At 41.2% G+C, this 121,609-nt stretch overlaps 2 protein-coding genes across 7 annotated transcripts in view; both read right to left on the bottom strand.

The window, feature by feature from the left end:
- The window catches only part of CCDC34 (coiled-coil domain containing 34), a 21,303-nt gene extending 2,977 nt beyond the window's left edge, over positions 1 to 18,326 (bottom strand). The window contains exons 1-5 of one of the 2 annotated variants that reach the window (XM_036325682.1): positions 17,926 to 18,326; positions 12,302 to 12,437; positions 5,900 to 6,007; positions 884 to 1,042; positions 251 to 392 (exon numbers count right to left, since the gene is read on the bottom strand). In XM_036325682.1, coding sequence (XP_036181575.1) covers positions 251 to 392; positions 884 to 1,042; positions 5,900 to 6,007; positions 12,302 to 12,437; positions 17,926 to 18,269 — 889 coding nt within the window. In that variant the 5' untranslated portion in view covers positions 18,270 to 18,326. The remainder of the gene's footprint in view (positions 1 to 250; positions 393 to 883; positions 1,043 to 5,899; positions 6,008 to 12,301; positions 12,438 to 17,925) is intronic. The other variant, XM_036325683.1, reaches the window with a different exon arrangement.
- A 3,551-nt stretch (positions 18,327 to 21,877) lies between these two features.
- Positions 21,878 to 120,187, bottom strand: LGR4 (leucine rich repeat containing G protein-coupled receptor 4). 5 transcript variants are annotated; one of them, XM_036325684.1, is made up of 18 exons: positions 119,487 to 120,185; positions 69,065 to 69,136; positions 49,128 to 49,199; positions 47,549 to 47,620; positions 41,604 to 41,819; positions 40,646 to 40,717; positions 38,621 to 38,689; positions 36,635 to 36,706; positions 36,374 to 36,445; positions 35,968 to 36,036; positions 34,404 to 34,475; positions 33,040 to 33,105; positions 32,187 to 32,258; positions 30,451 to 30,522; positions 29,795 to 29,920; positions 28,579 to 28,694; positions 28,239 to 28,322; positions 21,878 to 24,894 (listed from the first exon to the last, which is right to left on the bottom strand). In XM_036325684.1, exons 1-18 carry the CDS (start codon positions 119,669 to 119,671, stop codon positions 23,618 to 23,620), a joined length of 2,856 nt encoding a protein of 951 aa, XP_036181577.1. In that variant the 5' UTR covers positions 119,672 to 120,185; the 3' UTR covers positions 21,878 to 23,617. The 5 variants fall into 5 exon arrangements, with proteins under 5 accessions (XP_036181577.1, XP_036181578.1, XP_036181581.1 ...); XM_036325685.1 differs by lacking the exon at positions 119,487 to 120,185 and adding an exon at positions 71,470 to 71,648; XM_036325688.1 differs by lacking the exon at positions 49,128 to 49,199 and having other exon boundaries at positions 119,487 to 120,187.
- Positions 120,188 to 121,609: the final 1,422 nt, after the last annotated feature.

Raw genomic sequence — 121,609 nt, forward strand, 5'->3', positions numbered from 1 at the left:
AAGAGATCCTTCTTTTTCATCTGCAGTTTTGCAACTATTGCCTGTTAAATATATCTAATTTATAGAGAATGACAATAAATTTGTAGTATTCCACAGGAACATGATGTATTATAATATAATCTTCCAGAAAATAGTGATTTGAAAGAAAAATGATTTTTACACATTTCTATTTCTGTCAAGAAAAAACATAATGTATAATATTTACTTCTGCAAGTCATATTTATGTAAGCCACATAACATGAAAACCAACCTGTAAGTTTTCCATTGGCATAACCATAGCTTTTTGCAGCTGGACGAGGTTTATTTTTTGAATTTTCCAACCATTCCTTAAACTTTCTTTCTGCTATTTCTTTCTTTTCCTGCAATTCAGCTTGACGTTGTTTTTCTTTTTCCTTAAAATGACAAGACCAAAGAATCTCCAGGGATATTCTGTAACTAAATATTGTACTGACTTTTCCCCAGCAGCTTCCCACCCCAATGGCTTACTGATGATAAATAATAAATCATATTTCTCTAATTTGAGAGCAAAATTAAACATGATCAGGGATATGTATGAAGACTTCAAACCCAAGAAGAAAAAAGCAATTTGCTGTTTTAAAATAGAATAGTAATTTACAATAATGTAATAAAAGCACCACCAAAATTTAGCATTAACAATGATAAAAAGTTTGAACCTAACTGAAAAAATATCAACAGACATATTAACATTTCTCAACCTAAGAAAACCACAATGCATAATCATTTCTGAAGCATAAGCATAGTATAAGAAGTAGGGATAGCTTCATGTGTTTATTTTATGCTAAGATAGTGCCAATTTTCTATTAGAAACTTTTTAAACAATACATATAAACACCAAAGTAATGTATTCTAACTGGTTAAATACCTTTTCTTTCTTCTTCTTCTCACATTCTTCAGCATTTTTTTTCTTTAACCATTCTTGATATTTTTCTTTTGCTTTTTCTTGCAAATGCTCTTTCTCCAGTTCCTTTGCTGCTTTTGCTTCCATTTCTTTAGTAACTTTTTGTTCCCTTTCTTTCCTTTTCTTAAGTAAAAGTAAAGGAATTTTAATTGGAATGTTTGTAATTATTCTCATATGAGGATGGAGTGTTATCTACAGTAATCTAAATTTGTGTTATTTCTTAAAATAGGTAGTAACACAGTAGCTGACACAACGTGACTTGTGAAAATACATAACATACCTGCAATTACCTGGTCAATTTTAGTTTACCAACTCAGCTGTAAGATTCATTATGGCGCTAATAAAGTTCTTGTTCACCAAAGTATACTCAGAGCTTAAGATAGTGCTGAGTAAACAGTACATGCTCAATAAAGATTTGAATAAATTAGTGAACAGAAATTACAATGTTAGATTGCCCTGAATGTTTGTTTTTTAATGGATGTTTACCCTCTAAAATCGGAGCCACAAATGTACACATTCTTGGACAGTTTGACAATATGAATACTTGGATTAATCTTCACCATTAGTGAGTTACTGCCATTAGTGAGTTACAGAGAACAAATAACATTTGGTTCATTAAATATTGCTATAGGGGCACATACAGACAAATCTTTGGCTATGTAATTCTATGTAAGACCAGAAGTTAGCAAACTATGGCCTGAAGGCCAAATATGGTCCATCTGTGACCTATCACCTATATTTTTAAATAAAGTTTTATTGAAATGTGGCTACACCCATTTATTTACGTATTTATTGTCTATGGCTGCTTTTGTACCACAACCTCTAAGGAAATAAATTTCTGTTGTTTCATACTCAGCCTGTGGTGTTTTGTTATGGCAGCCCTAGTAGGCTAACACAATAAATAAGCTTATAAAAAGATGCTAAATATCATTGGATCTCAGGGAAGTGAAAAGTAAATGGCAATGACGTACCACTGCATATTGACTGAAATGATTTAAAATGAAACAGACTGACAATGTAATGTTTGGCAAGGATGTGATGCAATTGGGATTTTCATACAATAGCGGTGGGAATGTAAAATGATACAAGCACTTTAAAAAACAGTTTGGCAATTTCTTATAAAGTTAAACACACACTTACCACACAACCCAGCAATTCAGTTCCTAGGCATTTACCCAAGATAAAAGAAAACAAATGTCTACAAAAAGACTTGCACATAAGTTGTCATAGAATTTTATTCATAATACCTCAAACCAGAAACAAACCAACTGTACATCAACTAGTGAATGGATAAACTATTTGTGGTATTCCATAGAGTAGAATACTACTCAGCAATAAAAAGGAATGATCTTAATACATAGAATAGGGAATTTTAAAAACGAAAGAGTATACCTTCTATGATCCTATTTATATAAAATTCTAGAAAAGGCAAATCTAATCTGCAGGGACAGAAAGCAGACTAATGGCTTCCTTGGAGCTGAGGCTGGTTGGGGGTGGGGAGCAGGAGCCGAACACAAAGAGGTACAAGGGAACTATCTGAGTCAGCAGTTCTCAACCTGTGGGTCGCGACCATCGGAAAACACATATAGCATAGCAGATATTTACATTACGATTCATAACAGTAGCAAAATTACAGTTATGAAGTAGCAACGAAAATAATTTTATGGTTGGGGGTCACCACAACATGAGGAACTGTATTAAAGGGTCGCAGCATTAGGAAGGTTGAGAACCACTGAGTGATGGAAATGTCCTGTGTCTTGACTGTGCTGCTGGTTATACAGGAACGTGTTTGTCAAACTTCAAATCGGTATATTTTATTGTACATAAATTATGGCTCAAAGAAGTTGATTTTAACACACCACACAGGCTCTCCATAGGATTAAACTAGAGGAGAGAGAATGGAATACCTTCAGTTAGCGCAAGGAGAGCACAGCCTGCACGCAGGGAGGTGCTTAGAGAGAGGCAGCCACTACGTGGCTTCAGTTTTTCTGGCATTCCAGTTCTATTCCGCACAGAGCACAACAATAAATCTGCCCTTTGTAAAGATGGTGCCCTGCGAGAACCTTTGCTTCTTGAAACTGAAGGAAACTAACAAAACAACTGGCTAAGGTTTCTGAATTCCTCCTCTGGTTCCTTCAATAGTACCTGGCACACAGTAAAAGTGTAGAATGCATGAAGGTATACAGATAACAGTGTTACCAATCATACGCTTTGTTGACCCAAGTTAATTTAATTTTTTACATTAAAAAGATCAATTTCATGTTTTAGAAAATAAAAAATTTCACATTTATATAACTTTTGAAATAAGGAAGGTAAAGACCCTTATACAAAATATGTGATAACATACTGCAAAAAACAAATCTGAAAGAACGAATTAGTATGGCAACATAAATGCAAGAGTACCAGATGAGATAAGCCATTTATTTGAAACAGATTTAACAATTTACAGTCATAGTATAAGAAACTAGCTTTGCTAATGGATACATAAATCCTTTTGTCTGGTTTTTTGACAGAACACAGTGAAATGACTTAGAGAAAATAAGGCCACAGATCCAGCTAAAATGTGAATGAGGCTGGAGGCAGCGGAGGACCACACACCATGAAATGTAAACAGAGGAGGAAAAAGCTAGATGCCAGACAGAAAGAGAAGAACCAGGAGAGCAGTCTTTACAAACAGAGGTAAATGTAACTAAGACTGAAATAAGAAATCTGATAGGTTTTAAAGGAAAAAGAAATTTGAGTAATCAGTTATTTCTTAACATGCACAAGACTTCTGCAGAATAAGTAAACTCAATTTCTCAGGGTCCTTTTGTCAACTATTCCCAACCTTGTGGAATCCTGCTTTCAATAATTAGTGATTGATGTCAGGGCATGCCATTTCCCTCCAGAAGAAAAAATTTTTCTCAAATAATTGGATTAGATCTACTGCCACTAATTAACACAGAGAATATATCATCTCTCAGCAGTATCTTACATTCTTAGACAAACAACAACTATGTTTGATTGGCATGGTAAAATGAGCTTAATGGAGTTAGAAGATAAGAGAAGCTTTTAGAGGAAAGAGCATGCTATTATTGTATACACGTAAAACTCTTTTATTTTTCAGTTATTTCAAAAAAGTATCACCCAAAGCCTGGTAATGGTCATATAGACTTGTTTTGATTTTGGCATTGATTCACAAGGAACTCTTTCTTGTATTATGGAATGATGCTAAATTAATTATAATCAAGATATACTTCTGAAGTAAAGAACAAATAAATACATTTATGGCTAAAACACACATATGTCTAGCCAATTTCCTTCTTACTATACCTGGAGGAAGAAAGCTACGTCATCTTCAAATTGCTTAAATGATTTAGTAGATACTCTACTAATATCACTAGGCTTTATAACAATATTTAAGGACAAAAATTTAAGATTAAAAATTTAAAACTTTGCCCTACAATTTAAATATTTAACTATATTCTTAAAATTTTATTATAATTTAAAAAGCAGTATCATTCTACATACTCACAAGATAATAAACTGACAAGTATTTACAAAATTTTTAACTTGTGATCCAGTACAAGAATGTATTAAAATTAAAAGGAAGATAATACCATTTATTCATTTGTTCATTTATTCATTCCAACAGCAAGTCTACTGTATTATAAAGCATTATATTAGATATTGTGATGAATTAAAAATATAAACATTAATTCTACCCATAATTCTTAAAATTACAAAGAAAATGAAGATATGTACACAATACAAAATAGCAATAAAATATATAATAATACAAGGTATACCTGACAAAGTGATAAATGTGAACAGGATTCAGGAAGGAAAGAGTTTCTAGCATGTGATCAGCGAATGCTTCCTATAAGAGGAAATGCTTTGAGTTGGATAATGAAGGGAAAGGTAAGGTGGAGAATATAATGAGATTCCAAGCTGATAAAATATCATAAAAAAATGAAGTGAGAAACAGAAGAAAATGTCCTTAGCATTTCTCATGAACACATCCCTGGGGCCTGGACAGTATAGTCCAAAGCTCTAAAGTTCTCTGAAATCTATTGTGTATCTTAAAAATCATATAAAACTTATGTTCTTTTCCATTAAGTATCTGTGCTTGCTTTACCAAAAAAAAAATTTTTTTTCTCTCAAAATTTTCCAGTAAAACTAATACTCTAAGAAGATTGGCTATACATATCCTAGGTATACTCCCAAATGAACACCAGTAAGAATCGACAGCATAGAATAAGGAAACCACAGGCAGGGGGACTCTTTCCCCCTCCCCACGTGGGAGTCTGTACTTATTCTTCAATAAATTTCCACCTTTGCTATAAAACAAACAAACAAACAAATTAAAAGAAAACCTACAGGCAGAAGAAGACATGGCACCAAAGGCAGAGAGGAGAAGGTCTTTAACTGGCCAGGCTAGAAAAATCGATGCCCTTATGGAGCTTACATTCCAATATGGGAAAATAAACAAACAAACAACACAAGTTGAATGATGTAATGAGACCAGACAGGAAGAGATCACAACAGGAGTGACTGTAAAGGAAAGGAAGGGATGATGACAAATGACAGAATTCTGATTATGCCCAGGTGACTGAGATGACAGCAGTACTAATAGCAGTAATCGAGCAGTTAGGAGAATGGTTCTATCCAAGGAAAATGGGCAAAAATGGATTGTTTTAGATTTTCAGGCTCAGAGGTGGAAACAACCATATAGTCGGAAATCCAAGACCCCAGGAGGTCAGGTGTTAGAGGTACAGACTTCATGATTACCTGGAGGCCACATGTGGGAAAAGGGAGAGAAGCAGAGAGCAAAGGGCAGAAGACAGAAACTTCATAAATGTCCATGAGGGTAAGAAAAAAATCAGGTCAGAGAAGAAAGAATCTAAGAGAAAGTAAGAAAAACCTAGGCAATGAGGAGTCATAGAAAGAACACTTAGCAAAAGAGATGTCAGGATGTATGTGTGCAATTTTTCTCCTCACCTGTTCATTCTTTTTCTGAACCCATTCCTTGTGTTTTTCTTCAGCAATTATCTTTCTTTTTTCACGTTCTTCCTTTTCTTTTATTTTTTCTAGCTGTTGAGTTAATTCCTGTGAATTTTATTCAAACAAAAGGCAACTTCATAATAGAAGTACTCAAATCACATATTTTTTAAAAGGCTGAGGTTAACCAAATTAAACAAGGACATAGTTTCCTTTATAGAAAATACACCATTAGTAACAATAACTTACTTAAGTAACTAGTCTATGATGAAAAGAAAACATTGGTAAAAAGTATAAGTCATTTTTTAGAAATGCAAATAATTGCTTGGCAGCAAAACACTAGTTTCTTAGACTAAACTTCAGCTAAATTACCCTCATTGAAATCAACTTTCCCACACATAAATTTTGGCATCACTGTACACTCTTGGCAGAAGCTCAAGGGAATTGCAACTTTTTTTTACAGTTATAAAAAGCTTCCAGATTCTTGAGGAAGATAAAGAATAGGAATTAAATAATCCCTAAATTTAAAATTTTAATTCAGTCATACAGAAGGCATTCCATTTTCTTTAGGGAAAAAAAAACCAAGGTTTTTCCTCACTCATTTTATAGCTGCTGGAGTGTAACACAAAACCACATTCATATCCCATAGGCCTTGCTGTCACTGGAATCTACACGTTTGGGCATTTCCTCAGAAGAAAGAATGTGGAAGGTATGGCCAAATAAAACTACAAGCTCAGTGCCACCAGTCTGTCACTCATCAGTTAAATTACTGCATTAGTTGAGAATGTTGTTCAAACTAGACTCCTAGGACTCTACTACCATAATTATTAGTTATTTTTCTTCTCTCTCCTTAGATACTAATAATCAGATACTTTTATGTCTCTTCCACTGGACCTCACTCCTCCCTCCCTCTCTCCCTTTCCCAAAGACCTGTCTACCTGAGCATGAGTGGGAGTGGAAAGGACAAGTTTGCAACTCTCAGACAGTTCCAGTGTGTTACATGACATGAAGATAAAACTTGACACCAAGAAAATATGGTTTGCACTTTAGAACAACTGATGCACAGGACACCTGTCTTCCATGTCCCAGCATCCTATAATTCCACTGCATAGAAAAGAATTGCCCTCACTCATTTCCAACTTTTAAACATCATACTCCCGACAGCCTCCAGAGTAAAACAGCCATCTTGGTTTTAAAAACATTCTTCATTACCTCTGCAGCTGCAATACCTTGATTATTCACTTAATACTTTTTTTTTTTTTAATTGCGTGCCTACTATAAAGATAGCATGCACTGAGACACAGGGATGGAATTCTGGAAGTCTTTGAACTAATCTCCTATATACACACAAGACTTGAGTGCTACATTGTGAGGTATTGTGTATTAAGTTTAGAAAAGGGAAAAGAACGGAAGGGAAGAGGAGAAGAGAAACATTGTAGGCCAGAGTGGTCAAATATGAGCACCGTAAGAGGAACAGAGGAATTGACTTGACTAGAAAAGAGAGATTGGGGGTGATGGGTTGGTGTGTGGTAACTAGGTGGGAAAAGGTCTTTTGAGACAAGAGAGTAAATTGAACACTATGAAGCCAGAATACATGGCAAATGGATGACTTAGAACTCAATGATAAAGGCTAAAAACTGCATTACAAGGGTCAGAACTATTCTGAGGGAGACTGACTAGGAGATTGTCACAGTATGTGAGTTGTAAGGGAAATGACTGAACTTGAGCCAGGAAATAAAAAGGGGGAAACATGTCTGTCTGTCTGTACGTACATACGTACACACATATGTACGTACGTGTGTGTGTGTGTGTGTGTGTGTATGACAGGCTATGAACAGATCTAACACTCATATATCCAAATTTCCCTATATAGTCCTCAATTTTATTTTATTTTCAAGAAAAGTAATCATTTATGCCCTGACTGGTTTGGCTCAGTAGATAGAGCGTTGGCCTGCGGACTCAAGGGTCCCAGGTTCGATTCCAGTCAAGGGCATGTGCCTTGGTTGCGGGCACATCCCCAGTGGGGGGTGTGCAGGAGGCGGCTGATTGATGTTTCTCTCTCATCGATGTTTCTAACTCTCTATCCCTCTCCCTTCCTCTCTGTAAAAAAATCAATAAAATATATTAAAAAAAAAGTAATCATTTAAATATACAAGTAAAGAGTGATTGATTATATTTATGTACCCTTTTAAGATTCTTCATAAAAGTAAACTCAAAAATCAGAAAGAAAAATCAGACTTTGTGTTCCTATTTTATGGCTCACAAATTTTAGTTAATGTTGACATAAGAGTTAAAGATAAAGGAAGGGTCAAAAAGTATGTAGAAAATACTACCCCAGACCCAGACAGTGCTCTGATCTCAGGATGTCTGCTAAAGCACCCCCCCCCCGCCCCCCCCCCCCCTCCCCGCAGAATACACATCACACCCGGACACAGAGCACTCCCTTCCCTGGCTCGCTCCCAGCATTCCCACCCTGAATGCCTCCATCTGTCCCCACCAAGCAAGCCTCCTCTGGACATGGCTGGAGCCTTCTCTGTCAAGGCCCCTAGGTCGTTTTCTGGTACACCACTGAATCGCAACAGGATTACAGCTATTTTCCCACAGAGTAAACGCTTGATTATAGAAAACCAAAATGCAAAGAGGATCCTAAACAGCACTTTTATTTCAATAGCTTTTGTCAACTTTCAAAGACCGGAGTTTACCACTGAAGGTAACAATCACAAAAACTAACAGTTTTGAGTTTCAAAAACTCTGTGTCCCGCCCTATTCACTAAGGGCTGATGAATGAAATGGCCAAAGGCAAACTGGGGAAAAGCCCTCGCATTATTCACAAACTAGACAATTTCTATAATTTAGAACAGATTGTACTAAAATGCTAAAGCAAATGTTAAAAATTAGAATTAACAAAGGCCATAGAGAATTCAGGGCAGTCTGTTAAAAGAATTTTTTTATGTAATAAAAATTTAAATAAAATTTATATGATCTACAAAATCAATGTTAGTTTTTTATAATACTGATATTCAACACTTGTCATATTTATCATCTTAACAAAGTTTAATTTTTTTTAAACTTTGTAAGTGGGTAATTTTGATGGGTTAAAATAATTTCTTAACTCAATCTTATAGAGATGTCTGAAACAAATCTAAATGTCTGTTACTGAAATCAAATATACAAGAAGGTATGTTCTTTTTAATAACCAACTATCCTTTAAATTTTCCTTTAAGTTATTAAGAAAAACAATAAGAAAGCCAGGGTAAATTCAAAATTAAATACTAAGTCTGACCCATTTATTTCTAAAATACATCTTAGTATTGTGGAAAAAACACTAAATTGGAAGTCAAAAACTATGATCCAATCCCATATTAGCCACTAACTAAAAACCTTGGCAAAGTTACTTTCTGGCCCTCATGTTTAACAGGGATCTGAGATGAATTGTTCCTTATACAAATTGTACTTTTAATGATATGATTTATAAACAAATTAGAGAAAGCAATAAATAAGAACAAAAAATAAGGAAAGCATAACTTACAAAATAAAACAAAGAGAAAGGCATGAAAAGAACATGAATACCACAATAGCTCAAAATAAGCTTGTAAGAAAGTGAGGAGTTGGCCCATAAGTTATATTACTGGCATGACTGATACAATAAGATTCATGCTAAAATATTTTAATTGCTTTAGAGCTAAGTAATGATGTAGATGTTATAAGATATAAGAAATGCCATTACTAAATACATGAAAAGGTTTTCATCTTTCAACCAATTATACTCATACATGCTTAATCACTGTGGTAGGGATTTTATATTCATTATTGTAGTCTGTTCTCAAAACAAATCTTCAGTAGTTTATTATCTCCTTTAACACAAAATAACAACTAACTTTTACTGAACACAATCAAGTAAAAACGGTTTTTCCCCTTTCACTGGTAAAGAAATCTAGGTGGAAAGAGATGGTAAGAATTTGCCCAAGGTCCAAGTTTTGAATCCAAGGACGGCTCAAGAATTTACACTTTTAAACACTCTACTATTGACTCTCTAACATTTGGCTTACAGATGAAGAGAATGAGGCTCAGAGAAGTTAAGTAATTTTCTGAAGGCCACAGAGTTAGAATAGCAAGGCTAAAATTTCAGCCTTGTTCTGGTGTGACCCCAAAGCCCAGGCTCCCTTATGAATTTCATTTCTTTTACTGTATGCTGACTCTAAAAATGACCTTCAGGTTCTTTTTTGTTAAATATGTTTTTATTGATTTTAATGAGAGGAAGGGAAAGTAAGAGAGAGAGAGAAACATCCATGAAAGAGAAACATCAATTGGCTGCCCCTTCCACACCCCCCGACTGGGAATTGAACCAGTGAACTTTTGGTTCATGGATTGACGCTCAACCACTGAGCCACACCGGCCAGGGAGACTCCTTTTCCTAATGTAACAAGTGACTTCTAATGAGGCTAGAGATAAACATAAATATCATAAACTAAATTCCACTTTACCACTGACTCACTAAAGCAGTATTTTCCAAACTGACTCTAAAACCAATTGAATAGGTTATAACAGGCCTTTAAAACAACCCCAAAATAAGGCCTTGGCAGATGTGGCTCAGTTGATTGAGTGTTGTTCTATATACTGAAAGGTTCCTGGTTGATTCCCGGTCAGTGCACATGCCTGGATTGCAGGCTTGATGGATGTTTTGCTCTCACATCAATGTTTCTCTCCCTCTCTTCTTTCCTCTCTCTCTAAAAATCAGTAAAAAAAAAAAAAAATTTTTTTTCAAGAATATAATAGGCTACCAGGTTTTGCAAAAATTAAGATATTGTTTCAAATATGTATGTGTGTGTGTGACATGAAGCAAAGTAGATTTCTCACCATGAACAAATATTTTGAAAACTACTGAACTAAGTAATGGAGGGTCTGTGGTCTCAATAATACAAACTAATGCTGAAAATAAGTGAAAAAGCTTTAGTGAGGCTGTGAATAATAATATCAATAACAATAAAATAACACCAGCCATTTTTATACTTTGTCTCATTTAATCCTCACAAAAATTCTGTGACACATATTACTTTATCCTTATTGTACAGATAAGAAAATTGAATGAAGCATAAATTTAAATAGGCCTGCCTTACATCAAACCACAGGGTCTTTCTCAGACTTTGTGGCCTTCTAAGAGGAAACAAGTATTACTGTGCACTTTTCCAGGCATAAATCTGTAGTTTAGAATACAAAGTATCATGAATAGGGAAAGAGCAGAAGGTACTGATTTCTACAATCATTTAAATCATGCCAAGCCTCGTGGGTTTCAAAACTGATGTGGAAAATTTATTCCAAGGAAGATCATGGAGGGCGAAGTTTTAATTCCAAGAATTTTTATGACAACATGATTACTAATAAACTTAAATATCCAACAACAGTGAATCCATTAACTATATCCTAATATATATTCAATACATTTTAAGTATATTTTAATAATCTTAGCCAGTCATTTAAAAATGACATTGTAAAACATAAATAAAAAATAAAAAAATAAAAATGACACTGTAGAAATATTTAATGATATTGAAATATATTAATAAATGTAACCAGTAGAAAAAAGCACGTTACAAAAGAGTTTGCTCCTAGTTCATTAAAAAGGAGAAGTATCCCTCACCACTCAAATCTACTTGTTTTCTGTGATGGGAAAGGGAGAATTTAGATAATGAGTCCAGATATGGAAAATACCAAATTATCCAAATATATTTGGCTGCTAGGTTCTAAAGAGCAAATAGTAAGAGTTCAAAGAATGAGGGATTCATGTGAAAATGTAGCTCAAACTATTATTTCAGCTTGGAGGTGAGAGTTCAGATAGAAAATCACAAATACAGAAATATCCACAAGCAAGGCAGGGAAGCACGGAGAAGCTGAAAACCTCCCGCAAGCCCAGCAGATTCCAATCTCTCAGCACAAACTCACTCTAGGGCACAAGCTCTGAGTAACATGTGGGTAGATTCTTATCTCTATTTCAATTTTTGTTTATCTCCTTTCCTAAAAATTTTACCAAGTATATGTAGTTGAATTTACTTTAGTTAAATGTAGATATGGTGACGCTCCACTGTATGTATCTGTATATATACACTTGCACATATTTATTTTTTAAATTATATGGAAGAAAATCTGGAAAGCTATACACCTTAATGTTAACAGTGGTTATCTTCAGGTAGTGAGATTAGAGAAAATTTTAACTTTTTAAATTATGCTTAGCTCTATTTTCCAAATGTTCTTATAATGACCACGTGTTAATTCTACAATACGCGTTACTGACACCAACAAATGCAGACACTTTGTTTTGAGGGATAATATTAACATTTTCATTGCAACAGCAGCTCTACTTTTTGAGCTCATGGATTAAATGAAGAGAATGCTGTCTAATTTTACCTCTAGAGCTTTCTGTTGCAGGCGGCCACGTTCTTCTTTTTCTTTGCCAACAAACCACACTTCCCATGGCGTCAGGCTGCTCTCTGGTAAGCACACCTGTTTCTGTTCTTCTTGGTTATCTTTGGATTCAACCACCCTATTGCAAAAGAGGGGACACTACAGCACTTGTACTCTTTGGCTTAACAGTCAAAATCACTTCGCTGTACAGTGAAAGTAGAATTTAATAATCTATTTACAATACTGTAATTTTTGTAAGTAAATATATATGAATTACATATATACATTTGAAAAAGCACAAAAAGGAACTCCAATATTTAAATTAGTTTATCCATAAACTGCTTTTGAATGCCTTCATCTTCTAAAATCACAGTGTTTTAAAAATCTATTGCGATAAAACACACCCAGTCCATCTGCCTCAATGACAGTATCTTTTTCTTAAAACTCTTATATCTGGACAACTAATTACACCACATGATCTTAATCAGATCCTGGAGCAGACATTTCCCTTCTTCTCCCTTAAATACCTAAGAAAAACAAATATATATATATATACAAATTATCTATATCTATCTATCTATCTATCTATCTATCTATCTATCTATCTATCATCTATAGGTATAGATAGATAGATATAGATATAGATAATTATGGCTAATATGCAAAGTGTCCACTCAGGAGTTCGACCGGGAAACCGGTAGTTCGATCGCTCGCTATGACAGGTGCTGACTACCAGGGGGCAGCGGAGAACGTGGTGGGTGACCAGTGGCAGCGGCGGGGCACTGAGGGAGCTAGGGAAGGAGGAGGCGGGGAGGCGGGGAACCTGATTGGCCCTGATTTCCGGCCAGGCTTAGGGACCCTACTCATGCATGAATTTCGTGCACTGGGCCTCTAGTGTATATATAAAGCAAATGTGTTAACAATTAGGGATTATGGGTGAAGGGTGAACAGAAATTCCGTAAATGCTCAATTTTTCTCTAAATATAAAATTGTTTTTAAATAAAAAGTTACATAACAGTATATGGCCGTGGTACTCTTTAGCATTTTGGTTGACTCCCTTTTGCCAGTTCTCAGACAGGGTGTGTGTATGACTCTCCACAGTGTGGTTACCCCCTACCAAGCTCACCATGTACCTCTCTCAGACTGTCTTTTCTGGGTCTGGGGAAAAGTAACTACTTACTCAAGCTGAAAAGAAGAAGAGAGGGGAAAAACTCTAAGTACGCAACTAAATACAAAACACAGGGTTCTGGCCAAATACACAAGCTTCCTAAAACAGGAAAAGCTGGTCAGCACCCAGAGAAAGAAAGTTCACTCAGAACCCAAGGCAGCTCTAGATACTAGATTATATAGACTCAGCGCTTCATTCCTACTTCGGGCAGCCAACTGCCTAACCCCGTGGTCGGCAAACTGCGGCCCGCGAGCCACATGCGGCTCTTGGGCCCCTCGAGTGTGGCTCTTCCTAAGCCTTAGGAGTATCCTAATTAAGTTAATAACAATGTACCTACCTATATAGTTTAAGTTTAAAAAATTTGGCTCTCAAAAGAAATTTCAATCATTGTACTGTTGATAATTGGCTCTGTTGACTAATGAGTTTGCCGACCACTGGCCTAACCCACTGCGGAATTTTTATTCTAGGGGAAAAGAGATACTAGATGTGTTGTTTACTTCTTCTATGTACCTTTCCTTCTCAGTCTTATAGAACAACCTTATTGGCTCCCATAGTTTCAGCTATCTCTAAGTGCTGATGATGTGTGAAACAGTTATTCCAGACCAGGTCTTTCTCCTGAGCTCCAGGCCTTTATTTCCAACCATCTGATAGACAGCTCCACTTCAATATCAAACTCAATCAATCCAAAACAAGTCTAATCGTCTTTTAACATGTACCCACTACTCTTCCTCACCAAGAAAAATTGCACACCTCTTCTTACAATCCTACCTCAGTGAAGGGTACCATTACCTCCCCAGGTGGCCAAGGCAGGAACCCAGATCTCTGACTCCTCCTGCTCCCCCCCTCCCCCATCCCCCACACCCACATAACCACTAGTTATGTCTATTCCAATTCTTTCCATTTTCTCAAGCCACTGTCGGGACATAACTGGTCTTTCTCCCTTCATTTATAATCATTCTCCACCCTGTTGCCAGATTCGTCCTTCAAACACATCCTTCTATCATGTCACTCCCCATCACAAAGTCCTTCAGTGGCTCCTCTGTCCACAAGATGAAATTCAAACTCCCGATGCCCATGAATTGGCCCCTATCTTCCAGCCTCTTCTTTCACCAATGGCGGATCCAGACTCTACATTTTAGTTCTGTTTGAACATAGGGAGATTGATGAATGTGCCATGCTCTTGTGCTCTGCAGCTTTGCCTAAAACTCTGAAATTCCTTTCTTCCACCTCCACAGATGGCCAAAGTAAGGGCTGAGATATGGGAGTAACATTTGGGGTGCATCTCTGTTTCTTCCTAGTGTAATTTTGTAACCTCTTTAAGCCTCCATTTTCATCTGTAAAATGGAGATAACAGTGGCTCCCTGCATTACTACTAGATGAGACAGGCCATGCTAAAGCACTGAGTACAGTTCGAGCATGCGGTAAACATTTGGTACATGTCATTTAGAAGTAGGAGGAGGAGGACTATGGATAATTCCTACTGTCTCGTCAAGATTCAACCCAGGCTCATTATCTTTACTGCCTTACAGTGAAACTCTGCAAAAAATCTGGAATAAGCACCTTGGGCTTTCTGTCGCTTGCCCATCTCTGCCATAGGCCATGAATTCCTAACAGGTCTTAACTCATTCTTTATTTCAAGAATCTACCTTAGGGCCTAGAATAGAGTAGGCTCCTAAGAAATGTTTGTTGAGAGAAGAAATTAGTGAGAACAGTGTTTTTTTTAAGAAAATGACGCTTTAAATATTAAATTTCTTGCCTTAATATTTTTAACAAACGTGTTCAAAATGTTTGACATATATAACTCTACCCATAATCAAGAAAGGTTTGATAAGCAGCTGTTTATGACCAAAACCTTTATTAAGACGGGTTTCCTAATGGAGAGCAATATAAAAACCAGGATAAAACTCACCAAACAGCAGGCCCAACACATATTCTAAGACTCCAGGAAAATACTCATTATCTTGTCCGAAGTCAACGGTGAGCTTCACCTCAGTCCACTGGAAAGTCAATGCATCCTCTGCGCATGGCCCTATTGACACCTAACATATCTTGAGTTCTTATCCATCATGTGCAGCTGATGCCTGAGTCTAGCTCAAAAAAGCCTTACCCTATAAGTTTTGCCACCGTCAGATCACTGTGGCAGGTGAAGGATGGAGAAAAGGCAGCTCTACATTTATGCCCTAGTCCACAGAGATTACCCAGAACTGTGGCTGGACTACGACTCAGACCGCCTGCTCACCTCATCCCATTCGGCCCCAAACTGTCCAGGGCACCAACTTAAGGTTAGACGTAGGCAGAATGAAAAAAAATTTTCAACACTTATCCTTCCTGAAAAGAAGTGATAACTTGTCTGAAGTATCTGAAGAGAGTCCCTGCATCTATGATTCCTTTGAATCATAGGGAATGGACTGTGATAAGGAAGACAGCCTTGGCTCTAGGATGCCACCAGCTCATTTGGGCTTTGGCTAAGGGGAGACATAAATCCGTCCAGCTCCTCTGGTCAAGGCTTTGGAGCTTGGAAGCTAATGCAAGGTCTCAGAAGCCGAGCTGTGGTTTTGATGGCCAGCATTCCTTAGGCTGCTCAACTGTGTCTACATTGTCTTGTTGATTAGGCTGAGAAAGTATTTTCCAAAGCCTTAAACTTTATTTTAAAAATCTTTGGAGCCAACTCAGTCCAGAAGAATCCCTACAGACCCGCATGAAAATGGACTCCTTAAAGTCTACTTCTACCACTAGTTCTACTATCAGGTTGATCAAAGGCCTGTTTCTTGTTGCTACAACCAGTCTGAACAAGTGACTGAATGGCTACTCTTACTGAACTCCATTCCCACCAATGTAATTACTTCTGCTTCTCATTGTTAAGAGTCTCACTGTTGTAAAACTATGTATGAGAGTCACTTCATATGGTTCCATATTCCATTCACCCACTCTGGTTATGAATGCCTTATATGAAGGAGATTATCTTGATGCTTATACATAAAACACGGGTCTATATTTCTTAGATTAGAGCTCCTGTACTATGCCTTACACCAGTGATGGCGAACCTATGACACGCGTGTCAGAGGTGACACGCGAACTCATTTTTTTGGTTGATTTTTCTTTGTTAAATGGCATTTAAATATATAAAATACATATCAAAAATGTAAGTCTTTGTTTTACTATGGTTGCAAATATCAAAAAATTTCTGTATGTGACACGGCACCAGAGTTAAGTTAGGGTTTTTCAAAATGCTGACACGCCGAGCTCAAAAGGTTCGCCATCACTGCCTTACACTAATGGATAATCGGAAACTTGTAACTGTTTTCTGAAGATGACATCATGAACCTACTCCAGAATGGACCTGCATTTCTATGCCTGTCTCAGAAAAACATACTCCTGCAGGAATGGGCCCTTTGTTCCCATTTCTACATATCCAGTAATAGGCATCTAGTACAGGGAAGTGATAATGCAATTTGCTGTAGCTTGGTACTAGGCCCAACCAGCTCTGCTAATAACGGGGTGTATGCCTTTGAATCAGACTTTTTATTTGTATTCCGAGCCACAGTTTTAATATCTGTAAAACGAGTGACTTGATCTAGGCTTTAATTCCACGGGAGTAGAGACCATGTTTATCTTGTGTATAGTCCCTAGTAGGTAGACTGATATGTGACACAAACTAAATGTTTGCCAAAAGAATAATTGTAGAAATAAACAAATTACGATGGTTTTAATCATCTCTTTGGTCCTAACAGTCTTTGATTCAGTGACTCCTATGCCACTGTTCAGTGCTCAGATCAGACCCAAGGTTGTCTCTGGATAATGAGGTTGACATTGTTAAACTCTCTCTGCTTCATCTCCTTATTTGTGACAAAAAAAAGTATACTGCTTCTGACAAGCTACTTCACTGGCAATCAGGTTTGTTTTGTGTGTTTTTTCCCCAAATAACTACCGGTACTACCAAGGTGCAGTGGGCCATGTTTTGGTGTTAAGAGTTTCGACAAGATGCTCAGCCGGCGGGTCTCAGTGGTTGAACATCGACCTATGAACCAGGAAATCACGGTTCCATTTCAGTCAAGGGCACAGGCCCCGGTTGCTCGATCCCCAGTGTGGGGCGTGTAGGAGGCAGCCAATCAATGATTCTCATCATTGATGTTTATCTCTCTCTCTCTCTCTCCCTCTGAAATAATTTTTTTTTAAAGTTTGGACAAGAGTTCTGGTGCTCACAATACGATTTTTGAGTGTTTATACAACTCCTGAAATGGTAGCAAAATTGTGTGTGTTTGAGACTATGTACTTCTATCTGGGAAGTGAGACTGTGGCAGTCATCATATCCTCAGTTTGAAAAGGGATTAAGGATCACAGAAAACGTGAGGTCATGTGTGCAGAAAGGAGCACCGCCGCACAGCCCCTGGGCCTCGGCGGGCGGGCTTTCGCCGCAGAAGGAGGTGCACGGAAGGGCCTGCGGCGGCCTCGCTTTTACCTGGCGCGCCCCTGCAACTCCACTCCTCCCGGGCTCGCCCCCTCGGCCTCCGAGTCGTGGGCATCTTCGTCCACTTCTTCTTCATCCGCCGCGTCGCCGTCGTCGTCAAACGCGAAGCTCTGGCGGCAGAGGGGAGACAAGAGCGAGCGGGTGGAATCGCTGCAGCTCAGCCGCGGGGATGGCGAGCGCACCGCCACCGCCACCGCCTCCAGCCCCTGCCCGCGGGCGTCCGCCGTGAGCGCGGAGACGGAGCCCGAGGAAGGCCGCGACCGGGCGCTGCAGTCTGCCGGGAACCAGGCGTGGGAAGGGGGCCGAGCAGCCCCCCACCGCCCCGCCGCCCACATCGGGCCCGCCACGTTCAAACCGGCGGAGCGGCGGCGGAGACGTGCTCTCCCAGCAGGCCCCGCGCGCGCCGAGCCTGGCCAATCAGGGCGGGAACAGGCCCGCGTTGCCTGGGCGACGCGTGGACTCCGTGCCGGCTTTGTTCCGGCCTTCGGGCCGGGAGTCCTCCGCCAGGGCCTGTGTCGCCGGCCAGGTAAACGCGCTTCCGCGAGCGGCCAGATCGCGTCCCCATGACAACTTTGCGGGCCTGTCCTTTGCTGGCGGTGGTGTTGCAGTTCACTTTCTACAGGAAACAGGCTGCCGCTAAATAAGACAGATACTTTTAAAGGGAAAGAGGCAAAAGTCAGAATTACCCCCATATCGTTACAAGGTCAGGAGTATAAGCATCAGTCAAGATTTCTTTCAATACACGACCACATTTTATGAGGGGAGCAGAAGCGAACTTTATCCATCTGTACAAGTGAGGTCAATTTAGAATAACTTTTTAGGAAAAAAATTTTTAAATGTTTTGGTTAGCACCTCCTTTGCTGGTCTATCCATGTGAATGTGGGGGCCTCTTTGAACCCTCTAGTGTGCTAGCATCTGCGCTAGACACCGGATATTTGGATGAGTAAAATAAAAACCCTGCAGGGACAAGGTCCTCATTCTCTTGTGAAAAATCATACTACTCTTCTGTGGAATGCGTTTTATGAGGAAAGGAAAAATGTGGGACCTCGGAAGGAGCACCCTCTTAGGGATTGGGGATGACAGTAGCAAGGGAGAGGTGGTAATAAATCTGGATGCTTTTTTCATGCTGACAAAACTGTAACACTTGTAAATAAATATGGTTTTGTCCAGCTCATAATGCATATTGCTCTAGAAATACCACAAAGTGAAAACTGACAGAGGCTAAAACAGCACACAAGATTTGTTACTGACCATCAAGTGGTACAAAATCTTTGATGAAATTTAGATCTGCAACATTTGACAAAGGAGAATTAAATATGATAGAAACAATAGCAACCAAGGGCAATTCAGAAGGCAGAAGCTATAATTAATAAAAATATGACATGGAAAACAGTTTAAATGAATGCTAATTTTGCCTCAATATTCAGTAAAAACAATATAAATGGAAGAAAATAGCAATTTAAATGAGTAATGAAACTAATCAAGGAATAACACTTGGTTAATGGAGTTTTCATTCTCTACCCCAGTTAGTCAATATCAGCATATTTGTCTAAAATCTTTTATGAGAACATCTCTAGAATCAATAAGAGCATCAGAAGGCCCCAGAGCAATCTAGGGCAGAGGTCCTCAAACTTTTTAAACAGGGGGCCAGCTCACTGTCCCTCAGGCATTCCACACATGCGCACTGCGGGCCCCGGAGTCGGCTGCTAAGCAGGACAGGCAGCAGCGGCAAAAACACCGGATAAATGTTTTCGGTGGACCGCATATGGCCCGCTGGCTGTAGTTTGAGGACCCCTGATACTAGGGCTTCAGAAGGAGGTAAATTTGAAAAGTTACTTGCAAAAGTCATAATCTGACATAACTGAAGCATAGAAGAAAAAGCACACATACGTTTTAGTATGAAAGGGACCTGGGTTTGAATCAGTGGTTTCTTCTTACTAGATTTCAGGTTTCCTTAAACAGGCTGTTTGGCCTTTCCAAGTCCCTACTCCTCTGTAAAACAGGGAAATAACCACCTCCTAGTCCAGTGATGGCGAACCTTTTGAGCTCGGTGTGTCAGCATTTTGAAAAACCCTAACTTAACTCTGGTGCCGTGTCACATACAGAAATTTTTTGATATTTGCAACCATAGTAAAACAAAGACATATTTTTGATATTTATTTTATATATTTAAATGCCATTTAACAAAGAAAAATCAACCAAAAAAATGAGTTCACGCGTGCCATAGGTTCGCCATCACTGTCCTAGTCATATTATCTCATTAATCCTCAAAGCTTCTAGCATAGGACCTGACGGAGAACATGGTAGATGATAAATTATGTCACTTAAACTACAAGGTTTTTCCACTTTAACCTCTTGGTATGGTGATGTAAAAAGCCATATACTTCTGTGCCTCCCTAAAATGTTTTTACTTAACAAATTATTCCCTTTCCTTGATGCCTCAGAATCATCATAATGACCAGCTATGACATTATGCTGTCGCAACACTGGAGCTATGAGGCAAAGAGCCGCATGGCGCTAGTGCTTGAACATAATCGAGGCCTGTGGTCTCCTCTCTTACAGTGCCTTTTCATTACTGGGACTCAGAAGCCATAATCAAGTTTGGGAGAATTATATAGAAATGTATGAATAAGCTCAAAAGAGGGCCTCTCCTCTTATGTTTTACGGTATTGACTTAGTGTCTTCGCGTCTTACTGATCATTTATTTTCACTTTCATGGTATAGTTAAGATTATTTTTGCTGGCTTTGTAAACCTATAAGTGCAGTGACTTTTTCCTAAAAATCTCTCTTTGGTATAAAAACAATGTCATTACCATTTAACCCTGCGGCAATATATTATGCAACTTTTAAAAATGTATCCCTAGATTGAGGGGGGATGGGGAGGTAAGAGATCAACCAAAGGACTTGTATGCATGCATATAAGCATAACCAATGGACATGGACACTGGAGTGGTGGGAGCATGTCCTGGGGGGTGGGATTGGCCGGGGAGGGGTTGATGGGGGAAAAAGGAGACAAATGTAATACTTTAAACAATAAAAAAAAATATGTATCCCTAGACATATTAAAATGTTTTCAGATGAAACAGTATGTCTTACATTTGCTTCAAAATAATCTAAGGGCAAAGGGATTGGAAAGGGTTAGTGAATGGGATGAAAATGAAACAAGATTTACCTTGTGCTATTGATAATTACCTAAGTTGGGTGGGTGATGGATGGGTACTGGAGGTGAGGAGTGAGGGATGAGGGGATGGGAAGAGGAATAATTCCACTATCCTACTTTTTGTTTTGGAAATTCCAAACTTATACACGTTTAAAAACACACACATACACACAAAAACCTATGTCTCAAAAGGAACTGGATACTGGTTTGGGTTCTAATTTGCTATGTGACTTAGGTATTTACTTAAATTTCATTAAACCCTGTATTTTCTCATCTGTCACATGAGGGCTTGATGATTGTCAACATTGAGTTATTTCTAAGAAATTGAACAACATGCATGGTATTATGCATGTTTTTAATCATCTACTTTTAAATAAAGACCTAATTGATGGTATTCTATTAAATTTCAATTTGTTTTTCATGAGTATGGCTCATACTTAGAATCTTCTAAATTTCAGCAACCTGCTCTAATATTTCTTCTAGGACTCTTATTTCTTAATAAGAAATATTTTTATTATTTAAATTATTTAAATATTATTTCACTTTACTTACTTTAACACTAAGCAAATTCATTATACCTACTTATATATTAAGACAAAGCAGATTGCTTTCTGGAAACTCAATAATTAAAAATGCTGCTTATAATATTGTATTTATGACCATATGGATAGCATGATTTACCACATATTTTATATATCTACCTACTATTCCATTTTTAAATGAATGCAGTGAAAGTGTTCAGTAACTTGAATTTTGAAGGAAAAAACTTTTAGCTAGGATTTTTTTTTACCAAGTTATGATTTAATATTTATCAATGTGTAAATATACAAACATGACAGCAATTTTAAAAACTTGTGAATAGTTGGCCTTACAAAATTACAACACACTGTAAATAAATCCCTCCCACATTTTACACAAATTACATGATTTTGATATACAAAGATTCTGTTTTTATTACACGGACAATGTACAACCAAGACTATTTACAATGCAAAAAAGTATATAAACCACAATTTAACATTCTGCTACTGGCAGCCACTATAGTTTAGGAGGTAGCTTTAATTAAACGAAATGAACAGAAGCCACATTTCCCAACTTGTGTTCTAAAAATAATTTACATAAGATAAAAATTCATTATATGCACAGTATATACAGTTTAATTATTAAACTGCAATCTAGCTTAATGTTTTTAGTATATCCTGTAAAACTAATATGGCAGTGGGTTTGCTATTGATTTAGCATATTGTTCAAAAAACATATTGAACATTTATAACTTTATGACCCCACATCGTGACATATCAAAAGTCTACAGATGAGAATCAAGTAAAATTTTTCATTTTTAAAAACATGGGCCTAAACTTTATTCATTTTTATCCCTTCTTCTTCTTCTTTTTTAATGACATGTGTCCTGTTTTACAAAAACACAGTATCTAAGCTGTGAACTGTTGTTTCACAGGCTTTTTGTAAATTACTGTAGGGGGAAATGTATGGAAACAGCATAAGTTCAGGAGAATCCAGCTAAGAAATAAATGTAAGTGGTATCATAATTACTCCCAATTTCTTCCAATTAAATGCAATTACTTACCACGGTTTTCTTTCTGTATAATTCAAAATATAAGTAGGTAACATACCAACAAAACTGGAAAACATCAGTAAAGCCAATGATATTAGGAAGTGTTCATTAATGGGAACATTACACAGAGCCATCAAATCCCTCAGAGACTATTAAACTCCGAAGTTAGTTAGTAGTTTAGCCAAATCTACTAAACCCACACAGCAATTAGCCCTTTTACTTTTCCTAGTAGTGTGATGACAAAACACTCAGGGGGAAAAATGACTGATCGCGCCAAAGCAATGTAAAATGACTAAAAACAAATGTTCATGCTGTTCTTTTAAAATCTAATAGTTGTTAATATTGTTTTGAGAACATCTTCAGGTTTTAAGGTTTACAAATCACTCCAAGAAAATGTATGATTCTATTATGTCAAAGATGGAAACAGAAAATGCCACAACCTAAGGCCTACATTCACTCTCACAGTCCTACCTGGGAGACGATCCCCTTTTTGGCCCTGAAGTCCGTTGTCCTGAGATTAATGATCAGACATTAGGTAAAATTAGCAAGACTTTCTTCAGTTGTGTGAAACCACATTTTTAAAATATTCTTTAAAATATATTAACAGCTGTTCTTTATCTTGTGCTTCATTCAGAAACAGGTTAACATTTTTTGCTGCTTATGCAAATTTCAGATAAACCTAACGTTAGAATGCTAGGATATACATAAAACCTTTCCAAGTTACAGAGTTGTTCCAAATAGACCACACCGCGCCCTCGGACACTGGATTTTTCTCCCATGGATCGTTCAGGCACTTGTTCTCTGAAAAAGTCTGCCACCTTCTCCTTCTCCTGGAAGTGACACCAGGCAGGGATCACAGAAGTGCTTCCCAGATGAAAGACCAGACGAGGGTCCACTCTATGAACACTGGGATTGTGGCTGATGGGGGACGCAGTCACAGACACCCCGATTCAGTCTCTCACTCTGGGCAGATTGTAAGCATAGCGCACCAAGGGGAATCCCCGACTCTGATAGAAGCAGGCTCGTCCGCAGGCCTGCACCTGGTCCGAGCTGTCGGAGACAAAGGAATCTTCCTCATCCGCGTAATCGGAATGGGCCGACTGCGTGCCACAGTCCGACCAGTAGCCGTCTGGCCTTGGGCACGAGCCCACTGCCAGGGCGGGGCAGCTGTGCGACTTGATCAAGTGTTTGCACGACACCGGCTTTGTCAAGAGGAAGGACTCGCAGCAGTCGCACACGGCCAGGTTGCCCTGCAAATGCGAGTACACGCCGCAGTCGTAGTAGAAATCCTGCTCCACGCAACCCGCCTGGCTGCTGACGGACACGGACACCGACCCGCTCTTCTTGGCCAGGTGTCGCTTCAGCACCTTCCAGTCTTCTTTGAACCTGGGGTTGAAGAAAACATACAGGACCGGGTTCAGGCAAGCGGGCAGCGGGAAGAAGATCAGCGTGACCGACTTCATGATCTCCGGGCTGACCGAGACGGCGGTGATGAGCGGCGCGAAGGAGAAAAAGGCCACGGGGCAGAAGAAGATGCAGTTGGTGAAGATGAGCCACGCCACGTGCTTGATCGTGCCGGCCTGCGAGCCCTCGGAGAGGTCCTCCTTTTCCAAGTTGCAGTAGAGTTTCGTGTAGATGACGGCCATCAGCAAGAACGCCAGGGAGTTTAGCAGCACCAAGGTCACCGTAAAGCCTAACGCGGGCGCCTCTCCCGTGGGGAACGGCAAGCACAGCGGGGAGGCCGAGTACTCCCCGCCGTGGAAGAGGGGGAAGCAGCCTGCCACGGCGGCCCCCGCGAAAGCGAGCAGGGCAGCCACGCGGAACTGCTTGAGGTGATTGCTCTTCCCGTTTTTCATGATCTCTTTTGCAGACAGGCTTCTTTCGACAGCGGCTAACGTTAATAGGAAGATGGCGCTTTCTGAGGAGAAAACGGCAAGAAACCCAGCTATCTTGCAGCCACTGCCGATCTCCCACCAAATGCCAAATTCCGCGAATCTGCCCCAGGACACAGCATCCAGAAACGTTAAGATGCCAGTATAGGCTCCCATGAGTAGGTTGGCCACAGAAATCAGGCCTATGAACAATTTGGAGGAAGGTAGGGATGTACAGGGTGCGAATGTTGTTAAAATGACAAGCAGGTTGAAAAACAATGCAACCAAGAAAATGAACCATACGGTAAGACGGATCATCCAACTTCCCAGTAAATATTCGCAGGGCTTAAAAGCACCTAAAATGAAAAACAAAGAGAGGGTGGGGGGGAAAAAAAGACAATTTAGGGAACAGCATGTTCCATATGATATGGCTTAAGACTCTAAAGATAGTTAATTCTACAATAATTAAATCTGCTACCAAACTGAATTGAACCAAATTGATAAGATCACTATTTCAGATATTCTTTTAGTCACTGCACTGGACTATTTAAAAATAACTACTTTTATTCTACACTCTCAGTGACATGGGCTGCTACAGTCAGCACAATTCCAGGGTCCCTAACTGAGGGTTCAGAAAGAGAAATAAGGGAAGTTTCCTTTCTTAGTTTCCCTCCTTTATTTTCTGAGGTCCTGAGCACAGGGTAAGGGTGGGGATACATTAGTGATTTCTTTCTCCAGTTTCAGGATTTAGGCTGAAATTAGTTTAAGATCTGATTTGGGGAAAAGTTAGGATACAGGGAAAAAGATTTGCCTGATCTGACCTCCAAGGATTTATTCAACTCATTTACTCACTAATAACTGATTGCAAAGGCCCTGGGGATAATAGTCCACTAATAAGCAGTGCTTTTCAAAAACAAAACAAAAAAACCCTACTTTTTATTAAATATTTGTTAAATTCATATAGTGATATCTAAAAGAAAAACCGCACTTTTTCTTACCCATAAGTTAATATGCATAGCACAGTGTCTAGCATATGCAAGGTACCTGATATAAGAGTTTGGAATTGGATAAACTAGGGTTTGAATTTAGGGTCCATAACTTGCTACTCTTTTTCTTGAGGAAGCAACTTAAATCTGTAAATTTCATTTTCTCACTTGTGGATAATAATGTCCATTTCATAAAGCTGTGGAACTTAGTATTACATACATAGGTACCTAAACGGGCTACTGGTATAGAGTTCGACTTCAGTAATAGTAGGTTCTTTTCTTCTTTCTTCCTAGTTCTAGTATACTTAATAATAATCATATATGTATACATATATTTTTATACACTTCTTATGGCTTTCAAAGGCAATCTGATGAGGTAGATTAACATGGGTGTAATTATCCCCATTTTTCATCCAAAGAAACTGAGATTTCATAGTGTTCAATTGACCTGCACAAAGGTTTTTCAGTTAAGATAGTGCAGGGAGGACTAAACAACGCTGATGTTAAGTATTCATACAAAGCTACGTCCAATAAAGTCCTGTGTAACTTAAAGTAGGACTGCAAGAACTAATTTAGTAGCTAAATGGTATGTTCCAGTAACTGACTTTGACATGGTGGTTATGCCACAAATGACAACTGTTTTATTTAAAAATCAGTAAAGAAAAACAAAGTTATGTCTACAAGGCATAAGAAAATGATGTACTGCAATTGCCTAAAAGACATGTTCTGACTTATCTTCCTGAACTGTCATGAAGTTTAAAACATGCTATAAAGCATTTTAATCACTAAGATATTCACAAACCTAACCAACCAGGTCTACACCATTTAATTCGGACTTCCAGATAGCACAAGAAACATTTAAAACTTGTTTCTAATTAATTAATTTTTAAAGTTTCCCCCTCAGGGAGGTGTTAACAGGAAGCTTTCACTTTTGTCTGTGTATCTGAAGCCATCCTTCTTCAGGGAGGAATGGCTCTGACCTGGGAGAACGGCTCGCTTTGAGAAGTGTTTGACTAGTGGGTGGAGTTCAGTTCCCTCAAAAGCCCCGGGAAGCAGACCCCGCCCAGTCTCTGTTCCGGGAAACCTGTGGCCTCCTCCGGTTCTAACAGAAGGTTCCTGCTCTCCTCTATGTTAGCTTCTGAGTGAGCACACAGGTATCCCTGTTACTATAACTGAGTCGGGGAGACCGGCCAGCAGTCTATCCCTACTGCAGCCAGGGGAGGTGAGCTCAGACCTCACGTCCTCCTGGTTGACCCCAATGTTTAAATTCAGTATGGATGGAGGAAATGGAACCTCAGCATAATCAGGTCTCGTCTCCCTTTAATGAAGCTGGTCTCTTCTCATTGGGTTGTCAGTTCCTGATGTACATTCTCCAACACAAGAACCCCAGGGGGGCAAGTGAGGGAGCTGCACCCTTTAACTTCCAACAATACAGAAATTAGACAAATTGCATAAACATAAATGATTCTTGCCAATCTCATTCACTCATCTGGCCACTTGAAGCTTATTCTCTACACAAGTATTCTTATTATTTATACTTATTCTCCATGCTAAGTATTAAAGGACACATGTGCAGCACCCCGAGAAACTCACAATTCAGCAGTAATTAGATAATCATGTTGTATGATTCTGAGCCATGAAATTAATGTCCAGATTGACCTGTTGTCAATATGCTAAGAAAGGGAGCTACTTCACAACATACAATTTAGCCAACTCGTTTTTTCTTTTACAGTAAAATTCTAAATCCATCTTCTCTGACAGGCAGAATATAACATCACAGTCACAATGGTCAGTTGACTAACTTTCCCAAGTCTACTAAGTTCAATGACATAAAAGACAATTAAAAGGAAAGTTTGCATTAAAAACAAAACAAACAAAAAACAACCCTAACTGGTTTGGCTCAGTGGATAGAGCGTTTGACTGTGGATTGGAAGGTCTGGGGTTCAATTCCGGTCAGGGGCACATGCTCAGGTTGCAGGCTCAATCCCCAGTAGGGGGCGTGCAGGAGGCAGCTGATCAATGATACTCTCTCTCGTCATTGATGTTTCTATCCCTCCCGCTCCTTTCCTCTCTGAAATCAATAAAAATGTATTTAAAAAAAACAAAAAAAGCCGAAACCGGTTTGGCTCAGTGGATGGAGCGTCGGCCTGCGGACTGAAGGGTCCCAGGTTCGATTCCGGTCAAGGGCATGAACCTGGGTTGCGGGCACATCCCCAGTAGGAGATGTGCAGGAGGCAGCTGATCGATGTTTCTCTCTCATCGATGTTTCTAACTCTCTATCTCTCTCCCTTCCTCTCTGTAAAAAATCAATAAAATATATTTAAAAAAAAAAAAACCAAAAAAAAAAACCCACTAAAAATCCTTACAGATCAGTTAAATACTTTATGGAATTAGTTCTAGTGTTAAGCATTGAGAAAAAAAAGTAAAATAAAATAAAAATTAAATTTAAAAAAAAGTGCCTCTCAATATTTAATGTTCATGACCCTCATCTTGGGAGCTCGTCGACAGAGATTCAGATTCAGTGGGTCTGGACGGGAGGTTCTGCAAGAGATGCCTAAGCTCCTGGTGCACAGACCCCACGCCGAGTCGCAGGCTGGATGAGGTCATCTACTCCCTCCCCCTTCCCGAAATCACACTTATCCCCAGAAGTTTCAGGTACAGTTGCCTAATGTCCATTTAAAGCAAGACACTGCAGCACACTCAGTCGGGCATACCTGTTGAAGGCGTGCAGTGGATAATTATTTGACTGTGCTCTTCATTTTCAGCACTGCTAGTGACCCCTGCGGCATCAGCGGGACCTGAGGACAAAACATCGGCTGTGTTGAATTCAAGCTTTATGCGATTCTAAAGAACCAGTTTCCTGCGATCCCGTCTCTCGTACATGAGGTAAGTTCAGCTTGTTACGAGGCTTGATGACATATTAAAGATGCCAGGAACACAGTAAGTGCCATTTTTCTCAGATTTCCTACCGATCCTTCACAAACTGATTAGAATAACAGAGACTTTGATCAATGCCATCAAGCGTGTTCTAATTTACCAAGTACGTGCACTTGCCTTTATCCTTGGCCACACTGTGTTCTTGGAGGCTCTTATCTTCCGTGTTTGAATGGGTGTAAGAGTCGCAACCCCAAAATGCACAGCACTGATAAGCATAGGGTACCGATAATGACCTGGAAAATAATTGTAAAACCTACATTGAACAGCAACTTCACAGACATGCTTGTTTTGTAAAAAGTATTGTAGTCACTGAAAGCCCCAGCCCAGGAGTCAGAAAGACCTAGGTGTCAACTTGCTTTAAGACGCTCAGTATCCTTTCCAGGCCTCGGTTTCCTCATCTGTGAAAAGAGCTCTAGGATCAGGTGTCAGCATGAGCTTCTCCATTTACATAAGCTATGCTTTTCAATCAAACCGTGTTTAAAATTTTACAGTAACATACTTTTATAAATGAATCAACCACACCCAATGTATCATATGAAACTGGTAGTTTCATTTAAAATTAATGTCTCAAGTCATCTGTGAATTTATACCATTAAATGAATTTACTTTGTTTATAAGTATAGTGAAAATATTTATTCTCCTCTCCCAAAATAATATCCCCAAGCCCTCTCTCTATTATAGCTAGTGAAGTCCCCACTCTAATACTGTGTCTCCATAAAGTATTATATAGCATTGCATCAATTTTCTATAGGCTCCCACTTATGTGGTTTCTGTCATCTTGTTGCTAATGTCAAATCCCCTATATAAAAAACCGTTCTGATGAATAGCTCTGTTATCTCTTTGACAGCATCAGGGACTCCAATTCATATTCTTAAAAACTATGGAATGATGCTCAAGTTCTATTTTACACCAAATCTGTGAGGACTGGGGTAGAAAATACTCTTAAATTACAGCCTCCAAGAAAATCTGGGAACCACAGCAAATATACCCCCAGTAAATTAAAAAAACAAAAAGCTGCCGAAGCCGGTTTGGCTCAGTGGATAGAGCGTCGGCCTGCGGACTGAGAGGTCCCAGGTTCGATTCCGGTCAGGGGCATGTACCTGGGTTGCGGGCACATCCCCAGTGGGAGATGTGCAGGAGGCAGCTGATCGATGTTTCTCTCTCATCGATGTTTCTAACTCTCTATCTCTCTCCCTTCCTCTCTGTAAAAGATCAATAAAATATATTTAAAAAAAAAAACAAAAAAACCAAAAAAAACCAAAAAGCTAGCACACTCTATCATTTAGGGGCCTACCCCACCATCAACAAAAAAGAAAAATAAGCAAAAACACACCTGAGATTAACAAAGTCTTTTGCTGCCAAAGCTTCTTTCAGCTGGAAGTTGCCCACAAGTTTCAGTTGATTCAGCCCATTCAGGCCTTCCGTAGGAAATGACGTTAATTCATTGAAACTGACATCTCTAAAATGTGAACAAGACTTCAAGTTAACTCCCAAGATGCAAATCACCCAAGATGCAAATCACACAGAAACATCTGTACGTGTTAACAACATAGACATTAGAGTTCCAGTAGGAAGGTGAGGTGTGTTAATCAGCGGTTCTCAACCTGTGGGTCGCGACCCCTTTGGCGGTCGAACGACCCTTTCACAGGGGTTGCCTAAGACCATCCTGCATATCAGATATTTACATTACGATTCATAACAGTAGCCACATTACAGTTATGAAGTAGCAACGAAAATAATTTTATGGTTGGGTCACAACATGAGGAACTGTATTTAAAGGGCCAGAAGGTTGAGAACCACTGTGTTAAAATGATGAATCTAAGCATGCATTTCGCCATATTAAAAGCTCGTACTATATCCATGCAGTTAGCCTTTATTACACGGAAACAACTAAACAGAAAAATATTCAGACAGATCAATGCACAAACACAAGTTTCTGTAGACGATTCGTGACTTTCCTGATATTATTGCATAAAGTCGTCAACTTACAGGTTAGTTATTGACCCAAGCTTGGCAAAAGCTCTGTCGTGAATTTCATGGATCAGGTTTCTACTCAGATCTCTGCAATTATAAGAATAATGTGTTAATATTTTCAAATAAACTCAAATTGCAGTCACTTTGACTACACTTCAGAATCTGAGGTAGTCACAATATCCCCAATAACAAAAACCTTTAATATTGTCCAACAACATTTTCTTTTGGGTGCTGAATGCCTCTCCTTCACAAAAACCTATGTCTTGGAATGTGTTCCCAGGGAGCAGTAATTCTACTTGGCATCTGTTTCAAAACAGTTGTGAATTTTCTCCCCCTTATCATTCTAGTGCCAGTTCAAAAATATAAATGATAATGATATAACCTTTGGTACCATTAACTAGGTGAGAAAAAGCTCAGCTCCTGACAAAGCTGAAAATAAAAGTAGGTTTCATATTATTTGCCTTCTCAAAGGTTAGTGATAAGGCTCCAGAGAGAAGACAAATAATCAATATGCAAACAAGAGCATTCCAGAAGGGCTTCAGATATCTCCCCCCCCACCCCCCAAGCAGGAAATAAACATCTTATCAACAGCAGAACCATACAGATTGAGGAACACACCCTGAGGAATTCTGCTATTACAGAAATAATAAAACAGAGAGATAATCTCCAACCACACTTGAACTGAGCCTGATTGGAAATTCAGAGATTGGATAAATGCATTCCATGACACGTCTCCTAGATAACAGGAAAACTCAACAAACTGGGTTTCAAATCATAAAAAGGCCAGCTTTTCATTGTTGTCGCTTATCAGGGCTCCAGAAGTGATGGCAGCGAGGAGCCAGTCCCCTTCCTCCTGGGGCCCTGACCCAAAGCCTGCCGGCAACAAGGACAGGTCTGGCGACCCACCACCGATACAATGTTTTCTACTAGAATGCATTTCTCATTTCTAAGTGGGGGGCTGCTGAAAAGCAGGACGCGATATACGTAAGTTCACTTCACTGTCAATTTTTTTAGTGCATTCTGCACTTTAACAAATGTTCACTAATTCAGTGATGTGTGTGTCCTGCACTGCAGCTCCAGGAAGGCAATGGCCAGGATTGTCTCAGTCACCTCTCTATAACCAAGTACTTCATAGAGTCGTTGGCACACATATACGCTCAAATACACATCAGTTTTACAAATGTGTGCTTCTGCTGCATGTTAGCCACCTTTGTCATGATAGATACACCAGTGCAGGGGTCAACAAACTTTTTCAGGGGCAGGCCAGAAAGCAAATATTTTTCACCTCTGGGGGTCCTATGGTCTGTCCTGCAAGTATTGAACTCTGCCACAGGATGGTGAAATGAGCTTCAGACAATACTTAAAACAAAAGGGGCCAGGCTGTGTGCCAACAAAACCTAATTTACAAACACCGGAGGCAGGCTGGATCTGGCCCACAATTACAGTTTGCCAACCCTGGCCTAATGAATGGATAAACTCATTATTATGACTTGAAAACAAAATGCATCTCTCAGGTTGTACACATTCTTCTTTTTAAATCAATGTACAACATCAGAGATGAGCTAAGGTAAAAAATGCTGAAAATACATTATTTATAGTCAAGTACCATGCAGTAAAGTTCGAAGAACAGTATTTACACATAATAAATCAGATCTTTAAGTATATCTATCAAAATGGGAACTGTGCTGATATATTTAATTTATAGCTTGACAGGAAATTTACTCATCTCTAATAATCATAGAGAAACTTACAGTATCCTTAGGGATATGAGGCCTTGAAAAGTGCCTTCTCTGATTTGGCGGATCTGATTACGTTGCAAAGAACTAGAAGAAGAAGGAAGAGAAGAAGGTGGGGGGTAAGAAAGAGTAGGGGAAGGAGAGAAGAAAAGGGGGGAAGAATGAAGGGGAAAAGGGAGGAAAGAGGGTTAGAAAAAGAAGAGGAGGGAGAAGAAAAAAATAGAAAAAAAAGATTTTCTATTTGAAAAATAATATTTCTTAAACTTTTTCTAACTTTAAATACTCATTCCTAAGTAACTGATTGATCTTGTTGAAAGTCAAGGAAACTTATCTATAACCTGAAATGGTTAGACTAATTGGTATTTCATCCCCAAATTATATGGGGGGGTATATATAATTATCTAAATTCCCCATCAACCCTGCTCAGGAGTGGAAAAGGAAGACAACACAGTGAGAAAGGACCCAAGACAATACAACCACACCGAGTACCATAGAGGAAGGAGGGGATCAAAAATGGGAGAATTAATGCCCTCCTCTCCTCACCTCCCCATTAACTTCCATCAGAGAGGTCCTATATAGGTACACAGTAGATACCCAGGTCTGGTTTCCCTCAACAGCTAGGACAAGTTGTGTTTTTGTATACAACACCCTCTCCCCATAGTGTCTCATAGAATTCCTAATACATAGATGTCTAATAACTACTGGTTGCATGAACATATCTGGTACAATGGGGCATTTATTCATAAGAACACCTGATTATATGAATATCTAATTTCTTAATATTAAAGCCATTTATTTAAAATAGGAAATGCTCAATGAATTAACAATATACCCCACAGCAAGAAGAGTAAGTCAAAGAACAACTTACATTTCTTCCAGAGCATGGCAACCATTAAAGCTTGGGAGGTCTTTTATATTGTTGTAGGACAAGTCCCTTAAAACAATGGAAATGAAAAATTAATGTTATCAGAAAATTGTATTTATTTATTTATTTTTTTAAATATATTTTATTGATTTCTTACAGAGAGGAAGGGAGAGGGATAGAGAGTTAGAAACATCGATGAGAGAGAAACATCGATCAGCTGCCTCCTGCACGCCCCCCACTGGGGATGTGCCCGCAACCAAGGTACATGCCCTTGACCGGAATCGAACCCGGGACCCTTGAGTCCGCAGGCCGAAGCTTTATCCACTGAGCCAAACCGGTTCTGGCCAGAAAATTGTATTTAAAAAGCTATACTCAAAAGCATTGAAAGCAATGCTAATTATCTCTAATAAAGAGAGAACAAGAAAAGCAGCTATATTTTTTCTAAGACTTGTAAGCTTCTAGAGCACCTAGTGATACAACAGGCTTAAGATTTGCAAACTTCAAGTACATAATGTTGAATACAGACAATATAAAATATATTTTTAAATGTTATGTAAAATGAACAAAATTAAATATAAAAATATAATATGGAATATATAAAATTATGTTTAAGTCCTAGAGTTATGGGTTTTTTAATTCTGTTTTACAATATTGTTTATACCCTAAATAATGTCTATGTTATTTCATTAAAAAGCTATAAGAGGAGTGGTAGTCATATTTTTAAAAACATATTAAATCAAGTATTGGGACTACTTAACTCTCAGTTAATCCCACTGAAATTTTTTCTTAGTGGTAATTGTCAGGCTTGATACTCCATGACACCATTTAATTACCTGCTTAATCAATCAGTCACTTATTTTGTTACTATCTCTCTCCACTGAATACTTATTAACAACTTAGTAACTTAATTCTTCGTTCTTGTGACATTTTCACATCTTTTATTTACTTTTAATTCCTAGGACAGTTTAAAGTTTTTGGAAAGCTCCATGCTCAGTTGGTTCCTGATGTAAGACAGATTTGGGCTGTGCTTAGGCTATGGATGACAGAGCAGGATACGGAGAGCTGACCCTTCTGGGGAAACGAATAAAAACAAGGAGTCAGGACAAGAAAAAAATTCAAGGAAGGACCTAGCTTGGTTTTAGTTTGTTTAAAGTAAAGTCAGAAGATGAATGATATATATAACCCTAAAATTAAATTCAAATGCGCATTACCTACTCTGGGCTATTAAAATGATCGCTCATATCCATGAAGGAAATAAGAAATAATTATAATTTAAAATCACCTAACGAAAATAGCTCATTAAAAAGAAAACTCAACATGTGTGAAGCACATAAAAGGTGTGAGAAGGGAAGAAGAATCCAACTTACAAAGTCCTAAGCATCTTTTGTTCTTGGCACAGATTACTGGATATACTGCTTATCTTCGTACCTGTCAAGGTCCTGCGGAAAAACATGGCTCATCTAAGAAATTATTCAAGTTGAGATGGTAAAAGTACTATTCTCATGTAGAAAAATAAATGCTCACTTATTTGCAAATGGACTAGAGTCTATGTATCCCACAACCTGATTCTCCCTAAAGTTAGGCACGAGGGGAAGACAAATTAACCCTCCACGCTAGTATCATTGTCCATAATAAAATCAGAGAAGCTCATGACACTAGAGGTAATATTATCTAAACAACAAGCTTGATTTCTCACATGGACCAACAGAAAAACAGCAATCCACAGTCATAGCCTGACCATGACCACCTGCAAGTTCTGTCACCCCCCCCCCCCCCCAGCATCTGCCACTCATACTCAAAACATTGGGGGCATTCTGCCCCCAAACATTATTCCTGTCTTTTCTTTCAGTCAATCTGACTCAACAGTCTCACATTTTTCTCTTACTCCCCTCCCTTTCTGTTCCCATTTTCAGTCAGCCACCAATTCCTGTTCTTTCTTCCTCTATAGTGTCTCCAGCATCTGACATTCTATCTCCATTTTTACTGCTACAATACAGATAGAAGATGGGATGGTGCAGAAAGGGGTGCGAGCATCTCAGGCCACAGGGAAGAACTGCAATGGTTCAATGTGTTCACTTAGCCAAGTGGATCATTCTCATGGCCTCCTCACCACTCTTCCTATCTCTAATCTTTCTTCTCCTCCTCACACGACCTGCTCCATTATCCTCAACACTTCCAATGATCTTAAGAGTCAAGTTTAAATTGCTTAGCTCAGAGCTTCTCAACTTCTTTTTCTTACATCTTGGCACACATGAAATCAAAAGATTTGTGTGGCATAATGTGGTAAGGCTCCATGTGGCTGGAGATCCTGGCCACCTCAGGCCCCACCTGGCTGCCTCGAGGGCCGAAGTCATTAAGACCTTGGCTGCATGTGTAACCCATGTGTAACCCATTTACAGACCGTCCATTGGGAAGCTTTGCCAAAACCAAACGTTCAGTGTTCAAGGCTTGCCATTTCAAATTTGTGACCGAAACAATTTTCTAAATTTCTCTGTACCATGCCCCATTCAATTCTAGCTATAAGTGATCTTCTGTACCCCATCCTTTAACTAAATCTTGCCTTTCTAAATAAAAACCCCGCTCTGGGAAACCTTCCAGTATTTCATTTTGAAACATTTCACCTCCTCCAGGAAGCCTTCTCTGATAGCCTGCATTGATCGCTCCACTTGTGAATCCCTGAAGCACTGCTTCTGATCTGGCAATTGCTTACTGCCTTCTAATTCCAGTGCCCTTTGCATATTGCATCTCCACACACCAGGCAGTACTCTACCTGGGTCGACTGAGCCCAAACCCAATATCCATTTCCATGCTATTCACAAAGGGAGATTGTAGGAATCAACAAAGTCTTTGCCATCACCAAAAAGACTGGCACACAGCTAGCAGGCCAGCGTGCTCTCTCTATGCAACTGGTCTGCCAAGGGCCACACTTACAGACTCTCCAGGTGGACAGTCCCGGTCAGATTGGGGAACTGCTGCACCATGCTGGCACCACGAATGACTCTTTAAGAAATCAGGAGAGAAAAAATAGTTTTAAATAAAAAATTCACATAGACAACATTTGCATTTTCTTTTTTAAGCAGTTTAAGATAGCCACTACAAGACCTAAAAAATAAAATTGCTTTCATCTCTTGGATGCACCTGAAAGTGTGAAAATTTGGCCAAATGTTCACATAAATTAAAACTATCATAAATTTTCAGAATTATCCTTTGGACTTCTGGCCAAGGAAAAGACACTAGAAGAGTTTCTTTTCTGGAGCTATGGTAATAAAGTCTAGTTTTCCATTAAGGCAACTGTATAAGCATTCAGGTGTGTTTTAGAATTTATGTAAATACTTACAAGGAATGCAGATCAGATAAATTGTGAAATGCTGAGTTCCCCACGAAAGATAGAGGATTATCATACAAATGTCTGTAACAACAGCAGAAAAAAAAATCAAAGTTTTCATATGTTCACAAGCACTCGCAAACTAAATCTATGTTCATAAAGTTCATATATCTCAAAGCCTGACTTTTCATTCTTAAGTCAGATGGTTTTTGTCATCATATAGAGATAGCTGTACATGATTATTCATTAGAAGAAACTTTCAAAACTACTTACATAGTTCTTAACAGTGGATTACCATCAAATGCTCCATCAGGGATAACAGAAATAGAATTACTATGAAATAACCTAAAAAGATAGGAGAAAATATTTTGAAATGCATATGCCCTTGTGAAATAAAGTTAAAACCCAAGTATCTACTCCTGTATTATATAGCATATAACTGATAACAACTACATGAAAACTTCAGAACTGTGGGAAAACTGAATTTTTAAGTCTATCTCATATTTTTCCCAATAGTTCTTCTTAAATCCCTGCTTAGCCTACTATCAATCAGAAACCTCATCTACACTTAGCTGTACCTTCATCATCAAAGAACTTTAGACCACAGGAATCATAACATGTCTGCCCCCCAAATCTCTCACTATAGCCTGCATTTAGTCTTTAAGCAATTCATCGTACAGCTTTAGCTATTGGCTCATGACGTACAGTTCCTGTTACGCCATATACATTCCTACCACTGCCCTTGACAAATTCAACTTCTAAAATGCTCCCCTGTCCCTTTCATTTATTTAAATACTAGTGTCCTGGTGCACGAATTTGTGCACATCAAAAGGAAATTAGAAGAAATATTTCAATATCAGTATTCGCCCTTTCTCTATAATAGAAATGTTAAGCAAATTCACGATCGACAATGACAGATCAAAACACACCTGTGAGATTGGTGCCAGCGAGAGCTTTTTATGTTTCGTGCATGCGCAAGTCAACTTAGCCTTTTATATAGAGAGAATAAACTTGCTTAATTAGACCCACTTTCTGATTTAGCTAAACTTTTTCCAGCCCAGTGAAGCACCCCAACTTGTCTTTCACGTAATTGTTAGCAACAAGCAGTAAATATCAACACGAAGCAGATTATTATTGTAGATCACGCTGGGAGAACAAAGGATAAAATATTTAACTGCAGCAGTATTTGACTATATTCTGCACAGTGAGAAAACCTGAAGTCATTTTCAAGTTCCACCATTTCTTACTTCTTTTCAGTCAGGTCAAATTTCTAAACTTTCTAAATCTCCATTTTCTGGCTAATGAAAAGAAAATAGGATTCCACCGAGTCTCCTATCTACCTACTCCAGGACTTCTGTGAGGATCAAATGAGATGAGGCACGGGAAAACACTTCACAGACATTTGGTTAAAGTGTAAATGTTTGCACCTGGCTATAAAGCAAGTCATGTTCCTGGACTGAAGAAACTGCAAGGAGGCTAGTTGCTAGGGAGAGGAAGCCAGGCGTTGCTACGTGATGTCATTACCCGGCACCCACAGCGACCATTTATGGGCTGGGCTGGCTCTGGGCAGCATTTTGCGCCATGGGGTCTTGGCAGCATTGGCTGCAATTTGGTGGGGCATCGCTCTGGGGTGGTGGCAGGGCCTGTGTCCCACTTGGGGGAAGCCGAGTGTTGGTTTGTCAGCGCCCGGTCCGTGGTGCTGTTTATTTGTAAATGGCCAGTGGATGTCATGGCAGCTCCTGTGTTGAGCATCTGCCCCTTGGTGGTCAGTGCGCATCATAGCTACTGGTCGGACGGATGGACACTTAGTCTTTTATATATAGAGATTTCCATTCTTTTGAGCCCAGTCCAATTTCTACTCTTTAGTGATGCCTTTTCCAATGACCTCATCTCAATGAAGTCTTTTTTCTGGAATGATTTCTTTATCTGATCTACGCAGCACTTATTTCTAGCTAGAAATTGCTGTCTATCTATCTTGTGTGGTATCCTCCCAATGACACTAATACGACAAGCTCCTACAAGGCAGAGACCCTACATTACAGCTTTTCTTTCCCCAGAATCTAGCTCTGTCGGGTAATCTATATTCAGAACTGTCCATGCCAGCTGACATATTCCAACCTGTATGATCATGCATGTTTGTGTGTATGTGTTTTACGGTGTAGGTAATGGAGCAAATGTGCCCTAAAAGTCTCACTGTTGGAACATTACATGGTGAGTTCTGAGGATATTAAGGCATAAAGACAGCAAAGAAATACTCACAGTTCTTTTAGGCTAGGAAGGGCTTTAATAGCCTGGGGAAATTCTCCCAAGTTATTATAATTCAAGTCCCTAGGGGGGAAAAATGGGGAAAATATGTAAGAATATTGAAGAGTGGTCATAATTTAAAAGGCATTTTGGTACAAATGTATTTCTTAAAAATATCACTTCCTCTAGATCATAATCTTTCCTTACCAACCATATTGCCATTCAACACCCGGTAGGAGTTTAATTAAATTTACACCTTTTCTTAGAATACTGAATAAAAACAAGAATCATAATTCTTCTGGGACGTTTTTAAGTCAATTTAAAAAATTCAAAGAATTCTCAGACTCACACATTACTGGTACATTCAACAAACAAATCATCTGAATGTCATTTCTCAGGAAAGTCACCATAAAAGAGAATTTATTAAATTATCCATTTCTAAGCAACAATAGTCTGCAACGAAGCTTTCCATCTGGGAGTTAGAGTGGCTGCCAGAAATTCTGGCCTGAGGCAGCCGACCTCAGCCCTACCATCAGCAAGATGGCCCACGATAAATAGGAAGAAGAAGAACCAGGATTAGTTCACATAACTACTGCCCTCTAGTAGGTTACAAATTGTTGAAAATGTCACATTCATTGGGAGAAAGAAATGTCACAGGGATCTGTACTAAGAAAGTGCTCATTCTGAGTATGTTCGCATCTCAATTCTTTTCACCTAAGAGCATGGTAGCATATGATTGGCATATAAATTTCAGAATGAGAGTAAAACAAAATCAAATGCCCAGCTTCTTAGAGACCTATTTCATTTTCCTTTTCTACATAGAAAGAAAAGTAGCAAAAAAAAATTTAACTGGGAAGAAGAGATTCAATTTTAATATAACTGGAATCGTATGCATGGTGCAGTGTACATTCAGTCTCCTGTTACACTGGTATTTACAGAAAAAAGGAGAACTGAGTTTGGAACTATCTTCTTCAAGTACTTCAACTTTCAAATAGCCATTGACGCTCACCGTCCTTTAGTTCAGTGGTTCTCAACCTTCTGGCCCTTTAAATACAGTTCCTCATGTTGTGACCCAACCATAAAATTATTTTCGTTGCTACTTCATAACTGTAATGTTGCTACTGTTATGAATCGTAATGTAAATATCTGATATGCAGGATGGTCTTAGGCGACCCCTGTGAAAGGGTCGTTCGACCGCCAAAGGGGTCGCGACCCACAGGTTGAGAACCGCTGCTTTAGTTGTTCAGACAGGAAAGTGGGTTAACCGAGTCCTAACGGTCTTCTCATTAACTGAGAATTAACAAGAGAACTCAGTGAAACAAAATATTACAAAACCATAAGCATTCCAATCAGATGTTACTGACCCATCTAATTGGGCCGTTCTCTGAATCATTTAGTGCACCACAAATGGCAAATATTATCACTCTCTAAATAAAGCAACTAATATGAAGTAAAATAACAAAAATTAAGATCCTACTCTCGATTACACACAGCTGCACAATGTCTTTTGCTCAGTGTTGCAATATACATTTGAAACCGCCAGAATTCCCCAAAACTTTAACTAGCAGAAACAACAACAAATGTACCCTAAGCAAACTGGGAAACTTTGTCACACTTAGCATATGAAATTCGAGATAATATTCAATCCCAGTGTTAACCATTAACCAGCCAGGCAACTGTGTTCAAGGAAAAAACAAACAAAAAACTCCCAGAATTAATTTGATAAGGCTCAAAATTCCATAATTATCTACCATAAATTTTAACAAAACCATAGTGTAGGAAAGGTAATACAGTTTGACAGATTGAGCTGCTTTTAACATGTACTTTTGCAAGAAATATTAAGTTCAAATTTTTGTGCCATTTTTAACCATAAACTTAGATTAGAATTCATAACTTTGTTATTTGATGGCAAGAATTTAGCCAACTATTAACCTAATTATGAGTGAACGTAAGACCTTTAATTTTTTCTTTTTTGCAATGAAATGCAAAATTGCACCCTTGACATCATAATATGATCATCCAAAATATGAATAAACTTACAAGGTTTCCAGGTTATCTAGTCCATCAAAACAGTGTCGGCCCAGGCTTTTAATTTTATTGTTATGAAGGTGCCTATGGAAAAAAGCATCAAAATGACTTTAACATCACCCAATAGCAACTATTACAATGATTTATATGTCTGAATTTGTATGGCTTAAAGAAATGGCCCTAGTGGTTTGGATTGGTGGATGGAGCCCAAGGGCTGAAAGGTCGTGGGTTCAACTCCTGTCAAGGGCAAAGGACCTCTAGTTACTAATAAAAAAGAAAACAAATGGCAGAGCCAAACATGTCAACACTTGACCAATGGAAAACAAGTAGCACTGGGTAGTTATCGCGATATATACCCCAGACTGTGATTCCCTGGACAGAATACCAATGACAAGGAAGATATCTCTGGTGGGAAAAGGGTGCACACATTAAAGATCCCTTAATATGCACCCTATCAAAACAAACGTTTTGAGGTGCTTTTAATTATATGAAGTGAAACTTGGATGAGCTCTCCTTCGGGGAAGTGGGGGAAATGATGTGGAAGGGAGCAAGTGAGCTTACATCAAGAATCGGTACCAGGTTTTATAGGAAATGCCATTTTATTATATCCAAGTTTTCAAAGATTAGAAACACAAAACATCATACACTGTTTGAACAGAGAAGTTGGTAAAAACATAAAATAGTGCCTAGTCGGTTTGACGTAGTGTTCCATGGGGAGCGGGCCTAAGTCGTCAGTCGGACATCCCCCAAGGGCTCCCGGACTGCAAGAGGGCGAAGGCAAGGCTGAGGGACCCCAGCACCTCCAAGAGCACAAATCTCGTGCACTGGGCCTCTAGTTTTGTATAAAAGGACATCCCCCAAACCCTCGCTCTTCTGGAGCATAATCAGTAAGATGCTTTCAGACTAAGAAACCTGCTTTGTGCTCCCAAATTAACATAACTATATGATATTAAATGGGGTGGATACTTACAGAACCACCAGGCTCGACAGGTTAGTAAATGCAAAATCGGGGATGCTGGAGATTTTGTTGAGAGCCAAGGTGAGTGCCTGCAGGGTGGGCAGATTGCTGAGGGGGTGAATGGGCACCTCCGTCAGACTATTGTCGTCCAGCCACAGGTGTCGGAGCTGAGGGAGCCCCTCGAAGCTGTCCTCGGGGACTGAGGTGATGTGGTTGGCATCCAGACGCCTGGCAGAAATAAACAACCACGTTCAGTAAGGAGTCCTACTGGAATGAGGCAATCCAAGCCACACAGCTCTGTGTTTTCAAACAGAAAGGAGTTATAAAATGACCGGGCTGTGACATCTGATTTCTTTCCTTCCACTAGAAGTCCTCATAAAGTCTCACAACTTTTCCAAGATCAGTGTATGGAAGTCAGTTCTCTCCCTTCCTTCATAACAAAGAAATGAATTTAAATGTGAATCCTTTAAGGCTAAAAGACCAGAAAGATTTTTTTTAAAAAACCCTCACAAGGTTTAAATTGGAATATTATGTTTCAAACGATATAAAAAATACAGAAAAACACAACAGGAAATTAAGCTGAGCAGATAAAGCTTTTTTACTTACAATTTTACAACATAACTAGTATTTGATATTAAATTTAATTGTTATTCTGACTTGGTACCAAAGGGGAAAAATAAGCAAATATTTCAAAAAATTTTTACAGCAGCAAGCATTTCAATAGATTCTTAATCCTTATTACCACTGGCCAACTTAAAAATATGGGTGTCATGTACTAGCAAAGCCACCTTGTCCTCTTCTCTTAGCACTAAGTACTTTTTAAAAAGTTAGTTTGTCAAAATAAAGTTACTAAGAAAAGGGCCAACTGTTCATAGAAAAAGTTAAACAGCTACTCTGATCAATGTTACTGTGGCTTTAAAGCTTCTTTGATTTTTCCTTTGAAAAATTAAGGACACCTTACTAGTAGGATTACTCACACTTAAAATTCAGTCCCCATCTGAAAATCTGGGAAACTAAGTCCCAAGTGCTATGGTGGGCACAACCAGGTATAATTGTTGGAATAATGGCTTTTCAACCCAAAAACAACCTGCTATTAATATGATAAGGGACAGTATAGTATGTGCCCAGCAAATCACAACTTTCTTCACGAATCCCTTGTTGACGTATCGCCACCACTTAGTCATACCTGACAGGCATGGACCTCCTGGTGAAAACTAGGTAACAACTACAACAACAAAACTGATGAAAAGTCAAAATGACAGCAAATTTTAAAAGAAATGGAGTGTGACAGCTCTCTAGTTTGGGAAACTGACTTTGAGAGTGGCTTTTGTGCCTCCTTTTTTCCTATGCTGCTCCAGCTTCAGATCCACAGTAACTGTCCCCTTCCCCTCCAGGCGAGGATGAGGGCTGCTCCCAACTAACCCCCAGGCCAGGGGCAGCTAGATTAGCCGGGGGGTTAAAGGCCCCTGGTCCTGGTGAGGATCAGATGGGAGCTTTCTTTTTGATAAGGCAAGATAACAGAAGGGACACTGACAATGGGAGAGCTCGGGAAACTGAGCAGCTGCCTTAAGAATCCACTTAGACTCATACTTAGGCTTGTTGATTCCTTGGCTTTCAAGAACCTACTCCTGAGAAGAGACAGGCATCCTTTAATGTAACAGACTGGCACAGTCCTGGCTAAGGAGCTGCTTCGGAGATTTGTTTTCATGATACAGGAGTGTGTTCAATTTCAATCTCTCTCTCTCTCTCTCTCTCTCTCTCTCTCTCTCTCTCTCTCTCTCTCTCTCTCTCTCACACACACACACACACACACACACACACACACTTCACAACCTTAAGGAACTTCCACCTGGGGAGAGAGAGATACTGAACATACAATCATACAGTTAACCATGTAATGTAACCAAATAGTGCAATTAAATTCTACTTGTAGCTAATTTAACTGTCTGCAATCCATTCAACACATTTCAATGGAGCATCTTGTTAGGCATTCAGGAGGGGGTGATGCACAATGTGATAAATTTAAGAGATGATCACGGAGTGCCTAAGAAGTGCTGTGAAGTAAATAAACAGGACACTGAGATAAAGGTTAACAGAGGTTCAGAAGGAAGGGTTCAGAGAAAGAGCAAGAGGGTGCAGTGTTAGAGGAAAGGAAACACGAAGGGCAGACTCAGTGGCAGAAAGGAGTTGGGTGTGGTCCCAGCATCTTCCAGGTCAGAGTGATAAGCATGTGAGAGGAAGGGAGTGAGGGGCCACAGAGACACAGACGGGGATGGGACCAGATTATGTGGACCCATGTGGGCCAGGTAAGGGGTTTGGATTGTATTTTAAGTAGAGATTGAAGTTCCTCCCTAGTTTCTCAGTGATAGAGAAGTTTAAAAGCTAAAATTGCTTATATTATCATATTGCTAACATGCATTCATATTCAACAAAATGTTTCCCCTACATACACAGAGAGATTGTCATTTAAATGTTCTGTTGAGATGCGGTAAATACTGTAATAAAGAATGTTGTCAGTACTTTTTTAACCTAAGCCCAGTATTATGTACACCATACATGCTTCTGCAGAATTCTGTGCCATATATCACCAAAAAAATGGGATAGCCTTTACTGAAAGCAAGATAACCAGGTGAATTTTGAGCTAAAAGTTTAATTACTATAGTCTAGGCAAAATAATAATACAACATTAAATACGCAGACACAATTTCCTCTGTGCTACGAATTTCCCAAAATTGTAAAAGTCACACATACATTGAGAGCAGAGGGAAGAACTCCGGAAAATGACATCCAGAAGTTAAGTGAGAAAAAGGATTTGTGGTGACACAAATGGTTAATCCTTATACCTCAATTCACAAGCGGGTGTGGGAGGCACACCCATAAATACAATGAACTGGACTTACACTGAGATTAATGTTTCACAGATAATTCATCTTAAGAGCTGTGGCTTTGTACCAATGACCTACATTATTAATATTTATCCCTATTAATGGACAAAGAAAATGCTATAAGTGATCCATTCCGGAGAGGCAATAAATGGCATCAGATATCCCCCAGAGTGGGAGAGGATGTGGATTGGCTAAGGTGTTCTACCATTTAAACTCCATACAATTATTACTGTATTTAAGTGTACTTCAGTTGTTAAAAGGCTAACAATGTGTTAACTGAATTCCCTTCCTATTCATCTTTAAAATATGTGTCTATTCTCTATTCGCAACAACTTTTTTTACATCTTACTGAGGCTCACATACTGTTTTTATGTTGCCTTAAATGAAATTACGATACCAAATAATTCTGTATGTGATGAATGTCTGTGATGTCAGTAAACACCTACTCTATTGATAGTTTGTTACCAGGCTCTAGTTCAAAATAGTTCAGAAATTCTGCTATTGTGGAAAACTTAGAAAACATAGCCCTTGAAATCCTTTCATATCCAATGTTAAGTGTGTTCTAACATTAAGAAAAAAAATCTAGTGGGACAAATTCTGAGATGTCTTCTTAATCTGCTCAGGCAACGCTCAGGGCTTGTGGAAGGCTGTTCATGCTCCCTGTTTAGTAACCACTTCTGTTCAATTTCCACCCCTAATGAACTTTGCTCCTGGTAAAGCACTACTTCAAAACCACAAGGAAAGCCTTCGTGTAATTCTGGTCTGAAGATCAGATTTTCAAACTGACTCAAGTGCTGATAAGACTGTTTTACACCAGAATTTCAATTGTAGCTGACTTGACCACTACACCCATTATGCTAACAAACCCAAGAATGTTTCCTTCTCAAATAAAACAGGCCTGACCCATAGCTCCGTGTGTTTCTGATACATGTAAAAGCATCCTGATGCCTTTTTTAAAAAATTTTTGTTTGGACTCCTCTCCTCACTCCCACCCTTCACCCCAATTTTGAACATTAAGTGGTTGATACCCCATATACTCCTTTTTTATGACATTAGATACTCTTTTCTTTATGACACTAGATACATTGTAAAGTTTAACTGTTACAGCATAAGATATGCTTTATTAGAGCATATTTTTATTTTCACTTTCCATTAACTACTAGGATAATCTAAAATCAAAAGTTAATTTACAATTTCCAGGGAAGTGTTTTGGGTGCAGTTAAATGGTTTTATATTAGCAAGTGGATGGGATAAGCAGCTGGATTACTTTCATCTAAATCTTCTATAATTCACATGCATTTCCTACAAAAGCTTCCATTTATAGTTATTTTAAAGGGCAATCAATTAAAAAAGCCATTAAGGAACAGATCAGTATATATATGCGTGGTGTGATTAAAACCTAATTTTATAACTCATAACACATAAATGTGATAACTATTACAATTTTTTATTCGGAGTAAATCTCAAAACCTCCATGTACATGAGATTACCTGGGAAAATTTTTTGAAATATAGCTTCCTGGACCCTTAAAAGAAAAAATATCATTACTTCTTGGATATGGCCTAGAGATCTGTATTTTAGGGACATTTCCCCCTAGTGATCCTGTTACAGATGGTCAAAGAGCCAGACTTTGAGAAACTATGCCTTAGTCCCATTGTATTTATTTGGACGTGAACTAAAACTGTAACTTTGTATTTGTGATCCTAGTAGAATAACATACTAAGTTCCTTGTTTTGAAGACTACTTTTTCATTACTTTCAAAGATGTTCCCTTCACCTAGTTATGCAAATTGGGTAAACTAGTAATGAAAGGAAAAAAAACTAATAAAATATACCATCAATGTTTAAATTAAGAGATTCCACAGTGTTTATTGAGCACATATTACCTGTCAGCTATTGTCCTACGTCCTTTTCATGCATTCAAGTACACAGTAAGTAATGAGCAAACTACTGTATGGAGAATTTTAAATAACCTGGCCAACATCACACAGCCAGTAACTATCAGAGTGGGGATTCAAAACCAGAGTTCTCATAAATCCAAACTTGCCTGGATTTCTTTTCGAAAGTGATGCAAACATTCTGACATAAATATGCAAAGGGCTTTTCTTAATCTTGGCAAGTGTCACGTTACGATAAACACATGCTTCAGTTGAGTGCTCCTCACCTCTTTCCTTTAAAGTGCCCCAGAGACAGGAACTTGGTTTTCTACCCTATGGTGTAGCCTTGGCACTACTCCACAGCAGGCATTCTAGTCATTAACAAATACCTGGTTATTCAATATAAAAACAGTTGTTTCTTCAAACCCTTCTGTGGATTTGCAGGGTCCCTGTGATACCAAGCTGCTCACCTGATCCACCCACTACAGGCAGAACGGGAGTTTGCATACCCAAACCACAGCAGCAATGATCCCCATTCTCCAGGTTCATGTACATATGCACATGCATATACATGAGAAAGGATGCCCCCCCCCAAAAAAAAAAAAGAACAGAGAGACGTGCTATATGAAAAAGCTTTGGAAATTAGTAGCTGAGCACAGTAGAAACCAAGAGTTGAAATCTTGAACACTCCACATAAAACCAACCTTTCCTCAAAAAGACAAAGAACCATGGGAAGAAGGCAGCACAGGCCATTAAGGTACCACTCCCAGTGTGTGTTCAATGTCCACAGATAAGGAACTCGAATCAGTTTGTCCTGACTGTCATCACCACCTGAAGCTGAGACCTCTTTGTGGCTGTTCCTTGACCTTCATGGCCCAAGACACTGCAACTGCTGTACACACATGACTTTGGTTCCATAAGGGTGATGCCCACCTGCCACAGACCAGCTCGTGGAATAACACCCAGCAGTGCCCACCTGGAGCTTCCTCCCACCCCTGAGAAAAGAGAGGAGGCAGACTGGGCCACCTCCTGCTCATTCGCCAAAGGGCATTTCCATACTGGCAACTGGCCACCCCCATTTTTATCCCAGAGGAGTAGAGAAATCTCCTTCTCTCCTTGGAATTCCGGGTCTTTACACATGTTGCAGCCAGATGATTGTATGATTCAAAAATGCAGAAAACTAAAAAGGTACTTACAAAGACTGCAAAGCACTCAGTCCTCGAATGGCTTCACTGGGCACTGTTTTCAACTGATTGTTTTGGAGGGTTCTGGAAGAAAATTTTTGGTTAGTGAATAAGCAACTGTGACCAAAATTTTTCTTAGAAGAATTCAGAGTCATCTCTTTCAAAAGAAAAATTTTATTGCCAATGGCAGGAAAGGGAAGAGATCAAGGTGGAAAGCACCCAAGACAAGAGAATTGCCAAAAAAAAAAAAAAAAAAAAAAAAAAGGCAAGAAACATTGGCTCTAAAGCCAGAAATGAAACCCAAGTCATCCTCTGACACGCACGTGCCTGGTAATCTACATTTCCAGGGGATGCTTCCCTCTCAGGAATGAAGGCACCTCATTAACCTTCATCACCCCAGCTGAGGTTCACTGGGAGGTATAACAGGCTAACTGGGAGGAATAACAGCACCCACTGGAATCCCTATGCCTTTTCAAGTTGGAATAAAGCAGAGCCCAGAATCGCGGACATGAGGTAAAGCCACTTGTGCCAAGAGAATAGGAGACCCTGAGTCTCAGGGGGCAGCAGCCGTGTGCTCAGTGAATGCAGGTCAGGGCAGAACCTGAGCTTTAATCATCTGAGGGCGAGGGCCTGGAGCTTGAAGGCAAAGATCAGAACCAAAATGAAGTCCTTCTAGTTTGTGCCTAAAGCCATTCCTAGTCACGTGAATCAAATCACTGCCTGATGTGAGTCATAACCACAGAATGGGATGGTAAAGGGCCCCTCTAGCTCACCGGACCAGAGAGGTCTGGTGACTTGCCCACGGTCACCCAGCAAGTAGTGGTAAGAGTGAGTGGGCTGGCAGTCTGCCCCCTGTTCCTCAACCTGCCACACTCCAAACTCCTGACCTCTGCTGGGAATTGATGTCCTGATCCCTCACAGGCTACAGAAGTCACAAGCACCTCGGTTCCCTTTAGCTCTGAAATGACTGTAATATTTGGAACTCTTGTAAGTCCTTTTCCCACGAGGGTCAGCTAATTCAACGTTCTTATAGCTGTAAAATATGTGGAAGCCAAACCTAAACAGCGAAGCCTAAATGTGATTTTGATTCAGTGCATTAGCCACATAAAAAGTCTAATATTCTGCCGAAACCGGTTTGGCTCAGTGGATAGAGCGTCGGCCTGCGGACTGAAGGGTCCCAGGTTCGATTCCGGTCAAGGGCATGTACCTGGGTTGCGGGCACATCCCCGGTGGGGGATGTGCAGGAGGCGGCTGGTCGATGTTTCTCTCTCATGGATGTTTCTGACTCTCTGTCTCTCTCCCTTCCTCTCTGTAAAAAATCAATAAAATGTATTTAAAAAAAAAAAAAGTCTAATATTCAACTCTAATGCACGAGAGGTCAGAAGACCTCTTATTCAGATTCTAACTTTTGTTATCTAGACCTACGTTTGCCTAAATCAACCTCTAGCCTCCCACACCAACCCACTGGCCACTCCTTAAACCTTTTAATCCTGAGCTAAAAGCAACTGTGCTTAACCTCGCTCCAAGCATGTTGACTATGCAGAAAGAAAATACACAGCCAGCTGTGAAACTCTAAAACTGCATTACTTACAGAACTTTGAGCTCTTTCAACCCAGACAAGGCCTTTGGGTGGATAAAAGAAAGGTCGTTGCCAGCCAATCGTCTAGAAAAAGAAAAGTAGCAAGAGGGGGGGGAAAAATTGTAATTCAGTCTCTTAAAATTCAGAACTCACAATAACCTCATCTGTGATTAAAGCTCTATGTTAAACATTTCTCAAGCCTATCTGACATTAAACATGGACTTAAACCTTTGCTAAAGCGATCCCAAGATTCTTCCAATGAGATAAATGTCTCTGGGTTTTATTTTATTTTTTTTTTAAACTCTCAATACAATAATTTAAGCAGGCACATTTTTATTCTGGTGAGGTCAAGCAAGCCAAAACACATTAAACCAAATTAAGTTTGCTATTCATGGTCACTCTCAGCAGCTTGCGGTGTTTTCCAAGAGCCTCGTAAATGCAGACTACTGGCCCGTAGGCAGGAGTGTTTATTCGAATCTGAGCAAACCAGTCTGTCAAGGAGGAATGCCTTCAGGAGGCAAATGGGTCTGTTATCTCCATAACCCAGGGCAGCATATTCCATGCAAAAGAGAGGCAAACAGTAAAATTCACCATAAGCATAACTTTCCATAAAAAGGCTGGTATTTTTTTTTTTAAAGCATTGTTCTAAAGAATTTAAGTGGGAGTAAGCGTGGAATAAAAAAGAATTTACAAAACGGGTCATTTTGTAAAAAAAAAAAATCTCAGGACACCATTCATAACGAGCTCTACTTTCCCATTTACCCAGGCACACAGAAATGGGAGGGAAAGTTGAAGAGAGGACTTTAAGGAGAAGAAGCAGGAAATGGGACCGCAACTCATATAAGTAACTTATAAACAGGTGAGCTTGAAGGAGCGTTCCAAGTTTTGGCTTAAATGCTAGTTGCATGCCTTTAGGATTAAACACAGCACTCTCCCAGTTTCCTGGTTCCGTCAGAGGCATTCTCCCAGGCCATGAGATGTTGTGTCTATAATTTAAAAAAAAAAAATAAAAAAAGCTCTCTCCTCCTTAGGATCACATAATCACCAAGTCATATCAATTCCTTCTTTAAAGGTTCTCTTTCCATCGTTCTTTCTCTTTTCTCTTTCCCTGCACCCCTAAGCCTTATTCATCGATTCACTAAAAAGTTTCACTCATTAACAAATTGAAGTGCTTACTAAGTGCCTGGCATACACCACCCTCTTCTTAGACATCAGCTGTGTCCCCTGCTTCCAATCTGTTCCTCTCAAACACCTTGATTTCAGGAAGGCTCATACATTTGAAGTCAATGAGACCTGAAAACTCTACGTTTTAGATGCATTTACTTTTTCTTGATGCATTTACTTTTGTCCCAGTTAAAATGCAAACAGTCTTGGAAAGGCTTGGTCTTTACCTGGCATTAACATAGAAACATGTACTGAAGATGTGTGTGAGTTGGGAGGGAATGTGGGTGGAGGAGTGAAAGGTAAAACAATCACAGGACAAGAGCAAGTGTGTCCTTTATTCAACAGCCAGGATAACAATGCTGGTCACAACTATATGACAGGATTTCACACACGGCGGCCAAGACATGGAAACAACCCAAGTGCCCTTCCATAGAAGACTGGATAAAGAAGATGTGGTACATGTGTACAACGGAATACTACTCAGCCATAAGGAAAGATGAAGTAATCCCATTTGTGACAACATGGATGGATCTTGAGAATATCATACGAAGAGAAATAAGTCAGTCAGAGAAAGCTAAGAACCATATGATTTCACTCATATGTAGGATATAAAACTGAAACTCATAGACACAAACAATAGTATGGTGGTTACCAGAAGGTGTTGGAAGTAAAGGGTAAAGAGGGCCAATTATATGGTGATGGAAGATGATTTGCACTTTGGGTGGTGGACACAATTCAATATACAGATCATGTATCATAGAAATGTATATAATCTTGTTAACCAATGTCACTCCAATAAATTTAATTTTTAAAAAGACAGGATTTAACACAGTTTGAACACATGCCCCTAAATTAAATTTTTCATCAATAGCCCTTTCACTATTTCCCTGGTTTTACACAAGGCACCCCAGCACCTAAGCTCTATACTGCCTGCCTTTTGAGGCTCCCACAACCCGGGCTCATGACCTTTTACCTCTTAGAGGTCACCCTGTGTAAAATGAGAGACTGCAGATGGTGACCTCTTCAGTGCTTCCATTTTAAAATGCTTCTCCTCAGCAAATCCTCTTGATTCTAGACCAGCTATTTTCACCACTCCGTCTTTAAATGCTTCACCTCTCAACCTCATCTTCACCCCCTAAAAAGCCAACTTCAGTGTTACTTCCCATGAAAACTTCTGTTCTAATGACCATGCCTGATGTATGAATTCTTACTGAACCTGGTCACAGGCTACCTTCTATGGTTATTCCTTGCACAGTAAGCTTGTAGGCCAAATACAAACACTTCCAAGAACAGGCACGGGAAAATGCCAAGTCAATATTCAAAAACTGCTTTCTCAGAATTTCTTCCTCGAAAATGCTTGCCATTCCAATGCCATAGAATCCCAGTCTACACCTGCTGCAGGCTTGATGCACACCCTCTCAAGGGGCTTGCTCCCCCGCTCCCCCAGGCTCACTAATTAAATTCAGTTGATAATGCAGTATTTAAAAGATCAAATTAGACAATAAGGATCATAAGGGGCAGTAACCTTCTCCCCCCCTCCCCCCCCAAGCAAAGCAAGTCCTGTGTCTATGAGGGCTCCTCCAAGTTCTTTCCAAGACCAGCCTTCACTGTCAAGTCTGCCAAAAAGCAAACACTATAAATAGACTGAGGCTGATACAAGAGTCTTATCCTTTTGTCTCTGATAATAGCTTTCAATGTCCCCATATCTATGGACTTTCCTTGAGGACTTCAGTCTACTGGACTGGAGCTCATGGAAAAGAGCATTTTATAATTTAACAGAGGAAGTGGCAAAATGCAGAGAACCTGATTCCCTCTACTTGTCAACAGAAGAGAGTGTTGAAGCGCATGAGCCAAAACATTTGCCTCCTTTCCCCAAATCTCTGGCCCTTTATGAGCCATGGGAAAACTAAAGTAAACTAACTTCAAAAAGCACCCTCTCTTTCTCCACTATTTATTGTCAATGGAAATGACCAAATGACCTCTCTGCCTGTGGCTTATCCCGAAATGCAAGCCCAGTATCTGGAGAAATCAACACTACCCGGATGTGGTGGACCATGCTAATGCTGAGAGGGGGGCACACCACCTCACACTCCCTCTGATTACTCCTTTCTTCCGGAATGCCTCTACCCACATTTTACCGAGCGAGGGCTGTTAATGAATGATAAACACAGCAGCCTGGTGAGGGCTCTGCAGCTTCAGCAGCGGCACCCTCCAAAGCCTCTTTGCTTCTTTTATGGGCCAGTAACTCCTAGAGCAGACCCTCGGGATGCTGCTTGTTCAACATCTCAGATCCAGAAAGAGCGAAGTGAGTAAATAATAGGACTGGGGACAAAGTCCCCCAAATCGCTGGAAGGAAACACCTACTGGGTAACGAGCCCACAGTAGTTACAGGCACTGTGATAGTGGCTTACAGACATTCCTTTTCATTTTCATCATCGCATGACAATAGCCACGCTTCTCTGAGTCTCTAAGAGGCTAGTGGACTTGGCATAAGTCACAGGGCTGGTAAGTGGAGGAACCAGCATTCCTGGCTGGCTCCCATTCTTATCTACTTTCCCTGCACCTCTGTGAGGCCTCTGGTGGGTCACCAAGAGACCGGGAAACAATTTCCAGATAACACAATGGACTTGGGCAATAGCCTTGTTTGAGTGGCAACAGGTCTCACCCAGCAGACCAGAGCTCACACGTAGGGACTATGGCATTTGGAGGTCAGAACTGCAATTTTATAGAGGAGTTTCCAACAGACTAACAGTACCACTCTTCCCAGAGCCAAAGATGATCCGTGGGAAGGGGCGTGGGGATGGGGGTGGAGGATGGGGCCCCTAGGTGCCCAAGGTGCAGGGTGTGCCCTACACTCACTGGGACTCTATTGGGATATAGAACATTCTCTGTTGTGCTTTTTCAGCAGCTCCCAAGGAAAAACAGGTGGTGGATCCTGAGGAAGAATTTGTCACCAGCGGCCCTCTCCTGGCCAAGGCCAGCTACTTCCCATTCTGTGCCCCGATTGTCTCTGCTACACCCAACAGTGTCCCCAACTTCTCTCTGCACGAGGACCTACTGGCTGGCTCCACAAAACGTTATTAATTTGGTAAATTATAATATTTCTATTTTTGTACTTCTTCTTCCGATGGCTATGAAGCCCTTAAAAAAACATCATTAGGGTGAGAACAGAAGGTTGCAGGTGGTATGCTTCTCTCTGTGCTAAGGGTAGATGGTCCCAAGCATCCCTTCTTTCCCCTCTGCCACCCTCCCGTTGGACTTGGCGCCCTGAAAATAGACCATATGGAGCCTGGCTCCAAAGTGTCCATCTATCCACTCATTACTCTTCCTGCTGTCACCTAAATCTAGGCCATCATTTTTTCTCCTCCAGTATTATTGCCATTTACTTCCACAAGACTCCTGCCTCAAACCGCTTAATTATAATACCATAAGATCTAAATCTTAAAAAACACACACAACTCTGAGCATTTTCTGTGAATTAGCCAGACCTTCAGCATGATCTTCTTTCCCCAGTGTTCCTTGTATCTACAATTTAGCACTCTATGCTTTTCCACCTCTGACTCTTCCCTCATGACATTCCCTTCACTTGAAATACCCCCACTCTGGCCTCTGCCCATTGAAACCTTATTCATCATCCCTGTCCAAGTTGGATAATACTACCAACAATGTGACACTGGTATGCTTTCACCTTCCTTTGATTCCACAGGTATCTGTATAGTCAAAGCTCTCTCACTGGATGCATCTTGTCTCTAGTTACCATGAGCTTGTCATATCTCCTTCAATTGTATTATATGTCCCATAGGAGCAGAGACTAGTTTATATTCATTTTGCACCCTCTCACGTGGAACCTGACATGTAGTAGGTCCTTGGTATTTGCTGTGATGCTTCAAGTAGGTCCCTATCAGACTCAGGATTCAAAACGGCAAACCTGCTACGTAAAGAACGGGAGAGCTTCCTGATTAGCTTCACGTTCCTGCATGCTTTCTCCTCTTGTTTCACTTCAACTCCCCTTTGCTCTCCTAACAGGAAAGAACTATCTGGCTAGATTTTAAAGTGCTCTGGCAACAATTTTCTTTCTTAACATATTCTGGAAGGATATTTTCTTAAGGAGGGTGGTGGGGAAGGTGAACTTTAAACTTGGGAACACCAATCCATTGGCCAACAGTATTATCTCAACATACTCTGGGTCATGCACATGATCACACAGATTTAACACGGGTCTAGCAGGACTTCAAATGGGAGCTCAGGCTACCTCAAGGCAACTCCTGTTTATTCTGCTTATTGCAACAGTCCCAGAAGCACAGAGAGCAAAGACAGAGAGGGGAGAGACCGAAAGAGGGTGGAGCGAGCCACAAGACTTCCGCCCTCCCATTGGACTTGGAGCCCTTCCAGGAAACAGGATACAAGTGGCTCAGTGTGCAATGCCTTTATGAATCAGTTTTGTGTGTATTTATTATTCATAAGGTCCGTGGATTCACATTAGGGGCTCCTTTCAGGGGGAGCTAGAGTTTTCAATTATACCCTCTATCCTAAATGCATATGCTACGTGATATTTTCCATCTGGCCCCCCTCCCAGAGGGGGGAACAGGAACAGTAGGTTAAAGAGGCACTGGTCAGTGGTGTGCATGAACGAGCAGGCCACGGGCAGAAGGTAATCTGTGTGCTGATTTAGGCTGGGATTTCTTCATTTAAAGAAACGAGAGAGGCAAGTGTGAAATAGAGAGTAAGCCAATTGGTGTCTATTTCTCTGAGAAATGTCTGGATTTAGGTTTCTTCTAGTCTGCTATAGAAATGTCATTGTAGCCATTTGGCTGAAATTCTAGTCGAGCACAGTAGAGTAAGGACTACAATATACACTGACTAGACATATGGACGGAGCTGGGGGAAGGGCAGATGAGGGTTCAGTAGCTCCCAGCAGCTGTTGTGAGGAGCCTGGGGTGGAGCAGGCGGAGGGAGGCTAGGCAACTGTAGCAGTGAGGCTCAAGCACGCTTTGCATACAAGCCATAGAGAGCTTTATTCATGGTGCTTTCTCTATCACATTATGGAGAAGTTGGGGGTCAGGCGACCAAACCAGAAAAGAGTGGCCTCCCCTCAATTCATGTGACCACCTTCGTTTTGCAGAAGTGGTTTACCAGATGGCCCGGCATTGTGCTATTATCAAGTACTGACAGCAGAGTACCTTGAGCACCACCCCTCCCTACCAAGCCACATTTATCTCACTCTCAGCAATGCTCCTCCCTCACCATTTCTTTCTACACCTATGTTTCCCCAGATCTTAATTTGAAGCCACACATAGGAACTATCACAGATTGTACCTGAACATGTCTGAGCTGCTTCTCCTGTAATGCCATTCAATTTTCTCAAGTAGGTGAATCAGTATCAAGTCATGCCATGTGCAAAATACAATAGACATAAACACCAGCCAATAGCACTGCCCTCAGAGAAGGCATTTCCAGGTCAACACTGAATGGGGCAAATATTGCTGCAGGAAAGTGTGAGTGACATTCTCTTATTAAATACTAGAGGCCCGGTACACAAAATTCGTGCATGGGGGAGGCAGGGTCCCTCAACTGGGCCTGCACTCTCTCACAATCTGGGACCCCTTGGGGAATGTCCAACTGCCCGTTTAGGCCCAATCCCTGCGACAGTCAGAAACCCTCTCGCAATCCAGGACCACTGGCTCCTAACCACTCACTTGCCTGCCTTCCTGATCGCCCCTAACCCCTCTGCCTGCCTGCCTGCCTTATGCCCCTAACTGCACCCCTGCCAGCCTGATCACACCTAACTGCTCTCCCCTGCCGGCCTGATCACCCCTAACCACCTCTTACTCGGCCCCCGCCACCATGGCTTTGTCTAGAAGACGTCCAGTCTATCCGGTCTAATTAGCATATTACCCTTTTATTAGTACAGATCATTTGAAATCAACAGGATGTAAAATTTGGACAACCTTTTAAAGTAAAAACAAAAAGCATTATAATACATTCCTCTAATTTAAATTCTTGATCATAGGTTTATTTACATGGTAAGGCCCTACTATGTGCTCAGAACTCTGTTGCCTCCTGTGAAAAATAAAGACCTCAAGAGGTGTAGCTGATTCCCATTTAGGGATATTTGGTACAGCACATATTAACAAAAACTAACATTTATGTAGCACTTATTATTTTCATAATCCCACTATACTGGCCCTGGACAGTGGGTCAGGCAGGCTTAGTATCCCCACCTTCTCTCTGTTTTGTTTTGTTTTTAAACAGATGAAAAAAAGTGAGCCCCTGTTTTCTCTATCCCTTGCCCAAGGCCTTACTCCATGGCTACAAAACGTAAGGCCTCAAAATAAAACACGGTAAACAAAACAAAATAATATAAATTCTAAAAACAGAACAATGTTGTCTTATGTTATTTTCTATAAATGACTTTAAGAGAACCAAAGGATGTGGTTCTTTTCAGAGTGAATCCAGAGGGCTAACAATCAAACAGCGTCCTTTATATTCCCCTTGGACATTCATTCTTCCTATCAGCATTACATAAACCTCATCTGGTACAGTATATCAGAGAGTTCTCAGTCAGCCAACACGTTTTACTTACCCTACTTCACATACCAGGAAGAGTTTTACATCTTCATAGAACTTTTTTTTATGTAAGTATATGTGAAAACTGAATATGTGTTATGAGCATGCATGTATTAAGAACCTCTATTATGGAGATTCTCAAGTTTTTAAAAGTAGTCTTCATTCATAGAAAAGAGGACAATTATTTCATACACTCCCCACACATATGTAATATTACATTATTTCTGTTTAAATACACAAAACTAAAGCAGTAATGCTTATCAAAAAATAAGTCTGGCCTGGCCACTGTGGCTCAGTGGTTGAGCATCAACCCATGAACTCTGTCAAGGGAACATGCCTGGGTTGCAGGCTCATTCCCCAGTAGGAGGTGTGCAGGAGGCAGCTATTGAGATTCTCTCTCATCATTGATGTTTCTCTCTCTCTCTCCCTCTCCCTTCCTCTCTGAAATTAATTTTAAAAATTTAAAAAAATAAAAAGTAAGCTTGTTCCTGCTAACAGTGTATAGGCCATCTAGTACTTGTGTACATACTAAAAGAGCTTATTTAATTCAAAGAAACTTATGCTCCACCTGCACCAATTGGCCTTTGTATCTTCCAGTTCCTCTTATAGTAACCCACAGAAGACGTATTTTATGGGTAAATCAATAAAAACCTTGGTTAATAGTTATATTTCCTGAGCAAAGTTATCCTGACAACCTAGTCATTTATCCTCTTGCAATGAACACATGCACTATCCACACATATGAGGAAATACAGCTTTAAAAATATTTTTTTACAGCTTTAAAAAATTTTTACAACCAACATCAACCAACAAATTTGACCTTTTACTACAGGCCAAGCACCACAGGTATGGCAAAGAAGGTACTGCGTTTTCCTCAGACGTTTCTCATTTCATTTCTTATAAATGAGGATGATTCATTAAACATAAAACATCAATGGAAGTTAGTTTTTACATAGTCTGATAAGGTTTCTCACATCAATAAATGCAAAATAAGAAATCCTTTGTCTTGCCTGGCCGGTGTGGCTCAATGATTGAGCATCGACCTATAAACCAGGTCACAGTTCAACTGCTGGTGAAGGCACATGCCCCAGTTGTGGGCTCGATCCCCAGTGTGTGGCGTGCAGCTGATCAATGATTCTCTTTCATCGTTGATGTTTCTACCTCTCTCTCCCTCTCCCTTCCTCTCTGAATCAATAAAAATATATTAAAAAAAAAAAAAAAGAAATCCTTTTGTCTTAACCCTTCCCTCAATTTCAAGTACAAATATGTGGTTACTATCACCAAAGGTCGTACAGGAAAGTGAGACAACAGGCTCTGGCCTTAGAAAAAAGTCAGTGGAGTTGGAAAAACAAGTACATCCTGACACACCTAGAGCACAAAATCACAAGGCTCTTCATCCAGTACTAAGGGGTGAGGAGCAGAGAAAGCGTAAGATGGATCTGGGAAAGCAAAACCAGGGAAGGCTTCCTGTAGCAGAAAGGGCGCAGATGAACTGTATAGAATGGGTGAGGAGAACAGAGAGGAACCGTGGCAGGCACTGTTGGTTGCCTACCAAATAGCCATTCACGACTTCCTGATAGAGCCTAGATTTGTTCAAATATCTCCTCTGTTACAAGACTCAGCTTCAGGATTAAACTATGACTGGTCTTAGCCAATCATGCTGGTTCTATCCCCGTGACTTGTTTAGGGATGGACCATGAATATCCCTCAGTGGTGAGATAATGGGTGGTTCTTTTTCCTCTCTTCTTATCTGAGTCTGGATTTTTAAAACTGAATATTCATTAATTTTATGATCATGTTATTAATAAACCAAGTATGTCTGTGATACAAATATTTCTAGCATTTCCAACATAATATTCTTTTTTTTTAATTTTTTTTATTTTATTTTTTTAAATATATTTTATTGATATTTTACAGAGAGTAAGGGAGAGAGATAGAGAGTTAGAAACATCGATGAGAGAGAAACATCGATCAGTTGCCTCCTGCACATCTCCCACTGGGGATGTGCCCGCAACCCAGGTACATGCCCTTGACCGGAATCGAACCTGGGACCTTTCAGTCCACAGGCCGACGCTCTATCCACTGAGCCAAACCGGTTTCGGCAACATAATATTCTTTGATAGACCCAATATAATATTTAAGAATAATATATCATATCAAAGAATATTATGCCATATATATATATATATATATATATATATTATATATATGACTAATAAGTGGTGAATAGGGGAACTAATGAACAAATTCTGAGTTAAAGGTTCTATTAAAGCACATAATACTGTGTTAAATAAGCATGGCTTGGCTTAGAGTGAATGATACATGAAAGAAATAACTTAGTCTATTTCCTTGCTGGAAAGTTCAAACACGCTAGCAGAAAATCAAATCTGTTTTCATTTACTTGTAGTCACTACTATTTTTAGTCAAAGAACAAATCATCAGCTTTGATTAAAATCAATTAATAAACAAGCCAACAAACTTCATTTGCCTCTCTACACACTTTCTGAATCCTGTGTCAAACACTTTAACAATGAATTGGTTGATTCTCCTGCTTGATTTCTTCTAGTCTCCTATGAATTCCTGACTTTTCCAACCCAAATTCTGAGTACATCAAATCTTTCACCACCTTTGCATGTAGGCTGCTAATCACTATAGGACAAAGTTACAGAGCCCACTGGTTCTACTATAAATTTAAATTACCTAAGCTTTTACTGGGACCTTTCTATACTTCGGCCATCCTTTGTTCATTTTAGATCGACCCAGATATTCCCCACAGTGTGTCCAGTCACTAGATTCTAGTGGGATGCCATAACAATGATTTATTTCTCCCAGGCATGTCTTCTTTCCCCTTTCTGCTTTCTTTGGGGGGGAACTTCTCCATCTAGGTAATCCTAGTGGGGATGAGGCCATGACCCAGGCTGGGCCATACCATCCTGAACACAGTAGAGAGACTGGTTCAAGGGCAGGCACATGAGGCAGGTCTGGCCAACCAGAGTCCTCCTAGGAGTTTTCTGCTGAAAGTAGGGAGGAAGACAAATAGGTATTCATTTCAGATTTCAAGATGCTAGTATGTGCTTGGGGTTACCAAAGGTTGTGTTTCCCACTATAGGGAGACAGGCTATTTGCAACAGGAAAGAATGAAGCCAAAATACAAAAGTAGAGACAAGCGAACCTAAGAAATGGGGAGCATGAGAAAACGTATAACCTTTAACCCTGAGATCCAGTACCCTCTGAAGCCAGCCCCACCTCTGGGCTTTCTAGTTCTACATGAAACAATAAATCCTCTATTAGGCCGCAGTTGGGTTTCTGTCTCTTAAAAATCCCTATGGACTCCTGTCAAATACAGTCCATATTCCAAGCTCTATCTTCTCTCAAAAAACCAGAAATCACCTACTAGTTGTCCCCACATGCCCTCTTCTTGATGAACTTTTCAAGACCCTACTGAAATGATTCTTAAAAAACTTAAATTCCAGGCTTTTTCTCAATATCTGGCCATGGGCCCTTTTCTCCAGCATGTCAAAGCTGATTCTTCAGTCTTGTGAAAAGCCTCCCCTCCCACAGCTCCTGGGGCACAGTTCTGCCCTAATTCTCCCACTTCTCTGGCACTTGGTCTTCTTCCCACACCCTGAGTCAAGTGTTTCCCAAGGAGTTGTCTTTGGCCTCCTTCCCTTTTCATCTACCCTTTCTCCCTTGGCAAGCTCTTATAATCTAATGTTTCCAGTAATCACCTCAAAATAAAAGACTCCACAATCTATACCCATGATACTCTATTCAGTAGCCGACATCCATGAATCTCTAGTCTCAACTTCATACCTATATTTCCAGATGCCCCTACCATATCATACCTAAAGTCAACATGTATATTCAAAAGTGCATGCAGTATCATCTCTTCTGAAGCAATTTCTCTTTCTGTATTGTCTTTTTGTCAAAGCATCAAATGACTCCTCAAAATTACCGTCTTAAAATTAAGTGTTATTGATGACACCCGTCATCCCAGCTGAGATGTCTTTGGATGCCACTTCCACAACTTCCCTCTTAATGCCTCTCATCCGCCCTAGTTCAGATTCTCATCATTCCTACCTGCACCACTGCCATTAGTATCTTCCCCTGTCTCCCCACACTCTCTCCATTCCAGCCATCCTACTTTCTGCTATGAGATGACACTGATTGAATGTCATAGGTGATCAAGTCATTTCCTAGCTCAAAAACTTCCAACAGCCACTCAAATGTTGAAACTCCTCATTAGTCTGCCAAGAAAGGCCCTCAATCTGGCCCCAAATTCCTTCCTAGTTTCTTTCCCGTAACTTCCTTTCAGGAATTCAGCACGACAACCAAACCAAGCACCACAGCATTTCTATTACCTACCCCAGTCGCCTCCATATCCTTGCTCATGCTCCTTTTTCCTTATCTCCTCATGAAGCACTCCCACCATCCCTCAAGGCTCTCCAGAAATGACAACTCTTTGATGAGGTCTTCCTTAATCTTCCTTGATACAAGTTCCTTCCCTTCTCCTTTGAACTCCCATGACTCCAGTACACTGTTCATCTCTCTTAAAGGCAAGAATCCCATTAAATTCAACACAGAACACAGTGTTTTATCTAACCAAAGTCTGTTGAATTCATGAAATGTCTAATAAGTCTTTCCTCATACTCTCCACACCTACAGTCAGAGCTAGAATTGAAACCAAGTCCATTACTAACAACCTATGTGACCTTGGGAAAGTTACTTAACCACTCTGAGGAAAAACTCAGCCTCCCCATCAGCAAATTTGGAACAAATATAGCTCTCTGAGTTTATGAGTTAAAACAATACAAACAATGTTTGTTCTAGGGAGTCCTATCCAGTACATAGTACGTCCAGTTACTATAAGGTTTATTTCTATTTCTCTATTTTCACCCTTAACGCCCTAATATGAGCAGTCCCCAAATGACACAAGAAAATGGGATGAATCAGACGAGTTAAACTGCTCTGTGAGCTCACCATGTACTTCCCAAAAGTAAGGGCTATTAAGTCACCCTACCAAAGCACTATAAAGTGGAATAAGAGAATGCTCCCAAGAATATAATACTTTTAACTGTCATATATCATCAGAGCAACTGAGGAACTCTTTTGCTCTTACTGGGAAATTACTGCTGTTGATAGAGCTTATCTGACAAGCCTTCATCAAGGAAGTGTTAAGTGAGTCCAACTTTAGTTTAGAGGCAAAAGAAATTCCTTGCATTAGAAGAGAACAATAATCAGCTACTTTCTACAGCTCTAAACAACCCAATCAGACTATCTAAGACCACTTAAATGTTTCAGAGACAGTAAAGCTGATGGAATATAGTGGGAATGACATTGAGCTTACATAGGTCTAATTCCGGCTCAGTTATGTACTCACTGTGGTACTTTGGGCAAGCGACTCGTCTACTACTGGGCCTTGATATTTTCATCTGAAAATGGTATGGCTAGACAAGAAAACTTCATTGTAGAAAGAACTCTTTGTTAATAAATTTTGTGTTCAATGAACTGACTAAGGGAAATGTTGGGCAGCCAAACCATCTTTGATGGTTAGCTGTGGACATACTTAGAGTAGTAAATAATAGTGAGTGGCTGGTCTCTTAAGTTCCCTTTCAATCCTGTGCCTCTTGAGGCAACGTTATGGCTTAGAAATTAGGAAGACGTGAATCACATCAATATATATTCAAATCCTGGCTCTGCTATTTCCTATATGACCACAGTGAGTTTTTTACCTCTCTAAAGCCTCCATGTTCTCATCTGTAAATTGGGACAATAATAAATTATATCTACCTCATAGGGGGATAGAGGCCTTGTGAGCATTAAATCAGGTAGCATGTATTATGTTTTTAGCACATAATAAACTCTCAATAAATATTAACTGCCATTTATTATTTCTCTTGCACCCTAAAATAATTTCCCTTTGCCCAACTTGAGCAATTTTAATTATATGCATTAACTCAGAGACCACAAAAAATAGTTTTAGAAATTTAAAACAAATTTTCAAGACAATAACCAGAGGCAACTTGGTGTCGATTGTATCTTGAACCAGAAATTTGTTTCTTTTGCTATAAAAAACATTAGTGACCAACAGTTGTTAAATTTGAATAATTATTACAGATCAAATAAAAATATATATCAGTGCTAGTTTCCTGAATTTGACAACTATACTGCAGTTATTTAAGCAAAAATCCTTGTATTTTTGGAATAAACAATAAAATATTTAGAGGTAAAAGGGCATGATGACTGCAACTTACTCTCAAATGGTTCTGAAAAATGTACATATATTTTACATGTTATGGTGTGTGTGTGTGTGTGTGTGTGTGTGTGTGTGTGTAGAGAGAGAGAGAGAGTTAACATTTGGGTAATCTGAGTAAATGGTATGTGCAAAAATTCCTTATGCTTGCAACATTTTGTAAGTGCATTTTTAAATATGTGTGTGCACATATATATTCTGTATATGTATGTGTCAGTCAATACTTATGTATCACTAAACTATTCAGTTTTGACCCACTGTTTATATTTGATTTGAAAATTTCCCTTTCAAATTATTTGCTAGTCCTCTTTTGTAAAGTAAAGCCTCCATTTAGAATTAATTGTCCTACAAATGGAAGAAAAAACAAAAACAAAAACCAAAAACCTGAGAGATCTTATTTTCATTTTTATTGATTTCAGAGAGGAAGGGAGAGGGAGAGAGAGATAGAAACATCAATGATGAGAGAGAATCATTGATTGGCTGACTCCTGCACGCCCCACATTGGGGATCAAGCCCACAACTCGGGTATATGCCCTTGGCTGGAATCGAACCTGGGACCCTTCAGCCCGCAGGCCGACACTGTGTCCACTGAGCCAAACTGGCTAGGGTGAGAGATCTTAATATTCAGAGATCAGTATTCAGAGATTCAAGTTTCACTTTAGCATTGTGAAGAGTTCCAAAGTCAAAGTACATTTTCAAACAAATGAAATTATCCTAGCCTTATAGTACGTGTTAAACAACAACTGTGCAAGTGCCAAAGTTGGCAATGGTTTCTATTGCTGTTGCAACATCTCAGCTCAAAGTAACATCCACAGACTTTTCAGTGGTCGCCTATGGGAAAGCAGTTGGATATGCCTTCTACTGTCTCTAATTAAATCAATTTCACAACTCCACATTTCAGCCATTCCCCAAATGTCTACCAATGCCCCAACAGGTCTCAAGGAGAGCCACAAATAGTTGTGGCAGCGTCACAGCAGACAACAAAACCTGTCGATGCTAAACAAACGTTTTCCAAGAATTCTGACTTTCCTTTCACATCCTTAACACAAACCGATATTGGCCCTCTCCAACACCCATCCCAAACAAAACAATCTCTCCCCCAGACACTTTAAGAGAAAGAAAGACTGTAATGTTTCAGAGGAATAGTGAACAGAGCATTTTATGGTCACAAAGCATGTTGACAAAAATTACCCCACCTTCCCTTCACAATTCTACGGTAAGGAGTCCCATTTTACATGGTACAAATCTGAGGTGCAAACCTCAAGACCGTCCCAAGATTTTGCACTTTGTATGTAGAAGTTAGAGCCAGACCTATGTTTTTGTATCCTCTGGGGAGAGGAGGGTGTAATCACTGGGTTATGATGTTTATAAACTGTAAAACTTTCAAAAGTAGGTTAAATGTGAAAATAAAACTGGCACCAATAGTATTTAAAGTACATTTCACTTAAAAAATTTGGGTGAAATATTTCCCTGCGAAAACATGCATGTCACCCACAGTATTCATTCAGAAAGCACAGGGCTCTGCGGATCTGATTTCAAGTCCCAGCAAAACTACAAACCAGACCCGTGAACTTGAATGAGGCACTTGACCTCGTCAGCACCATTTCTGCTTTTATAAAACCGCTTCTCTGTACTGTAATGAGAATGAACTTTTATACATTGTAAAACTCGATATGCATGCTATTTAGCATCATTATCTTTATAAAACTGAATTCTTCATGACCCAAACTGATTGGCTCTCGGGGTTCCCAGTCTCAGTGAATGGCATCCAGTCATTCAGAGCAAAAAGTGTAGCCTCATCCCCATTACTCACTCTCCTATGCAATTCACCTCTCCTTCAGGATAAAAGTCTACACTCCTTAGCTTAACAAGTCTCTCATGATCTGGCCTCATCTCCTAACATTTTCCTGTCTTTCAATATTTCAAACTTCCCTGTTCTCCAATAGGCATCCCTAGCCATTGCATGTGTTTTAATGCGTCTGAAATGTCTACCTCTGTTTTGCACATGCCATCAGGTTCCTTCTGGAGCACCCTTGCTGGCCAACCTCATCCGGCTAATTCCCACGTGTTCTTCAAGACTCAGCAGAAGCTATTCTGGGAAGCCTTTCTTAAGTCCTACAGTCAGTCCCAAGTAAGCCTGCTGCTTTAGGTTTCCCCTGACCCTGCACACACGTCTGTGACAGTCTTCACAGACTCCGCCCCAAGTGTCCACTCCATCTCCTCCTCTGGACCAGCCATTTCTAAACCGCGAGCCGCAAGCATCTTTAAAACATACCACACCTGACCATTCAGTCAAGGGCACTGGCCTCTTTCCCCTTAGATGGTCAAATAAAAAAATGACAACAGCCAACACAACAAAGGCTGTCTGGTGTGAATGAATCAAAAGTATGCCTATTTTTTTTTTCAGATCGGCAAAAAATATAACCTATGTTTTGGTGTGCCATGAGATGAAAAAGGCTGAACATAGCTGCTCTAGACCATTATTGGCCAGTTGAACTTTCCGCAATATTGGAGATGTTCTCTATCTATATTATCCAATACACAGCCACTAGCCATTGGAAAAAATGGCTCGTTCGATTCAGGAGATAAATGTTCAATTTTATTTAATTTTAATTATTTTAAATCTAAACTTAAATAGCCACCTGTGGCTCGTGGTGGTGCTGTTGGAAGGCACAGGTCTATGTAGACTGTCAACTCCAAAGACCACACTGACTTGTCTAGGTGTCCCTGGCACCACCACGGGGTCTGGCAAACGGCACGATTCAGTGCTTGTTGAAAGACTAAGTGAATATGTAAATATCTATAAACACGTCTCATATGTAGTTGGGAACGGATTCCACCCAATATTCAAAGCATTCTGGGTTATCATAAAATTTGGCCAAACTGATCACATCTTGTAAAGCACACCTCATTAAGTATCATGGAAAAAACCCACCCTCCATGAAGCATTCATTTCTCTACAGGGACTTCAGCTTCGCAGTGACGTTTAAATGACTTCCAGATGACTTCTTGATTAATGGTCCGCTGCTTATGAAATATTACAATAGCCATGGCAGCATCATTTTGGAATGTCAAAATCAAACTACAATGTTTTATAAAGAAAATACATGGGTGTGTGTGTTTTTTACCATGCTTATATTAACATGGGGGAAAAATCCCCTTGAATGTCTAAAGTATTCCTAGAGTAGAAAAGAATACTCTGACCTCTTCTTTGAAATTAACCACTAGCTGACCTAACTGAATATGTGTGTTTGTGTGTGTGTGTGTGTGTGTGTGTGTTTAAATATATTTTTATTGATTTCGAGAGGAAAGGAGAGGGAGAGAGAGATAGAAACATCAATGATGAGAAAGAATTATTGATTGGTTGCCTCCTCCAAGTCCCACACTGGGATTGAGCATGCAACCTGGGCATGTGTCCTGACCGGGAATTGAACTGTGATGTTCTGGTTCATAGGCTGATGCTCAACCACTGAACCACACTGGCCAGGCTGAATGTGTTTTTGAAATCCTGTACAATATTTGGAGAAAGTGTCCTGGCTTGATTTGATGAGCTCTCCTCACTGCAATAGCAGAATATGGAGAGAACATGACCTCGCTCCAAAGAACAAGTGGGCACATTCAATTTGGTTCCAATTGAAAGTCTCAGTTGACAGCACGCATGAGCTTGACCTAGGCTTGGTCATTTGAGATTTTAAGAAATCTAAGATGTGAACGTCACAAAGTTGAGCTTGAGCAGGTTTGACTCGACATCCACGTCCTCACTACGAACCTCTCAGAGTGGAGCTGGCAGTCAAAGGCCTCAGTAAAGGGGGTCTGCACACAACCGCCCACCCAAAGGAAGGAGAGCTTCTCCAGGCCCCACCTGGGGCACCACACATCCCACAGGGGCATCAGATGGCTGGACACCCGCTTGTTAATGTCCTTTCATTGCATCATTACTTCTATAAAGGGAGACTAATCCTAAGTCTGAAACTATACATGAAATAAAAAGGAATAGACCCTCGCCAGGTGGCTCAGTTAGTTGGAGCATCTTGTACTCCAAAAGATATAGGTTTGATTCCTGGTCAGGACACATACCTAGGTTGCAGGTTCAATCTCTGGTTGGGGCACATGCAGAAGGCAATGAATAAACATTTCTCTCTCACATTGATGTTTCTCTCTTTCTCTCTCTCTCCCCACCTTTCTCTCTAAAATCAATGAAAACATCTTTGGGTGAGGATTTTTTTAAAAAAGGAATAGGTAAAGTATCTTAAAGCTTGATTAGGAGAAATAAGGAGTGGGCCCTCAAATACACAGTTCACTCCTTTTAAATTCAGTTACAAATTTCAATTAAAAATAAGTGTTTATTACAAGAGAATGAATGTTCACTAAAGAAAAATAGGCCAAAATAAAACATACATTTAATCCTTTTACCCAAAGATAATATTTGGAATATACGCCACTGCTTTTTTTTTTTTTAATGTAGTTTTAAAATAGTAAAATAAATAGTAGCTAGCATTTATATAACCTCTGTTTCATGGACCGTCCTAAGCATTTAACATCTATTAACTCATTCTGTCTTCACCACAATATTACAATGTAGGGACTGTTGATATCTGTACCTCAGAGACAAAGAAACTGAGCAGAGGGAAGTTAAGAAACTTGACCCAGTTCACAAGCTTGGAAGTGAAAATAATCCCCGTTCGGTTTTGGCTCTGGGAACATTATGTTCAACTAAGTAGTGTGGGAAGAAAACTTTCTCCTTAACTTTATTAAATCCTTAACTGCGATTTCAATACTCCGTCGGAAGCAGGGAGCACACCCTGCCTGTGTTATATTTGATTCCTGTGCCCCGGCTGGGGGAGGGGCCGAGCTAAGATAGGAGACATTCACTGACTTGCACCTAATACTCAACAGCTGGGCTGCAGGACTCAAATCTGTAGCAAGAATGTAGATTCCTTCAGGGCTGTATCTCTTTGATGTGCGTAATATCAAACTGTAATCTTCTTACCTCCACATACTACATAATCAATTAGCTTGGTCATGAAAAGCCTATATTTAACTTGATTCAAGTCTGCTCTTACTTTTTTCCACCTGGCTCCTTAAAATATAACACTATGTAGTTCCCAATTCCTTTAAAACCTAAACGTGCCAGTTTTAACGAGGAACTGCAAAAAAAGCGGGGAGACCAAAACAAAATGGGAGGTTAAAACAAGTGGAAAGAAACTGCCCACAATGTACACTGTTAGGCTGGCAATGTGAGGTGCAACTGCCGAGTTCGGAGACACTCTTAAAGTCAAAGGTGCTCTTGCGGTCCCGGAAGGTGTTCCGTGCCTCCATCCCACCCGCAGAGGTTGCCTGCAAAAGCCCAAAGGGACCCACACTCCTTTTTCTGCTGTCTCACGTCAATATTGCTGGCTGCACCAGGACCCTGAGATGCCTTGTATTATTCTTTATGGTTGTGCTACCCATACAGCAACTCCTTTGGCAACAATGGTAATTACACAGCAGCCTTGTTATCTCCAAACAGCACTGTAATTAACTTGTGTCACTGCAACAGCATTCGTGGTTATAATAATTGCAGCAAAAAAAAAAAAATGTCTATGGAAGTAGCAGTTTTAGTTCTGGCTTTCGAAAATAACTTCAGCTTATTTTGCTCATTAGAGTCCACATCTGAGTGAGATCATGTGATACTTGTCTTTCTGTGACTGGCTTATTTCGCTTAGCATAATACTGTCCAGGTCCCTCCATGCTGTCTCAAAGGGTAAGAATTCCCCACCACCACCACCAAAAAAATAACGACAGCAATTACACTACTTAAAAAATCAAGTTAGTTTCCCCCAAAAAAGCATGATTTCCTCTGCACAGAGCCCACTGAAGCTATCTGTATGTCCCCTAACAGGACACATTAGACTATCCCTGTTGTAAGCTTCCAAAGAGAAGAGAAAAAACACAATCAAACAACAATTCTCCCTGTGATACTTACAGCTCCTCCAGAAAAGGGAAGTTCTTAAAAGCATCTTCTGGTAACTGAGTAATGTTGTTCATACTGATATCCCTGGAAAACAAAATTAAGAAGTTTGTTAACTCAGTGACATTAGACTTGAGGCATTTAATTTAACAGAAAAACAGTTAGGGGCGGAGTGTTTGTAAAGAAACAAGAAAAATGGGCATAAAGACAGACAAGGAATAGTCATAAATTGGCTTGAGGATGCAGAAAACAGAGAAATTAAATCTTCTCATTTAGGAACATAACCAAATCCTTGATGGTCCCCCTTTAAGGATTCTTGGGGAAAGTGTCTCAAACTACATACAATGAGTGGGCCAGTGTGGCTTCCCAGTGGTATTAAACGTGCTGTATCTGATTTAAAAAGTAATAAGTAAGCAAATAAGTCCCCGAGGACTTGATATAAAAATAAGTTTGCTGGCAAGGATGGCTTCTTAAGCCATTGTCAAGAACAATAAAGCAGGTCCTAGCTGTACCCTCGTCATATTTCTACAAAACCTATAAAAGTCCTCCAGGTAATAGCTGTGAGTGGATTTCATTTTTAGCCTATGAACAGATGCGGGCTAGAGACAAGTGCCTACATGACAGGTATGCAGTCCATTCCCAGTTCTTCCTTAGAGAGGCAGCAGAAAGGAGAGAACTCACTTGACGATGTACTGCAACAATTAACTAGTTCCAACAGCTTAAAACTACTTTATTAACCATTTCCTTCTTCCCTGGCAACTGCCTGTTGGATTGGCTTTCCCCTTCCATACTCCACTCAACATCGACACCATGAAAGACAGGTCGAGGCAGCCTCATGAGGGACAGTCCCAGTACGCAATGGCTAAGTTGCCTCACGCAGGTTCTTCTGCCTCTGGTCTCATGTTAAAGTCTATGGCTGACCCCTCAGGTCTCTCCTGTCTGCAATTCACCATGAAAATTCACATATGTGACCTTCCCTTTATCAGATTAGACATGCTGGTATAACAGAGTGTAAGAGAGCCTGGCTGGTGTGGCTCAGTGGTTGAGTATTGATCTATAAACCAGAAGGTCATGGTTTGATTCCCAGTCAGGGCACATGCCTAGGTTTCGGGCTTGATCCCCCCAGTGAGGGGCTTGCAGGAGGCAGCTGATTGATGTTTCTTTCCCATCAATGTTTCTATCACTCTCTCCCTCTCTCTTCCTCTCTGAAATAAAAACATACACATTTAAAGAGTAAATAAAAAAGAAAAGTGTAAGAGAAATCAAGCACACGAAAATCAGGTCACAATAACACTTCAGTCAGATAAAATTTTCTTTTGAAGGAAGTGACAACTTCAGTGCCAAGGTAGGAGAGTGCCTTCCATCCTCTTCCTTCTCACTGGAATTTAGAAAAGGAATTGCATCCCTTCTAGTTACTAGCCCTTCCGAAGGCAGGTTTGGAAAGCTTTGGGAACAGCAGTAAATGTGGCACCAAAAACAGCAACCACAGTAACAGGTAACATCAGACTGCACATAAAATCTCACTTTACAAAAGGGGAAGCTGGGGCTTACTGAACTAAATCATCTCCTGACCGCCACTGGGCAAGTGGTGTTAACAATAGGAGAGGTGGACCTCAGTCCATGATCTTAAGTGGAAACTCTGAGTCTCCTAAGTATCATTTGAATCCCCCAGTGATAGTCAAAATATAAAGCAAACCCTCTGTCCTGGTAAGATTTTTAAAAAGGAGGGTTACTGCCCCCAAGACCTTGGCACAATCATCAGTGAATCTCAGGAAGAGCACTTTTGCTTGACGATTAAAACGAGGACTATATGCCCTAGCTGGTTTGGCTCAGTGGATAGAGCGGTGGCCTGTGGACTGAAGGGTCCCAGGTTCGATTCTGATCAAGGACATATGCCTGGGTTGCGGACTTGATCCTCAGTAGGGGGCGTGCAGGAGGCAGCTGATCATTGATGTTTCTATCTCTACCTCCCTCCTCCTTCCTCTCTGAAATCAATAAAAATATATTAAAACACACACACACAAAATGAGGACTATAAATAGCTTTAGCAATTCAGGAACCATCATATACATTTCCTAGAACATGAAACTCCTCTGAGATGAATCTTATGACCATAGAGGTTCAAATGCATTCCAAAATTTTCTATCACCGAGAACGACTCACATTCTATTAAAGTTAACTTATAAGAAAAAGAAATTAATATACTTCTCCAGAAACAATTCTCCATATTCACAAATTAATAAATGTTCATTATTTATATACATTCTTTTTGAACCCAGGCTTCGGCACTACTTTAGTCAGCTATCATTATGCCTGCAGAAGGGAAGGAGAAACACTTGTTTTTCCATAGACACTCAAGCAAGGACACTGGAGCAAAGGCACCAAAATAGGGGTCAGGACAAGCAGGCCCAACTCCCGACCTCGCCACTCGGCTGCTCCCAACTGCCGGCCTGGTCACACGGCTGCTTGTCATAGGAGGCCTCAGTTTGCTTATCTCTACGACGATTAAAAGTACTTGACGCTTGGTTGGGTGGCTTGACTGATTGGTTGGGTGGCTTCCAAGCCTGACATATACTCCTCCCATGATTCACCTTTTTCTGTAGTTTTCATGGAGGGGCACACCCTTCCTGATGAAAATACACACGCTTCATTTTATGGAAAGGGCATGTTTCTGAAAAAATGTGCCATCATACAAAATTGAAAGACTATTAACTTTGCCATTATAAAAGGGAGTCACTCCCACTTGTAAACATATTTGGCCTTCACCACTGAAATCATTCTTAAGAATACAACAAAACTTTTAAGCATATGGAAAGGTGAACTAATAAGCTGAGTGAGCAGTGGTTCTATAAAATATCACACAATTTCGGCGCTCTTGAGTCATTCCAATAAAAGGAGAAAGAAGGATAACCATAATTTATTACTGTGCAAAGGGAGGCCCTCCGTGCAGTTGCCTCTCGGGTTGGCACACCTGAGTTCAGGTGCGTATCACAGTAACAGAAAAACTGATTAATTGCCTCACCAGAAAAAGACACATAATTGGAGAGACTTTACACCACACTATTCTCCGCATTCCAATTTTTTTAGAACACATACACCTATGTAATTCTCTCTCTTTTTTTCCCACCCTCAGCGTAACAAGACAAAACAGGTCGTTTTGCTGTGAGCTATAAAGGCAATTAGTGGGACTCCGTATTTACAAACTAATATGGTTTAAACAGGACGTGAAGTTTTGTTTCAAAGCTGCAGATTGAGGAGCAACACTTCTTTTCAAATTGTCCTGAGTTGCACACACCCTGAGAGCTTCTCTCTTTATAGGTATTTTCTCTCATACTTTTCGGGCTTCGGTTATAAAACATTTTATGGGTAAGGTTAGAGAGTGGGGTGGGGACGAGCTACAAGATGTTATCTCCAGAGAAGCTCTGGAGACATGTGGTTACAGAGTATAAGGTGGGTGGGTACTCATTTAAAATAATGAGGGCTAATGGTGATAAACAACCTACAGACAGCCTGCAGAATGGATCCCAGACCTGACATCACCCACAGCAGGGAGCGAGCTCCAGGCTGGAAAGAATGCTGGCGGAAATGAGGTAACTGCAACAATTTACAAATGGAAGCCCTGTGCCCCTAATGAGACGTATAGTAGGCTCAGAAGCCCGAGAAATTATGAAAATACATAAATAAAAGATGTATAGAAAATTTTCAACTAGAAAATGCACCTCCAGCTCAGTGCCCTGACATTCATTCATACGAGCAATAGTCTGAATGTCAACATCTAAAATTAAACCAGTGATTTCCCATCCCGGGTTCCATAAAGAAAATAAATATAACATAAACACACACACACACACACACACACACACACACACACACACACACAAATGTCACACAAGGCCAGAGCACTACCAACTCCTAAACACCTCTGAAGGGTAATTTCAAGAGAACTGTTGGCCTTGCTTGAAGGTAGGCAGCTGGGGAAGTTGGAAGTGTATAGGCCTGGGAACCGACAGGCAAGGTTTACCTGCATGCGGATTCACAACCTTGGGCAAGCTGCTCATCTTTTCCGAGCCCCAGCTTCTTTATTTAGAAAAACAGAAGCAGTAGTAACTAAACCTTGTAGGTTGCTGTGAAGATCAGAAAATGGCAAGTCACCTATAAGAAGCTAAGGCATAGATATGTAGGTTTTATTTTATCGATGTCCATGTTTTTGAGGCCAGTGGACTATGAGCAGGCCAAGCCTTCAGTGGCTTTCCTTCCCAAAAGAAACCGTTTTTATACAAGACACACACTGATTAGTGCAGAAGACCTAGAACCTGGAGTTGTTCCTACCTACAAAACTGCACTCTAAACTCCACATCACCAAATGCTGAAGATTTTAAGCTGGAAGGGCCCTTCAAAATCAAATACTTCATGTTTTAAAAAATTTAAGAAAAAAATTAAGGCTCAGTAGTTGACAGAGTCAAGCACTCTTAAAAAAAAAAAAAAGAAAGAAAAAGAAAGAAAGAAAGAAAGAAGCAAGAAAGAATTACATTCTTATAGAAGATTTTGGAAGGACAAGATAACACAATAGCCATTTAAAAACTATCAGGAGGATGACCTCGGGCAGGTTAGTGATAAAGAGACCGTGGGCAAACTTCGCCCGGCAGAGCCGAAAGAGCGGAGGGTTCGCTTGCTCTCTCCTCCTCTCCTTCACCAGCAGCAGTGTTAACATGTATTAGTTCACACAAACACCCCATCTATGCTTTTGTTCAGGCCCTCCGGTCCAGTTTAAGAACCCATTGTGGCCCTCGAGTCAAAAAGTTTGCCCACCCCTGGTTAGAACCTAGAACTTTTACTTAGTGGGCAGGAAAATTCTCCAATGTATCTTTTCTATACATAGTTGCTTGAATGCATCTTTCCTATAAATAATGGCTTGATTGATCTTTCCTATACATATTTATTTGTTTTGTAATAGGTTTCATTATAATTAGGCCTCTCAAGATACACTACCTGGAACAGAGCATACATCTGTACGTTATACCCACATAATGCAAGACTCCCGCAGTTTTACCAGAGATCAGAAATACAAAAACACGTCACCTCCACTAGAAAAATAAAGCTGAACATTCAAACACCAGTAGTCACTGGTTTCAAATTTAAAATTTAAAGGGTGCAATTGTCTAATTGAAACTGCTAAATCTCCCCAGTGGTTAAACTCTCATCTTTTTTCCCTCATAAAATTTACTAATGTTAAAGTATCTAGAGAGTAAAGAGGAACATCATGTTTCAACAAGGCACCTTTTAAAATCCCTATAAAGGGCTCCCTAAGCGAGCCTAACCTGTTTGCTGGTGGCCAAGTGCGTATCACTGTGGGCTCCGCCATTGCGTACTTGCCGGCTCTGGGCCTTTTGCCACAGAATTATTTCGTCTTAAATATGCTGTAACTGACCCAATGATTCTAAATTTGAACAAGCCCTCCTATTGGTATTAGATAAAATTATACTGCTGCTGCCACATCGTTGCTTATATCTCAAATATCACTCAGCAGTTTTAAAAGTCATTTAATTACATATATTCGAGAACACAGGGTTCTCTAGTATGTATGTTCTCTGGAAAAGGCTGGTGATGTCTTTAAACTCACCGCACACAAGCTGATAATGACTAAGAACTACTGCTATTCCAATGACTTTTCAAGGGTCTTTTGTCATCAACCAAAAAGTTCAGGCCAATCTCTAGTTAACAGATTTCTACAGTGTGAACAAAAACAAAGAATTTGGAAATGCCTCTGGTGGAACAAATCTGAAGGGAAGGTCTCTCTTGTCCATAAGTAATAGCCACACATATACCTTCGGAATTCTAGTCAAAGTTTATGAAGAGTTTAATTTCTTTTCTGACATTAATCCATATCTTTGGGCAGTAATCTCTTTTTCTCCCCACCTTTTTATAGTAACAAAAGTAACCTATGTTAATTGTTCTTTACACACACACACACACACACACACACACACACACACACACACAGAAAACCATCCAAAATATCAATACCCAGAAACAACCACTGTCATAGTTCATGGGTGTCATTACAGATTCTTTTTCTATGTGTGATGCATTCTTTTTACAAATATGAAACCCCACAGTCCTGAACACGTTCCTAAGATTCTTCATCTGCAAAAGAAAAAATCATCTTTTATCTTTTAACAAAAGTGTAAATATTAAAGTCTAATACACCGAGTGGCCAGATTATTATGACCACCACCGCATCAGCACTTCGTTGGGCCACCTTTTGCCTTCAAAACTGTGGCGATTCTTCTTGCCACTGACCCCACTTGATGTTGAAAGGTGATGCGAGGAATCTGACACCATGCCTGATGAATAGCACTGTCCAGTTCTGTGAGATTTGATGGTTGTGGAACCAGTTGCCTGATGGCTCTTTTAACTTTGTCCCACAAATGCTCAATTGGATTGAGATCTGGTGATTGTGGGGGCCACCTAAGCAAGGTAAAGTCTCCCTCATGTTCTTGAAAGCACTCCTGCACAATACGAGCCCTGTGGCATGGCGCATTGTCTTGTTGGAAGAAGCCATCTCCACTGGGATACGCCATCAACATGATAGGATGAACTTGATCAGCAACGATACTTAGGTATGTTGTGCTATTCAGACGTTTATAATGGTCTGGCCCTCTAGCAACTTCAGTGCGAAATTATAGCTAATTTGCCTACAAACTTCAGGTGGTCATAATAATCTGGCCACTCAGTGTATATCTCAATGCTCTTTTTGGCAGGCCATACGTCTTTGCTACAGGAAGCCACCATGCCCAAAGGAAAAGAGGTCAATTAAGGATTTTCCTTTACAGGAGAAAAAGAGATATACTGTCACCCACTTAACAAACATTTACGAAGTATCGATTATTCATTTAGGTACAAGGCATAGACTGTGCTGGGATGGGGAGGCTTTTACATCAAAACGTAAATTCGCAGTCCTTAAAAACTTTTTATTAAAATCCATCAGTCCACTCTATTCTTGTTATTAAGACACTGTTGCAATGTTCCATTAAATTTAACCTTTTAAAATGCATTCTTGCATTCCGAAAGCAATAGGAACTGCTACATATACGTGAAGAATCTGTTCTTTAATACTGCAGAAATGGGGCCAAAACAGTATGTATGCTATTTTAGTCAGATTTTGCTCTAGAGATATTTTTCTGACCTTACATGTTTTGGCACTGCTAGAATCCAACTCGATGTCACAATAGATACCCTTCTAAGGCTGCAAGCAACATTTCTATTAGTTGTAGGCAGCAGGATACACCGGCTCATGCTATCTGGCATTTTCTCTGGTGTTTCAAGCACAAAGACTCAGTGCTTCCCAGCAGAAAGGACCCAAAACTTGCTTCTCTGCAGCCTGGCAATCCTTAAGAGGGTAGCTGCTTGGCATAGCAACACTTTAAAATAAATGTTAATTACTACAGAGCAAAGTTACCACCTTGCAAAGTCATCACCCAGTTAACGTCCTTGAACATCCTCCTATATAATCTTCCTAACAACACAGAAAGGCTAGAGAAAATGCCAGCATTAAATCTTAAAAAATAATAAAAATTAAAACTTTCTGCTATAGGAGACATAGAAAAGAATGTTTAATCCATTTCTCTACTTTCATGGATTAAAGCTTGTATTTTAAGGCCTTTCAGAATTTTTGCATTCAAAGCTGTATTCCCGTTGTTAAGAAAATGAAGAGATGTGAAATAGACTTGGTGAAAATATTTGCAAAACATCTCTCAGATAAAGGATTTGTATCTGTAACATAGAAATAGCTCTCAAAACGCAATAAAAATAAATAAACCTGATTTTAAAATGGGTAAAAGTTTTTGAACATATGTTGCACCAAAGAAGATTACACAAATGACAAAAAGCACACAGAAAGATGTTCAGCGTTAGTCATTAGGGAAGTGGAAATTCAATCACAATGAGATACCACACCACTATGAGAATGGCTAAATGTAAAATAATACTAGCTGACAATGCCAAGTGCTGGCGAGGGCATGGAACAATCAGAACGCTCCTGCTGCTGGTGGAAGGGCAAAATGGTACAACCACTTTGGAAAACCGTTTGGCAGTTTCTTATAAAAGTAAACATAGGTTGATGACCATTTGACCCAGCAATGCTACTTTCACCGGTGGATGGATAAAGAAATGTGGGTGTATCTATAAATGAAATAATAACAAGGAGCAGACTGTTGATACAAAGAGCAGTGAGGATGAATCTCAGATACCTTGGGCTAAATCAAGGAGGCCAGACCCAAAAGGCTATCTACTGTGTAATGCTATTTACATGGCATTCTGGAAAAGGCAAACTTGTAATATTTTTTTATTGATTTCAGAGAGGAAGGAAGAGGGAGAGATAGAAACATCAATGATGAGAGAATCACTGATCCGCTGCCTCCTGCTCACCCCACACTGGGGATAGAGCCCACAACGCAGGCAAACGGCCTGACAGGGAATCAAACCATGACCTCCTGGTTCACAGGTCAACACTCAACCACTGAGCCATGCTGGCTGGGCCAGGAAAAGGCAAACTTTTAGAGACAGAAAACAGATCAGTGGTGGCCAACAGCTGGGAGGATGGGCTGGGAGAAAGGTTGACTACAAAGGGGCATGAGAGACCTTTCTGGGGTGATAGCATTGTTCCACATCTTGATTTTGATGATGGTGGTAACATGATTGCATACCTTTATCAAAACTCTTAGAACTATAATTAGAAAGCGCAAATTGTGCTATATGTAAATCAAACCTCAATACCTATGTTAGCCTTTTAGAAATAAAAGCATATGATATCACCTCCTCGGATTTCTCCCACAGGAAAAAATAATTTGTCTTTGGCTAGAGGTCCTCTTTCCCAGCTCTATCCAAAACCAAATAATTTGAGGCAGGGCTGGCTTGAGTCAGGAAAACTGCAGTGCTTTTTTTCTTTCTTTTTTTTAGGTTTTGGTTTGGTTGGGTTTTCCCAAACTCTCCTGTACACTTGCAGCAGGACACTGGATCAAGCCTCTTCCCCTTCTCTCCATTGAGCACCTATCAGGTTTGTGCCAGGGTTCAAGGCCTTGGATGTAAAAGACAAGTAGGACATAGTATCTACTCTCAAGAGCGTCCTGAGGCTGTGAAGGAGGCAAAACTAGAACAACAACAAAAGGACTGCAGCACAGCAGGGGAAGAGGCTCAACCACCTCTTCCCTGTGCTTGAGGTGTCAAGGACACCGATTACAGGGAGCTGCTGTGGTCTCACTCCCGAGGTTGGCACTGTTTCTCTGAAGAGATGCAACTGGCACATTGAGCAGGATATGCAACATCTTGCTCACTACAGGGTGCTTGGCATCCCTGTTTCCCTGGTGCACTAAGTAGTGCAACCAAAATATTCCCCACACACTTCCAACCTTCCCTTAGGAAGTCACTAGTACAGATAAGGATATGAAATCTATTTGGTAGGTGGCAAATGGCATTTTTAAAAAGAGAAATAATAAATAGTTAACATCAATATTAAAGTACATCACATAGAAAAAGAGTAAGTATTGTTTTATGATAATTATGTAGATTTCATGTTTGTATGTGTGTGTGTGTGTGTGAGAGATAGATAGAGAGAGAGAGAGAGAGAGAGAGAGAGAGAGAGAGAGAGAGAGAGAAAATGTAGTCCTCTCACTGGGTTCATAGGGAAAAAATGTTGAAAGCCTCTGAACTAGATAACTTGTTTGTTTGGGTAGAGGGTGCCTTCCAGGCACAGGGAATATCATACATGAAAGCATGGCCAAATGAGATAAAACCAGAATGGTCAACGAGATAAAACTATCCCAGAATTTGACATTTACAAGCAGTATGGCTACCAGCGGCCAGAGAAGCTATGAAGACCAGCAGAAACTACATCCCAAAGGACTTGCGCTGGCTTCTAGGAATCAGACCTTCACTCTAACAGCATGGACAGCTGCCAGGGGAAGTCCAATTCCACAACAAGGTCAAGTCTGCTGGAGAATGCTCACTCTGGCAGCCATGGAATACAATGGGACGCAAAGAGAAGAAACCCAGCTCCTCTGGAACTCAGCCTCCTCTACTGTAACATATTTTGTGCTCAGTAACTTCCAAGGTCCTTTCCCAATCTATCATTATGACTCCTACTTTGGCATCACTGCTCCCGCGCATTCCATGCATAATTAGTAGAAAATAAGAAACCCTTAGATTCATGTTTTTCCTATCTGGGTAGGCACATTTGCTGGTGTTAGCAAGTGTGTGAATGAGTACAGACTTAAACATACCCCCTTCAGAATTACAAGGGTTTGGCAATTAAGAAAGACGCATGACATCATCTCCAAAGGTAATATTTTATGCTGTAATTGTTTGTGCTCTCGGTGAAGCAATATAGCCTAGGAGACATTTAAGGGTGTGTTCCTCAAGGAGATGCTAACCCGACAAGTTAGAAATGAGAGAGAACAAAACACCGGGGTGTAAATATCATACCGCAAGTGAAAGGCGTGTAGGGCTTCAATTACACATCCTTAAAGCAAAACTTTAAAAAATAAAACTAGTTAGGCTCATGTCAATATTTTTCGACCATTGAAACAAGTTCCACTTGTTTGGGGGGCTTATTTGTTTTTGTCTTTTTAAGCAGGGCCCCGTTTTTAAGTGTGGGATGTGTTCTAAAGAGAACAGTAGAAAATATTCTAAATCTTGAGCCATGTTTACTAAATGGCAAAGAAAAATGAATACCAAAGACAAAAAGAACATTGCTGTCCTTTCTATGGCTTGGAATCACATGGAACAGTTAAGGGTTAAACTATAATATTCTTTGCTACTTAACGGGTGTTCTCAGACATTCTTTGGGCGTCAACAGCTGTTCTGGTAACCCTAACGATGACAAAAACAGTGCTTATTACCAGCCAAGACACACAGACAAAATGCTATTTCAATAGTCCATTTAACATCAACAAGAAGTATTGTAAGGATTGTTGTCTGGGCAGATTAGAAACACTCAATTACTTCATCGGAGCAGACAAAATGCACTATTCATCAAGGAATCAATCCAACAGCATTTATTATGGTAAATATTCTAATTAACTAAACGGTTTAGGTCTTACTATGGCGACACTTATTAACACCACTGATAGGAAAACATTACTTCATCATAGCCAGGCCTTCAGACAAGCATTCCCACAACTTCTGCTCCGACAGTTACTTTTTAAACTACAGCTCACAACTAATTAATGGTTTGTGAAATTGTTTTCATGGGTCATAGCCAGCTTCTCTAAAAAATTTGAAATCAGAAAGACTAGAATAAAACAAACACATGTCAGAATGCACCCATGTGGTAAAAAGGTAAATTTGTTTCAGGAAATTTTGTTTCTGCACGGGTGTGTTTCTGTCTTCCCAACTGCATGGTCTCAAGTTCGCATACTCTAGCCCTTGGTCTCAAGTTCACATAAGTTTTGTCTGTGAAATATAGTCAGAACCATGTGTTCAAGGAATTGGCTATTGGAGCCAAATAGTTCTTACCCCTTCATTCAAATGAGAGTTAAAACTACAGCTGCTTTCCTAGCACCACAAGGGTGGCCCAATGGATTTAGTAAAGTCTTCCTTTACATCAGGCCACACCCTGCTACTTTCATGTTTTAGTGACATTGGCTCTCTAACACTGCCAGGAACTGCATGGGAAAATGTCAGAAAGGGCTCCCCTGAATTTTCTTTATTAAAAATAAAAAAGAGCGACACATAGACACGCATTTAAAAGACTTCATTACACTACTATTTTCAACTGTTTCACCAGCATCGGCAATAAATAAGCTGAGTCAGCAAAATTTCCACTTGGCTACCCAGGCCTCTATTGGGATCCTTAGACATATATGATAATATCTTGACATTTTTCACTTATTGTGTATAAAATGCTTATAAATAACCCGATGAAACCTTCCTTAATGTAATAATTTAGAAAAAGACCAAAGCCCCCACCATAAAAAGAATAAAGAACCCCACCAGACTCCAGTAAATCCCTTCTAATGCCCCTAAATGGAAAAGGGTCCTTCCAAAAAGCATTGACTGTACATTTAATCATCATCTCAAGCAAGAGGAGCTTCAATCTCCAAGCCACTGAGGCGCTGATATGATTATGTGAGGCAAGAGGAAAACTCTAAATGATGAGCCGTCTATACCCTGAGGCCAGCTGCCAAAGGTCAAGGCCTGCACCAGAGGCAGGCGCTCTGGGATTTCACCATCCTATAGCGCAGGCTTGGTGGAGCAATCACCTGCCTTTGGCCCAATACTCCTCCCAAACACACACAGCACAACACCCCCCCCCCCCCCCACCTTTCCCTTCTGATGGCCATTTTTAAAAAGGCTTGTAAAATGTATTCTGTCTTTAAAGAAATGACTCAAAATTGTAACGGGGATGACACAATCATATCTGACTATAAGACAACAGACATCGATAAGGATGGCTTATAAAAAGTCATTGAACATATTCTCTTGGAAATGACTTACAACTCATTAAAGTCACTAATGATTTATTCTACATAGAGGAAGCTATGCAATCACATCTGAGATAACTCTGGACCTTTGGGAGCAAAGATTCTCAAAGCTGGGTGTGTGACACTCCTGAACAGCTCCACGTGTGACAAGGCTCTGAGTTCTAAAAAGTCCCTAAAGAACTTCAACTCCTTTCAATTTTGTAATCAATATGGGTCATATGGGCCTTTGTTTCTCCAGCCAATGCCCAGCACAGTATTGGACAGAAAACAATGGGCTACCCTGCTATTGTTTATTAAAAAGTAAAAGACATACACATACTAGGAACTCAAAACATATTCTGAGCAGTGCTTTAGGATGTTCCGCTACGAAAATCTCTCAGTTCTGCAGTTGACTTAATGCTTTTCTGAAGCTGTTTTGTCACTAAATTGGTAAGCAGAGAAAAAGTGTCTTCGAAAAGAAATTACTATTAGGAAGAGGAAGAGAATATTTAATCTCCCAATACTCAGTGAGACATCAGATGTACACTTCTGATTCATTCCCATTCTCTCTCTTCTCTCTCCCTCTCTCTTTTATTCTCCCTCCCACCTTCCTTCCCTCCCCATAGTTAAAGAATGTAAGATTAGAAGCAATTCAGATACTAATACGGAGGATGACAGCACACTCCAGTCTGCCTGGGACAATCCCAGTTTACATCTATTGTCTCAGTGTAATGATTAATAGTGCTCTTCTTCACTCTCAGAAGGATGGACATTTGGATAATAAATGGTCAGCCCACTGGTAGCAGCAGGTATGACTGAATCACACTGGATGAGCTATGACAGGATGAAGTAGAAATCTTGGTTTTGATCTCCTTGGGCAGGACTTGAATAGACAGCTAATTTCCTGCTCCTCCGCCTGGACCCTAAACTCCATTAGGGCAGGGTCTGTGTTTTGCTCACTACTGTGTCCCAAATGTGTGGCCACAGTTGAATGAATGACATACCAGACACTGTGTTAAATGATTTAACAGTCATAGTAACAAGTACTTACTTAGCTTTTCCAAAAAAATAAATGAAAAAAAGGCTTTCTTTTCCAACTATCTTTTTAAACGCCTAGTAAAATACCCCCAGTCTTCACAGGTGACACCTGAGCTGCTTCTTGGGACCATCAAGAACACAACATTTCTCATGGACAGTGAAGAGCATTAAAAACAGCTTTCCTCCCAGTCTACTGCTATAAGCAAAAAATAACCTTACATATACACACATTTGGGGAAAAGCAAGAAAGAGAGCAAAGCTTTCATTTAAATACAAGTTTCTGGATTTAAAAATAGCGTGGGAGGAATGATGTAAAAATCAATTTCAGTAAAACTAATTTTTCTTCCTCAAAATTTCAAAATACAGGCTTTGTCCTATAAATAGCATCTCACAAAACCACTGCACTAGAAAGCATAGTGATTAAAAGTTCCTCCCAGAAGCCAGGCCAAGAGCCCTGAGCTCAAATCCAGCTTTGCTCACTCACCAGCTGCATAACCCTAGGCAAGTCCCTCCATCTCTCTGTGCCTCCGTTTCTTCGGTGTAAGTGGAGTTAACTCTTCTGACTTCAGAATATCACTGTGAGGATTAGATGATGTGGCCTCCAGCCAGAGCCCAGCACAGTATTAGCCCATAGCATACACTAAATCCAAATCACCTATTATTATTTTTACTATCATCACCACCCGATCACCATCTACTCTAACCATCTTACTTTAATAATGAGGCAACTGAGGCCCAGAGGGCTTAGGTAATTAATTAAATCAAAGAACCAAGATCAGCATCAAAAAGGTAACTACCAGTCCAGCATTCTTTTCTACTGCCTTCAACTGGAGTGTGTGGCAGAAACGTTTTAGCAATATGCTTTGGAACCTGGGAAGACACCGTGCCCCGAAGCCATGTGTTAAATGGTGCTTAGACTCTGAGGTTAATGGGTAAGAGTGGGCTGAGCCCCTCACCATAGCTGTACTGATTAACAAGTATTACAAACAAATCATGGAAACAATACCACCTGTCCTTGAGCAAGAAAGTGCGTGAAAGGTCTCTTCTTCTTTATAAAGAATACCGATCCTTGAAGAAATAATAAATTTGAAGAAATAATAAATTTAAAACGAGGCAAAATTGCTAAGGAATTCTGGGCACCTTTGAAAGGTGTTGAGGTGTATTGGTGATAATAGGTTCTCTTTTGCTTAAAGAACTCACAGCTTGTGTTATGGTTCCACAAATCTTTAGCGGCATGACGAGTAAACATTGCCACGGATCTTTTAAAAGAAAAGAAAAAAGCACCTGCATGCAAGCCAGGTAAAAAGGGAGGGAGAGAGAAGAGCCCTTGAAGCCAAAGGAACAGCCTGCAGGAAGGTGGATTCCAGAGGATAGAACCATTGAGGGGACAGCAAGCAAGCTGGCCTGGGAAGGAGTGGAGTTCAGGGGTCAGGGACAAACCTAGGAAGATAACACAGGCTCCGATTACAGAGAATACTGAGTGTCCTACCATAGAGTGTGCGGGCAGGAACAAGGAGCTATGAGAGATTTTTTTAAGGGACATACAGAAGCCGCTTCGTGGAGAAATGCTGGTGGGTGGGCACAATGGGTGCATTCTCCACACCTTCACAACAGCCGCTATCGGCTATCGAGATGGGACATCGGTGTCTGCGGCCGGCCTCCTGAGTGATGTGAGCAGCAGCGGCCCCGTGAAACTGACTGCTATGAATATCGTAAGAATGAGATGAGGCTATGATTCATGCAGCTACACAGTCTTCCCTTTATCAGAGCCCTTGGGAAAAGTTCTGTCTGACCTCAAGACCGACAGCAGCTGTGCTTCTCCTGCACAACGTGTCCTTTTTGTTGTAGGGACAATGTGGAATCACAGCCGACGATTCTTTCCCTCGACTCCCATTGGCTGAGTCCCTGAGCCAAAACCACCAACTCGCTTTCCCATTGAATACATTAGGTGGGTGGCTTCAGCCATTCCCGTCTTCAGTTGATCTTTTCTTGTCCTGATTTGGGGGGTGGGGGGAGGGCAGTCCCCAACATTTCATCCACTTATTGGCATTTTATCCTAGGCATTTTTTGTAAGCTATCGTAATTTTTTTTTAATAAGGTGGATTATGTTAGGATTTTAAGCCAACAAAAAAAACAAACACATTTTGGTGGCAGCATAAACGGGCGATTGTGCCTCTAGCTGGTTTGGCTCAGTGGATAGAGTGTCAGCCAGTGACTGAAGGGTCCCAGGTTTGATTCCAGTCAAGGGCACATGCCCAGGTTGGGGGCTCGATCCCCATTAGGGGACGTGCAGGAGGCAGCTGATCCATGATTCTCTCTCATCATTGATGTTTTTATCTCTCCCTCTCCCTTCCTCTCTGAAATCAATAAAAATATATTTAATAATAAATAAATAAAATAAAAGGGCGATTGTAGAGGCAAGAAGGTTGAGGTGGAGACATTAACTATGAAGGGTAACGAGATGGGGAAGTAAAGCAGCGGCAACAGGGACCGAGAGGGGAAGAGAGAGAAGAGGCCTCTGGGAGTCAGGACGAGCAGAACTCAGTGATTCGAGGCTGGGGGAAAGGAGAGGTGGCTCTTGAAGGTGACACTACGGTTTTTCATCTGTGGAGCTGGGAGACGGACGCCACCTTCAGTGTGGCCATCACAGGAGGGAAATGTGTGTTTAGATCAGGTGGTGTTACTTATTCTGTAGGTGGCTGTCAATTCAAGCCCAGAACCAAGGGGACATGTCAGGGAAGGGGTAAGAGTGTGGGCGTGGGCACACGGAGAATTAAAGCTGTGGAACAAGATGGCATCCCCCATAGAAGAGAGATGGCATCCCCCAGAGAGGACGTGCAGAGAGATAGGGAAATGGCTGAGAAAACCACGTGAGAAATCACCCAATCTTCGGAACAGACAAGAGGAAGGGAATGAGTAGGAAGGGGAGGGAAGAATGCGAAGGAAAAGCTTCCAGGAGATCAGGTGCTGACAGGTGCTGCCAAGGCAGCAGTAACTATGCGTTTGCCATGGGATTTAAAGGTGATTAGATCATTTGTCAATAGGTTTATCACAGCATGGATCTCATAAATATTAACCAGGAATAGAATCTTTTCTTCTTCTTCTTATTTTGGCTCCAGGAATAGAACAAAGAGAGGGAGAAAATGTCCTGAGGTAACTGGGCAAGATTTAAAAGGGGAAAGGAAAAGAAACACAAGGTTTAAAGAGGATGTGTGTAAACATGTGAGAAAGAGACCGCCCGAGGTGGAACTGACTGTGCTGGGATCCTGAGACAGGAAGAGGGGACCTACAAGGTGACTATCCCTCCTGCAGGGAACAGAAAGGGCAGGAGGCGGGAGGGGGCAGAACAGGACAGGAAGGTGGGTTCTTCCGTCAGGGAGCAGGTGGGCTAGGAGCGGGCCACACCTCCTAAGGGTGCCGTGTAGACCGGGCCCCACATGTCTGTGAGCTCTTGGCATCTATTTCCGTCTTCTCGGAGTCCAGGGGCATTTAGTCTAGGCTCACTCTCATCCTGAATGTATTCCTCTCACTCCCACATCACATCGCAACTCTCTATTTTTTTCCTTCACGTATTTTCCCAGCTCTTTCTCAGCTACAGTAATTAATTCAAACACACCATCACTTAAGTGCCAATCAAAGCTCCATCGAGATCTAAGAAGAACAATAGTGTGCTTATATGCACAGTCTATTAATTTAAATTGCCAGCTGAGTCACTACATGCCAACAATTAAGCAATCTCGCACACACACACACACACACACACACACATACACACACATACACACACACATACACACACACATACACACACACATACACACACATACACACACACACACACACACATACACACACACATACACACACACACACACACACACACACACACGATTATACTCCACAGTAATACAGCTGAACCAGAAATCACAGAGAGCAAGTTAGCCTGGATGGCCAAGTTTCCCAGATAGCTGAAGGTTCGCCCTCAGGGGAACGAGGTGCAGGCATTCAAATAACTCTTGATAACGACTATTTTTCTAAAATGCTCTTTCTAAAAGAGCAGATATAAAATAAAATTTAGCTGTTTTATGGGCCTCCACCATGAGCATCCTGCGCTGTGATAAACCACCAGACACAAAAGCAGAGCATTCGTCCAGCTCACCGGCGTCCTGTTTCTCCCCCACCCTGATCCAGGCCATCACCGGCTCTGCCTGGACCACTACGGGGCCTCAATCCGCCCTCCCTGCCCCATGCTGGTCCGGCTCCAATTCAACCTGCACCGAGTAGCCAAGGAAATCTTTTTAAAATAAGACACAGTCCAGGCCACTCCTCGCCTTACACCCATTTGCTCCCCATCAAGGCCCTACCTGCCTTGCGCCTGTGCTCCTCCCCAACCTCAGCCCAAACCAACCATTCCCCAGGCCGCAGCTCACCCACGCTTCCTTTCTGCTCAACATGCTGAGCCTTTCCTTCTCTAGGCCTTTGCTCCCTCTGTTCTCTCTGCCTACATTACTCTCCCCCAGCTCTGTGCACAGCAGGCTCATTCTCACCTTCTGGGTTCATGTCTAATGTCACCTGGTTCAGACAGTCTTTCCTTAGCCCCCCTCACAGTAGCTCCCAGTTAACCCTCTCTTACCATCCAGTTTATTTCCTCTTCTTAGCTTTTAACTGTGAAGTACTTATTTGTTACTTTTTCATTTACGTTTAAAACTCTCCTGTTGCACTCACTATACGCCAGCACCCAAGACCTGGGAACGAGAGAGAAATGCCCATTCTTGGGCCCTATCCAGACTCTAGGGGTGTTGAGGTGCTCTCTGGGTGATTCTGAAGCATGCGCTAACGCGAGAGCCACTGCAGGGTATTATGCTGCCTCCCTGTGTATTTCTCAATGGTCTTCCCACTAGAAAAGAACATTTACAGAGATCCAGTCTGTCATATTGACAACCAATTTTCTAACTCCTGGTCCAGGGCCTAACACATGATAGGTATTTTGGAGGAAGAGGCATCCCATGCCATTACCAGCATCCAGGCGACTCAACCAAAACTACACAAACTTCATGACTGTTTCAACAGCCTGTTTTTATTCGTCATCCCCCAAAGAACGGCTGGGCTTGGGGATGCTCTTCCTTCTGCTTCTCTTCCTCCTTGACCCTCGGGTCACTTCCGCTCCCCGTATTTCTCAGGATAAAACTGTGGCTCTCGAGCCACATGCGGCTCTTTGGCCCCTTGAATGCGGCTCTTCCACAAAATACCACATGCGGGCGCGCACGTACAGTGCGATTGAAACTTGGTGGCCCACGCGCAGAAGTCGGTTTTCGGCCTGGGCGAGTCTATTTTGAAGAAGTGGCGTTAGAAGAAGTGGGGGTACATTCGCTGAGGTCGACCCCTCAGATTGAGGACGTTTTTAGCAACGGCCAGCTTAGGAGTACCCTAATTAAGTTAATAACAATGTACCTACCTATATAGTTTAAGTTTAAAAAATTTGGCTCTCAAAAGAAATTTCAATCGTTGTACTGTTGATATTTGGCTCTGTTGACTACTGACTGAGTTTGCCGACCACTGCCCTAGAGCATAAGGGGTAAAAGCTGGCTTTGCAGCAAGGCTGCCTAGGTTCACATCCAAGCTCCACCACTTTTCAACAAACTGATCAACCTCTCTGCTTTAGCGTCCTCACCTAAAAATAATTAACAATGGCACCTACTTCACAAGGCTGCTGTGAGGATAAAACCAGGTAAGGTGTGTGGAGTGATTTGATCATGCCCCCATACACTCGGAAAGCACTGCATATGCGTTGGCTGTCCCACGTCACCTCCTGCTGGTTATTAGCTCTAGATCTCTGGCAAATTCTTGGCCATGGTAGTGCGGGACCAAAATACTGGTCCTACACAGCAGAACACAGCCATTTTTGCATAGGCACGGAGTATAAGGAGCACCGATCCTACTTGCCTTTACAGTTCCCTAACTACCTCTTCCCACGGATTCCCACGGTATTCCAGCAGCCTCCTCCACCTACACTTCTCTGTCCAACCCCCATCTTGACCCTGCCTTCAGAATACTCAGAAACGTAAGTATTTGTTTAAGAAATTATATTTTCTGGAAGATGACTGCATTATTCCCATGCGAATTGCTTGCGCTAAGGAGCACTGTTTTATTTGCTTTCTGCATCGCTTCACCCGCTGCACAACACAGAGGCAGCGCAGTGAGGTGCTTCCACTTCTGGACTAAAACCAGACTTCCAAATGGAGTCCAAGCCCCCTGGGGCCATAGCCAAACGGGCCATGTGACCTGAGACCAACCAGTCCCTTAACTCTTCAGAGCTCCAGTTTCTCTTCTGGGATGTGAGACTAGCATTGTATGCAAAGCCTTCCCATCCCCCAAATTAAATGATGCCTGTCTGTTCTCAGAAAGGTTCTCAGGCTCCTCCTGGGCCAATGGCAAAACAGCTACCTTTCCACGTGGCTGGAGAGAGGAAAGCATTTTTAAAACTGTAGAATCCTTTATAAACTTGATGTAATATCATTACTACTCCGCATATATGAGGTGCCCATGCAGAATGCATGAACTGAATACAGACACTTAACTCTGCCTCCAAAACTGCAGGTGGGGATGGTGAAGGGCCTCGAAACCCTGACTAGGGGAGCCATGGAAGACCCAGGAGACCTGGGCTGCAGCAGATGAGTTTGAGAGAGGCCCACAGAGCTCTCGTGTGGATTAGAGAGGACGCATGTCTGTTGCTGTGGATGAGAGAATGAGGTGCAATGGACAGATGCCACCGATGGGAAAGGAAGAAGAAAAAGAACTAACAATTCCCAAGTGTCCCATATATACTTAATGTTGATATCTGTGTCCCCTTCAACTATTTATAACTCTAGCCTTACGTACCCGAAGTAAAATAAATAATATTTGGAGTAGAAGCCTAAGGTGTTTCCACTATACTGAACTGGGAGGCAGAATCTATCTCAAAATACAACAGATGAGAACAATGCTCGTGCCTTAGAGCTGTTCAGTAAGAGAAGCAGCTAGAGATGCTGAGGCAGTGGCTGGAAGACCAGATGTCAAGGACACGAGACAGGATTTCTACCATGGATGCGACTTCCTGAATTCTGGTACCTTAAATCAATAGAGCACCCAACCCCCAAATCCCACACAACTGGAGAGAGCAACTATTTGACATGTGAGAACATGCACAATACATTCATCAACCCACTTTAAAAGGGAGAGGGTGGTTTAATACCAAAAGGAGCCAAAAGGGCATAATCTTTGAATAAAAGATGGCCCTTCAAGATGACTAAAAGGACACTGATTTCAAAATGCTGACATTACATCTAGTTTTCCTATTTCACCATGCAACTCCTCACACAGGCAGGTGGGAATCAGCCCATCACAACATGAAGCCTTTCTGACTACTTATAATTTCCAAACTCAGAGATTAGGAAGCAAAACTGGACACAGACTTTCAGTTTTTCCTAAAGAATCAAAGTGCAATAATGGCATTATCCTTTCCAGATAATATTTATTTGACCAAGGTCTACATTCATGAATCGACACTACTTTCAATAATAAAAAAGAGCCAGTATTTAGCGCCAGGCCCTGTGGCAAACACTTCTCATACCTTATCCTCACAACAACCCTAAGAGGCTGACACCACTGCGATTCCCATCTCACAGACCTGGGAATGGAAATGCCCAAAACTGCCTGGCAGGGGCATCAAGCCAGGGTTCGGACACCCAAGCAGCCTGTCTCCATAATCACAACACCATTATACTTTTTTAAAAAGTCAGGCATTTACCAATTATTTTAAGAAATGCTCTAAGACCATCCACTTATCAAGGAAATTTAGCCTATATGAATGGGAATGTCCTTTGGTTTGCTGGGAAGTAAAGCCACTTCTATAACTAAAACATATATGCATAGCTTTTCCACCACAGTTTTTCATCCTGTATGTGGAGAAGCAGCAGGAAAAAAAAAAAAAAATCTCAGGAAAATAAATCATGATAGCCATCTTCTAAGAGCCCTACAATTTTGGTAATTACAGTTTACAATGTGGTAGTAAAAAATTGTTACTGGACCGCTTGCCATTGTCACAGGTGTGAACTTAAAATAATATTTGTTCATAATGTGCACATGCAACTATCACACGCTAGCAAGTAAGTCTAGGCCTAAATATCATTTGTTTGCAAATCCTGTATCTGTACTATGGGCTCCTCACTTGGCTGCACCATAACCAGACTTTGTGTTGAAAGGAGTTGAGAGAGTGACCGGGTGCGACACTAAAAACCTGGCACCCATCTGCCATTATTTTGGTTACTAACTAGTTTTAAATTCAAATAATCCCCGCCTCCCTCCCCCCCCCCCCCCCATTTTATTTTGGTTCTTCTCTGTTTCCACCCAATATTTAGACAGCAACATGAACCACAAAAGTTGGGATAGGTCTAAAATTTGGGGGATGGCAAGGCTAAATGCTTGGCCCAGAGTGCAAACTGCCACTTATGTGGCTGAGCCAGGACAACCAGTGTAAACATGTTAGCTGGTCCAAATATACGCATAATCGTTTTTATTTTAAAACTTTATTTTGCATCTTAGCAATTTCTTCCTTAAAAATAGCCAAGGAACCCTACTGTTTTGGCCATTTTTTAAAAAATAAATTGCTATTTTGAAAAGAAATCATAATTATCCATGTGTGCTGGATAGTCCAATAATTTGCTATTTCCTACTGTTGAGAAAAGTTTCATTAAAACCAATGCATCTCCATAAAGTGCACTTTTTACAAAGTGCTTTAAAAATAAACAGTGACTTAAAATTGGGAAAGAGTGGCTATTTTTACTGAATGCCACCTGATCAGGTATTTCCTGCAAGAGCAGGGACTAGATCTGTCCTTCAAACCCGTGTCATGCTCAGCATGATCGAAGATGGTTTTACTTCTGCAGTCTGATGGATTTTACCTGACTCTCATCTAAAGAACTAGTCGTTGTGTATGTGCTTGTGCTAAAAGAAACCACAGAGATGAGCTAGTTCATCCACCACCATTCCCCCACCCCAGAACTTATACCTTAATCTAAGGCCCCACATGGGACAATTTCGTTTCTCCAAGCTATACAACCAGAAATAAAACCAGAATCTAAGTCTCTGCGTTCCTCCAAATTCAAAGTGGTAATTAATGAGTATTACACAAAAACATCAACATTTAAAAAACACAGGAGAAGAGAAGAAAACAAATGTGAGTCTTTTTTTAATATATTTTATTGATTTTTTACAGAGAGGAAGGGAGTGGGACAGAGTCAGAAACATCAATGAGAGGGAAACATCGATCAGCTGCCTCCTGCACACCCCCCACTGGGGATGTGCCCCCAACCAAGGCACATGCCCCTGACCGGAATCGAGCCTGGGACTCTTCAGTCTGCAGGCCGACGCTCTATCCACTGAGCCAAACCGGCTAGGGCCAAATGCAAGTCTTGAAAGAATATCTACTGAGTGAGACACTGAGGTAGAGCCCAGGTATGGGAGTTTTACTTAGCCCTCCTGGTGATGTGAATACATGTTAAAATGGCACCATTGAGAGGCAGAGCCTAGACCTTACAAAGCAGTTACACTCCTGATATTAGCTGGACTTCACAACCTTGCAAGGCAGGCAGGGGTGGGGCTGTGTCCCTTTGCACAAAAGGGGAAACTGAGGCCCAGAGCAGTCAGCGACTTTTCTAAAGTGACAGAGCTAAGGAAATTGGGCGTTAGAACCAATTAGTTTTAGTGTCATGTAATGTGAAGGGTTAGGAAAAAAATTGGGGCTCACATAGCCAGGCAGCCTGAGCCAACTAGAACCCAGGTTTCACAATCTGAAGACCACACAGCATCTTCATGGAAAGATTCTCTATCAAAACATTCCATCTGAGCAGTGAGCCTCTGATACTACCTACCCCCTAAAATGATGAGTTGCTTTTTTCCCCTAAGGCTCATGTGATAAGTACTGAGTTTGGGACCTGCTATGCATTTCACACACACACACACCTACACACACACACACACACGCAGCAAAGTTGACTAGATTAGACTACTTTTATCATTAAACAAGTCACCTTTGATTAGACAACAGGGTAAGTAGGGTAAGGACATTGGTGAGAGAGATTGAAGGAATGGACAGTGGACCAGAAAATAAAAAGAATAAATGATAGTGGAACTTGAAGGGATCAGGGACTCGAGGACTTATGGGGGTTGAAGACGTGTGTAGTGACAGTCATAGAGAACTTGAGTTCCTCATCACCATCATAATAACAAGAACAACAGGATGTCTCCACAGGTACTTAGCAACCAAAAGGCTGCAGGGAAGCAGTGTCTGCACCTCAGGGAAGACCCAGTCAAGCGGCTGAGGATGTGGGGAAGTATATCAACCTAAGGAGAGTTTCAAAGAACGTGGGGCAAGGGTTTGGGCTGGAGAAGAGCAGCAGGAAATCCAATCAGGGGAGAAGAGACACAAACCCCAGCTCCAACAGCACCTCCTCTGGGGAGCCTACAATCACAGAAGAGTGACTCACTTTCCCATGGAAGCAAACACGCTATCAAAAGACCTTAGTTGCTAACAAATTGAACACTTGTTCAAACGAAACTTAATCCCAGGCAGCTACACAATGAGGTTCCCTAGCTTGCCTTGCCACAAAATTTTAGATTGTGATAATTTACAATTTTTGGAACCTCGCCCTTTCCTTTTTTTTTTTTTTAACCCTTACATTTTAATGTAGTGGTTTCTACAGAGTTCTTTAAAACCACCTATGGTGTCATCATCTTGGAAACATACCTATGTTGTTATCACTCCCTATGTTGCCAATAAAGGCACACGGACCAGGGTTACAGAGCAAGAGAGCCAGGCCTGAGAAGACTCTTAAGTGAAGTATGACAATGGTTCTCAAACTCCAAGCACAGATGGTCTACAATGCATGGAGGGAAGGGTCATGATGGTTCTGTCCCAGGACAATGAAGAAGGAAGAGCGGCAAAGGGAAGCCATTTTATCACTGAATTATCTCTGGAAACTCAACCCTTTACTACCTGAAAATCTGGTAAGAAAACAACCAATTGGGTAAGAAGCCAAGGTACTGGACTCTTGCCCCCTGACTGCAGATTTTGGTATGAGGAGCCATCCAGCAAGAGAAAGGGAACTAGCACAGTTCAAAGGCTTCTAGCATGCCAGGCACTGTGCTGGACACAGAACATGCGTAATTCATTTAATTCTCAGAATCACTGCTGTGAAAGGCAGGCATTGTTAATTCCAACTAAGGGAATACACTGAGGCTCAGAAAAGGTAAGAAATTGCCCAAGGAGACTGGACAGTGTGTTTTGTCCACTACACCAGGCACCTCAAAAGAGAAATAAAATAAAAGGAAGACCTAGAGTGTTCCTGGAGGAAATCATGGCTGACCCTCTTCTCCCAAGGCCCATCTCTCCTGCATATCAGAGTAGGGTAGATGCTGAGAGCTGACCCGTGTCCCTCCCAGAACTATATCCCATTATTACACATTCATTTCATATCAAGGCACGATGGGAGATTCCTCCCAAGTTACAATCCTACCACGAGAGGCCGAAAGTCTGAACTGATGGCTAGGTGGTCTCTGAGACTCATTGGTCCCATCTGACTAGTCTATATATCAAAACAGCTTGAGACTCAAGCAATTCCACTCCGCCTGCCACTAATTACTCTGCAATTTCAACAAGTAACGCGCGCGCGCGCGCGCGCGCGTGTGTGTGTGTGTGTGTGTGTGTTACAATTAAAGTAGGGAAGCTGAAGCAGGTTACAAATGTACACATTAACAATTATATACCTTTAATGTTGGAATAGCAAACATAAAAGGCTGTTTTAAAAAAAAACTGTACATGTTTGTATTAAGTACACACACACACACACACACACACACACACAAATGTTATTTTAAAAAGGGAACTGTGGGACAGCTAGAACATTAAAATCATCCTTTCATAAATTCCAGGGCATATTCATAACAGGAGTCAGACAGATTTTGTTTTCTACCACATAGTGCTATAAAAATAAACTGTCATCACAACATCCTTGTGGTAGTAAAAGGCCATATTTGCCTGCAGTTAAACCCAACAGCAGCTGCTCTATGGAAAAAGACGGCCCAATAATTGGCTTCTTTCACCTCTGTTAATCACAGACAAAAGTGTCATTCAGTCCCAAAATGGACAAAATGCTCCAATGGATGGTCAGCTCCCTGAGCCAATGGGGTGGAATAACAATAACCCTGCAGCATTTTCCTTTTTCCTTTTGTTTGGTCTTTCAAAGCCCTTAATTAAGACCTGCACAAAGCACCCCTACAGGCTTTTTTCAATGAGGCATTACACGCCTGTTTTCTTGTATTTAAAGAAAAAAAAAATAGCAGGGATTTTCTGAAACACATTAAACAGAATACACAATTTCCATTTATTTGCAACTGAAATACTGTTAAAATTTCAGAGCTTAAATATTATCGTCAGTAACAAAGCAAGTTCTTTCCATTCCAGGCTTGGCGGGTGGGGGGGATGAGGGGGTGTTTAGAAGGGAGGTGGGGGAAGCTGGAGCCTGGTAGGAAAGGTGAGTCCCTAAATGAAGAAGTGTCGTAAAAACACTTCTTCAGAAATAAAACTGGTCAGACATAATTTGGAAAGATCTAGATTGGTCTCCTGAACCTTTCAATAGCTTAATATATACTCCTGGGGCCGGGGGGCGGGGGTGGGGGGGAGGACAGCAAAGCTCAAGAGATATTCTTAAAGCAAACAACAAGACAACGGAGACAGAGTTAAAGTTGAAATTGAATCTGCTTCTTACAACCTTCTTTTAAAAATGGCATAGAAAAAGATAAAATGGTTTTACAATTCAACAGTCTGTGTAAGAACTTTGTGCAGCTCTACCATTGATTTCTGCCTCCACATTTTTTTTTCTATCTGGGCCTAAACAAAGCTTCATATAATTATGGTGGATAAGAATCAGAATGTCTTGCTTTAAAAATACCCGGAGCCTCATTCACTTTTCATTATTCGATTTTCTGTTTGCACAAGTTAAGAAAGGCTGTTGTGTTCATTTTTAAACGCTCTGAAATATAATCTTCCCGGGTTGTAGGCTGTTCTGAAAATACCTAGCTCTGCCCTAATTTGTTCTTCCCTCCCCCTCTCGCAAATATCCTGAGTGACAGCTTAATGTGACAGCTTTCTTGCCACAATTCACCAAAGGGGAGTGGCAGGTAGGCTTCTAGGAGAACAAATACCTAACAAAGCCATCATTCTGGGGCGTTACTTCCAAACTGCCAATCCAATCCATCAAGTGGAATGTGCTCCACTATTCTCTTGTAAATGTGCTTATTTCAAACCCGGCCAAGCGCTGGGGCAGCTGCCCCCAGAAGACTAAATGACCTAGCTCAAATGTCACCTCTGCTGCGAAGCCTTACAGCTCCCCAAGGCAGGCCAAGTTCCTTTCCTCTCGGCTCCCACAGCCCTTTGTTCCTGTCTCCTCATGGCACTCCCACGCTGGATTTCATGTGTTTACGTCTGTCTTCTCCACCAAACCGGAGCACCCATGGGCACTTGTGGGCCAGCAGGATAGCGTGGAGGAGGGGACAGGCTCTGGAGTTAACACTGGGGTTCAAATCCTGGTAAGAGATTCTAACATGACCTTGGACATGTTACTTGAACGTTTTGTGCCTCCGCGTTATCAGCTTAAACTGCGGAGAAAGAAGACCTTTCTCCTGTAGTTGTTGTGAGGACCGAGTAAACTAACAAATGTAAAAAGCTCGTCCCACAATGCCTGGCAAACCACCAAGAGCCTGATCAATGTTAAAACAGGAAGCACAGTCCCTATCTCCCCACCTCCCCCAGGGAATACAGCAGCGCAACTGGAAGATGAACAGGCACACCCTTGATGTCCATGGTCTACAGTTTGGCTGAGCAAGTTAATTTGTTAATAAAACGCCATCAGTTAAAATACAATTTCCAAAAGCAACCTTTCCTTGTCCTTCAATGTACCCAACAGTTAAAAGTATGTTATGTGCAAGGCCCAGAGACAGGCAAGGAAAGAGCTAAGAAGATGCGGAGTGAGACGGGATTCCTGCTCCCAGAGAGCTGACGGGCAATTCTGAGCGTCTGGAAATATATTGTATCCATGGCTGATGTTATCCTTTCACAATATATTTGACCAAGGTGCAAATTCTCCACAATGTGGTAAATCGTCAAATAGTTAAAAGATTTAGGTACAAGCAATTTGTCTCATTTTGCTAAGGGGAGAGAGAGCAAGTTTCCGGATGTTGTATTTCATTTACTTCAATACACCCTGTAATTCTTACTAATGCTCCACGCCAACAGGGCACGGGCGTTGGATCCAGGTCCATACCCTGCAGTCCCGTGACACCAGTCTTGCTCTCTGGAGCATTGTAAGAGTCAGAACTACTTACGCATGAAGTTAAAGAATGTGGATCATGGCCGAAACCAGTTTGGCTCAGTGGATAGAGCGTCGGCCTGCGGACTGAAAGGTCCCAGATTCGATTCTGGTCAAGGGCATGTACCTGGGTTGCGGGCACATCCCCAGTGGGAGGTTGTGCAGGAGGCAGCGAATCAGTGTTTCTCTCTCATCGATGTTTCTGACTCTCTGTCTCTCTCCCTTCCTCTCTGTAAAAAATCAATAAAATATATTAAAAAAAAAAAAGTGGATCATGGGGGAAAAAAATTGTAGCAAAATCATTTTATTTCCATTATTCTCTTTTCAAAAACTGTAGCATCATAGATAGGATCACTTGTTTAAATGGAGCAATTCTGGTGAGACCTACTTTCATGAAATCATCACTAATTTAAAACCATTATTACATTAGAATAAATCACCCAGAGTTTTAGTTGTCCTTCAGTTGAAAAGAATAGTCTGGAAACAACATGATATTGCTACACATTTGTTCTTGGTGATATTGCTACACATTTATTCTTTTTTTTTTTTTTTTTTTTTTTTTTTTTAGAGTAGCCAAAATTGTATTTCTTCATGGGTTTTTTTTTTGTTTTTGTTTTTTTGTTTGTTTGTTTGTTTTTTTGTTTTGTTTTTTTGTTTTTTTGTTTTTTTTTATTGCTTAAAGTATTACAAAGGGTATTACATATGTGTCCATTTTATCCCCCCGCCCTAGACAGTCCCCTAGCCTCCCCTATCCCCCAATGTCTTATGTCCACTGGTTATGCTTATATGCATGCATACAAGTCCTTTAGTGGATCTCTTACCCCCCTACCTCCTGCCCCCCAACCCTCCCCGGCCTTCCTGCTGCAGTTTGACAATCTGTTTGAGGCAGCTCTGCCTCTGTATCTATTATTGTTCAAAAGTTTATAATGGTCTCTATTATCCATGAATGAGTGAGATCATGTGGTATTTTTCCTTCATTGACTGGCTTATTTCACTTAGCATAATGTTCTCCAGTTCCATCCATGATGTTGCAAATGGTAAGAGTTCCTTCCTTTTTAGAGCAGCATAGTATTCCATCGTGTAGATGTACCACAGTTTTCTAATCCATTCATCTGCTGATGGGCACTTAGGCTGTTTCCAGATCTTAGCTATGGTGAATTGTGCTGCTATGAACATGGGGGTGCATATGTCCTTTATGATTGGTGTTTCTGGTTTCTTGGGATATATTCCTAGAAGTGGGATCACAGGGTCAAATGGGAGTTCCATTTTCAGTTTTTTAAGGAAACTCCATACTGTCTTCCATAGTGGCTGCACCAGTCTGCATTCCCACCAGCAGTGCACAAGTGTTCCTTTTTCTCCACATCCTCTCCAGCACTTGTCGTTTGTTGATTTGTTGATGATAGCCAGTCTGACAGGTGTGAGATGGTACCTCATTGTTGTTTTGATTTGCATCTCTCGGATGATTAGTGACTTTGAGCATGTTTTCATATGTCTCTTGGCTTTCTGAATGTCCTCTTTTGAAAGGTGTCTATCACATTTATTCTTGACCCAAATTCTTTTATCATAAAACAGTAATTTGATGAGAATCTGAATAATTCATTAAACCTACAAATATATAGTTCCATTGGACAACTTCAGGCAGATGTCCTGCATCACTGCTCTTGAGAAAGTAATAAGAGACTAATAGAAATGAGCTGCTTACCAGTAAACTGACCACTGAGCAAGCCCTCCCCCAGGGCAGGCAGGGGTACTGCCTCTTACCAGGGGATGAAAGGGCGAGTAGTCGTGGGGCCTGACCACGCTGCTGGCGGCCTCGGGCACCGACTCCCCAGCCCACGGCGGGAGCCCGGGAGCCCGGCGCAGGCTGCCACCCGCCCACCGCCCCCGGGGGCATGTGCCTCGCCTGAGGAGATGGAGGAGGAGGCGATCGCTGGCGCCCCCGGGAACGAGATGGAGGACATGGACTTCCTGTCTGGGCTGGAACTGGTCGATCTGCTGGACCTCCGGCAACCGGACTGGCCCCTGGAGCCCGGGATCAGCTCGCCCTTGGGGGTGCGAGGACTGCGCCCTCCATCTTGCCCTGGGTCCTCCATTTTTGGGGCGGCCACCATGTGCTCAGGAGAGTGCCTTCTTCCTGGAAGCCCAGGTCCCTGCGGCCACGCCCAGGATTTCTTTAAACTAACCAATGACAATCAAGGGACGTGCGCGCCAGAGAGATGACCACATCCTGTGTAACAAGACCCAACTCGCGCCTGGCCAATCGGCGGGGCCCACAGTCCCCTCCCCTGCCCTTACTATAAAACCCACAATCCCATCAGGCCTCGCTCTCTTTCGGCCACTGGGCTTACCGTTGTTGTATCGGTGAGTGTGGTCGGGGAGCCGAACTAGTTCGAAATGAAGGACTCTTTGCTTTTGCATCGGACTGATGGGCTCCCTGGGGGTCCTGGGAACCTTGAAATCTGGGCACAACAGGAAGACCACCAACCAAGGTCTTTCCTCACTCATTCATGGGTATTTCAAATTCAAATAATACAGCAAAAAAAAATACACACCATGATAAATTTGGGTTGTTTTTCTTATTCTCCCATAGAAGCATGCAAATGGAGGAGGCAACCTTACCTATTTGACAATATATATCAGTGATGGCGAACCTTTTGAGCTCGGCGTGTCAGCATTTTGAAAAACCCTAACTTAACTCTGGTGCCGTGTCACATATAGAAATATTTTGATATTTGCAACCATAGTAAAACAAAGACTTATATTTTTGATATGTATTTTATATATTTAAATGCCATTTAACAAAGAAAAATCAACCAAAAAAATGAGTTTGCGTGTCACCTGACACGCGTGTCATAGGTTCGCCATCACTAATATATATCATGCTAACTGAGCTGTAATAATAAATCAAACTTTGTCAAGAGTTTTCATCCTAGACAAAGGGGTGTCCATCCTCCTAAAAGAGTCCACATGTTTATTGGCTGGCTATAAAATAATCAATGCCTACTTAAATATAACAAATCCTTAAAGCATCCCTGAGAGTTTAAAAATGTTGAATTTATTATAGCAGTGATTTTCAACCGTTGTGCTGCAAGAATTTTTAAAACATGCAATACCTGACTATTTAGTCAGAGGCACTGATCTCTTTTCCCTTAGATTGTCAAATTAAAAAATGACTACAGCCAACAAAATAGCCAGTGTGAATGAATCAAAATTATAGCTATTTTTTTGTCTGTTTGGCAAAAAAATATATATTTTAATGTGCCGCAAAATATTAGTAATTAGTTTATGTATGCCATGAGATGAAAAAGGTTGAAAAATTGCTATATTATAATATCAGTATAATTAAATAACAAATCCATTTCAATCATGTGAAATTTTGAAAATATCATTTATGGGCAAAATTCTGTTGCTTGAGATGCTACTTACAGAAACTCAATGGTAAATGTCTGTACTACGCTGAGCATTTTAAACTCTAAGAATACTTCAGGAAATATAATATAGGATGGCTTCCCGTCTTCTGCTATGCGTCCCAACCAATCCTGTAACAACTGAACTGCTTTAATACATACATCTCTTCAGTATACGTCTTTTCCTTTTATGTTTATGTTAGTAAAATGAGTTGGTTCCCCTAAAAAACTAATAATCTACTGCACAAATGTCTTGGAAGCACAGAAATTGAAAGGTGGAAACTGGCTATATAGAGCAACACACTTAAAAACGTGTTTAAATTAGTATGATGCATATGATACTCTGCTTTCTAACAGTGTAGCTGCACCCCCAACAACAGATTGGCATGCATGTATTTTTATTGTAGAATATCCAGTTACCCTATGATGCCATTGTTATTCTAGTCCTTCTCTGAGAGAAATGGGGCAGCTAATATTGTTTCAGGAAACAGGAAGAGGGAGAATTTTGAAGTGGGGTGAATGAAGGAGGTGTTAGGAGTAAAGCTCCAAAACTATGTTGCCAAAAAAGTGATGTTAAACAAGCCTTGTAAACTGTCTAGAGAGACATGGGCATATTATTCTACTTGAAACAAAACCCTAGGTAGAATTAATACTTTCAGTCCCTCCTAGGAGAAAAACAGACATTTCAATTCCACAAACTTCCACATTGAAAATGGAAGAACTCCCTATAATGTTGCTGTGAAATTAAAAAAAGATACCCACTTGGAAAAAAAAATTTTTTTATTCTCACCTGAGGATATGTTCATTGATTTCAGCAAGTGAGGAAGGGAGAAAGAGAGAAACACCGAAGTGAAAGAGAAGCATCGATAGGTTGCCTCCAGTAGGCACCCCAACCAGGGATCAAAGCCTCAGCCTAGGTATGTGCCCTGACCAGGAGACGAACCCACATTTATTTTTTGGTGTATGGGATGATGCTCCAACCAATTAAGCCATCCAGCCAGGGCTCACATGGAAACTTTTGCTCTCATCTCCATTCCTTGCTTCAGGGCTCTAGATGCAAGTACACCCATAGCAAAAACCAAACAAAACGAAACAAAGACATCTCTTTGCCATCACTGCATAAACCTCTCCATTTCCCCCAGCAAGCCTAATCCTCAATGTTGACAGTGACATGTTACGTAAGGATCTATTCTACAGCTAAGACTACATGTGGCTGGCCTTAAAACAACAACCACCACTCCCTAAAAATACGAAAGTTTAAGAGTCTAATCTTATTTCAGAAGTAGGCATGACTTTTCACTTTCAATAAGGAAATGTTAAATTGAAAGAGACCAGAGGAGAACTATTTAGTACCGTTAAGTCATGAACTTTTTCTTCCCCCAACTTCAAACAAATGCATCACACCTCTGCCCTAATGCAGAACATCCACCGGTCACAACACTCTCGCACTGAGGCCTGCGTCACTAGTCAGAGGTATAAATTATGGTCCAAGGACAGCTCCAGGCACTGCTGCGCTTGGATTTGCTTACTGAGCAACCATGTTGTTCCAAACAAACTAAATGCTTAACAGGCTAAAGGGCAGTGGAGGCAATTATTGGAAGGAAATTTCTCACTAGGCCAGAAAGGAATAATTAAGTCTTTGCATGCTAAATCACAGCACTGGGTTAACAATGAAGTAATCAAGTGTAAATGGTGACAAAGGCCATCTATAGGACTCGTGAAAGGAAATTAAGGTTGTGGGTAATCTAGATTATTGTTGCTTAAATACCACAAAAATTAGTCCCTAAAACTTCATTCATTTATCCCCTCTTTATACAAATGTGTGTGCTCTTTGTGGGAGGCAAGAAATTGGTTAATCCAGCAATTAAAGCAAATATACTGAATCATCAGAAGTAAAACACCACTCAGCTACTAATTCACAGGCAGAGATCCAACACCATTCCCCATACTACTCAGACAGTACCAAGCACTCACCAAGGAAGTACCTCCATAAAAGGAGATGCATATGGGTTTTAGTCAAATATATAGCTGAAACCATATAAATGATAAATGGAATGCATACTTTATATATGGCACTTTCTATGTTGCAGGACATAGAATAGAACTCTCTCTCTCTCTCTCTCTCTCTCTCTCTCTCTCTCTCTCTCTCAGCTGCAGGGGACTTGGGGAGGTAAATGGGGAGAAATATGGAGGGCACCCATGTAATCTCCCAACAATTGCTCAGTAGCAACTAAAACTGGTTATTCTCTAAGGCAGTGGTTGGCAAACTGCGGCTCGTGAGCCACATGCGGCTCTTTGATCCCTTGAGTGTGGCTCTTCCACAAAACACCACATGCGGGCGCGCATGTACAGTACGATTGAAACTTCGTGGCCCATGCGCAGAAGTCAGTATTTTGTGGAAGAGCCACACTCAAGGGGCCAAAGAGCCGCATGTGCCTCGCAATTTGCAGTTTGCCGACCACGGCTCTAAGGGAGCAAAATAATGTTGACCCGAGAGTTAAAAGGTCTAGAGAGTCAGACTTGGGCTCTGTGACCTCAAGTTATCATCTCACCTCAGAGACTGTTTCCTCACTTTACTTAAGGAGAGAGACCAGGACTAAGATTTCTCAAGACTCTAAACTGATCTGGTATATCTGTTGTTGTTGAAATAATTTAAGACTCACCAGAAGTTGCAAGAATAAATAGTATAGAGAGCTTTTTTAACCATCATCCAGCTTTTCCTTATGGCAACATTGTACATAACCATAATACACTAGAGGCCCGGTGCATGAAAATCGTGTATGGGAGATTGGGGGTGTGTGTGGGAAATCCCTCAGCCCAGCCTGCACCCTCTCCAATCTGGGATCCCCCCTGCAGGATCAGGCCTAAATCGGCAGTCGGACATCCCTCTCTCAATCCAGGACTGCTGGCTCCTAACCCCTCACCTGCTTGCCTGCCTGATCGCCCCTAACCACTCTGCCTGCCTGCCTGCCCGATCACCCCTAACTGCCTCTGCCTGCCAGCCTGATCGCCCCTAACTTCCCTCCCCTGCCAGCCTGATTGCCCTTAACCCCCGCCCCTGCCGGCCTGACACCGTGGCTTTGTCCGGAAGGAAGGCAGGATAACTGGAAGATATCCAATCGACCTGGTCTAATTAGCATATTACCCCTTTATTAATATAGATTAGCTAAACCAGAAAATTTATGTATTAACTAAACTACAGATCCTACTCTTAATCCCACTACTATATGCACTCATTTTTTTAAATAACATGTATGGATTCATGCAGCCACCACTACAATCATGATAAGAAACAAACTGCTCCATCACCCCAAAAAAAACACAAAACACGGGCATATTACTCCACTTGAAACAAAGCCCTGGGTAGAATGAACACTTTCAACTCCTCCTGGCAGAAGACTTTCAATTCCTTGAAGAAAACAGGCACTTTCAATTCTATAAACATCCCTATAGAAAATGAAACAGAACTCCCCATAATGTTGTTGCTATGAAGTAAAAATATGCTCTCAAAGAAAATGTTGCTCTCATCTCCATTCCTTGTTTTAGGGGCTCTAGATGTCAACTACACCAATAGTATAAACCAAACCAACATCCTTTATTCTGCTTACCATCCCTTTCCAGTCACCTGCCTTCCCATCTCTAACCCTAGCAACCACTGACCTGTTCTCTATCACTATAATGCTGTCATTTCTCCAGTACTTTAAATGGCATCGAACGGCTAGAAGAGGTTGTCTTTTTCACTCAGCATAATAGCCCTGCGACCGACCCATGTTGTTGCCTGTATCAATACTTTGTTCTTTTATTGCTGTATACGATTCCCGTGTACTGATGTCCCAGCTTATTATGTTGTATTGATTTTATTACTTTTATGTTTTAACTAAGTTATCATTATGAGGTGGGGAGAAACGTTTTAAATCTTGTTTTGCCATTGCTTAAGCTGAATTCATATTCCAACAGATATTGACTGATAACCTTAACCAGTAATTATCTTAATCATTTCATTCAAGCCTTCCCTGACTACCCTACTTAAATAGTGAGCCCCCATCATCCTGTTTCATTTTTCTTGATAGTACTTAATATCACCTGACCTTATAAATGTATTGTGTTTATTTTTCTAAATTGTCTGCCAGCACACCTACCCCACTCCATGCCAGGTAACCTATATTAGGGCAGGGACACTGGCAGACATCATTAGATATCTGTGTCCCCAACACTGAAAACAATTCCTAACACATAAAGTGCTTAATGAATATATGTTGAACAAATTAGTTGAGTACTGACATTATCTTAATAAGTAATTATTACTTTCCAGTTGAAAGATTATTGATTCCATGAACCATTATACAAACATTAGTAGCTCTTAAAAAATAGTTTGAACTAATCAAATTATTTGCATGAAACCTGTTTATTCACCTCCACAAACTAATCACTTCCTACAATTTTAATAAAGTACTAGGCCCATGAAAGACTGAACAAAAGACAGAGAAGAAGCACCAGAAATATTACCATCTGACAAGCAACACAAGTCAAAAATCTTATTAAATATTCAAGGGTTTACATAGTCAAAGAAAAGACCATCTATTCAGATAATGAGCTTCTTTCTACTTTGTTTTGTTTTTAACCTACTCTGGAGGGCCACCAATGGTTCTGGGCAAGTCATTCAACTACATGTAACTGGTTTCGTTCCCTGATGAATGGAAAATTTCATCAGATGAACTGTTTTCTACCAGTTCTTAAAAGAAGTAGACTCAGAAGGAAGGGAAGGTCTGAAAGATATTAGCAAGAATGTGGTGTTATGATTTATATAATTGAAAGATTCAGCAAATAATAAACAGATATCAGTCTATAAACACATACATGTAAATATATGTCCTTTGGGAAAATGGACTTTTTGTTTCCCCCATGGAAAGACCTAGCCTTTCTGATGAGTGGTCCATAACACACACAAGAGCCTTAAGACCACAGCACCAGGTGAACTTTAAGATTTACAAGAGTCCAAATATACATTCTAAGGAGCTGAGAACACTTCAAGCAAAAGCCAAAACAGGTATAAACCCTCCAGAACTAATTCCTCATCTATAAAATGAGCAGTTCAAGATATCATTGGCGTGCAAGACAGATGAGCCTACATCTAAAAGGAGCTCTAAAGAACACGGTCATATATCCCACTCAGCCAAATAACCCTGGTCTGAAAAACCAAGATCCAACACCCCAAGTACACCTCAGTTATCACCTGTGTGCCCTCACCACACATGGCTCCTCCATCTCTAAAATGGAGAAAGTATCAGCATGTGCTTTAGAGGGCTATTGGGAGTATTAAAGAGATAACGCGCCCTAGCCAGTGTGGCTCAGTGGATAGAGCACTGGCCTGCAGACTGAAGGGTCCTGGGTTCGATTCCGGTCAAGGGCACATGCCCGAATTGTGGGCTCGATCCCCAGAAGGGGGCGTGCAGGAGGCAGCCAATCAATGATTCTCTTTCATCATTGATGTTTCCATCTCTCTCTCCCTCTCCTTTCCTCTCTGAAATCAATAAAAATATACTTTTTAAAAAAGAGATAATGCATGTATAGCACTTCACATAATGCCTGATACTCAACAACTTGTTTATAATTAGCATCTAAGCTAATAACACGATGATGGTCATGGTTTATCTGAATGGTAGAACAGACCAAGAAGAAGCTCTTAGTGACAAAGAATAAGCAAAAGGAAGAGGCAAAACGCTTCCAGGAGAAGACCACCTTTAGGTCACCAAGTACATGACTGTCCAGGATGGGGCCAGCTGTCACCAGGACATTAAAAATAAAAACTGTGGCCACAGATTCAACCATGAACAGCCCTGCTGCTAAAGGAAGGAACACATAGGTCCAAACAGGAACCCATCTAGTCTGTAAAATATTAACAGTTTAATAAACATCAGCTCACACAATCAACACACTGTTCAAGTCAACTAAAGAGTACCAACGAAATTAATGCCAAGTTGACCAAACGAAATGCCTGGGGGGTGGGGGGGAGGGAGGCTCATGGGTGATTCACTTTTATGCTGACTTCCCTATAAAAACATCTTCAACAGGAGAGGCAGGAAATTCCAGTGAGTGGAAGGGAGCAAGCTATATGGGAACCATCATACTGCACACTCTGCTTTTTAACTGACTTCAGGGTTTTGCTTTAAAGAAGCACATTCAGAAATCTGCTCCTTAAGAAACAGAAAAGTGAGCACACGACGAACAGATCTGATCCTCACATACTACCTATGTGAATTCCACCAAAGAAACGGCCAGCCAAAATGCATGACTGATATTTTCCTGACACAGGAAGAACGCTATTAACATAGAAAATTATATGAAAGCTTTTACAAAGAGGTGCATAAAGCAAAGAGTCTAGGAGAGGTACATCAAAATTCTGCTATGAATAAAAGACAATTCTACACAGTGACTGGATTTTTGCATATATGTTACTCCCCAGTCAAGTCAGTCTCCCCCTGTATAGACGTGTGTTTGCTTCTTCAGGATGTTTTCTTTTCAGTTCTGTCCCTCCCCACCCCATAATAACCTGTAGCTTCTCACCATTTCCCTTCTCATTGTACCTTTTCCTCTTCTGATAGTCTCTGTCAACTACCCAAGCAAACTACAAACTGAACTCATAAATTTCACAGACCAACTACCACCCACTAACTGTGGGCCCACTGAGCAAGCTGTTTGCTCAGCTGTGAAATGAGAACCATGCCAGAGACCTAGAATGGTTCCTGGTGGAAATTAGTGTTAAAACATGTAACATGCCCAATAAACAAGTAGGCCTAGCAATTCCTCATCAAATTTCTTTCTTTGCTTTGTTTTATTGATTGAGTTGAGACAGAGATAGCGAAACATCAATTTGTTGTGCCACTTATGCATGGATTCTTTGGTTAATTCTTGTATGTGCCCTGTCCAGGAATGGTACCTGCAACCTTGGCATATCTGGATGATGCTCTAACTAGCTGAGCTACCCAGCCAGGGCCAAATTCCCATTTTTTTGAATCAGATTTTCCAAACATGATTACACTAATAACTCAAATTTTTTTCATTGCAAGCAAAATGCTCCACACATTGGGATCAAAGAGTAACTGTCAGGTAGCAAAAAGGGGCTAAGAATTCTACTCTTTTAAAAGTACAGACAGACATAGTTATGAAGGTCAGTTAAGTAGTCAGTAAAAAAAAAAAGAAAAAAAAGATGGGCCCTAACCGATTTAGCTCAGTGGATAGAGCATTGGCCTGAGGACTCAGGGGTCCCAGGTTCGATTCCAGTCAAGGGCATGTGCCGTGGTTGCGGGCACATGCCCAGTGGGGAGTGTGCAGGAGGCAGCTGATCAATGTTTCTCTCTCATCGATGTTTCTAACTCTCTATCCCTCTCCCTTCCTCTCTGTAAAAAATCAATAAAACACATTTAAAAAAGAAAGAAAGATGGAACATCTAAGATTAAATTAGTTAATTTAGGATAAAAGTATGAGAGCACGAAAAGAAAGGGGAGAACCTCAAATAGACTCCTTTGGGAAGAACCATAAAACCTAAACTTTTAAAAATGTAATCCTCCAAGAGCCAACACATTTCAAGGAAATCTATTATAATCAAGAACTGCAAAAGGAATTACTCTTATGAGAAAATGTGAAAGGCAGGAATTTTTGGCACACTGATATACAGCTAATGTGCAGTATCAATACCAAGAACCATCAAAAATACTTTCTCGATGAGATGCATCTATACATTTAAATAGCTGACTATATCTGGCATAAAACAGGAGCTGACTTCCTTCTAGATAAATCATTAACACCTGTCAGGCCAGCCAGCATGACAAAGAGACAATGAAACTTGAAATTCAGGCTGGGGTAACTGGAGGGTTGGAAAGGACCCTGCTGACATGTATGTCATTCCCTCTTCTGCCGAAGTCATGAATCTTCTCAGCTTTGGATGGATGTCATAGGGTTTTGTTTAGTTTTCTTCTCCTTCTGAAATACCACCTCAGCCAGGGCAGTGCCAGGGGCAAATTCTTTTCACCCAGAAGAAGACCTGAAAATGACAGCAATTGATGGACCCCTCTCTTCCACATTCTTGGTCCTCTCTCGGGCACACCTGCTCACAAGCCTCCACACTGGGGACACCGATGCCACAAAGCCAAGTGAGCATTAATGCTCGCTGAACTGAAATCAAGTCCCCAAGCCCCAAGTGGAAAGCTGGTTCCAGGCAGCAAAAACCTTGGCAGGTGAGTGCAGTAGTGCCCAGCTAGCATGGGAGGGATCAATTGCTCTCTCTCTCTCTCTGTAACTGACAAGAAGATACACATAAAGGCAAATAGTCCTCAAGGAAGGTTCTATGTTCTTCATTCCCAACTTGTGGATCCATCAAACACACACCACATATCCAACCTGGGAGAATAGTATCCAAATGTCACACACACACACACACACACACACACACACACACACACACACACTCATGCACATGCACACCCACACTCCCTTTGGTGAAATATATAATTAAATAGTAAACACCACCATAGAAGCGGGTTGCACAAACTTAATTCAATCTGGTATTAGAAACGTATTTATCCAGAACACGAGACTCCCTTTCCACAGAACATAACGGGGCTGTGGAAAACACAGTCTGATTGCTAACAGCAGGGCCTGTGGTTAGCGCACAAACTTGCCAACCTACCATAAAGTAGGAAGTCTCCTGCTCCCTGCCCTCCCAGCCTCAGACTGTTTGCAAAAGCCAGGAATGAAATAGTCCATATGTTTTCTTTGTCGGTGACATGGCTATTGAAAGCAAGGCCATGGTAGTCTCCCTGCTGAGGGACTGGGTCAAGCTATTCATGTGTAACCAGGCAGATGTCAAGATGGTAATGGGAAAAACATTCAATTTTTTTTTTTTAAAGAAAGGGAGCCAGGGTCAAAAAATGCACAACTGTATTCCGAACACTTGGCCAATCTAAACAGGTTGTGAGCACTGCTCCATACATTAGCTGCTGCTCCGAATTTAAATTCATTTTCCACGCAGATCCGAATCAAAACCCGGAAGGATTTTCCCAGTTTCCAAGAAAGTTTTAACTGCGCTCAACATAAATGCCATATAACTTTTTCACAATATGAAAGATTTTAAGGAAAACATTTTCATTCTAAAATTACTTTTAAAATAATAAGCTTTTCTTCTTTATCCACAAAGCACAAGCGTTAGTTTCAAATATATAAAAAAAGAATACAAAGGCATCCAATAAAATATCATTTTCAAAGTACTTAAAAGAAAAGGTCTCTCTAAGCTATATATTCCTAGAAACAAGCGATGGGAAGAAACAAGAACACAGCTAGACTGTGGGTCCTGAGTAGATCTTAGGCATCCTGAACATGGGAAGTGGCCTGAGGACCCACAGGGAGCTCTCCTGGGCACGAGGACAATCCTCAGTGTTCCTAAGTCTGGAAGCAGGAAATGAGTCTCTAAAGACCACACCAACACAGTTGCAGGTCCTTTGACCCTTTGATGTGAGAAGAAATACTGCTTCCGTTAGGAAAGCACCTTGCTACCCGACCAGCCATCTCAGAAAAGCAGTGCCAAGTCAGAGAGACCCAGGCGAGAAAATGAGTTCCCTTCAGCTCTTATGGTTTCTCCAGAGACACTTACCTCCCTACCATCAGGCTTTCTTGTTATGGGAATCACACCACCTATAAGAAAGTATCTTGACAAAAACATATACCCTACTCTTTCTGCCCCAGGATCTTCATGGTTTTCTAAATAAAAAAATCTGACAGAGCCCAGCCAGTGTTGCTCAGTGGTTGAGCGTGAAACTATGAATCAAGAGGTGAGGGTTTGACTCCCGGTCAGATCACATGCCCATGTTGCAGGCTCGATCCCAGAGTGGGGTGTGCAGGAGGCAGCCGATCAATGATTCTCTCTCATCAGTGATATTTCTATCTCTCCCTTTGCCTTCCTCTCTGAAATCAATAAAAATATATTAAAAAAAAAAATTCTGCTGGATGAGTAGCCTCTTTTTCGTTAACACAGTGGCTCACCTGTGCTGTTTACAACAGAATTTAAACCTGATATACATTAAAACACACACACACACACACACAAACACACAGAGAAATGGGGGTTTAGGATTTTAAATCACAAGATGATAACACATATAACATTATACAACTTCCTGGTCACTCCCAAAAGAAATGACAAAAAAAATGGGTGCTCACCATCACTCAAAGAGACCATACTTTAAAGGTTCCTACATATGACCCTTGAAGATAAAGCAAGCTATCTTTTTTGCAGATGGGAAAGCCACTGTCCTAAGTGGTTAAGTAAAATGTCCAAGCTCACACATTTAGGAATTCAGGGGATTTGACTCTGTCACACTTCCAAAAACAAAACCATGTTTGAAAGGCCTAACCATAAAAATATGCCTATAAAAAGAAGCCTGGAGAGTAGGCAATGACATAAATAGCTGGATTACATGACCATGGACTCAAAATGACCTTGGAGAGAACAGAAGGCCAACAAGAAAATTTTTCTTCATTACAAAGACAGGAAAATATTAAGATTATTTTCTAAAAACCTAATCAAATGAGAAGAACTAGTAGAAGCAGCTCAGCAAGGATGAAAACTGGTAGTAAGTAAGAAAAATTACCAAATATCAGTTAGTAAACCCATCAGGTATACTCTTTAAAACAGGATACTGAAATATTTAAGATGTATAAGTTTATTTAATATCCCCCCTTTTTCTTCTTTAGAGAGAGAGTGGAAGGGAAGGGGAGAGAAAGAGAGAGACATCCACGTGAGAGAAACATTATTGATTGGTTGCCTCCCACACGTGCCCTGACCAAGGCCGAGGATTGAGCCTGCAACCAAGGTACGTGCCCTTGACTGGAATCGAACCCATGACTCTTCAGTCCATAGGCCAGTGCTCTATTCACCGAGCCAACCCAGCTGGGGTTAATATTCCCTTCTTAACTCTGATCAAATTTATGAGAATTCTGTATATGCTTCAATTGATGTGAGATATGGAGAGCTTGAAGAGGACCCAACAGTCAATTATCACATTCAGAAATGCAAAGACCAGATTCATTTAGTGCCTAAAACAGAAGTGCGCATGAAGAGTCTCCAAAAACACTAAGAACCGTCAAGGTGAGTCCACACCCTTTGTTTCCTCTCCCACCACTACAGAAAAGAATTGATGGACTTTAGAATACTGGGTTCCTAAGGTGTAAGTCAAAACAGTGTGCTCCCTTCTCTGGAGAATTCTTTTCCAAGAAAGCAGCCCTCTGAGATGCTCACATGGGAAGGGTGACAGTCTACAAGAGAACAACAACCACGGGCCTTCCTCTGCTGGGGAAATCTAGCCCACCACGCCCTTCACACATTATTCATAGAGGTTTTCCGAGGGTCTCTAAGCATGAACCTTCTTACCCCTTAGAAAAATGGGAAAAACCAGGAAGTTAATCAACATCCCAGCCCAGTGAGTTTGAGAAAAGACTGCTGACTTAGAAGCACACCACCTGTCCTGCACCTTCAAAACAAGAAATGTGAAGAGAGTGAGAATTTAATAACATCCATCTATCATCCTAGGACAACAGCTCTAATCAAGCACTTCAGGGAGTTCTGATGTCACCACTTGTACTATGATACTCTGTGGTCCACCCTGAGAGCTACAATGAGGACCTCACAGCCTGAGGGCAATGGAAGCAATTCCAGGCAGTCCCTCAGCCATGCCCAGCACAGCTCCCAGGTAAAGGTGCCATCTCCCTGCCAAATGCATGTCACTCTTCTTAGGAGGGAAAATGTAACCAAATAAAACTTTTTAAATATACTGGAATGGGGAGAATCTAACAGGATTTTTCTGGATAGTGGATTCTAAAATCTGATTTGAATATCAAAAATATTTTGTTGTGCCCAGCTGGGTGTGGCTCAGCGGTTGAGCACCGACCCAGGAACCAGGGCACATGCCTGGGTTGCAGGGGTTGCGGGCTCGACCCCCCCAGTGGGGGCATGCAGGAGGCAGCTGATGATTCTCTCTCATCGTTGATGTTTCTCTCTCTCTTCCTCTCCCTCTTTGAAATCAATAAAAATGTTTTTTTAAAAATATATTTTGTTGTCAGAGTGCATTGAGATTTCACTCGTTCAATGGTCACCTTTATATTTAAAACTCCGTTTAAAAAAAAAAGTTACATCCTTCTAGTGTAAAAATAAAGGGGAAAAATACTGGCTAAAGGGGCTTATATAACTTTTACTTATACTGACTCAGAATACTTAAATAGAAATTAAATATGAAGAATAAAAGGTCAGTAAATATCTTGTAATATATTAGATTTGCTTCCTCCACACATGTCTCTAGCGCAGACAACAGACCAGCCTGGGATCGAAACATATACCCATTCTTGGCCCAGCTGCCTCCCAAAATATCTATGGTTTACATTTCCTTACAAGGATAGTCTCATATTCCAATGGACCAACATGTTGCCACTTGGGGGTGGAGGGGTGTCCAATGCTTTCCCCTTAAGACCTTTTAGTACAGAAAAGCTAGAACTACAAAAATATATGTAATTTTTAAATGTTCATTTCCTGGACTATTAGAAGGGCATTTCTGAACTTTAATCACTTGCATCTAAAATAAGAAATGCATAATGCCAAATTTTGCCATGTGCTTTTTTTGCAATTAAAATATGTAGTGGTATCAAAACATGCTGTAGAGACTAAAAACAACCATCCCAAACATCGTTCTAATTGCTGGTACACAACACAGAATACTTCAGAATGCTTTATGAATCTTGCTAAAAATAGTTCCAGCCATATACATAGTTGAATAATAAATATTTGTCTAAGGGTGGTGAATGAGAAGATATACTTCCATAATTCCATCTTGCCATTTAAAGGGGGTATCTGAGTACTATGAACTATAAAATCATGATCTGTCTCCTGCTAAGACTGGTTTCTAAACTCGATTTTGAACCCACCCAATTTCAGACAATAGAGCTGATACCTCGCCTACAGTCTGAACATCAAGCACTTAAAAACATAGACACAAAAAAAAGCAAAGAAAGGCAGACAAATTATCCATTGTGTAAGAGTATTGATTTGCTAAATGCCCTAGATTTTTCTTCTTCATTGGCAGAATTTAAAAATAAAGCATTTTATTATCCTCAATGAAGCTTTAAAAAAAACTACAATTCACTAAACAGTTGGGGGAAAAAGAAAAAAAGTTATCCATGTTCTTGTACACATAGGAAAACAAGCTTTTAAAATTGCCAAAAACATGAAGGCTGAGGGAGGCAGTTAAAGAGTGAGCTGTAGAACGTATTTCTAGAGCCAAAACCTTGAGATCTAGCTTAAAAAATTAAAACAGCTAAGCTGTCTTACCAAGAACACACTAAGTTATATTAGTTATTTTTCAGAGTGAAGGGCACACTTGACAGGGCTTAACTTTTAATTGAGGTATTCCAACAAACATTGTGCTTTATGTAAATTTATGTATTTTTATACAGGAAAAGTGAGAATTTCAATAACAAAGGGTTCTTAAAACTTTACTTTGCTTAATATACTACACAAGATTCAGAGAAATTCAAAGCAGTGGTAGACATTAGCCATCATCTATTCCAATATCCGTTTTTTATTGATAAGATAATGAAAACATAAGGATAGGCACCACCAAGGAGGCCAGAAACCAAAATCCAAATTTGTAGGCTGTCAGAACATCCCACTATTATAAAGATGATTAAAATAAGAATTTGAGAGATAGGCTGACAGAGGCCAAGAAAATGCCTAAACTTGCCTGGATCCACCTACCGGTACAGAACTTTGATCTCCCCTAAGAGATTAAGTTGTCAATGTTACCTTTCAACTCTAATGCGAAGAGCCAACTGCCTGGGCAATAAGTGCTTGTGATACCATGACTGCCATGCGCATTTAGTTCAACTGGAAATCATGAAATATTAGTGGTTACCACAAGCCTTAAGGAACACAGAATGAGGGAATTACTGGTTCAAATGCTAGGAATTGCTCAGACCACACCCAGCACATTGCTGCCTTGTGAGGAAGTGCGTTCCCCATTCAGTGGAAATATCCCTCCAGTAGAGCTGACCAATTGGAGGTTTCCTTGGTGGGTGAGAGTCCAAGATTTAGGCACCTAGACTTCACTGACACAACAGAGAGGACCCTAGAAATGTATAAAAAATAAACAAAAATCAAATTAAATAGAAATAAAACTCTTGGCAATAACAGCTGTTAACTTCTTGTTTTAAAGTGAAGAAACCAAGATCCTGAAGGGTTGGGTATGCGGCACTCTCCCGGTCACACGTGTGATTTATTGAGAGACCTGGAAACTAGCTCTCCATATTCCCAGCAGGATGCTCTTTCCCCCTCTTGTAGTTAAAAAGAACCAGGTCTCCGTTTGTAAAATAAAGGATCTACAAGACCTTTATATATTGACCTTGTTCAGAACCAAATTCACTTGTATATAATACTAAATACATCTCTGGAAAGACACACCACACAAACTAAGCTAACACTGACATCACAGGTGGGAATTCAGAACTCAAGAAATATCAAAACTCTACCATCAAAAAAGGTATAAACATTTTGTCACTAATTATTGACCTGCCAGGAATACAGCAGACATTGGAGGAAACATAAGAAAATACGTGAAATGATACCATGAAAAGAAGAGAGGTGTTTGGAGTAGTGAAATACACCCCAGAGAAGAGTCTGAGATGATGCTTGCAAAAGGAGAAGAAAAGGCAAGAGATTATTTTTAAAAATGTTTCAAAGTCACATTAATTTTACACAGAAAGCTCAATAACCTGCCTATGCAGAGGATACGCACACTGTGAAGGTTAAAGAGATTATGACTAATTATATGGAAGTGAGGACATTGAGTAACTTTTTGTACAGTACCCAAATTACTGAAACTGGGTGATTTTATTTTCCAAGTGTTAAGCCATACCCACAGGAAACAAGCAGGGCTATTCTACCCTATTAAAGTGCCTTAGCTAGGCATGCATTCTGCAACAAGTCTCCATGGCAAACTTCCTAACACACACTTCTAAACACAAAGAACTCCTCCTCCAAGTAAGCGCTAATAAATGGGCTTGTGCAACTTCACCTACAACGATATTCTGCTACTCCTGGGATCTTTTCATGAGAGGATCAGAACATTATCCTCACCTTGCCACCCTAAACTTGTGTAAGAATTATAAAATCGTAGAACTTCTGGAAGCTACAAGCAGCCTTAGATAGAATCTAGTAAATCCAATTACTTCGTTTTTCAGATGAGGAAATTGTCATCAGACGAAAAAGTAGAAGGACTTGCCCAAAGGCCAGACAATCACTCGGTGGCTTGGTCCAGACAACGATTAAGGGCTCAGACCTACCACTGTCTCCATGAAGCCAGAGAAACAACCTTTGTAATCTTAAAACAGTGCACCAGACATAATCTAGGATGTGGAAATCTGTGCTCCGGGTCTACATTTCTTCAAGTTTGTGGCAATCACACACATACCAGAGGAAAATCGTGCGCAATCCCCTCCCTACCGCCCTTGTGACTTCATCTCTTTCTCCCCGGATCAAGGATCTTGGCAGGTAGGTGATTAAGAGTGACTTTATTGCCATAATACAGGAATAACTGTCAATCCTTCTGATCCAATAAACTTTGAAATGTTAATGCTAGTAAGAGTACTTCCTTTAAAACACCTTAGGGTCAAGTGTGACAAGCCAGTGCATTGTGACACAGGGCTGAGAACTGCTGTTGCAAAATATAAATAATCACTGCAGGTGTGGCAAGTGATGGGAACACGGGAATCCCACCAACAATACTGAGGATTACCACAGACTCTGCCCCCAGCCTCAGATAAGGTAGCTTTCAGCAGGAAACAGACACTGTTAGACTGAACAAGTCCCAACGGGCCTAAAGGAGAAGCAGCAGGTATCCTCTCTCCGGGGCCTTCTCAGATCTGGACAGAAGACTACATGGTGAGAATGCTGAATTGGGCAATCGCATGTGGGATGGCATCTGAGCTGCATTTCCCAATTCTGCCCCTCGGTGTGGCCTTGAGTCTTTATTTACCCACTGCAACCTTTCTAAGTGCCTACCGTGTACCAGGCTCTGTGGATACCAAGGGAGGCGGGGGGATTGGACCCCTGCTCTCAGTCAGTCCTGGGGCCTCCAGTGTGGGATCACACATCCCTGGGGGAGGTGAAAGTACACCACCATTGAGGAATGAGGAGAAAGTAAAAGAACTTTGATGAATAATCACCAGTCTCATCTTTTGAACTTCCATTTTTGCGTTTGTAATTTCATGTGTAAATGAAATTGGCCTTGATGAACATGCTCCAGAAATTCGGAATCTGTGAACTAAACGTTGGGAACCACGGATCTGGTCCCTTGGTGTGTAACTGCAGCCCACTTAGGCGGTGATGGGAGAGCAGATTTGGAAAGAGGCCTCAAATGAATCCAAGGCGTCCTGTAAGCAGGGCCGGTGTGGGTCAGTGGTTGAGCATGGACCTATGAACCAGGAGGTCAGGGTTCGATTCCCAGTCAGGGCACATGACTCGGTTGCCAGCTCAATCCCCTATAGGTGGCATGCCAGACACAGCTGATCAATGATTCTCTCTCATCACTGGTGTTTCTTATTTCCCTGTCCCTTCTTCTCTGAAATCAGTAAAAACTTACTAAAAAAAAAGATCCACTGCAGTGTGCAGAACCACAGCACCTGCCCCTTCTCAACGTGGCTTTTTTTTTTTTAATATATATTTTATTTATTTTTTTACAGAGAGGAAGAAAGAGGGATAGAAAGTTAGAAACATCAATTAGCTGCCTCCTGCACACCTCCTACTAGGGATGTGCCCACAACCAAGGTGCATGCCCTTGACCGGAATCGAACCTGGGACCCTTCAGTCCACAGGCCGACGCTCTATCCACTGAGCCAAACCAGCTAGATCTCAACGTGACTTTTGAGAATCAGCTGGTTTCCCCCAAATGCAAACACACTGACTGCCCTTTCGATGGCGTGTGCATATACTACATACTTTTGAGAGTGAAATGAGGAGCATTACGGTGACATAAGGAGTGATCAGGGTATACGATCACTCCATAGGTCCAGATGGAAGAAGAAAATCAAACACACTTGCTCACCACTGCAGCTCAGAAAGGGCTATGCTGATGCTAGCTCAGACAATCTAATCTGGACTGGTGCCAATTATTCTTCTCTTTCCCAAGCCATGAGCAATATATTTTGTAACGCTCAAGGTTGAAAAGATAGCATTTCACGACCTGCAGTGAGCTCTAAAGGAAGACGCCTGGTGCTCCACAGAGAGGAGTGTGCTCTCATAAAAATGTGCTATTTCTTTGTGGTTTTAGGTACTAATGTAAAACAGCCCTTTTCCTTATAGGGCAAGCCTACTCATTAAAACTCGAGGAATCTGCTAAATAAGGTCTTTACAATGGTCAAAACAGTAAAATTATGCTTTTCTACTATAGAGAGGCTTGGCAGAGGTTTTGGGTAAAGACAGCTCTCCCGTGGTGAGGTACCTGACAGTTTCAAGACGACCTGGGAGAAAAACAGCCCCATCCTCTCTACCCAGGTCTTGCCCTTATTTCTCTTCACTCCCACTTTCCCACTTAATGTACCCTTGTGGGCAAACTAGACTTCATTGCCAAGTTAACTTTTTGCATTGAAAAGTTAAACTTCACCATCCTGAAGGAAAATAGCTTCAAAGATGTAACCAACACCTGAGACTGGGGAAGAACTGAGAAAGAAGCCGGGGGGTCCCTGAATGAGCCAGCTTCCAAGGCAGCAGGCCTATCAAGACAACCCCATTTCCAGAGGGCAAGCAGACACACACACACACACACACACACACACACACACACACACACCCTGGAAACACAGCAATGCCTTTGGCTGGCAGAGAAAGGATTTCTTCACCGGGCCTGTCATTCCTTTAAAACTGTCTATTTCTAAGAGGTCCCTTGGAGGAGCCATAAGGTAAAAGGAAATTCCCTTCACCCAAGAGCCTCTCCGTCCCTTTCTCTCTCCAGCAGTTTTTACAGCCCTAGATTTAATCACCCCACTGGCCGCGCTGCCCAGGAGCAAGAGCATACACCTAGCCCTGCACCAGTTACCTTATTCTGCCTCTCCTGGTGGCATTTCCCAATGCCACCCCCAGGGCAGATTTCAGATACCTCTTCCTTGCTGAAGGGCATGTCTAAAGCTCTCTGGTCCCTGTTTGAGGAGGGAGATTTTTAAGTCAGAACCATTTGAGTGTTTTCCCAACCGCTGGCAGCTGGAAAGGAAAACTGCTGCTTACAAGATAGCAGAAAACTGCTGCCTGCCGACCTTTCCAATAGGGCAGAGCATATGTTCGGGAACTTTTTCTTCCAAAACCCTGTCCTTCAGGTTAGAATTCCTTCTTTAAAAGGCCTTGTTGGGTAAGAAGAGTATTTTCACCAAGAGAAACCTGCAATTTCCCCCTCCTCCTCCCTTGTTTTGGCCTCGCTCGCCTGCCTGCCCCAGGTCCCTGGCGTCTGCTGGGGAGGCGGGAGTGGAACTGGCCGGAGGTGCCAGGTCGCTCTACCCGGAGAGGGCCACATGGGGAGGAGGCTCGCCCTGAGGTGCAGGTGTTTCTTCTTCCCACATGCTGGAACCAGGAGGCTCCAGGTGCTTCCCCAAGAAACGTGCCTGGGTCTGCAGACTCCGGCCAAGTTCTAGAGTTCTAGGCGCCCTCACCCCCGCCGACTGCAAACCTCTAGCCTGCTGAGCTGGGGCGGGGGGGCGAGATGGAGGGGGGCGGTGTGAAAAGGGAAGGTCAATTGAAAAGGCTGCCAGGGGCAAGTGTTTCCAGATTCCTCCCTCCTCCTTGGCCCCAGATCCTCACCCAGATGCACTTGGGAATTGGGGGGAGGGGTGATTGTGTCCCGAAGAGTCTAGAAAATGAGCTACTCACGGCTCGCACACAGGCTGGCCAAGTTTGGAAAGCCCGCGGCGCCGGAGTGGGTGCCAAGCACCCCCACACACAGGTGACTGGCGCCCCCCTCCTCGGACCTGGGGGGTGGGCTGGGATTGACCACTCGCCCCGCCTCCCACCACCACCACCATCCCCTCGATCCCTTTTCCCCCCCGCACTCACAGCGCTAGGGTGAAGGCACTGAGCCCCTCGGGGACGGCCGTCAGCCCCTTCCCGGAGCAGTCCACCCGACGGTCGCCGTCGCAGCTGCAGGGCGCCGCGCACAGGGACGGCGCCGCGCCGCTGGGCTCGGTGGAGCCGCGCAGCCCCAGGGCGAGGAAGCACAGCAGCCCGAGCGGGCCTGGCATTGCTGCGATCGCCTCCGCGCCGGCCTCTCCCGCGGCGCCCTCGCTCGGCGCGCCTCCGCTGCCCTCCGACGCCCCCGCCGCCCCCGGGCGGCCGGCCTGCGGGTGGGAGCCGCGGCTCTCCGGTCTCAGCGGTGGCGCGGGCTCGGCGCCTTCAACAGTCCGGGGCAGCAGCGCAGGGACGCGGCGCTCCGGAGTTTCGCCCTTCCCGCTGCTCCATGGAAGCGCAGAGGCAGCCCTGCTCCCGCGGCGGCTCAGGCCAGCCGGCCCGGCCGGGCGCCGCCGCGGAGACCGCGCTCTGCCATCGCACCCGCCTCGCGTCCCCGGCCTCCCGCGGCCACCGCTCTTCAAGGTTGCGGAGCGCAGCCTCCAGCCATGCCGGCCCCTCGCCCCAGCCCCCGCCCGGCTCTCGCACCAACACCCGGGCGCTTGCTCGCTCTCCCTCCGCCGCGGCTCGATCGCCTCCCGTCCTTTTCCCTTCTAGGGTTGCACGCTCGGGTTCCCAAGCCCCCAGCCGCCGGGTTATGCAAATCACTTAGGTACATGCAAAACTAACCCTTCTCCCGGAGCGCCATTGGCCCGGGGAGGTCTCGGGCTCATTACTATGCAAGAAGGGTAGCCGCCATTGGTCAAGAGCGGGGCCAGAGGGGCGTGTGTATCGGGCGTGAGTGACAAGGTTGTGGTGGTGGTTCAAGGCGAAATCCCTGACTTGGCTCTATTTGTGCGGCAGGTTGTGGATTGAAGGTATAAGAATATAAAGACGTCGAGTCGGGTTTTTCCCTCCCCCACCCATCTTCTTCCTCCTGCAGAAATTGGATCCCCTAAACTGGATGACCTAAAAAAATAGAACTTGCCTGCAACCTTCAGTTAAGTTTCAAATGACTCTCCACTGTTCAACGGGAGCGGACTTTGGGAGCTATGCAAATGGAAAAAAGATTTTGAAGAGGAGAGAAAAAGTCTCCCTTAATCCGACAAAAATATTTGGGTTTTAGCTATATACCGAATTAAAACAGTATATCCCACAAACCTCTGCTTTCACCTGAGATCTTTATACCTATCTTGATATGTACTTGGTAGCTAAATCTTAGCAATTAGCCATGGACGATACAGAATTTTGGTGACCCAAATTTAGACTGCTTTCTCACATACTTTAAAATCCTAAAACACGAGTATTTTGTAAGGATCAAAGGAAGTGTTGTTTCTGAATACTGGACAATTTCTCCAGACCACAAAAAGGTTGGGTGCTAAGTGACTACCATTGAGAAGCCAGCAGCAACTTTGATGTTAGGTAATTATCAGCATTCCTTCCCCTTCTGGACTTTTGTGGCTTAATAGACCCCCATGGAATCATTATTTGTACCAAATACTACTTATGGGCACCTCTTTTCTTGCTTTTTACTATGCCTTTGGGTTGTTTTACTCTATATTAGAGACATTTTTCATGAATACTTTAAGGCAGATAAGGTTAAAAAATGTCACTGTCATAAAGTTGACTATTCGTGGCACGTAAGTAAAGAAAATAAAAACAACTCAACGAAGACCTAAACTGAAACATTTTCATCTTTGCATTCAGGTGTTTATCTTTAAAAATAATGCCTGGTTGGGCATATGGCTAAAATACAATACATTTATTTATATGCTGGAGAATCAATATATAACGCTATGCTCTGACTTTAGGTTTTAGGGATTACACATTTCCTATAATTGTAGGTGTGAAAGAGAACTTAAAGATAGAAGGACAACCATCTGGTTTTACAGATAATAAATCTGAAGCTCTCAGATATTGTGCTCAGCCAGAGATCATCACAGGAAAACTCCCAGGCTTCTGGCTTCCATTGTCTAAATCATTTTCATTATTTTCTAGCAACTCTCATAAGCAGGTGAATTGAGGAAAAATTGTAAATCAAGGTTCCTTAATTATTCCATTCAGACCTCTCCTTT

Source organism: Myotis myotis, unplaced genomic scaffold, assembly GCF_014108235.1.
Source record: "Myotis myotis isolate mMyoMyo1 unplaced genomic scaffold, mMyoMyo1.p scaffold_m19_p_10, whole genome shotgun sequence".
In the NCBI taxonomy this organism is placed as follows: Eukaryota; Metazoa; Chordata; class Mammalia; order Chiroptera; family Vespertilionidae; genus Myotis; species Myotis myotis.

Bases quoted from the DNA above. Each gene is read 5' to 3' on its own strand.
- LGR4 (XM_036325684.1), bottom strand. From the start codon at position 119,671: ATGCCAGGCCCGCTCGGGCTGCTGTGCTTCCTCGCCCTGGGGCTGCGC. The intron at 41,820-47,548 runs GTAAGTACCTTT...TATTTCTGCCAG, and splicing joins CTGAGTGCTTTGCAGTCTTT to GCGTCTGGATGCCAACCACA. The intron at 33,106-34,403 runs GTAAGTTGGATT...CATTGTTTTAAG, and splicing joins CAAAAGATGCTTAGGACTTT to GGACTTGTCCTACAACAATA.